Genomic DNA, 137,031 nt, shown 5'->3' with positions numbered 1-137,031 from the left:
CTGAGAGAACATGAGGCCTGGAATACCTGGGCTGTCCTTGCCATGACATTGACCCTCCATCTGCCTGCTGTCGGACCAAAGGCTAAGAGGCCTGTAATCTAGGATTAATCCCAGTACCGTATGGTGTGTGTAGCATAGCAGAGCACCAATCACTAAGGTCTGATGACTGAAAAAATAATTAGGTAGGATACCTGTGAAGACTGTCCGCAATTCAAGGAGCATGGGCCCTCTGTGGTCAAACTGTGTCAGAAAACACTGAGGTTCACAATGCTACTAGTGCATGTACTACAGTCCATCTAGTTGGAACCGTTTCCCGGTAGAACGGGGATGCTAAAGACTGGATGACAGTGAGTCACCTTCCACATGGAGGCGTACCACTCATAATGTCTTCGATTATGTATATAAATCTATCCACAAATTTAATCATCCTTGTAATGGAGAACTGAAGGCTAGTTACACACTACACTGCAGGTAGGATAAACATCTGATCCCGTACTTGTAAAGGAAACAACACGGGGAAGTAACCTACTATATGTACCCCTGCATAGAACTAGCTGTAGATATTACTGGTAGTAATGGATTAGATACACTGTGTCATGGAGAGGCTCGCAGGGTGATCAGTTCACTGCCTAGAAAATGGCTTGGACCTTACTAGGCCAATACCAACTGGCAGGGCATCGGGAGGAGCCTCTGGGATAACAATACCAGTGTAAGAGGCTGGGCTGATAATAGAATGCCCCATTGTACCGTATGATATCAGGTGTGTATATATATATATATATATATAATATACACTACCGTTCAAAAGTTTGGGGTCACATTGAAATGTCCTTATTTTTGAAGGAAAAGCACTGTACTTTTCAATGAAGATAACTTTAAACTAGTCCTAACTTTAAACAAATGCACTCTATACATTGCTAATGTGGTAAATGACTATTCTAGCTGCAAATGCCTGTTTTTTTGTGCAATATCTACAAAGGTGAATAGAGGCCCATTTCCAGCAACTATCACTCCAGTGTTCTAATGGTACAATGTGTTTGCTCATTGGCTCAGAAGGCTAATTGATGATTAGAAAACCCTTGTGCAATCATGTTCACACATCTGAAAACAGTCTAGCTCGTTACAGAAACTACAAAACTGACCTTCCTGTGAGCAGATTGAGTTTCTGGAGCATCACATTTGTAGGGTCAATTAAACGCTCAAAATGGCCAGAAAAAGAGAACTTTCATCTGAAACTCGACAGTCTATTCTTGTTCTTAGAAATGAAGGCTATTCCATGCGAGAAATTGCTAAGAAATTGAAGATTTCCTACAACGGTGTGTACTACTCCCTTCAGAAGACAGGCTCTAACCAGAGTAGAAAAAGAAGTGGGAGGCCGCGTTGCACAACTAAGCAAGAAGATAAGCACATTAGAGTCTCTAGTTTGAGAAACAGACGCCTCACAGGTACCCAACTGGCATCTTCATTAAATAGTACCCGCAAAACACCAGTGTCAACATCTACAGTGAAGAGGCGGCTGCGGGATTTTGGGCTTCAGAGCAGAGTGGCAAAGAAAAAGCCATATCTGAGACTGGCCAATAAAAGAAAAAGATTAAGATGGGCAAAAGAACACAGACATTGGACAGAGGAAGACTGGAAAAAAGTGTTGTGGACGGATGAATCCAAGTTTGAGGTGTTTGGATCACAAAGAAGAACGTTTGTGAGACGCAGAACAAATGAAAAGATGCTGGAAGAATGCCTGACGCCATCTGTTAAGCATGGTGGAGGTAATGTGATGGTCTGGGGTTGCTTTGGTGCTGGTAAGGTGGGAGATTTGTACAGGGTAAAAGGGATTCTGAATAAGGAAGGCTATCACTCCATTTTGCAACGCCATGCCATACCCAGTGGACAGCGCTTGATTGGAACCAATTTCATCCTACAACAGGACAATGACCCTAAACACACCTCCAAATTGTGCAAGAACTATTTACAGCAGAAGCAGGCAGCTGGTATTCTATCGGTAATGGAGTGGCCAGCGCAGTCACCAGATCTGAACCCCATTGAGCTGTTGTGGGAGCAGCTTGACCGTATGGTACGCCAGAAGTGCCCATCCAACCAATCCAACTTGTGGGAGATGCTTCTAGAAGCTTGGGGTGCAATTTCTCAAGCTTACCTCAACAAATTAACAGCTAGAATGTCAAAGGTGTGCAATGCTGTAATTGCTGCAAAAGGAGGATTCTTTGACGAAAGCAAAGTTTGATGTAAAAACAATGTTATTTCAAATACAAATCATTATTTCTAACCTTGTCAATGTCTTGACTCTATTTACTATTCATTTCACAACGCATGGTGGTGAATAAGTGTGACTTTTCATGGAAAACACAAAATTGTTTGGGTGACCCCAAACGTTTGAACGGTAGTGTGTGTGTATATATATATATATATATATATACCAGAATCCTTAGAATCTCACAGAGAGATATGCGATATAAGATTAGTAACTACATGCAAAACTAACCCAGTCAAAAACCCTGGTGTATGGGAGATGGGGACAATTCAAACTCCTGGGAATGTAAATTCAGACTTCCGCAGGCCGGAGTTATTCCTCCCAGAATGGAAGTATAATTACCCGCTTACCAATGACGTACGATTGTCAATCGTGCGGTAGAGCCTTGATGGCTCTCTATACTCTGCCCCAGAGAATAAAGAATGAGGAAACCTAAGATTTGCAGTAGCAAATATGATGGAGAGAGCATTTCACAACCCCGCTATAATTCCTCCTAGGAAAGAGGCAAATGCCTTTGCCACGGTCATCAGGTGGGCAACGAGCGGTAGGACTATAGAAAACTCCCATCCATTCCTCCATACCAGGGGCGCATGACTGTCAGAGCTATGGCTACGAGGAGTTTGGGTCCCCCTGACCTACCATTACGCCTCCTCACATGGGGACAATGAGAATGCATCATAAAAAGGAAGCCTGGCGACTGCGGAATGAGAGACAACTAGTCACACAGCGCTAAAAGCTCTCCTATGAGAGGGAGAAAACTGTGGAAGATTTGAAGTGAACGGGAACCTGAAACACGGTCCCACTACTAGTTTCTGTATGAGAGCAGTTAACATTATAGCAGATCGTGACCATGCAGTACCTATAATATGAGAGTTGTCGAGTTTCCCAGCTTACTATTACTCCTCCAGAGGAGGGTAATATGGCAGATGCTACTAGTATGCAGTGATGCGAGACTGAAACAGAGAGAGTAGGCATCTACCATCACTCCTACATGGGAAAGAAGGATAAAGTGAAGAATGATCGAAGTCAGCCTTGAGCAATGTGCATAATACGTCCTACCATTACTCCTCCAGGAGGAGGTAAAGAAATGGATGAGGTTTGTCGCGATAGCCTGACTCTGTGCGATCCAAAAGTAGGGAGTCGCACAAACTATTACTCCTTGAAAGAGTATGCATTAATCAGTAGTCAAGCAGAATAGTGAGGCCCGCAACCCTACCATTACTCCTAATGAAAGTGTAAAATGAGAATGAGGATGGCTGTCATGATTGACTAAACCTGTACGCCACCAATAAACGCTCCCACCGAATACTGGGACTCGCCGTCCTACCATTACTTCTGGAAAAGGGGGTAATGAGATGAAGGACAAAAGACAAGACCGCCTGAACCTTAACAACTAATATAGTGAAGGACGGTATCCGGTGATTATACGGGATACGGAAACCCACTGCTCCCATTACTCCTCCTGTACAAGGGAGTAATGCGGTAGCGCCAGGATTCCATGGTTACCTGGATTAGTGCGATCTAGAGACACACGAGTAATAATTCCTCCTTCTAAGGAAGGGGGTAAGGTTGAGCATGTCGGCAGCCCTCATATGGAATATGGAGACGTCCAATCCTACCATTACTGCTGCTGAAAAAGGGGGAAAAGAGGTAGCGTACATTTTGAGGTCACGATTGCCTGGATCTAAGTGCGACCAATAGAGAGTCGCACAGCTACAAATACTCCATCAAGGAAGGGAGAAATGTAGAGAAGACCGTAGTCATCTGTTAGCAATCCTGCAGCATACGGAGACAAAACTGTCCTCCCATTACTCCTCCTGTAAAAAGGGGATAATGGGGTTGAGTACAGATATCACGGTTGGCTGGACCTGTGTGACGCCCGTAGAGTCTCACAGCTTATGTTGTGGATGACTGAAAACAGTCATGCAGAATATGGACACCCACTGCCCAACCATTACTCCTCCTGTAAAAGGTGGTAATGGAAAAGCGTACGGATGTGACAACTGCCCAGATCTTGTGCAACATCGATAGAGTGTCACACGGCTCCCCATTACTCCTGCAGTGGGAAGGGGGTAATGTAATGTTGAGGATGACCAAAGCCATCAGTGAGCAATCATGTAGAATACGAAGACTCGCAGTCCTACCCTTACTCCTCCTGTAAAAGGGGGTAAGGAAGTAGTGTACTGCTGTTACGATTGCCTGGATCTGTGCGACGCCGATAGAGTTGCGCGGCTTACAATTACTCCTATGGAACGGGGTAATGTTGTGGATGACTGTAGCCATCAATGAGTTATGGTGATCTGGAGTCTCGCTGTAACCCAATTACTTCTCCTGCAGAAGGGAGTAATGGGCGCCTTGATGACAGTGCCTTCTATGAGGGTTAAAATTTCTAAGTACAGCACCAATCCGGCCCACCCCACTTGCCCCGTTGCCGGCCGTAAGAAGAGACACCACACACAGGAGTCTGGTCTAGCTCCTCACACGGGAGAAAAAACTGCGCCCTTTATTACAGATTACATGAGATCTTATACCCTCTGCCCTCTCACCACTAGGGGGTGATGGGCTCATAACCATATATGGGCAGTCCGGATTTGCGGACTGGGACAGTGAAAATCATATAACAGTCATGTACATTTGAACATCTTGATATGGGCTTCTGGGAAAACAGCCAAGTACATGCGTCCTTGCGTCTGGTTCGGTATCTTCTCTGAATTTCTAGGACATCTCTTGCAAAGCCTTGGCATATCTGATGTAAGGCGACGTTTAAGTTTTTTCTCATTTGGAATTGAATAAAACTTGCATATAGGTATAAAAGCATAAAAAACACATATGGCAATATATATATATACCCTCACAAACCCCCCTAAAAAACTTAATATGGAGATCAAGCATCAGACCTTGCACTCTTCCTCGGTCGTCTCTCCCTTGCGTCAGGGTTTCTCCACTGCCCGTAAGTCCCTACTCCTAAAAGGGGAGGGATCCCTACCTCACCTCAGAAGGAGGCCATGGATTCCCTGGGCTTATTTCCGGGCCTCCATACTCTCTATCTGTACAAGTTAACACCCCACAGGGTGTGCCCTCGCCGGAACCTAAGGTCTTCTGCACTTTCCCTAGGCAAATGGGAAGTCCACTGACAGTCCATCTTATGAGACTGAGGCAGGCACAGTACTAGTCCATCTCTCCATTCTTCTGGTAACGTATCTGGTTGGCATTATCGGAACTGGCTCTTCATCTTTTTCAAACAAGGGAAATTTTGGTCACATTATCCAGTCCCTTACTCATACTCTTTTTAATGAAAGGGAAAATACACATACAAGAAATTACATACCCCACCTCTTTCTGCCAAAATCATATCCAGGGCCACTCTATTTTGGAACGCCATGGATGCAGTGGGCCCTAACTGGTCCGCTAAACCTTGTAAAGCATCTCTGGTGTAGTTTACAAACCTCTGCTGATTGTAAAAGATATAATTTATCTAATCTACATTATTATTAACAGTGACAATAGCAAATAAGGACTCAAAACCTGCTTTAACCTGATCTCTAGAATTAAATTCATCTCGCACCCCCCTTGGCACTCCTATTGCATCTAGGTATACATGTGGATCAAAGTTACCACCTGGAACGTCAACTTCTCTCTTAGCACGATGCGGTGTTGGATTCTCACCCTCAGTGTAGTCTACATATTGCACATTTCATTGTATTAATTTGTTCTGAAACAGGGGGCTAGTGTACAGTAGTCAAAGGTGTGTGTTAGAGGAATTGTACCACATTATAGCATGTAAAGGATATGCAGGATCATTAGTTTTTTCAGTGCGAAGTGTGGATCCAAGTGGGTTTTCCTTCGAGCTTGACTGCAGTTGGGGTGGTGAACAACATCTGGTAAGGACTTTCAAACCGGGTTTCTCGCTCAAACTTTTTCACATAGACCCTGTCACCTGGTTTCAGATTGTGACACTCATCTGTAGGACCTGGGATAAAAGCAGAGACTACAGAATACATTATTGACAATTCCTTGGAGAGGCCTATGACAAAATTAACAAGAAAATCATTCCCCAAACTCTGCTACTGTGGCATGTATCCTCCTGGAAAAAAAGAAAAACTAATGGAAAACACTCAATTCAAAATTTTACCATTTTCTTCATTGCCTTTTGTATCTACTTTCCCACTACTCCGCGGATTGTAGGGTGTGTGAAAAACCTGGAATATACCCAAAAACAGACATGATGTGTTGCATTATTTCACCTGTGAAGTGTGTACCTTTGTTTGACTCAATCACTTCCGGTACCCCATATCTGCGGATTACCTCATTCATGAGCTTCTGTGCGATTACCTGCTTATTTACTTTGGTAACAGAGTAGGTCTCCAACCTGAAAAGACATCAACAACAACAAGCACATATTCATGCTTCCCAACAAGTAGGAGCTGAGTGTAGCCAATTTGCAATCTCTGAAATGGGTAGAGTGGTCTAGGCAAGTGTGGTGTGGCAAATTTACTTCTGCCCTGTTGCTTACGGCAAAGATCATGCAAAATTGGACAAATGATGCAGCAGCTACAGAAAACCAAGGAGCCACCCGTCCTTGTTCAAGCATCGACATCATTGCTGCTTTGAGAGGTGCGTCTTTCCGTGCGTCAGCTGGGCCATCATGGGGCACAGGGACTATGGTAAGCAAGTTCTGTTGACTGTTCACCATACGCCGTCCCTTTTTAGTCCATTTGTAGTTTTAGTCAAAGTCCAAAGTTATAATCAAATTCTTCTTTTCTTCTGTTCTTTCACGGCTTGAGGGCCGCTGCTTTTGCTGTGTGGTCTGTGATGGCGTTGCCTCTTGCTTCTCTGGTGTAGGAATTGGTGTGAGTTTTCCACCTTGTCAGGTAGAAGTAGGGTCTCCATGAGACTGCACCGCTGCAACATTTTTAATTGGCTGTCCTGCTGTGGTAAAAAACTGTCTGGCCTTCCATGTTGGGCCGTAATCATGAGCTATGCCAAATGCATACCGGGAGTCAGTGTAAATGTTTGCCGTCTTACCTGTGGCCACTCCACACGCCTCCGTGAGTGCTTTTAATTCCGCTTCTTGTACTGCGACATGCGGAGACATTCTGCTTTTTGGGACATCTTGTTGTGTAACCACCGTATATCCAGTGTGGAGTCGTCAATCACCCTGGTACCATCTATAAAAAACAACTCAAAATATGCATTATTAACAAGGGCTTTCAGTAACTTTTTTAAAACTTAAATTTTCTTGTTGCATTACTGCTAGACAATCAGGCTGGTATTTTATTTCAAAAAGATTAGAACCTTGTTGCAAAAAATTTAAAAAATTAAAAAAATGGCTTGCAAAAAATTTAAAAATGGCTGATTTGCAATACCTAAAATGGCTGACTTGCCATACCTAAAATGGCTGACTTGCCATACCTAGATCACCTATGCCTTCTCCTCCCCCCCTTTAAACCAGGGTACGCAATTGGAACAATAGTAGCCGGGTTTAAGTTATTACCACATTGTAAAAAGATTTGATGGATGCAGATAAGGCCTGTAAGATGTTAGCACCTATAACAGAAACATGAGTTACACCGGGGCAGAATAATCTACAAAACATCTACTAATATTTGAAATGTGATATCCCTTTAAGTGAATTCATTATTAGTCTGTTCCTGCCTGCAGTCTCTTTATCAAATTTCAGACAGGAGAAAAAAACAAAACAAAAATTTTTACTAGCTGCTCAAAATTCTCCCCCCTCCCTTGTGCAGGAGGGATGAAACATTACTACGTACTATTACATCATATAGCTCCACCCCTTCGATATTGGCTCCGTGCGTCCGTCTTCTCAGCTCCATTTCAGCTTAACCGTCCACACGCACACATCTCAACCAAGCAAAGTCCCATGCATGGGGTAGGACTTTTATCCCCAGTCAATTATCCACATCACACATTCCACCACAGCCCGAACACGGGTCACCAACTCTCATCCATCCATGCTCTCAAGTCTGCTCCGTCACCCCCCTTGAAGGTGTACCAGTACACACAGATGCACGGACAAAAAAAGTTTGACAAACATACATACATCAGCTGAAAAACACCGAGGTGAGTGCTATTATTTTATAAAGTACATTATTCTATTGAGATGAGATTGTGAATGAGCGCTATTTATGACAAATTATGTGAAAAAAAGTTTGCTGATACATTCTATATTTCTTATCTACTGAAGCTATTATATGCTGTATTAAACGCTGAAGTGTTTTAGAATCTCTGGGTATTTTTCAACCCCCCTTGTGACCCTGACTGTTATCTCTCCGCGAATATGAAACACAGTTTTAGCTTAAGCTATTGAAAAAACATTTGAACTCATAATTAACACATATGCTGGGACCTTGCAACATTCATTTTCAACCCCTGTATAAGTAAGAATATACATTAGAAATTACTATATTTCCCTGCCTACTAAGACAGTATAACTAATTAAATTCATTTCAATTCATTGCAAGCAAGCCAAGATATTAACCAAGGATGTTATTGTATTTTCTCTCTCGCTGTTATCTTCCTGACCTTGGAAGGCTACACAGAGACTCGCAGCTATATGTCAACAAACTCTTCTCCCCTAAGAGCAAGCTGTTAACTATTTGCACATACAGTATATATATATACACACATATATCCACCTAGTATGGATTGTACATATTATCTATTATCTATCTTGTATTATACACATTTTCTTCCTTTCTTTACCAACAAATCACGTGCATTGTAACTTACTTATCGACTTGCTTGTTACTTCATCACTTTTCTCCCCTACCTAACTGCCAATATAACCTTCAATAGACACTCTCCTGACGCCCTCTTGATCACTTACTGTACTTTTCAACATTTCACTTACGGATACTTTCTTAAACAAATAATGTGTACATAGTTTCTCTGACTGTCTCTCTCTCTTTAGCAAACCTTGATCTTCCAAGGCACCTCTTGGTCCTAAAGACCTCCTCCCAGACACCATTTTGTAATCTGCCGTGCGGGTCGATGTCACACATTTTCATTAGAGTTTTCTTACATTCTACAGATTCATCCACACGGCGGCAGCCCTTGAGGGGCTCTATCTTCTTTAATAAGATCTTACGCATATTACAACAACAACAATAATAATAATAACACGCTCCATAGAGTGAATCCTTCTGACCCGAATTGTCAGCCCCTTATATATGGCAATACAACCGAAGGCATCTTCTTCTTATGGAACCAGTCCCAAAGAGTACATCCCTCTCCTCAGCTAAACCATCAACAACTAAACTACACTAAAACGGAGGGTTCCTTCGTCAATGGGACCTGTCTTACAGAGTGCTTCCCTCTCCTCTAAACCATTAACGACTAAATAAACTCAAACGGAGGGTTCCTTCGTCTGTGAGACAAAATGAAAAGTAAGAGGAAAAAAAAATTCTGCAGATACAACAAACAATCTCCACTATCGCTAAAACGCTACGGACTTCAACAACAAATAAACTACAGACTAGTTTCTGAGTGAGCCATTGGTGCGCATATCACGGTCAGTGGTCCATGACGGCAAACCCGGAGCCCACACGAGTTACCGTGTAGAACTCTTAACCCAACCCGTCCGGTCACAAACCACAGATAGTCAGTCCTGCTGCAAGACTCCCAGTGTAAAACACAACATAAATATATGTTTGTCTTACCTGGAGTTCTAAGTGAGTTGATCAGGCTCGGTTTGCAGTAGGACGGTTTCTCAGTAGCGTGGATCCGGGTGAATTGCGCTGTAAGCTCCGATTTTACCGCCCCAGTTGGTTGCGCCATTTATGAGGGTTAAAATTTCTAAGTACAGCACCAATCCGGCCCACCCCAGTTGCCCCGTTGCCGGCCGTAAGAAGAGACACCACACACAGGAGTCTGGTCTAGCTCCTCACACGGGAGAAAAAACTGCGCCCTTTATTACAGATTACATGAGATCTTATATCCTCTGCCCTCTCACCACTAGGGGGTGATGGGCTCATAACCATATATGGGCAGTCCGGATTTGCGGACTGAGACAGTGAAAATCATATAACAGTCATGTACATTTGAACATCTTGATATGGGCTTCTGGGAAAACAGCCAAGTACATGCGTCCTTGCGTCTGGTTCGGTATCTTCTCTGAATTTCTAGGACATCTCTTGCAAAACCTTGGCATATCTGATGTAAGGCGAAGTATTAAAGTTTTTTCTCATTTGGAATTGAATAAAACTTGCATATAGGTATAAAAGCATAAAAAACACATATGGCAATATATATATATACCCTCACACTTCCCATTAGGTGAATACAGGCTGTACAGCTAGTACTCCTACTAGCAGTAGGGTAAAGTGTACAGGAGGAGCCTGGCTAGATACGATGTACATAGACACCTGCCCCTAAGGTCCTGGGCTCGTGTGATGGTCCACCTCATGTGAGCCTCACTTGGTTAACCGCTTGTTGAGCGGGAGGGGAAGCCGTAGTGGAATCTACAGTTGCCTGCCATGATGGGTACAGTGCTGGGGAATTTGCCTCAGGCAGAGCTTACCCAGTCCACGGCGACCCACGGCTCACAGCTGGAGCTACTGGATCAGTGCTTCTCCTAGGCAGCAGCACCTCTGTTCATAGAAGTCTGACAGGAGCAGAGACCAATGAGGAATCACAGGTGGCTGGCGAGCAGTGACCTATTGCACACAGGCATGATCGAGCCACCTTTTACTTCTTTGGGTCGGGTGTAACAGGACGGCATAGACACCCTACTGTTCGCCCTCCCCACTGAAGGCCAGGGAGGGGCCTGCCTCCCTGTATTCCCACAATGTTTGTATTTTCCTGAAGACCTACACTAAACATGTCTACCTCCTGCAGACACTAAGCTGAAACTGATTTAGTTTAGTGCCTGAAGGAGGGGTATAGCTGGTAGGAGAGACAAACCCTTTTTTTGCTTATTGTCACCTCCTAGTGGCATTAGCTATATCCAAGGTCTTGCTGTGTCCCCCAATAATATGGATGAGAAATTTGTATTTGGGTCACTTTCCAAGTTGACATTGATAAGTGATATTTGAGATTCGTAAGTTTTTAAATAAGGTAGAAGCAGCTTAGGCTGGAGGACAGTAGTCTTTGCTCACTTGTGGTACTGTCCTGTATGTGAACAGTTTTGAATACGTGGAGGTAAAAACTCTTTTAGGAGTATTACCAGGGGAATTTTTGATGCCAATGTTCTTGCAGCTTTACTTCCTTTCTCCAGTTTAAAGCTGCAACAGATTTATCAAATATTGCATGATGTTGATAAATGTGCGCTCTTTAAATATTTTGCGCTTTTTTTTGCTTTTGCTAAAGTCTTATATCAAATGCATCTAAAGACCTCAACTCTAACTCTGGCCCTTTTTCTTGACACCTTTGAAAAGCGGAGTAAGAAATGTAACATCTGGGGGCTTGGGCACAAATCAATAGTAAATTTGTTTAAATGATTTGCACCAAAAAAGCATAACTTAGGCCGCCTGCAGACGAGCGGGTCGGATCCGGCAGCGAGAATTCTCGCCGCGGGACCCGACCCGAGAGCCTGCAGGGACGAGCGCGTACTCACCCACGCCTGGCGGCCCCGGCTCTTTCATGTGCCGGCTGCCGCGCAGCCGGCACATGCGCAGACCGGAGCCGGCGGCCGGGTGAGTGCGAGCCCCGCACAAAAATAGGACATGCCGCGGTTTGTTTGCCGCGCGAGATTTCGCGCGGCCAAACCGCGGCCGTCTGCATAGGAGTGCGTATTGTAATGCACTCCTATGCAAACTTTTAGTGGCGGAAATCCCGCGGGAAATACCGCCGCGGGATTTCCGCCCGTGTGCAGGCGGCCTTACACCAGAATTATGGCACACTGGTGTATTAAAAGTAGTAAGTATTATTGGGAAATTAAAGTACCAGTGTTTTCGGTGGTGGAATGCACCACACAGCTTTGCCACACACACACACACACACACACACACACACACACACACACACACACACACTACACACTACACACTACACACTACACACTACACACTACACACTACACACTACACACTACACACTACACACTACACACTACACACTACACACCACACACCACACACTACAAACACACACACTACAAACACACACACACACTACAAACACACACACACACACTACAAACACACACACACACTACACACACACACACACACACACTACACACACACACTACACACACACACACTACACACACACACACACACTACACACACACACACACACTACAAACACACACACACACTACAAACACACACACACACACACACACACACACACACACACACACTACCTACACACACACACACACACACACTACCTACACACACACACACACACACACTACCTACACACACACACACACTACCTACACACACACACACACACTACCTACACACACACACACTACAAACACACACACACACTACAAACACTACAAACACAGGTCTGCTACATGACATGCGCGTGACACAGTAATATGCCACAGCTGTGCCACCATACATGTGCATGTTGCAAACTCAGCTCTGCTACATGGCATGGGCATTACAGACACAGCTTCGGTACATGACAGGCGCCTGACAGACCTGACATATGCATGGTACAAACACAGGTCTGCTACATTATATGCGTGTGACAGACACAGCTCTGCTACATGCCATGCACAGGTTACAAACTCAGCTCTGCTACATGCCATGCGCATGGTACAAACACAGCTCTGCTCCATGACATGCGCATGGTACAAACACAGCTCTGCTCCATGACATGCGCATGGTACAAACACAGCTCTGCTACATTATATGTGCGTGACAGACACAGCTATGTCACAGTACATGCGCATGTTGCAAACTCAGCTCTGCTAAATGACATGCGCGTCACAAGCACAGCCCTGCTACATCACATACATCAATGCTAACTATACACATTACACGCACAGCACATTAGACAAACAGCCACTCGCAGCTCTACTACATTTATGCTGACTGCACACGACACACACAGCTCTTGGTTACAGTGATGAAGCACTGGTCATGTGATCGCTGACTTCACCCACACAGGTGATCACATGACAGTGACATCATTACGGGTCCTGGTACTTTGTTGGCTTATCCAGTAAACAGTACTACCATACTCCAAAATGGCTCCTCCCACCACAGTGACATCAAAACAGGTCCTTCAGCCTGCTGGATCTCTGGTAATGGTAGGTCAGTGTCTCCTATCAGGACTGCTGAGTTGTGTCTGAAATAATAATGGCTTAGTTGTATTCTCGGTGTATTAGAACCTGCCACAGTAGCACCAGGGGCATGAGAATCACTCACATACTTACAGACGTGGTCGTTACTAGTAATTATTAGGAAATTATAGTACCAGTGTTTTTGGTGACACATCACACACCCAGCAGCTTGATTACCACACAAGACAAACACAGCTTGCTAGTCCCACAGCAGGGACATCACCACAGGTCCTTCAGCCCACCGCATCTCTGTGGTGGAGGTGGGTCAGTGTGTTCTGTCAGAACTGCCGAGTTGTGTCTGACATAATAGCAGTTTAGTTGTATTCTCATTTTGTTATTTTTGTCCTCACCTTTTCAAGTGCCCTAACTGTGTTGTTCTTCTGTCGGTCAGACTCTGTGTTTTATATATGTTGTAGGACCTTCGATGATGTCAACAGAGGCGAAGCGATGATGTCACAGGGGGAGGGAGGAGAGCATAAGAATTACACACACACACACACACACACACACACGTTCACCAAGCATTGATGTCAGCTAGCACTACCTTTCTTTAGTTATTCCTTTGTCGGAAAATTCGCTGTAGGTTGGTCATGTGATCTCATAGTGACTGCCAAGGAATTACTTGTATTTCTGTTCTCTCAAGAAGGTCACTACCTGAGTCACCAGGTTTTCCCACATTATTAAATTGTATGGACTGTTCACCCCTGGTTTCACAGTGGGGGTCAAACTACTATCACATTATTGCTGATGATGCCTGTCACACCATTATAAGGTAGAAGATGATAGTTCATCCTCCATCCCTATGGTCTCCTGGCATGTTAAAGGGGTTGTCCCGCGAAAGCAAGTGGGGTTATACACTTCTGTATGGCCATATTAATGCACTTTGTAATGTACATTGTGCATTAATTATGAGCCATACAGAAGTTATCAGAAGTTATTCACTTACCTGTTCCGTTGCTAGCGTCCTCGTCTCCATGGTGCCGTCTAATTTTCAGCGTCTAATCGCCGGATTAGACGCGCTTGCGCAGTCCGGTCTTCTTCTTTTCTGAATGGGGCCGCTCGTGCCGGAGAGCGGCTCCGTGTAGCTCTGCCCCGTCACGTGCCGATCCCAGCCAATCAGGAGGCTGGAATCGGCAATGGACCGCACAGAAGCCCTGCGGTCCACCGAGCGAGAAGATCCCGGCGGCCATCGTCACCAGGCAAGTAAGAAGTCACCGGAGCGCGGGGATTCAGGTAAGCACTGTCCGTTTTGTTTTTTTAAGTCCCTGCATCGGGTTTGTCTCGCGCCGAACGGGGGGGGGGGGGGGCTGTTGAAAAAAAAAAAAACCGTTTCGGCGCGGGACAACCCCTTTAATGGTTCTAGCTGTCCATCTGATGCATCTTGGAATTGATGGCACCGCGATAAAGAAGAGAAATCATGGCAAAAGCTAAAGATCAAGAAGGTGTTTAATATCATCCAGGAGGCTGAACTGCATGGAAGAGTACAATACACAGAAATACATCTTGTTTGACAATAGGTGAGGGGTGCAGTGACAGAAAAAAAAAAAGGGGGGGGGTCCTGGAGTTACCCTATAAATACATTTCAAAGGTTAAGAACGCCTTAAACTTTGATGGTCTTGCCTTTGTAAGTCTGTTTATGTGAAATTACCAATTATGGCAGGGCTTGATTGAAAGGGTATTTTCGAGACAAAATAAATAAGGGTGAATTCATATACAACACTCACTATGTGCTTACTGCCAAAAAAAATAAACCTTTTTATTCATATGGTTTTATCAGTCACAGTCCTATTTTTGCAGAAAATCTTGTCTAGTGAGAATTCACAAATAGTGCAATAAAACATTTAAAATGAAATATGAACCACCAGTTATATAACTACAACTAGTTGATATACCAGGCTTCGCCTGAGTTAATTTGATACAGATGTTAATCTGTTTGCACGGAAAATTTTATGAAGTGGTGGTTACTTCAGAGGAACTGAGGAATAAAATATGTATACACATAGAGGAGCGTTAGATTCTCCTCAGGCTGCATCTACCAATGTCCCTCTACAGAATGTGCCACCCCTCCTACACTCCTCACTTTTTACCCTTAAAGGTAACGCCCTTTTTTATTCAAATTTGCCCCAAATTGGAGGTTGCAGCCCTTCCTTAGCCTTAAAGGCAAGCTCTATCCCTGCTTCCTTATGTACGTTATAGCCTTTCAGTATATGCACACAGGATTCTCAACACGCACACGCACACACACGTCAGTTAGATTCTTTTCAGTATATACACATAGAGATGAGGTAGATTCCCTTCAGTATACAAATTAAGGTTTTTCAGAAATGAATTCTCATGTATCGCTGATTTTTGCAGTTTTTCATGCTTAGAATTGAATATTGAAGCTGCGACCCCTTTATTTTTCTATTTAGGATGTAAAAAATGGTCGTGGCAAATTTCATGTTTGTATGACAGCGGGAAGTTAGACAATTAGATTAGGTACATTACATGGAGGTGGGGAGGGGGTGTCTCTCACTTTTGCAGTTATAATGGAATACTCAAATTGTGACCCCTTTACTTTTCCTATTTAGGACCTAAAGAATGCTGCTGCCAAATTTCATGTTTGTACGACAGCGGGAAGTTAGAGAATTAGTGCACGTTTGCCCTCCTGTGTTAGTATATGGTCGTATTCTGTGTTACGACTAATTAGCGTGCAACTCAATACATTGAGCAGGAGCTTCCAGCACTAACAACGGGGAGGTAAGTGTAACACTTATGTCTGCAGACTCAGCGGGTCACCTACTTTCAGCCCTTAAACGTACTAAAAGTAGGTGATAGATTCCCTTTAACTTTGTGCGGTCATCACTTTGCAGGTATTAACAAATTTAATCCCAACTCAACAATTTATTTAATTGTTTTTATTTTTAAAAAAACACTGTCAAAAGTTTTTAATAAAAGAAACAAGTGCAAAAGATCATGATATGTTACAATGGTGGTGACAACACTGACAACAAGACATAAGCAGCGAAGTTGTGGTCTTTGCACAAAATCCTAAAGTCTTATGAGCAATATCACAGTGAGGAGCATTGCTATGAATAGTCTCATCATATGTGCCCTCTTAGAACTTGTTCAGTTTGTACATTTTGTCTCCATTCTGTCGTCTACCACAAAGTTGGTGCAAAAAGACGTCAATTCCGACGTTCCTCAAAATAAACTATATACGTGTCCACGTTAGAATTAAAACGGATTGACCTTCATATAAAATTGCGCTGGATATGCCACATTCAGTTGTAGATGTGCTTTCCAAAGTTATGCAGTACCAGCTACTGCAGTGGTCATGGATGACCTTTTGGAATGAAGCATCAGAGGAAATTAATAAAATAACTACATTCCATATGTACAATCGCACGAGAGTTCATCCATCCATGGACCATCAAACACTGATTAGCTTTTCACTGAGGTTACTGTTGGTGTCCTTCATTTCAAGTCTTGTTGTGTCTTTTCTTGGTAAGCCGTATATATATATGGATATGCAAACGAGCAGGGCTCCACCGGTGAATGTCAATGCTGGAATAGAAATAACCTGGTTATACTTCAGCACACAATCATTATGGTAATTCGCACTATACAACAGTGTTTACAATAACTTTAGATGGCTTGAAACACCATCACATAACTTTCCCGTGTCTTCATAAATCAGACATTAACCTTAGTGCAATCAGCTGTATATTTACAGTCCATGTGCCAGGTAGTGTATGGAGGGGGCTCAGGAGTTGAGACTACCCCATATGAAGTAGGTGCCAACTGTATTTTATAGCCAAAACCCATGATTGGTGATAACTTGGATCCAGGCCAACTAATCCCTTTAAGAAGGCACAGTCAATAGCAACCACGGCATATAAGTTGATAGAGGGAGGGGCACTGCCAATTAAATGCCAATGGGTTGCTATGGCAGTCAGGGGCCTAATGAAAGTGATGTCAAGAACCTTCACAGTGTGAAAGCTTCCCATCAGCTGCAATTAGAAGCTAATTGAAAAGTCACAAACTATATGGCTGCACATCCTCCTGTGGTACAAATGCCCACTGCAACAAACGAGAAAGATGCCAATATTAAATAATTCCTCAGCTTTACGTTAGTTAGTATATGGTTGTTTTATGTTTGAGGTAGAAAATGTCTGAATTTTTTCTGATTTAACTAAAACATTGCTAGATAAGAAAACCATAGTGCATTGCTGTTCTCCAGTGTACAGATCATGCTTATGTATAATTTGCTAGACATTTCCTGAACAGCTCTCCGTTTATTGAAAAAGTAACGGATTAGAACTTTTTGGGCCCACTGTAATTACAAGTCACTTGTAGACTAGAATGTAATAGTTCCAAACTGAATCCATGGCATCATGGCCTCCATCAGGGGATGCATTTATACACCTATTTATATGACGCTGTAAACAGAACTGTAACATACTTATCTGCAATCCAAAGATTAAGACGGATGCAATGGTGGAGATGACAATGGCTGCAGCGGCTGAGAATCCTTTCATAATGTTATCTGTGTATTTCACTACAACGGATGTGTAGAGACCACCAACACTAGCCAGCACTGCAAGACAACAGAAAAGTTACTGCCCGACTCCTATACATCGAACATTGATTTTATGCAGCCAGAAATGTTATTTGTAATATTTAACATTTTGGGTTTTTTCTATCCCTAAACATTTTTCCACAGACATTTCCACTTCATAACTGTGGAGTGTTCTTGCTCTTCCAGCTTTGGAGCTGGAAAGTTGTGAGCTAATCAGGTGTCTCAAAAGGTTGGCACAACACAGTTAGCATAGTATTTAAGGCTGAAAAAAAGACTTGTGTCCATCCAGTTCAGTCCATTTCCCCCTAATGTTGAATGGCAAAAAAAAACCAAGAAGACAATTTTTCCCAAACAGAATAATCCTTGGATCAACAACTGTCCTGAAGTTAACGAATATAACATGTCATATTGTATCACTCAAGAAAGGCGTCCAGGTCCCTCTTGAACTCTTTTATCGAATTTGTCATCACCACGTCCTCAGACACACAATTCCATAATCTCACTGCTTTTACAGTAAAGAACCCCGTTCTATGTTGATGTAGAAACCTTCTTTCCTCTAGAGGTAGAGGGCGAACCCTTGTTACAGTCCTGGGTATAAACAGATCATGGGAGAGATCTCTGTATTGCGCACGCACGCACACACACACACACTTATTAGGGCTGCACTGTCTTCATGGATCTGAGTGGATAGCTCCCATGGTACTGATAAGCCATTACACACATAAAGCCTGTACTTACACACTACAAACCAGACAAGGTAATTGTAACCATAGAAAAATCCTTTTTCCATGATGCTTGGTCCATCGGTAAGGAAGACACCAGCCAATGTCACTATGATGCCGGAGATGTACATCTGGATATTTCTCACCCATAAGGACGTGTCAGAACTCTTCAACACCTTCTCAAAATACACTCCTGTAAATGGAAAGAAAAGAGAACATGTTCAGGAGCCGCTTTTTCCAAGGGTGACTTATGCATATGTACAGCTTTGACCACTACGATCTACATTAAAAGTATATTACATTACTTGTCTTGTCCTGATCCTACATTATAGCTCAGGGCCCGGTTTGATGATCTCTATTATGGGAAATGTTGTACTTTTAAAAAGTTAATTCACGTAGCAAAAATAACATTCGGCCATAATTCTAGAAGCCAAACTGTTAGTTGATGCTGGGCATTGTATACAGCCAGATCCCTAACAGCACTGTGAATGCTGCTCTGGGATACAACTGCTGGAACTTAGGAGGCGAGCTGTCGGCTCTCAGGATGCGCGTTTCCCCTTGAGAGAACAGTTCTGGATGCGTTCCGCTGTTATCCCTTCTTCAAATTTATGAACTGGCAACTGCCTCTCCCTCCTGTACTTGGGGGCATGATCCTATATATTCTGACACTGGACTATCGGGGCTGACAGTAGCAGACTGTGTGCTGACACTCACCTTTAACAAAGGAAATAGTCCCATCCAGTCATCAATTTGTTCATAAATTTTCAGGAGGAATAACTGGGGAACAGCACAACAATATGCCTATAGGGAATACTCAAGTCAGGAATGGTGACAGGTCCCAGAGGCGTAACTTGAAGCTCCTAGGCCCCAATGCAAACCTGTAACAGGGCCCCCAACTATAATGCTTTATTCATAGTACTGGGCTCCCTATATGGAGAAGAGAGGCCTTATTGTCCCCTAAGGCTCCTGGGCCCGGGTGCAACCGCATCCCCTGCATCCTCTATGGTTATGCCCCCTGACAGGTCCTATACAGAGTTTTATAATTTTAGAAGTGGCCAGAGGTGGTCATACACTTTATTTCACTTCTCATCGCTGTTGTATACATTGTTTATGGTGAAGTGTATATCACAGGAGCCTGCTACATGTTGAGGTCACCTTGCACATGTGTAAAGGCCCTTTTACGTGCAAAGATAATCGCTTAAAACAGCAGAACGACCTCCTGACATTTTTCATAAAATAAGTGCAGTTAATTGCTTTAATCCCCGGAATTTTCCTCCATGAGATGTCTGCTCAGCTGGGCGTGTGTTTAGGAGATAATTATTGCAGAAACACCTTGCCCACCTGAGCAAGCATCTGGCTGGCACATTCCATTGTTCTCCTTGAGGCTGAGTAACCATTGCACTCATTGAATATGCAAAGCAGAACAAAGCTATCCCCTAGCCTCTGGAAACACTGAACAAACTGCATTCCAACTGAAAGCATTTCTAGTGCCCCAACTATGGATTTTTTTGGCAGCCTAAAAACCTTGGCTAATGATAATTGAACGAACAATACACGATTTACATGTAACGATTACCACTTCTCGTCCATTTGAATGAATTTTGAGCAATAACCGTTGCGTGTAAAGGGGCCTTAATGACCAGTGGGCCATTGGCATATTTAAGACATTACACCATGCAAACAAAAAGTACAACATTGTTAACACGACAATCTCAAATTGCATATACCAGCAAATCCAGAGCACAGAACAGCAACTGCCACGGCACCAAATCCCAGCCAGTGATTTTGTTCAATCTGTGAATTGACAAAATGTGACATTCACTGTACAATGACTTCCTCTATAATAAACATGCAGTCATTTTATTATGTCAAATGGCCACTAACTTGAGTAATGCGCGTTCTACTCAATTCTCTTTTTTTTTTTTTGTAAAAAATACCACTCTTGGCATTTTGATGCAGTGGCATTTTTTTCTGGCAAAAAATACTACATCCAGACATTTGATGGAAGTCAAGAGTAAAATATGAAAAACCTTACAAGCACTGCATTTTTTTTGGAGTGGCGCGTTTCTTACTTTTTTTGCAAATCGCAGCATGCCTTGGGTAGGACTTTTTTTTCCATAGGCAAACCTCCGAGAGGCATAACCTCTGCAGCACCACCTATTGGATGGCAGCATTCCTTCAAATCTTAAGTCTTAATGATTGGGAATAAGAAACTAAGCCAGAATCCATACACAGACAGCTGTTTCGGGGGTTTGCCCCTCATCAGTGTGCAGTAGGTTTCTGGCTTAGTTGGCGTGATGCCTGTGACGTGCACACGTCATGTACACGCAGCACCTTATTCTGAAAAGTTATCTACGAAGTTAGGTACACGTAAATATTTTCCAGGAGCATGATATATTTTAGTTTTACAACTTTCTTTCAATTACTGCCAACCAGTAATATACTGATTTAGTGTAAACAGCAATACTTGCTTCAGACCTATTGTTTAGGGATTATTCACATTTGCAGATACTGTGAACGTACAGATCAAATGTGAATTTGTCTTTTTTTAGCAATTTGTTCAATTTTTGCTTTCGCATTGTATTTAGTTTTGTTCTGATTTGACAGTTTTCCATCTACATTTCTATTTTTGTTAAAGGGTTCACTTTTTTTTTTTTCGGTGTTTAAATATGTTAAAATATGTATGATTAAAACAACGGAACAAATCCGTACATGTGAACATATATTTTTAAAAATTCAACCCGTTGACTTTTATGGGGTGAAAGCAGTGCAGTTGGAACATGGTGGGTTATGAAAAGAGAACTTGTGCAGTATAGTAATGGTCATAGATTATGGGGCGTTGGTGGTGGTGGTGGGGGGGGGGGGGGGGGCAAATGGAAGTAGAACCGATTTGGCCATTTAATTGTTTAGGCGATGCGGCCAAACTTGATTGTGGCAACTTGGCACCTACCCAAAGAAAGGAAGGAGGGGGGGGATGTTCACTGGAGCTCCATCGGCCCTGCAAGACACGATTGTGGAGAACCGAAGGCTTGCATGCCATCCTAGGGCCTAGTGAAGATAGATTTTCTCCTATTGAGCCCTGTGTGTCTACTCCATGAAAACAAAGCCCCAAAACAATAGTATCATTTAGTTTATTTTTATTTCTCTCCACTCAATTTTTAAAAAGTTTTGCGTATGTGTGCGCAATGACGTTTTTTACTTTTTGCAAGTCACGTGCACTGATGCTATTGAAATGGCCAATTCGTTTGAGAGCTCATTCACATGGGTGTATTGCCACCACGTATTATGCATGCCCATTTCCTGTGCGTAACACACGGTAAATGGAGCCAATAAAAGTTGCGGACTTTCATTCTTCCATTCACACCTGCGTTGGAACTGCGAGGGGACATCCGTATAAAACACAGGAGAAATGAATCACAGCATGCTCTATTTCTCCGGGTTTCTCAGTGTTTAAGGCTGCGTATATAAAAGCGTCGCCCCATCACAATGCCTGCAAAAAGACAGCGTTTAATACAGAGCGAGGAATTTGGGGGAAAAAGTCTCACTGCACACGTCCGTGACATCAGAGTTCCGGGCATGTGCAGTGCCAATCGCAGCCCGTACGTGATCTCTGCTGGCAGTGCGAAGGTCTGCAATGGGTACAACACTGCGAGACCCGCAGCGTTGTACTTACACACCCGTGTAAATGAGCCCTAAGATGTGTTCTTTCTCTGCACACACCCAAACGTGCATGTGAACGCAACTTTTTTTATGCACAAATACGTCCATGTGAATCCAACCTTAAAAAATAAAAAAAATGTATTGGCAATGTTTTTACAATGAAAAAACTAGTTATCCCCATTCCATAAGTGTGAATGATCCCTTCTACTTGTTTGACTTGGCGGTGCCCTCCATGTTAGCTGAAGGCAGAAGAGCATATACATCTAATCTGTAGTTTATTTAACAAGTGGGATAGATACAGGATATGACAAGAGTCCAATATTATGTTTACTGTTCAACAAAGTAGCTCTGAATGGAAGGCACTGAAGGCACGTTTGTCCCACGAACTGACTACACTAATGGTATTCCTGCACAGCTTGCGTTATCCCAGTCACTACTATGAAGTATGTGCTACCTTTGTGAAGTACTATGCTCCATTTACATGGGATGAGCTGTCAGGAAACCATGCCGGACACTCATCCTAGTGGTGCTCGCTCCTGAACTGTTACACAGGAGCGAGTATCGCTGGCATCGCTCACAGCACTGCCGGCATGGAGGTGGAGCGGCCGGGGAGCGTTCTCCCCCCACCCGCCTCCATTCAGATGCGATCGACTGCTATTTACACTGAACAGCCGTCGTTCCGTCTCTGCATGCGTTTACACAAAACGATGATCACTCCTGAAGGAATCTGAACAGTTCTGAAAGCTAATCATCCCGTGTAAAAGGGCCCTTAGGAAAAACAGCTCAGCCTCCAAGCAGGCGACACAGTCTTACCCTCAGAGAAGCTATGTATGATGAAATATCACACACTCCCGAGTGCAGCACGAAAAGTTGGATTGAAGACGAAGCTTAATTTAATGAATTTAAATAAGTATTTCATGAATCATCTTTCAGTGTGAAGTATTTGGAGACGTGGCATCCCGAGTGCCACCCTGCCCATTATAAACTACCAAGGTTGCCAAATCATGAGTAACAAAATGTTCTTGTACTTTACTGAAGATTAAAGGGATTGCGACTCCAGCAGACACGTCCGGAAGGTAAAGTACATGTTCACACCACAGTGGCCTCTTGCCCTATGTCAACCGGCAATAATTTCTCACTGCACAGTTGGATCATCGGCTTCTTTTCGTCAACTACTTATTTTCTCAAATAATTATGGATACTGAACACAAGACGGAAAGGAAAAAACTACCAAATGCAGCAACACAACGTCAATGAGTTCTGTTTGCTGTCACACTGAAGGCAATACACAATACAATAGCTACATAAACTGTCTGACAGATCACCGCACCTACTTCACAAACATCCTGTCAATACCTCCGGCCAAAAGGAGGAATTCATGTAATCTGCAACAGTCCTACAGAAAGGAACATGCAGTATTACATGCCATGCACTATATGGCCCAAAGTATGGGGCTTCCCCTCTTAATTGTGGAGTTCAGGTGTTACACCATGAGCAGTATGCGTTGTACCGAAGAGCTGAAAGAATGTAGCTGTGGCACGAGGAAGGGTTCAGTTGAAGCAGAAACGTTGCTTAGTGGATAGTTGTTGGCATAAATTAAAAAAAATATCCAAGTCAACCTTGTTATTTATATTTACAGGATGCCTCCAGAAGTAATGCTCCTTGTACACCTATCGAGAAGTGCCCGATTCTCATTTGCACGAGATGACGTCATCAGCTACTTCACAATCGTGCACCACTGTCATTTCGAATCGTTCAGTTCCCATTCATTCTATGCGAACACTCCGTGATCAGTGCCGGTGCTGATTTTTATGCCAGCTAAAACGGGGGGAGGGAGACGAATGAGAATCTCACGATTCTTGTTCGTCATTCAGTCATTGGCGCACGTTTAACCTGAAAAATTATTATTCATTTTCACTCTTCGTCCGTCTAAGCTCAGCATTAGTTTGTGAAATTTCTGATCTAGATCTACCCCTTACATGCCCAATAGGGCCGAATACAGATAAGGTAAATCCTTATATATAAAAGTCACATAAAGCTGCCAAAAGACTTAAATCACGTAGTAGATTAACAACAGGAACTTCTTCCAGATGCTGTTCAGTACACATACTATACCAAGAAAATACTGTAGAGCCACCCTCACCTGGTATCTAAAGGGGCAGTCCATCCTGGCATCAGGAAATACATAGTACTGCACTATACTGTACAGCGGTGCCAAGAAACAGCCAATCAGTGCATGACCTTAAGTAATAGATGTTTTACCACTGCTATGTCCATGCCGATTGGTTGAGTTTACAATACCAGCCTATCACAGGTTGGCAGCGTCTGTGGCATTGTGTGTGGAATCTGATTTCAATGCAAAATATTGTAACCCGAGGCCATTGTAACTGTTGTGGGCGATCAAGTAAAATCTACTTTGTCTTATTGGGCCGGCAGAGCTGCTATTAGGAAGAAAACCCCTCAGTTACCTTCATGTCAGTGTGTAAAGTGTTTACTGAACTGTTAGATGTACATAAAATGGATGATTATCCACTCAAAAGTAACCATAGAAAAGTACTAATGTTGCATAGTGCCCAACTTACCTGGACCAGTGAGGCCTCGGCCGGGTTATATTGTACCAGTGTGACCCCACCACATAAAATGAAGACGGAGAACCACTGCAGTTTGCTGAGCGAGCGGTTCAGCATGAGTACGGTACATAGAGCAGTACATGGGATTTTCAGCTGGTATGTCACCTGCAAGGAGAAGGAACTTGGTCATGGACAAGTAAATACAAGAATAACTCCCCCCCCCGGTTACCAATCATATACGGTGCAGCAGCACTATATTACAGGAATACTACATTCTAAAAAGAGGAGGAGGGCACTGAAAACTAAACTGTAAATATATCAATCTATATACCGTACAAATAGGAAGATGGAACAATGCCTCAGCAGTGCCACCTATAGGATGGCAACATTTGCATATTTCCCAGAGGAGCATGGATGACCTTATAACTCTCCTCACACACCTTCTAGGTGCTCTCCTTGGGGTGAAACAATACCCTGCCCGACCCACATCTATAAGCCTCTCACTAGCCAAGCCAGAAACCTACTGCACACTGATGAGGAGCAATCATCCCCAAACCGCTGTCTGTGGATGGTTTTTCTGTCTTTGGCTTACAATTCCCAGTCATTGGTTCTAAGGCTTGTTAAAAAAGTCTGAAATTGACTTGCAGGAATACTGCCTTCCAATAGGTGGCGCTGAAGAGGTATCATTCCGTTTGCATATTTCCCAGAGGAGCATGGATGACCTTATAAGTCTCCTCACACATCTTCCAGGGGGTCTCCTTAGGGAGAAATGATACCCTTCTTAATCTATATACATGCACACACAACATTAGGAAGATAAAGTCATTACTACCTGGTAAATGGCTGCATCAAGATTACTCAGTGCCACAAAGGCCATGTTATTTTGCAACGCGTATACCAGGGACGGCACAGACAGCTTGAGCATTTCCACCGGACTTCCCAAGACATTTTCTCTTAATGATGTAATCAGTCTGCTGGGACTTCCAGTTTCTCTATATTAATAAGAAAAAGAATTAACCTTTTTGAGCCAATACAGTGTATATACGAGTAAGACATCAATGTACAATGAAGCATTCACATAGGTTATTACGAAGCCTATTAGCATTGTTACCATACACTAATTATTTCTGCATTCATAAATTAGCAGATATACATAACATTTCCATAATTACACCCACAGCCCTGCCATAAGCGGCTTGCTTTGAATATGAAGTATTAATTGTTTGCCCTGAAACCGGCCGCACCAGCCATTGGCAAGGAACTGGCGATGGGCTCCTAAAGTCACCTCCCATTGCAAAGAACAAGCGGCGAGGAGATCAAAGGTGAGCAAGGGGGAGAGAGGGGAAAGGGGCGACGGCATGGTGACCTCGGCGTACATGCGCCAGGGCCTATGCCGTGTGAACGGGTGCACGAACAGTAGATTTGGGAGCCTATTCACGAGCTTCTACACCTTAGATGGTAGAGTATATCGGCCGGCGGTGAAAACGCTGGCCGATATACGCATGTGGGAAAGAAGCCTAAGGCAACTCAGATATTTACGGCCCCGCCACCGGATGTGTCAGAAATCTCTTATATTTGATGGTCCTGCACTTAGATGAGGAATTGTGGTAATAGCAGTGCCAGTCTGGCTGCAGCTGCCACCTCACCATGCCGATCTGTGACAGCAATTAGGGAGTATTCACTGACAACACCCAAGGCAGCCCAGCAGGAATAAACATAATCATGGAGTAGTTTGACTCTAAACTGTTGTGACTCTAGAAGTGTATTTCATCGTCCAAGATTCGTACGTTGCGAGACGCACAAATATGAAGCCTGTTCTTTTGAATAGGGGCATACACATAACCGATGTTATACCGCATGGCACCATGATGCAATGTGGGAAACAAATCGCAGCATGTGCTTTCTGGCTGCGTGATCTCGCAACGTAGCCCTATTAAAAACAATAGTAGAACTCCTCGATTTCCGCCATGGCAGTCACAAGATCCCAGCAAACCCCGAAGTGATGCAAGGCTATTTTCACATGAAAACACCTCGCATTCCTTAGGAATTCATATGGTGGGGAGCGTGATATAGAGGCAGGGTTCATGGCCCCATACCTTGCACGCCTGTGTGAAGTTAGCCTTAGTCGCAACTCGCATCGGACTGCACTCAGACATCCTGTCCAACGTGCTGAACACAGCACATTGACTGTCTATTCTTGTCCGAAAATCGGACTAAGATAGGACATAGTGTGTTTTTTTTTTCTACTTGGACTATTTATCCAAGCCTGTGATAATAGGATGATTGGGGTTTAGGTTCTGGGTGGAGTCGTCCTTTTCAGGACGGTCAACCCGCATTTCTCATCAATAGGTTAGTATTTAGGGGATAGAATAAGGCCTAACAGGTTTTTGTATCAATTCATTTTAAATGATTGAAATAAAAGGTACATTTTAGAGTATATATAGCACAATCTATCTGTAGGGTTTACGGTTTGGTAAAAAGGACTGGTTTGCATTCTGTCAATCAGTACGATTACAGCGATAAAGTATATATATTTGGTATGTTTTATTACTTTCTGTCACCATAGCTTTGTTTTTCCATTGTTGGAGCTGTGGGAGGGCTTGTTTTTTTTGCTGTAGTTGAGGTTGGTACCATTATTGGGTACATACGACTTTTTGGCATCCTCCACTTCCTGCTGGAGCAGTGATATGTCCAGTTGTCAGGACCTCATGACCACAGTCGCTAATCACTGGGCAAAGTGAGATTATGATGGCTACAGTGGTCACATGTCCTTGGTGTCGGTGACATCATAACTGCTGGAGAACACAGAGAGGTGTGGGGTAACGGACACTGATGGAAGAGGAGTGGTGAGAGATCAGGCAAGGTAGGTTTTCCTTTATGCTTGTAGAACAAGCTAAGCAGCTTTACAAAAATTTGGTTTGCCTACATAACCCCTTTGAGTGGTCTCTGTGCTAGAATTACTTTTATGACTAGCATAATAGTTGCTCGTCAGGCTTCAAAAATCATTTTTTTGTCCTGCAGAGCAATTGCTATAGCCTTCGCTCCAGTCAACCCTCCCTTAAGTTATGGGTGGAGATTTTTAAGGGGTTTTAGAATACTACAAAATAGGGTCTGCTTTTGCACATCACACTTGACACCGTGAGCACATGCAATAATCCAGAAAACAAACAACGTAAGGGACTCACTTGGCCAAGATGACTAAACTCAGTAGTAATTTGATAACCTCGGCCACGCAGACTGCTGTAGTAGAAAAGTACATTTCTGTTGTCATTGTTCTTGTGTATCGCAGGGCCACCGTGTACGCAGCAGCCACCAGAGTCATCACCAGCAAACAGTAGAGCTTGAAGAGCAAGCTGACATTGTCTAGACAAAAAGAATATAAAAGAATTAAAGCGATGTTATATCAATAATCCCAATATTGTACTAGATGTTACATACAGCACTGCAGACCCTACGAGCCAAGCCCATGACTCCAAGAATAACACCTTCTAGATACCAACCCAAGTGCAAACACTTCCTAGGTGGACTACCCCCAGGACCTATGTCCCATTACATCTAGTAGGACCCTAGGACTAGATCAGGCTGGGTTCACTTTCATTCCTTCTGTTTTCTATTCTTTTGGATGTGCAAAACAGCAAAAACGGATGCACTATTCTACCCAGCAAAGTAAAAAAACCTAACAGACCATTATAAGTGGATGTGTTATATCACACGCATCATGTATAAAACAGAGCAAGACACCGGTGTGAACAGAGTGTTATATAGCCGTATGTAGTCATGTCTATGGATTGGGTGCGAATGGATTTTTTTTTTCGTTTTACCAAAGCCCGCACCACTCTTATCTATGGATCCTGCTGGTGGCCTTTTTATGATATCAAACTAATTATTCAGGAATTATATTATGAGCCTTTCTTCAGCCCGGTGATACGGCCCATATACCACGTCAGCCCAAACCACCCATTTTAGTGGTATTGGCCGACCACCTAATTTGTAGGTATCTCCCTGCATGGCAGATATTAGGGGACAGAAAGATTATCAATTGGACTACAACATGCAGGATCCTTTGTTTCATGCTAGATAAACTGCTGCCAAGGGTGTCTGGCAGCCGCATATTCCCATTAACCCCTTGAGGACCAAACCGTTTTTAGCAGTCATTTTCTTTTTTTATGTATGTATTTTTATTTTATTCTGTAGTTTTTTTTTTGGGGGGGGGGGGGGGGGGTTGCCATCTATGTCCCCCATGATGTCATAAAAGACCTCTGGGGGTCATTCTCATGGCCTTTTTTTTCTGCTCTTTTAGCTATTACTTGGGCGACTATCGGCCTGTGTACAAGTAGCCTTACTCCAAGGTCAGGATTTCCATGGGATTAACTGATAAACCTGCTTCACAGATAGGGAAATCTACAAACCAGTGGGACAAGTACGCCTTCATTCCAATCGTGGCATTAATCTACTTGCACACTAACTGCTGTCCCCGCTGGAACAGCTCCTATGCTGCACACGTCATCCCCGAGTTGGAGGCCAAGCATATTTTGCCAGCCGCTAAATATACAACTGCCATCAGTCGGCATCCTCTAGCACTTCCATTCCTCAAAGCTCTGGCCACAATTCTGCACTTGGAGAGACTTACGTTTTTAGAGGATGGGCCTCCTAAATCTGAATCCTTATGGTCTGCATGGAACCCCAGTGAAAATTAATAAAAACACAACTTTCAGTTAGTTTTTCTTAAATATACTTAAAAGGGTTGTCCAACAAAGTTTTTTTAAAAACGTATTTTCCCCGGTCCACATAACAACAGTCATGTCTCCCAGCTCCCTGCACCTCCCACAGTTCTGTTCCCAGCGCCGGGTCTGTGTATACAGGCTGCAGCAGCCCATGTACAAGGTGTCACAAGCTGCTGCAGCCTGTAAATATTATGTCACAGGCGAAACCGGAGCTGTCGGCCCAGGAGATGAAGGGAATCGGGGGAGGTGAATATATGACTATTATTTTATGGAGCAGAAAAAATGTTTTTAAGAAAAATTTTTTTTTATCCAGACCCCCTTTAATGACGATCGTAAACCTTTGACAACTTAAGAGTTAAAAAGAACCAGTCAAAAACTTGCGATTAGAAAGTCCTATTGACATTTGCAGTGGTGTCGCAAACACAAGTGTGAAGGCCCCCTAGAGCACCAGGACCTTATGTTGCTGTTCGGTGAGGTGGTAGGGAGCGGGGTGCTGTATGCTTTATACTAAAGATCCCTGTCTTGCCCACCAAAGGTGAGCATAAAAAAAAAAACACAGCAGCCGGCCCGTCACCTGCCCTAACAGCACCAGAACTTGTTTTTTTTCAATAGTTCAGGTGGATTTTGGAAGGGACGCTCCATGCAGTATTGGACGGCAATAAGCGCTTCAGATTAGACTTGATCCTTCTGTATTACACTTGGTTGCTAACTATACTGCATTATGTCCAACACGTATAATATATGATTTATGTCACTTTATATTCTGGTACGCCTTTATCTCCTACATGCTGATCAGTGGGGGTCTCACTGCTGATCTTAGAAGGAGGACTCCTACTCTGCTGTCACTACGGGGATCACTTCCCTCCCCACAGTGTCATCACTGGCCACACATGTGCAGTTGGCGCTCTATTCAATTTAACAGGGCTGACAGAAGTGCCCAAGCGGCTGCCACTCAGCCATCTCTGCAGTCCCACTGAAAGTGAAGTGTCATTGTTCTCAGTGAGAGAAACCAAGCAATCTTGTAGATATGATACCTTTTAATGGCTAACAAAAATACATGATGTTATAGCGAGCTTTCCAACCTACTCAGGGTTCTTCAGGCATAATGGAACAGGTCTAAAGACGTATTTATATAAATACATATACACATGATCACATGGGAGGGCACAGACAGGATGTGATTGATTTGCACTTGAAAAAAATTCCAGAACAGGATGGTATGATTAATAGATCTGTTCCATTATGCCTGAGGAAGGACCCCGGGAGGTTTGCAAGCTCGCTATAACATGATGTATTTTTGTTAGCAATTAAAAGGTATCATATCTACAAGATCACTTGGGTTCTCTTGCTGGGAACAATCACACTTTGTTCTACTTGCTAACACCGTACCAAACTTTTTACATACGGCACTTGTGTGACCAGTGCTTCATTTAGTCTCCTCCTCTCTGTGGGGGTGCAGTAACCCCTGGAGTGAGGAAGACCCTCGTTCTTCAGATCAGCAGTGAGACACCCACCGATCAACAAGTTATCCCCAATCCTGTTGGTAAGGGATAGCCTGATATTTTGGTACAGCCCCTTTCTAGCATTCTGGCTTCTGTGCATTATATTTTCTCTTCTGCCGTCTCTTAGGCCTAGTGCCCACGGCCGTGACGGGCTCCGCAAGCGGAATTCCGCAGCGGAGTCCGTCACGGCGCCCGCCCAGAGACCCCATACTCATCTCCGAATCTGGCGGTGGGAGGAGAAACATTTTCACGCTGTCTTCCGCTGTGCTACAGTGGGGGATAGCGAGACGGCCGGCTTCCATTGATATGTGGCAGAAATCCGCCCGTGGGCATTAGGCCTTATGATACTGCTGATGTGTGCCCTCGGGGTGGGGTGTAATCTGCTCCGGTTTGGGATTTTTGTTCAACAATTTTAATAAGAGTTTGAAATAAAACATATTCACCTGGAAGGAGGCAGAAAAGTGTCCTTTTGGCCTCTTTCAGGTCAGTTTTAAGTGAGAGAATTTAAAAAACTGCATATTCTGTAGCATTCTTTTATTTTCTTTCATGTTAAGCGGGAGCTTCGGGTGTCACCATCTACCTCTACAGCGGCGCGTCATTCTCACGATCCGCAAAACTGGCACGAGATTCTTGCTCTAACTTGCAGCTCCTGGGCCCGACCTGCCGTGTACCTGTTATCATACTTGTCTTAGGGTTGGGGATGTTCACACCCCACAGGTCTTGGCTACAACCCTTTCCTCTGCTCCCCGATTCTGGTGATCACAGGCTCCGCGCCAATGCCAGCACCCTGCCATAACATAGAAGAAGTACGCGTCTCCTCTTCTAGTCCTCTTTGCTGGCTGGTGCAGATTTCTCCTATAATTTACAGCAGTTTCTGGCATATATTACACATAGATGTGCCCGTCTGGTGCCAACATTACACATAGATGTGCCCGTCTGGTGCCAACATTACACATAGATGTGCCCGTCTGGTGCCAACATTACACATAGATGTGCCCGTCTGGTGCCAACATTACACATAGATGTGCCCGTCTAGTGCCAACATTACACAGATGTGCCCGTCTGGTGCCAACATTACACATAGATGTCCCCGTCTGGTGCCAACATTACACATAGATGTGCCCGTCTGGTGCCAACATTACACATAGATGTGCCCGTCTGGTGCCAACATTACACAGATGTGCCCGTCTGGTGCCAACATTACACATAGATGTGCCAGTCTGGTGCCAACATTACACATAGATGTGCCCGTCTAGTGCCAACATTACACATAGATGTGCCCGTCTGGTGCCAACATTACACATAGATGTGCCCGTCTGATGCCAACATTACACATAGATGTGCCCGTCTGGTGCCAACATTACACATAGATGTGCCCGTCTGGTGCCAACATTACACATAGATGTGCCCGTCTGGTGCCAACATTACACATAGATGTGCCCGTCTGGTGCCAACATTACACATAGATGTGCCCGTCTAGTGCCAACATTACACATAGATGTGCCTGTCTGGTGCCAACATTACACACAGATGTGCCCGTCTGGTGCCAACATTACACATAGATGTGCCCGTCTGGTGCCAACATTACACACAGATGTGCCCGTCTGGTGCCAACATTACACACAGATGTGCCCGTCTGGTGCCAACATTACACATAGATGTGCCCGCCTGGAGCCGACAAGCCCTGTGCACTTCTCAGGAAAGTGGCAAGGCTGGCGCAGAAAGTTGCACAAGCGAGATGCACACCACAAGCTGCCCCTTCCCTGCGCCAGCACGGTGTGCCCCCTGCATCCTGCACTACAGGACGTGACGGCTGCTTCATGCATCTCTATGGGGACGCGCACTAATGTGTCAGCCGGCGCCTCATGACAGCCCTCCCACAGGGAGCAGCCGGTACACTGCAGTGTTCTCGGACACAGGGCTGCTGCCGCCATACCGGACTAGTGCCGTCCCCGCCGCCGCGCCGGTTCATTGCAGGCACTTACCCTTAGCTGCCATGGCGCCTCTACACAGCGGGCTCTGCTGCGCCGCACTGCCGGAAGTGACGTCAGTGTGACAGCTGGTAGCGGCGGGGAGGTGGTGCCCTCGTGGTGCCCTCCCTGCACCCACAGCTAGTCGTGCGGCGGACATGTAGTGGTGAACACCACATTGCACCCTCCTGGGGCTGCGGACATTACAGTCTACGCTGACAATACCGCCCAGTCATCTCTATGGGCTCCCTCACACTCTGCGTTTTTGCGCCCCCCTGAGTCTGTATGCTCATGTGAAGACCGGGTCGGATCCGGCAGCGGACCCGGTGACCCCTGGGCAGGACAGACGGATCCATTGATTGCAATGGAAGCCGTCCTCACAGAATCCAGCTCGAAATAGAACATGCTGCGATCTCCCCGCGAGCGGAAAACCGCAATTCATTTCCGCTCATGGGCATGGAAACCTGCTTTCACATTGCATGCTATGGCTGCTTTTTGCTGCAGACTCTGGAGGTGGACGCCCGCTCTGGCTTCCGTAATGCAGATCCGCCCGTGTGCGCTGGGCCTCAGGACGTCTGCAGATGGGCTATTTTGCGCACGCAAACTGCAGAGAATAGAAACCATAATGGCTTCACTCACATTCTGCATTTTTGCACTCAATTTTGAGAGTCGTCGAAGGTGTGTAAAGGCACACCCCGCAGGAAATCGTGCACCGCACTGTGCGACTTTACGGAGGTAATCGATGACACCGGGAACTATTTAGACTGCTCAGCCGGTTCCATAACGGCACAGATCTGTCCTGCGCCAATGTGAACAGCCCTGGCAATAGAATCCGGGCATGTCCAATCACGTCATGCTCTTGTGAGCGTATCTACACGTACCCCTAAGGGCTCCTGCGGGCGAGCGTATGTGTAGATACACTTGCAATAGCATGGCGTAATAGCGCTGCCGCCGGCTAATCTGCGCATTCTACTGCACTTTTCTACGCTGCCAGGCCTGTTCACATTGGCGCAGGATAGACCGATGCCGTTATTGAACCGGCTGAGCAGTCTAATTAGTTTCCGTTTTATCAAAAAACATCGCAAAATTGCGCAGTTCAGTGTGTGATTTTGAGGAGACAGGATGTGCCTTGCACCCCTCCCCCCCCCCCCCCCCCCCCCCGCAGACTCCTGAAATAGAGTGCAAAAATGCAGAACACATTATAATCAATGGGTTCTATTCTCTGCTGTTTGCACATCTGCAAGCCCCAAGGGCTTCTTCACATGAGCGAATGCGCAAATATGCTGACTTCAGTAGAAAGAAGCTTGTCTGTGCGTGTATCTGCACACAGTGCTGTATTTTTTGCGCACACAGGCGCTGTACATATACGCCACAACACAGCGTACTGATTTAAAAGGCTATTTAGCCTAATGAGGTCCAGATGTGTTCTAGTTTTTCTTTTGCGCAGCGTGTTGTAGATCTGCGCCCCTCCCATAGGCTTCTGTGGGGACCTTTGCTGTGCAAATACGCAGAAAGAAAGAGAAGTTCCTATTTTTTCCCTATTATGAAACCAATGATTTTCAATGGTTTCATACAGATTTGCGATTTTTCAGTACAGCTTTGGATCGCGGAAAAGAAATCTGCGATATCGCTCAGTGTTTTCAATGGGGCCAGCGGCAGCAGCGCTAGCCCCATTGAAAACATAGGCAGTATATCGCTGACTTCGGCCACTTCTTTGACAGCTATGGCAGGGGATTCCTTCATCCCCAGCTGTTGCCGAAGTCTGCTATGCTATCCCATTGCTTTCAATGGGGCCGGCACTGCTGCTGTCAGACCCATTGAAAGGAGTGGGTTTAAGGCAACCCCCGCCGCATGAGAGAGGCCTCCCTCTCACAGACATTTGGACGCATGTGTTTTTTAGTGAATGAGAGCTGTCTGATTTGCTGGCTCTGAGCGGGCGGCGTTGCTGGATTGGCTGCCCTTGGAGATGTGATGTTTCTGTGACATGATGTGCTCTGATTGGTTCCTTCGGCTGCCATGCACAGCGTTCTGCTGATACCTACTGATTAACTTTGTGGAGTCATGATTGGAGTGTTCCAGCGACGTCCATCCCTGTGGGCTATTTCAGGACTATCATTTATCGGATTGCTTGCCGAGACTCCAGTCCCCTGGTGATGCCAGATGTTGGGGGAGCTTGTAATATTTTTGGTCAAGTCTCATGCGTTGGTTGACAATGATGGAGATTGATATCTCATGGGGTTCATTCACATCAGTGTCGAAGGTTCCATTAGGAACTGCCACCACCGATTTCCACTGAAAACAGGCCGAAATAGCACTGCAAGTCCCCAACGCCTCCCGGTCGTTTACAGTTTGTATGACATGTATGTAGTATTAGTTTTCTAGCAACCAAGTGCAGCTACACCCAATCACAGTGGCTGAATGATAGTGCAGGTGTTTTCACACAGCTGAGAAAATGGCAAAAGATTTGGGCATTGCGAGCTGCACAAACCTCGCACGAATATGAACCCTACTCTTGTGAATGAGGTCATACAATAGTGGCATGTCCTATCTTTGGGCGTGCCCTTGCATCGCATTGCCCATTGTTTTCAAAGCATCACGTGGCATGCAAAGTACACAGGAGTGCGATGGGGTGCAAGGCTTACCCATTGAAAACAATGGGGAACACTCCGCAAGATTTTAGCCACGGCAGAGGAACACTACTTCCCTGAACTGATGCGAGGCAGATTTAACACAAAAACACCTCACATCGCACATTGTTGAGCGTGATATCGGGCAGAGATTCACGGACCGATATCACACTTGCCCATGTGAATTTAGCCTAAAGAAGAGGCCTTCAAGAGTGAGAGTTGAGCATTAGTTAGGGAAATAAATGATAGATTTACAATCTGCATCTGTCCTTTCCTTGGAAAAGTTTAGATTTATTTATGACCCTTAGGGCTCTTTCCTACAAGTGTATATCGGCCAGCGTTTTCACGGCCAGCCGATATACGTTATCATCTGGGGCGTAGAAAGCTCGTGAACGGGGACACAAATCTAACGTTTGAGCGCCCGTTCACACAGCATGGGCCCTGATGCATATCCGCCGAGGTCACCATGCGGTCACCCCTTTCCCCGCCCTCCCTAAGGCAGGCTCACCTCTGCTCTCCCCCCCGCTTTACAATGGGAGTGGGTGGGATAGGGAAGCGCAGTCCTATCCCACCTCCTCCCATTGAAGGATATGGACAAGGAGCGGGAGCTTAGCTCCGCCCCTTGTCCACAGCCAGCAATAGGAGGAGGCAGGACTGGCCGGCGCTTAACTCCACCCCTCTCATTGCAAAGAACAAGCGGGGAGGAGAGCAGAGGTGAGCCTGCACGGGGGGAGGAGAGCAGAAGGGAGGGAGTTTAGCAGCGTGGCTGACCGTAAGGGCCCATGCAGCGGCCGACGTATTCCGTCCCAAAAGATAGTTCCAGGACTATCTTTTGGGGCTGACGTAGAAATGCCCGGCGCTATATTGGCCGGCCGGGTTTTTTTACGTTTCAGGAATACGGCCATGTGATCTGGTGCATTGGAATCCAATGTTTCAGATCACAGTGTGTATCGGCCGGCCGTGAAAACTAGTTACAAAAAAATTACAACAGTACCGCGGGAATTTGGACAATTCTGAACAATTGCTGTGATTCCTGCACTTCTTTTAGTGTTAATTCTATCCTTTATTTTGTACTTTTTCTGCATAGTCTAGAAACCATTCAGGCAGACGGCAGCAGAATAATTAGGTAAATCCCACAGCAATCTCAAAAGTTCCTGCTAACCACTAGTACTTCAGTAGAAAAATAGATTTGTGTATTACTTCAAAGTGTGATGCGAGGAAGTGTGTGCTGTGTAACATGAATTCACGATTCCTCCACATCCCTGGTTAGATTCACTTTAACCATGTTTGTAGGTTTGGATAACCCACAACCGCGAAGTCCTGACAGAAAGGTCTGCGGCTTGGGCACATTGCTCGCACCATCCCGTTTTGTTTGTGTGCCCACTTGTTTTGGTAGGTACACCTGACTGAAATTCTCTCGTCTCATGTGGCTGCCATGTGTTTGCATAGAATGGGTCACTTTCTGGCGCAAATTTGTCTGTAAGAGAAAAACAATAATTTTGAAAACCTTGATATCAATGAAAATACTGATCTCATTACATTACCTTTTGTATCACATAACGTCTCCACGGTCCACCCTCATCTCACAACGTCTCCGCGGTCCACCCTCGTCTCACAACGTCTCCGCGGTCCACCCTCGTCTCACAACGTCTCCGCGGTCCACCCTCGTCTCACAACGTCTCCGCGGTCCACCCTCGTCTCACAACGTCTCCGCGGTCCACCCTCGTCTCACAACGTCTCCGCGGTCCACCCTCGTCTCACAACGTCTCCGCGGTCCACCCTCGTCTCTCAACGTCTCCGCGGTCCACCCTCGTCTCTCAACGTCTCCGCGGTCCACCCTCGTCTCACAACGTCTCCGCGGTCCACCCTCGTCTCACAACGTCTCCACGGTCCACCCTCGTCTCACAACGTCTCCACGGTCCACCCTCGTCTCACAACGTCTCCACGGTCCACCCTCGTCTCACAACGTCTCCACGGTCCACCCTCGTCTCACAACGTCTCCACGGTCCACCCTCGTCTCACAACGTCTCCACGGTCCACCCTCGTCGCTCAACGTCTCCACGGTCCACCCTCGTCGCTCAACGTCTCCACGGTCCACCCTCGTCGCTCAACGTCTCCACGGTCCACCCTCGTCGCTCAACGTCTCCACGGTCCACCCTCGTCGCTCAACGTCTCCACGGTCCACCCTCGTCGCTCAACGTCTCCACGGTCCACCCTCGTCGCTCAACGTCTCCACGGTCCACCCTCGTCGCTCAACGTCTCCACGGTCCACCCTCGTCGCTCAACGTCTCCACGGTCCACCCTCGTCGCTCAACGTCTCCACGGTCCACCCTCGTCGCTCAACGTCTCCACGGTCCACCCTCGTCGCTCAACGTCTCCACGGTCCACCCTCGTCGCTCAACGTCTCCACGGTCCACCCTCGTCGCTCAACGTCTCCACGGTCCACCCTCGTCGCTCAACGTCTCCACGGTCCACCCTCGTCGCTCAACGTCTCCACGGTCCACCCTCGTCGCTCAACGTCTCCACGGTCCACCCTCGTCGCTCAACGTCTCCACGGTCCACCCTCGTCGCTCAACGTCTCCACGGTCCACCCTCTTCTCACAACGTCTCCACGGTCCACCCTCTTCTCACAACGTCTCCACGGTCCACCCTCGTCTCACAACGTCTCCACGGTCCACCCTCATCTCACAACGTCTCCACGGTCCACCCTCATCTCACAACGTCTCCACGGTCCACCCTCATCTCACAAAGTCTCCACGGTCCACCCTCATGTCACAACTGCTCCACGGTCCACCCTCATCTCACAACTGCTCCACGGTCCACCGTCATCTCACAACTGCTCCACGGTCCACTCTCATCTCACAACGTCTCCACGGTCCACCCTCATCTCACAACGTCTCCACGGTCCACCCTCGTCGCTCAACATCTCCACGGTCCACCCTCGTCGCTCAACGTCTCCACGGTCCACCCTCGTCGCTCAACGTCTCCACGGTCCACCCTCGTCGCTCAACGTCTCCACGGTCCACCCTCGTCGCTCAACGTCTCCACGGTCCACCCTCGTCGCTCAACGTCTCCACGGTCCACCCTCGTCGCTCAACGTCTCCACGGTCCACCCTCGTCGCTCAACGTCTCCACGGTCCACCCTCGTCGCTCAACGTCTCCACGGTCCACCCTCATCTCACAACGTCTCCACGGTCCACCCTCATCTCACAACGTCTCCACGGTCCACCCTCATCTCACAACGTCTCCACGGTCCACCCTCATCTCACAACGTCTCCACGGTCCACCCTCATCTCACAACGTCTCCACGGTCCACCCTCATCTCACAACGTCTCCACGGTCCACCCTCATCTCACAACGTCTCCACGGTCCACCCTCATCTCACAACGTCTCTACGGTCCACCCTCATCTCACAACGTCTCTACGGTCCACCCTCATCTCACAACTGCTCCACGGTCCACCCTCATCTCACAACTGCTCCACGGTCCACTGTCATCTCACAACTGCTCCACGGTCCACTCTCATCTCACAATGTCTCCACGGTCCACCCTCATCTCACAACTGCTCCACGGTCCACCCTCATCTCACAACGTCTCTACGGTCCACCCTCATCTCACAATTGCTCCACGGTCCACTGTCATCTCACAACTGCTCCACGGTCCACTGTCATCTCACAACTGCTCCACGGTCCACTCTCATCTAACAACGTCTCCACGGTCCACCCTCATCTCACAACTGCTCCACGGTCCACCCTCGTCTCTCAACGTCTCCACGGTCCACCCTCGTCGCTCAACGTCTCCACGGTCCACCCTCATCTCACAACGTCTCCACGGTCCACCCTCATCTCACAACGTCTCCACGGTCCACCCTCATCTCACAACGTCTCCACGGTCCACCCTCATCTCACAACTGCTCCACGGTCCACTGTCATCTCACAATGTCTCCACGGTCCACCCTCATCTCACAACGTCTCCACGGTCCACCCTCATCACACAGTGTTTTCTTTATCCATCCTGTCAGATACAGGCCTTCATCTGTTTGCATACATATTTGTTCATGTGGCGTATTTGCTGAATGTGTCCACAGTGTACCTGATATAGACCATGAGTGTCCTGACTTATATTTAGGCACTACATGTCAGTGTATATTTTTCATATTGCATTGAGATGCACAGTCAATTATGCTTTTCAATACAGGGCATCCCGCAAAAATGCATCTGTATGACTTTTTACAATGGGATTCACTGGATAACACATGCAACAGCATGGTATTTAGTTGCAAAGCTTGCGCTATACATTTGATGTATATGTCACAAGAATAGCTTGTAGTATCATTAAAGAAATAATATAAACATATTGTCAACAGCTCAGCAAAGTTTAGAGATGATATAACCCTTTGTCTCACACAAGCATTTGGTAATTGTGTATTACACGCACCGGTTTTAGGTTCGTAATACACTGTACCAATATCACATAGGCAGCCATGTTATCCATGCAAAAAGTGGCAGCATACATGGTGTATTATAAAATCACCAATCCTTTATTAACTCCATGCGGAGAAAAGACAACGTTTCAACCCTTCCGGGGGTGTTTGTCAAGTCGGACAAATGTCTTGTTTTCCTATAGGCAGCCATGCTATCGCTCACACGAATTGCATATATTACGCTTGTAAGAAAAATCACAGCATGTTCTATCTTGACGCATATTACACGCTCATACATGCCAAGATAGTACATGGCGATGGGCGACCTATAGCCCTATACAATGTCATCGCATACTGGCTGTGTTCCATGCGCGTATATCTCGCAGCCCACACTGCGAGATACACTGGTGTGAGCCCAGCCTTCCCAGGTCTCTACTGTACATTTACTACCGATCAGAAGAGAATCATTACTAATAAAATGTGAATTCATGTCCCAATATAAATGAAGCTTTTCCATTTTTCTTTATTTTACAATGACATTTTCACTTATACTCACCAGTTTTATTGCTTTTCTCCGTAGTTCCCATTCATTCCACTCATATGATTTCACAATGTTGGTTTCCAGAATGTGTGTATCTGTCTGTGTGCTGCTATTGCATTTAGTGATTGGTTTCATCAGTAGGTTTCCAGCAGTTTGAGCCTGGTAGGCAAATAACATTTATATAGCATAATATTAGTTCTATATAAGACAGCTCCAGTATTAGGGCTGGGTTCACACAGGGCGGAATTATGGATAGACCACATGGCAATTCCGCTCGCGGCTCCCAATCCCGGGATTAGCCAGCAAAGTGGACCAGATTTTGCAAAGATCTCGTCCACACGCTGCGGTCATGCCACACGAAAACTGAAATGCAGCGTGGAATTCAATTCCAGAGCATGTCAATTCTTTTCTCGTTTCCGCAGCGACCTCTCTCCTCTCTATGGGGAGAGAAAGCCACAGCGGAATGCCGACGGCGAAACCGCTCCAAAACCCTGCGCCTATCCCGCGGAAATCTTGCATTTTTTTGGTGTGGTTATTCAGCAAGTATAATGATGAAATTCCGTCCCGTGTGACCCCAGCCTAAAGGGGTATTCGTAGTCAGACAGAAAGCCAAAAACTATTATAAGAAGTCTTGTCGCAATAGCAGAGGAGCAGGCAGAAGTGGAGCTTAATCAGTAATTGCTGTGGAGCAGAATAATCATGCGCTGGATCTGAGGCAGGGTCAGGCTTTTATAGGAAGTGCCAATTAGTAGTAGGGTGGGCCAGGACAGGGAGAAGTAAAGTGGACTTAACAGGAGCAAGGACAATGCTAGGCTTAGCACAGAAGCTGGATAGCTCACTGGGGGAGAAACTGCCTGGAGTACAGGAGTTCCTTGGTTCAAGTCCTTACCCCTAACAGTATCGACAGGATGTCCCAAGTAGCACACAATTTTTGAGTATGACAATAAATTTTATTTGTATCTGAGACATTTCTTGATGTCACACAGTACAATTGAATAAAAACTCCACATACCTGAGAATAAGGTGTGATGGACGAAAACTGTTGGTGCAGCTCTAATAACTGTATGAGCTCAGCGCACTGTTTGGCTTTTTCTCCAATTAAGGTGATGTAGTGGTCCGGATCTTGAGCAAACATATAAGCAGCTTCTTTGGAGCTGAAAATGTAATATCTTTCTCTGTGCTTTAGAATACCAATGCCAGGATTCCCTGATGAAATACAAGAGAATGAATCTGTCCAATGATAAAAGGCCACATTGTGGAAATCTACTTTTGCTCTAACAAATCATAATGGTTATATGAATATATAAGTTGCACTAAAAAAGAAAAAAAAAGTAAAAAATTATATAGAGAGCCCAATCATTAATTCAGGTTAGGCTAGGGCTACACAGCAACTTTGGTCTCAACAGGCATCATGCAGCCAAAGTTCTCTATGTAGCCCTGTAAACCCTCATTGCCATTGAACTTAATGGAGTTGCAATGTGATCCACAGGTTGCAAAAAAATCTAACCTCAATGATTACCTTGTGATTGCAACATCATGGCATCCTGCAACTCGCATTACGACTCCATTGAGTTCAATGGCAATGCGGGGTTAGAGGGCTACATAGCAACAGCCTAATATGTTTACTACTATACAACACAGCATATGATTCATATGCAGGGTGTAAGGCTACATTTGCAGGAACTATATATAGTGGTAGTAATGAGACAGAAAGCCAATAGCAGAAATTACAACCCTACATTGCTACTTTCTTAAAAGGGTTGTCCAGGAATTTGGGGATTTTTTCTATTGATTGGCGGTAGTCCACAACGATCAGCTGATTCCCTGCACTGCTGTCAATATGGACAGCGGAGGAAGCAGACCGTGCCGTTCATACTGCAGTGGCCTGGTTTGGTAATGCAGGCGCAGCTCCTCTTGAATGTAATAGGCTTTTACAGGACGGACGGTGCAATCTGTTTCCTCCACTGTTCATACTGACAGCAATGCCAGAAATCAGCTGATAGGCAGGGATCCCGAGTTGCGACCCCTACCAATCATTGATAGAAATAATCCATAAAGTCCCAGACAATCCCTTTAAGAAAATGGATTTATGAAACTCTATGGAAAATGCATACAGTGTTTTACTTTTATTTTTTAAATACAACGGTAACATACTGCATGCTCCTATATCAGCTGTGCTACACTGTACCTCAGTTACATATCATGTATCTATACATACTGTTTATAGTACCTGGTAAAAGAAGGGCATCTCTTGTAGCAAGTATGAAACCACAAAAGCCATGGTATTGAATTGGGAGTCGATCATAATTAGCAGTTGTTTCTGGGAAATACCACTCTTGAGTACGAAAGTCTAAAGGATTTACACGTATTCCTAAATAAGATGAACAAGGTTACAATATTATAAATTGCCCATAGATTGGTTCAAGTTTACCCACGGTACAATTTAAGGCAGATTCAGAAGTGGCAAATTGGCAGTTTTTATAGGTAGAAACAGTGGTGGATCCTAAATAGAAGAAAAGTTCACATTAAATACTTGTCTTTCTGTATGCTGTTATATTGTGTCTTAAACAGAAGCATCAAAAATGGAACCAAACTGCATGTATGAACCTGACCTTAAAGGGCCACTCCAGCGAAAATACAATTTTCCATCCTTGAACCCCTCATCCGATTGACCTTCACACTCTTATGTATATTGCACCCACTTCCTTGCAGTGCAGCTTCCTGTCCAAAACATATCAGGTACCATCTTCTGTTTTACATTTCTCCATGTAGCATTATGTGAAGTGGATTTTGATGCGGATCGTCAGCATATTTCACCCCTTCACCTGAACTGAATTGAAGGGGTGAAATCTCATAGAAACTTAATGAGCACTGCTACAATGATTCATTTGCAGTATACATCATAAGCAACTCCCATTCACTGTTTTTCTTTAAATGGGGCTGCATGAGGGCTTGTTTTGGGGGATGAACTGTAGTTTTTATTGCTACTATTTTTGGATACATAACACTTTGTGATCACTTTTTATTCAATGGGGAGACATCTTTCTTGACCAAAAACTGCTATTTTGGCATTGTGTATTGTAAATTAATGTGATGCCTAAATAGTTCGGCCTTTTATAGACGCGCTGATAACAATTCTGTTTTTTTATTGCTTTGATTTTTTTTGTGTGAGAAGATGAAAAAAATAGTTTTTTACATTAGCTAAAAAGTCTCTAAAATTACCTGTACTTTCTTTAATCCTTTCTTCATCAGACTTCACGGTTATGTCACTGACAAGTGGCTGGATGACATGTGCAGGAAAAAGCTCTTCGTGGAGTCCCAAAAACGGTTGCAGATTTGCAGTCATATTACTGAGGACACTTAACGATACAATTTCATCTTGGAAGCTGTTCCATAGCTTAGACAACGAGATAAAAAGTGGCTGAAAGAGAGATGAAGGCAACTGTTTTCTAATACTGCATTCCACAGACTGTATAACATTAGTTAATCTTCACCACATTAGAAGTATATAGTCTAAATACTGTAAACCGTATATTAACCCATTAATGGCCACCCATTCTTTCCAATTTTTTTTGTTCTCATTTCATTCATCCCCACATTTTGAGTGTTCTAACTTTTTATTCTTCAATAGACAGAACACACGAGGGCTTGTTTCTGCCAGGACGAATTGTAATTTTTAATAGTATTTCATGTAAAACGATCACTGCCTGTACAATCCCCTTACATTAAAAATGATACTTTATTATAATAATTACAATTCCCAAGAAAACAAAAAATGATATAAATGAATAATCCTATATGATGATACTAGAAGTGAATAAACTAGGGAGGTAGCATACCAATAAACTGGAAAATAACTCACGATTAACCAAGGTCATCAAGATGTAATCCACCAGAGTTCCACTCAGAGATGCTGTAGTCAGTAGAACCCCAATATATTGACATATTTCACCAGGCGATACATTGATCAAAAGGGCCAAGATATACTGAAACAAGGAAAGTCCCTATTAGTCCCCACTATCACAGCCCCTACCTGTGAAGCATTCACCCTGATAGGGCATCTCACTACTCGACTGCTGTCCACAGCCAATTACCTGTTACACCCTCATATTATCAATCAATAGACTGTCCCATCATAGACACATCCCAACGAGGTTCACCCATTCAAATACATGCTGGGGTCATCAGGGGATAACTCATGTAAAGAGGACAAAGCCCAGCACACCAGTCATATCAGATATTCCTATGATTAATAATCACATCTAGATGGCATTTTACATCATAACCCTTTTCTTTAGTGATTGGTAAAGTAAGGGTGTAACAGGTGATTGGCAGAGGATAGCTAACAAACAGTGGGGGCTCCCTTGGCAGAGTGAACGCCCATAGTTAGGTAAGGGGTTATGAAAGTGGACAGTATAGGGACTTCTCTTGTTTAAGTACATCCCGATTCTTTTGATCAGTGTATCTCCTAATGGAATCTGTCACTAAATCAGGGTTCCACTGATAACAAAATCTTCAACTGGTGGTTTACATCCCTATGATTTGGCTATGAGGTCCAACTAATCATGAATTATCTACCAGTCTAGAGGTATGCTGCCTCCCTGGTTTATGCACTCCTAGTGCCATTATATGAGGAGTGCATAAACCAGGGAGGCAGCGTACCTCTAGGCTGGTAAATATCCTTAGCAGACTCGTAAATCCATAGTAATTTATATAGATTTTTGTTTGCTTCCTGGGTTTTCGTAGATATTTTAATTATAATGTAGTTGTTAGTGTAAGGAGGCTGTGCATGTAGTGATATGTTTGGATATTATCTGCTCCTTGTCTTATATCTGGATTTTTGTTGTGTTTGAGTATCAATAATGTATCATATTAATGATAATGGAAATAATGCAATTGTGCCATTTTATTGGGGGAGGTCTTGTTTTCAAAACATACATTTTTCGTTTTCAACAAGTTTACTAAAATATAACATATTACCAATATAACATAATACCAATTCATTTGCCAATGTTTGCACTGTTTCAGGTTTTTAAGTTCTGATATTCAAGTAGTCTTCTCCATTTTCTACTGTCCTGCTGTTTGCAATCCACCTTTAGGCAAGGGGTATGGTGCAAGCCTACCATTCTGCCAGTAGTTCACTGTCCTATACTTCCTTTCCCCTCACTTCCCATGGAGCATTGCTCTGGTCCAATCAGCAGGGAGGTAGTATTTCAGTGCCCACTGTTCTGCTGTCCCAGAAAGATTGTAAAAGCAGGAGATGCAGAGAATGTGAAGATTGTTTACATAGTGTCTGCAGATTAGTCAGCCTGTGAGTACAGGGGAGCTAAGCCTGTGAAGATAATCCCTCCCCCACAGTTAAGAAAACATTCTAGCATCACAGTTACTACAAAAGCTCAAACCCTAATAAAAGGCAGTGAATTGCAGAAGAAATGGAAGGGAGACCCCTAGTGACAGCCATTTCAGCCTTGGTTTACAATTGTAAAATTAAAACATTTTAAATAAAATTATATTACAAGAATGATGAGATACACAGAGACTATTAGATGAGCATAGGTTTTGCCCCTTTAAGTAATTTGTGATGTGTGATAGGCTTCCCTAGAGAGATGTGGTTTTAGAACACACTTAAACCTGTTGATCTTGGTGATTAACCTGATTGTTTGGGGTAGCGTATTTCACAGAATTGGTGCAGTTGGAGAAAAGCATTGGTGATGGGAATGGGAGGTTCAGATTATGGAGGATGGTTGGTCTCAGATTATTAGCAGAACATAGAGCAGTAGTATGGTGTTAGAGGTGAGGAAAAAAGATATAAGGTGGAACTACACTGTGGAGAGCTTTAGGCCACCTGCAGACGGGCGGAAATTCCGCTGCGGGATTTCCGCCCCTGGAAGTGGCCATTGGATTCCGTTAACAAACGCAATCCTATGCAGACGGCCACGATTTGGCCACGCGAAATGTCGCGTGCCAAACAAATCGCAGCATGCTCTATTTCTGTGCGGGGCTCACAGAGCCCCGCACAGAAACGTCACTCACTGGCCGCCAGCTCCGCTCTGTGCATGCGCCGGCTGTCCGGCAGCCAGCACATGAAAGAGCCAGGGCCACGGGAGCAGGTGAGTGTCACGCTGCTCTCTGCAGACGCTCGGGTCGGGTCCCGCTGCGAGAATTCTCGCAGCCGGATCCGACCCGGCTGTCTGCAGCCGGCCTTAGTTATGAGAGCAATAAGTTTAAAGAAACTCCATCACCTACTTTTGGCACTATAAGCTACGTTTATAGGATAAAATTAGCTGAAGTGCTGAGTCTGGGGTGTGTTATATCACCCTCCCCATAGTTTCTCCTGGTGTCAGCGCTGAAAGACACCACTCAGTGCATTGAGCGGCGCTGCTAAGTAGTCTGCCCATTATAAAATTAGGGCCCAGACGGGTTGGAAGGGGGGGGAGTTAGGTATAACACTTACATTCCTGGACTCAGCAGGTCACCTACCTTTGCCCCATAAGCTTAGTTTATAGGGTTAAAAGTAGGTGAAAGAGTATATTTAACCCATTAAGGACCAAGCATAGTAAATACACGGCCCTTGGTCCCGAGCTTACAGCCCAGCCGATAGTAAAATTATGGCGGGCATTTAAACCTTAGGCTGTCAGAGACTTGCTCGGATACACTAGAGTCGCGGGAATGATCGGGACTAGGGATGAGCGAACGTGTCCGTTACGGACACATCCGCACCCGGACACCGGCTTTGCCGAACACTGCAGTGTTCGCGCGTAAGTGTCCGGGTGCCGCCGGGGGGCGGGGAGATGCGCGGCGGCGCGGGCGGCAGTAGCGGGGAACAGGGGGGAGCCCTCTCTCTCTCCCTCTCCCCCCCACTCCCCGCCGCACCCCCCCGCGCTGCCACGGCGGCCCCCGAACTTTTTCGCCCGAACACTGAAGTGTTCGCAAAGTTCGGTGTTCGGGCGAAAAAGGGGCGGAGCCGAACGTGTTCGCTCATCTCTAATCGGGACCAATCCTGTGTCCCTCCACACATGTGATCACCATGAGAACCAATCAAGCTGGTCACAATCACAAATGTTTAAAAAATATGTAACAGGCAGCTTCACTTGGCCCCCTTCTCTCCTCAGATCGCTTTATTTCTGAGCAGAGAGAAGGAGACAGATTGTTACAGCTGCCTGTGAAGCAGCTACATAGAAAAAAAATTACATCATACGAATTACATCACCTAAATTACATCATCTAAAATAGTTTTAAAGGGTTAGTGTAGGTCGTGTAGATTTCACAGCTTTAGGGTGTTGTACGTTTTATAATTATATGTAAATATAATACTAGCTGATATACCCGGCTTTGCCCGAGTTAATTTGGTACTGATGTTTATCTGGTGTTCACATGGAAAATCTTATGCATAGTTCTCTGCGTTACCCAGGAAACACCACGGGGAGGTAACCATGCGACGTTTCCTTTATACAAAATGACATCGGGAAGTGAGAGAATTAGAGTACTACGTAAAATTTGGAAGCTAATTCTTTAGCGCTTAGAATTAAATAATCGAGTTGGGACCCAGTAACTTTTCCAATTTATGACATAATCAATGCCCGTGCCAAATTTTAACTTTCTATGACATCGGGAAGTGAGAGAATTAGATTTCATACGTAAAATTTTGACGCCAATTCTTTTGCTAAAATTGAATAATGGAGTTGGGACCCATTAACTTTTCCTATTTATGACATAATCAATGCTCGTGCCAAATTTCAAGTTTATATTACACCAAGAAGTGAGAGAATTAGATTCCGTACGTAAAATTTTGACGCCAATTCTTTTGCGCTAAAATTGAATAATGGAGTTGGGACCCATTAACTTTTCCTATTTATGACATTATCAATGCTCATGCCAAATTTCATGTTTCTACGACATCGGGAAGTGAGAGAATTAGATTCCGTACGTAAAATTTGGACGCTAGTTCTTTTGCGCTTAGAATTGAATAATCGAGTTGGGACCCATTAACTTTTCCTATTTATGACACAATCAATGCCCATGCCAAATTTCAAGTTTCTATTACCCTAAGAAGTGAGGGAATTAGATTTCGTACATAAAATTTGGCCACTAATTCTTTCGCACATAGAATTGAATAATCGAGTTGGGACCCATTAGCTTTTCCTATTTTGGACATAATCTATGCTCACACCAAATTTCATGTTTCTACGACATCAGGAAGTTGGAGAATTAGTGGCGAGTGAGTGAGTCAGTGAGGGCTTTCGTCTATATATATATATATAGATAACTATATCTCTCTCATATATATATATTGTTTAGTGTGCTACAGATTATTTACAGGTTCCATTGTACGTTATGGCATCACGTTACTGTCCATCTAGGGTTAGTGTACATCTTTGTATATATATATCTACGTTAGGGCGTCACGTTATTATCTATTTCATAAGTTCTCTCAAGTTAGGGCATCTCATATTATTGTATATATCTATCATTTAGTAAGCTATATATTATATATGCTAACGTCACACTAAAAAGCAGTCTCAGAGGGACAATATTAGTTATTTTTCTCTTTTTTTTTTTACACAGTTCTCTTTTATAAAATGGCCAGAAAGTTATACCGTTTAGAGGCGGCATATGAAATGCTCTGCTCTGACTCAGATTCAGAAACCGAAAGAGATGCTTTCTCAGATATAGCTTTCCTCGTGACAGCGACAGTGCTTCTGATAACTCTTGTAAAGCTGCCATTACAGACCCACAAGTAGAATTAGCAGGGCCCTCCAAGTGAAGTCGCTAGTCTTGTGTGGATACCCACCACATCATTTGCCCCCAAAATAGCTAACTTCACAGTCACCCCAGGAATAAACATGGATGTCACAAATTTCTCCCTCATCGATTATTTGACACATCTTATAAGTGATGAACTCCTGATGGACATGGTCCACAAAACAAATCTGTATGCTGGACAGCATATTGCTCACCATCCCTCTTCTACACAAAAATTGGAAGCCCACAACGCTGTACAAGTTTAAAAAATTCTAGGGATATGTCAAGAAGCCCACGATTAGATCATACTGGCATCTAGTACCACACATGCCACCCCTGTGTTCTCTGCAGTGATGCCCAGACACCGCTATGAAGAAATATTACGATTTCTTCACTTCAACGATAATCTGCAAGCCCTTCCCAGAACAGATCCAAACTTTGATCGTATATTTAAAATTCGGCCATTAATGGCATACTTAAATGAGATATTTAAAAATCATTACACCCCAGAAAAAAACCTCAGCATAGATGAGTCCCAGATGAGTTTTAAAGGAGGGAGACTACATTTCAAGCAATACATCCCAACTAAAAGGGCGCGTTATGGAGTGAAGCTATATAAACTTTGTGAAAGTGAGACAGCGTATACTACCGCTTTCAGAATTTATGAGGGCAGGGACAGTAAAATCAGTCCTCCACGGTGTCCCCCTAATCTGACTAAGTGGTAAAATTGTCTGGGAGCTAATCCAGCCCTTCCTGCACAAGGGGCATCACCTCTACACGGACAGTTTATATACAAGTGTGCCTTTGTTCAAACCCCTGCACACATCAAACACCGGAGCATGTGGGGCAATCCAGAAAAATAAAAAGGGCTTTCCACAGAGGCTCCAAAGGGAACATCCTGCTTTTTAAAAGTGACAAACTGCTGTCAGTCAAATATAGGGACCGAAAAGATGTGTTTGTCCTGAGTACAATCCATACAAATGCCACAGAGGCCATCGGGGAGAGAGGTTCTGCATCCAACAAGCAAAATCCGGTGTGCATAATAAATTACAATAAATTCATGGGGGGCGTTGATTTAGCAGACCAGGTATTGCAGCCATATTTGGTTAAACTGAAAACAGGATCTTGGTATAAAAAAGTGGCCATATACCTCATTCAGGTGGCAGTCCATAATAGTTTTGTCCTGTACAAACAAGAGGAGGCAGAGATTCATATCTTAACTATCAAGGGAATGTAATTGCACACCTCCTCTTTCAAACTGAAGACTCCCGGATTGGCCATGAGTCTGAAGATGTCTGAAGACTAACAGAAAAACATTTTATCTGCTAAGTACCCATCACAGCCAATAGGACAAACCCACAGAAAAGATGTAGAGTGTGTAGCAAACATGGAAGATGCAGTGATTCCTGCTACTATTGCCCCAAGTGTCCCACAAACCTTGGCCTCTGCATTTTCCCATGTTTTGAGAGATACCACACTCTCCCAATTAAAAAAATCATTTTTAAACAAATCCCATGAATACCATTTTTTTATTCACATAGTATTATAAAATCATATTCTGTAACAATGTGAAATTGATACTTTTTGTTCTAGGCCCTGCTACTTGATACTTTTCGTTCTAGGCCTTGCTACTTGATACTTTTTGTTCTAGGCCCTGCTACTTGATACTTTTTGTTCTAGGCCCTGCTACTTGATACTTTTCGTTCTAGGCCCTGCTACTTGATACTTTTCGTTCTAGGCCCTGCTACTTGATACTTTTCGATCTAGGCCCTGCTACTTAATACTTTTCGATCTAGGCCCTGCTACTTGATACTTTTCGATCTAGGCCCTGCTACTTAATACTTTTCGTTCTAGGCCCTGCTACTTGATACTTTTCGATCTAGGCCCTGCTACTTAATACTTTTCGATCTAGGCCCTGCTACTTGATACTTTTCACTCTAGGCCCTGCTACTTGATACTTTTCGATCTATGCCCTGCTACTTGATACTTTTTGTTCTAGGCCCTGCTACTTGATACTTTTCGATCTAGGCCCTGCTACTTGATACTTTTCGATCTAGGCCATGCTAATTGATACTTTTAGTTCTAGGCCCTGCTACTTGATACTTTTCGTTCTAGGCCCTGCTACTTGATACTTTTCGTTCTAGGCCCTGCTACTTGATACTTTTCGTTCTAGGCCCTGCTACTTGATACTTTTCGTTCAAGGACCTGCTACTTGATACTTTTCGTTCTAGGCCCTGCTACTTGATACTTTTCGTTCTAGGCCCTGCTACTTGATACTTTTCGTTCTAGGCCCTGCTATTTGATACTTTTCGTTCTAGGCCCTGCTACTTGATACTTTTCGTTCTAGGCCCTGCTACTTGATACTTTTCGTTCTAGGCAATGCTACTTGATACTTTTTGTTCCAGTCCCTGCTACTTTATACTTTTTGATAAGCAGCATATCACTAGACATGAACAAAAGTGATGGTTTAGCATGATGCATATTTTAAATGTTACAAAGTCAATTTTTTCCATAATATAAACTGTCTAAATTTTCACTAGTACCCAAAGATGAATGCATTGAGAGGTCTACGTCTCCTGCTACTCCTTTCATTTTGGGCCCTGCCATGTGTTCATGGCCACAATGGTCATATTTCTAATTACAGGAGAAACAGGGGTATCAGTTTTGGGGTGCATGTCTCTGTTTACATGTGCGCTGTCTGAAAAAAAATGACTTTAAAATGACACATTTGCCAAAAAAAATCAAAACTGTAATTTTTTACCCCACCTCAAAAACAGTGGGGTAAAAATTCTCACTATTCCCCTAGTTGAATGCGCAAGGTTGTCTAGTTTTCAAAATTGGGTCATTTGCTGGGGTTTTCTCTTGTTTTAGGAGCTCAGTGCCTCTTTGAGCGTGTAATGGAACCTGTAGGATTTACCAATAAAATTTGTGTTTTGAATGCCCCCAGGTGCTCCTTTTATTTTGGGCCCTGCCATGTCTCCCCACTTAGGATTATGGCCACAATGGGCATATTTCTGAGCACTGGGGTATCAATGTTATAGTGTATTCCTCAGTTTTCATGTGCTCTGCACAAAAACAAATGTCTTTAAATCATACAGCTGCTGAAAATAGAAAAACACAACAATTTTTAAACATTTTTCACAAATTTGGTACTTTCAATAAAAATATACAAATTGCATCAATCTACTTTTACCACCTAAATGAAGTACAAGATGTGTCAAAAAACAATGTCAGACTTACTTGAATGTGCTGCATTCAGGATGGATTGAAGAGGGGAGTGTTTAGTAAAGGGAAAACTGATTAGAAGTTAGAGTAGTCAATGGCTGACATTTGACAGGTGGAAATTTACTTGCCAGAATATCATAGAATAAAGTGCAACTACTTCTATTTTTTTAGTTAAAGGGGTTGTCCCGCGCCAAAACGGTTTGTTTTTTTTTTTTTAAACCCCCCCCCCCCCCGTTCTGCGCGAGACAACCCCGCTGCAGGGGTTAAAAAAACAACCCGCACAGCGCTTACCTGAATCCCGGCGGTCCGGCGTCTTCATACTTACCTGCTGAAGATGGCCGCCGGGATCCTCTGTCTCCATGGACCGCAGGGCTTCTGTGCGGTCCATTGCCGATTCCAGCCTCCTGATTGGCTGGAATCGGCACGTGACGGGGCGGAGCTACACGGAGCTACACGGAGCCCCATTCAGAAAAGAAGAAGACCCGGACTGCGCAAGCGCGGCTAATTTGGCCATCGGAGGGCGAAAATTAGTCGGCACCATGGAGACGAGGATGCCAGCAACGGAGCAGGTAAGTATAAAACTTTTTATAACTTCTGTATGGCTCATAATTAATGCACAATGTACATTACAAAGTGCATTATTATGGCCATGCAGAAGTGTATAGACCCACTTGCTGCCTCGGGACAACCCCTTTAAGGTTAGTTTCATTTACTGAAATGTATATATTTATACGCTATCCATATAAGAGATTTATACTGAACAGGACTGCTATTGGCTTTCCACATTATGACTCCAACTACTGTACAATCTGTCGTATCTGTATATGTTCTCCACTATTTTCAGAGCTGTAATATTTGTCCTGCTCTAGAATGTAGTAAATTCAGCAGCCCTCCTGGATTAAACTATATTACATCATGAACCATTTTGAAAACAGAACTTAGTGCTAAAGGACTAGCACAGTTCTAGCTGTTCAACGATAGTAGAGCGAAACTGTGAAGAAAGTACACCCAAGAGCAAGAAATGAATTTTACTTTATTTTGCCTGAGAAGAAAAAAAAACTTTGGAAAATGAAGAGTGTCATATAATGTGTGGTGTCTACTTACATAGACCTGCGCAGTAGGAATTGCAGTCTTTGACTGAACGGTGGCTTTTAATTGTTCCATTTGAGCTCCGTACTGTTTATCCATCATTTCCAGATGTTGCGCAGATATGATTACATTTGACTACAAAAAAGTAGATCAGAGACATATAACTGCCCTATAATATCAATGCTACAAAGTAATGGCAGGCTTATTCCGGGCTGAATTTAGATTTGTTCATAAAGTAATTGTAACACCATTGGGAACCTGACCATCCTGCATGACAGCTAAGTGGCTGTATGGGGGACTAAATTCTCAAGACAGGTTCACTTTACTATTATAGCTCATTGGTGTATTTCTTTAAAAAAAAGTCTTGTGGCCTTTCTTTCTTATTTTCTATGTCACTATAATTAAGAACGATCCTGAAATCTTGCAGTTTTCACATTGACCAGTGAGCATCATAAAAGGCTGATACTACCTGCTCTGTAGAAAGCCCTTTTCATTATCATCACAGGCAGGATTACCATGAAATGTAACTCCTCTACTACCACCCACTTGTTCTGCCTGGTTGGTTCAGTTTCAGTTTCTTACCAGAATAATATTTAAAAGAACTTCATGCTGTCTTGCATTGAAAAGAGCTTCTTTCAGCTGGGTTAGGTTGATCAGATTCTGTTGTTTACCATCCATGTCTTCTATGAGAGCAGTGTACTTATATATGATATCTTGAGATGACTGAAGTTCTGAATCAATATGCTTTGTGGTGGCTGGTATGGCCTCTTTTAGAATAGTTGGCACTGCCAAAACAAGAACAGTTTTGTATAGAAAAAAAGGAAATTCCTAAAAGCAATGTGGCTTACTAAAGGCCCTTTGACACGCAACGATTATCACTCAAACTTTGTTCAAATAGCTGGAAATGAGCGATAGTAGCTACATGTATGAGAGGGCAGTCGTGTACTATTCTTTCAATTATTGTTAGTCAAGGTTTTTAGCTTGCATAAAATCCATTGTTTGAGGGCTGGAAATTCTTTCAGTTTGAAAGCAGTTTGTTCAGTGTTTCCAGCAGCTAAGCAATGGCTTTTTTGTGTTGTCCAGATGTTTGCTCAGCTGGGCGTGTGTTTATGCAATAACAATCGCCTAAACACACGCCCAGCTGAGCAAACAACTGGTGGAGGAAAATTCAGGAGATAAAAGCCATTAACCGCACATGTTATTTTATATAAAAATGTCAGTTTGTTCGGTCGTTCTGCCGTTTAAGCGATTATCTTTGCTAGTAAAAGGGCCTTTAGTATGAATGCTACTGATAAATCTGCCCCAATATATCAAAATTCTGGCACTCCACAGTTATTAAAGGGGGTTCCCCATCTTTTAAAGTTGTAAAGGGTGGGTGGTATGTGCCTGAATTGCAGGATGCAAGATGGTGCGGCAGTGACAGAAGAAGGCAGAGGCAGCACGTTTTTTTCTTTTTGCAAAATAATTTTTTTTCTGACGATTATGCAAATGTATATATTTACACTCCACTGGAGGGTTCTAGAACTTTAAAGTTACATGATAACTCTGTTGTAAACTTTGAAAGCTACAGTCCTCAAAATATTATATGGGATGCAAAACTGTACTTCTCATCACTCGACATCCCTTGCCAACATATATACCTCCAGTACATCTCTCCTCTGGTCCACAGCAAGGTACATGACTTTTTCACACAACGATTAGTGTCTTTAGCAACTTCTCTTGTCTGTGGCATTACTGTTACATATATAAACTGTATTGCCATAGGCCCCAACCTCAAATTTCTTATAGGAGTAGCAATGTGACGATAACATGTGATATACAGTTTTTAGGACACAAACAGGGTAGGGGTAGTACAGGAGGTATGGGGCAGAAAGTATATATGATAGGCAAAAGTGGAAAGCCATAGGGAGGGGCAGATGGCTTATTTGTTGGGGGTTGGGGACTAGATCAGGAGGTTTGGTATGCTACTTTGAAGAGGTGCGTCTTTAAGGGCATGTCTGAAGTTCTGCGCGGCCGGAATTGTCTGGATGTTTTGGGGTAGAGCGTTCCAGAGGATCAGTGCTGCTCTAGAGAATTCCTGAAGGCGAGCATGCGAGGTTCGTATTAGAGCGGTGTTTAGTCTGAGTGTGTTAGCAGATCAGAATTAATTGTTCCCTCAATGACCACAAAGCAGCCCCAGACCATGATAGTCCCTCCACTATGCTTCACCACTGGAATAAGGTTTTGGTGTTTGTGCGCAGTGTGTTTTTTTTATCTCCAAACACAGCGCTGTGTGTTTGTGGTAAAAAGTTCCACTTTTGTCTCATCTGTCCATTGAACATTTTTTCAGAAACTTCGTGGAACATTCAGATGATCTTGGACAAATTTGAGACATGCTGCAATATTTTTTTGAACAACAGGGGCTTTGTGGTGTCTTTCAATGAACACCATTCTTGTTCAGTTTTTTCTAAAAAGTGGACACATGGAAAGAGTATTTTGCCATTTGGAGAGTCTTTTGAGATCTTTTGCTGTTACCCTTCGGTTCTTCATCACCTCTTTTAGGATTGCCTGTTGTGTTCTTGGACTAAGCTAAATGGGACACCCACTCCTTAAAAAAGGAGCAAGAGTTCTGGATTTTCTCCATTTGTAAATAATTTGTCTAACTGTGGATTGATGTACACCCAGGGCTTTAGCAACACTTTTGTGGGCTTTTCTGGCTTCATGCATTTCTATAACATGTCTCCTGAGATCTTTTAAATGTCGTTTACATGGTTCACATTAACCAATCTTTCTTGAGAACAGATTTATCAGTAACCATGCTTTGTGTGCCTTTATTTAATGGCCAAAGTGCATGTACAACCTACACTTCCAAACTCTTCTCCTTAACTAAAACACCTTTGCCAATTAAAATCACAGAGGTGAGAGAAAAAATGTACAAAGTCATAACTCACAGAAAAGAAAGCCAAAATATGCATCTACTTATACGCTTGGACAGGACAAGCTCAATTACCATGTAATTACCATTGACAGTATACAGAGTGAGCAATCTTCATTTTCTTCTATCTGATATTAGACTATATGGATTAATTAAACTATAAGCTTTAGATTACTCCTCACTGCATACGGGACGTCCACAGCATATTCTGTCTGTGAGCCCAGACAGTGACCCTGCATACCTGGTTAAAGTGTATTGTGAATGACCGCGGCAGTTTGCTAGTGGTCATGCACAATTTTTTTTTGCTTTGTTTGTATTTTCCATGCTGTAGCTCAGCGATGACGCGGGTACCCACTTTTTTTAGGAGGCCATCCGCGGCAAAATACAGCATGCCGTCATTTTTCTTCTGCTTGCAGAATACGTAATTAGTGTCTGCGAGTGTGAAGGAAACTCTTAACTACATGCCATTCAATGCCTGCGTTTTGCCATGGAAAATCTGGGCAGATGGAGATCACGGATTCTGCCATTAGAATCCGCTTGTGTGAGATCCCTCTCTAAAGGTACTATCAATTAAAAAAAAACAAACAACAACCTTTCCCTGTATTTATGATTAAAAAAATCTAAATCACCCCCCCCCCCCCCCCAAAAAAAAAGACACATTTTTGGTATTCCACTTATCAAAGTAATGTATTATTTATCCCGCACAGGGAATGTCATTAAAAAAAAAAAAAGAACGCAACGCCATTACTGCATTTTTCGTCACCGTTTCCAAGAAAAAAAATGTAATACAAAAGCGATGAAATAGTCTTATACACTCCAAGATGGTACTGGTCCATCTTGCAAAAAACATTCCTCACACAGTTATATCAACAGAAAAGTAAAAAACGTTATGGCAATGAGAATATGGTGGCAAAATTGTTATTTTTAAATATTTTATTTTTTAAAGGAAGTAGTATGGCAAAAAAATAAACTACTTAAATTTCTTATTGTCAAAATGGTACTGACATAGAATAAAGTTATCATGTCACTTTTGCACTTATACAAAAAGACAAGAAAGCTGGTGGAATTGCTTTTTTGTTTTCCATTCACTCCACTTTGCATTTTTTGAGAGTTTTTCAGTACATTATGTGGTTCATTAAACAATACTATTGAAAAATACAACTCACTCCATGAAAAACAACTCTCAGGCTGCATCCGCACGGGCTACAAAACATCGCTCATGTGAAAGAACCCATTGAAAACCATGGGCTTCACATTGTGGTGATGATTTTGTACCCCCTGTGCAGATGCAGCCTTGGACAACTACTTCAATGGAAAAATAAGGCTGCTTTCACACGGGCTACAAAATCGCACTATTTTGTATCAATGCGATAGCAATACAAAATGCATGTATGTGAAGCCCATGGTTTCCAACGGATTCTTTCACATTAGGGATGTTTTGTAGGCTGCTACATTGTGAGAATACAAAGTCGTGATTTGCAAATTTTTTTAGCCCATGTTTCCCTATGTAGCCTCCTTGTTTATCACATCGCACAAACTTTCGATTTTCGTGTGATGCGATTTTAACATTAGAAACTACTATTAACTTTCTCCTGACAAAATCACGCAATATTATTGCGCAAGAAAATCGAGGGTAGAAGCGACCAGATGCTACATTTTTCCCAAGTAAAGAGCCTCACTGACACTACAAAATCGCGTGTACATAGCGGCGATATCGGTGTTGCCCGTGTGAAAGAGACCTAACAGTTATGATTTTTTGAAAGTGAGAAAGAAAAAACTAAAATAAGTAGAATGAAAAAAAAGGTCCGCCTCATTAAGGGTTTTATAAGCAAAAGAAAACATGGCAGCTCAGTAATCCTCACAACTGACTAGAAAATCATACTTTTTCTTTCATTTTAGATCTTAACTAGAGATGAGCGAACGTACTCAGTAAGGCTGATTTCGCAATTGAGCACCGCGATTTTCGAGTACTTCAATACTCGGGTGAAAAGTACTCGGGTGTGCTGTGGGTGAGCGGGGGGTTGCAGTGGGGAGTGGGGGGTAGCAGCAGGGAACAGGGGGGAGCCCTCTCTCTCTCCCTCTCCCCCCCACTCCCCGCTGCAACCCCCCGCTCACCCACAGCACACCCGAGTACTTTTCACCCGAGTAGTGAAGTACTTGAAAATCGCGGTGCTCGATTGCGAAATCGCCCTTACCGAGTACGTTTGCTCATCTCTAATCTTAACCCTTTGAAATCCAATTGTGGATTCAGGGTTTTCTAGGGGGCTTTCTCTTTCTGCCTTTTTACAATGGCACCATCTGCTGGCTACAGCCAGTATTGCAGTATGTGATATGCTGGAGAGGCCCCTGACAACAGAGCGGCCAGTTATATACAGTGAGAATGCCCAGCGGACGTCTTCCGACATCGGAGCTGTACAGGCTTCAATCAGAATATTGGAAGGCGTCAGACAGTGGACAGGAAAGGGTTAATACAATCACAAATCATGTATCACCCAACTATCAGCCGCCCAGATGAACAGCAGGCATGAGAAGAGGGGAAGAAGAAGTGTCCCAGTTACTTACAGTCATCAATACCCTCTCCACCTTTCCCGCAGTCTTTGTTGAACAAGCGGATCCCAGTTACCATCATGGTGAGCTCTCTCAGCTGTCGTTCTTTGTCTTTTTTTACAAGGGATAAGAAGGTACCGAGTTCTGTGTGCGGAAAGACACTCTGCAGAGCGGCTAGGGAAATAAGCAGAAACAATGAAGACATTGGGTCCCATGATCAAACCAAGAACAAAGCACCTAGGAATATATAATGTTCAGGCAATACGCTCACTGACGACCTTCTTACCGAATATTTAACTTAAAGCGAACTTCATTGGAATGACCTTTACTAATTGTGCCCCTAATCAATCTCCCAAAATACCAAACAAATTGCTTGAAACTGGCTTTCCACATTAGTCCCTGTCTTCCACGAGTCTTCTTTCTTCAGCGATGCTAGAAAAAGTACTATTACATAGTGGCCATTCAGATAAATGGCTGTCCATCTAATACATGGATGGTTGGAGCATATGGACAGGAGTTGTCTTCACAAGACATAACACTGGAGTGATAGTTGATGGCCAAATGATAACTCGGTCAACAATCTTACCTGTCTGGACACCTTAAATAAAACATGACTAATTCCATCAGCTGTCACCTTTCGTGGCTTATTACAACTACCAACTGCTACTTTGCTGACCTGTAGCTTCTCTGACAACCTTGATATCGGTAGGAGACCCAAGACCAGATCTCAGTAGAACATAGCTGACAATCTTCCGGTAAAGGCTCTCCAGCTCCTCCGCTGAGCGCGCCCGACTGTCAGTGATTTCCCTGCTCACTGGTGCCAGTCTTGACTCCAGGACACGATGATGCTCGTCCAGAAATTCATCTGCAAAGAAAGTCACCCCATGCATAATCACAGGTACTTCAAAGTGTGCAAAGCCAATCAACCTGTAATACAATGTATTTGTAATCTTATTTCTGAATGGAAAGAAGATCTGTACTCTAGGGCATGTCTAACTGGAAAACCCGCTAAACCCCTTAAGGACACTGTCTAATTTGACGTTGAGGACGCAACGATTTTTGGGGGATTTTCATCTCCATGTTTCCATCAGCATGGCCATATGAAGGCTTGTGTTTGGCATGGCGAACTGCAGTTTTTATTGGAACCATTGGTGCAGGTAATGTATTGTAAAACCTTTATTAATTAGAGAAGGGAGAGAAAACACACAAATTCTGCCATTGTTTTTTTCTTTTCCAGCCTTAATTATGAAACATAAAAGACATGATACATTTTGTCTGCAGGCTGGTATAATTACGATGGTACCAAAATTATTATTTTTTTCCACTTTTGCACAATAAAAACCCTTTATTTTTAATTATTATTTTTTTCTACATCGATGCATTCAAAGTCACGTAACTTTTTTATTTTTCCATGGACGGAGCTCTGTGACGGCTTGTTTTTTTGCGTGGCAAGCTGTAATTTTTACTGGTATGCTTTTGGGGTACTTATGCTTTTTTGCTCATTTTTGCTGCATTTTTTGGGAGGCAAAACAAATAAAATATGCATTTTGCCACCTTTTTAGTAGTTGTGCTTTATTTTTTTTACAGTTTTTGTCATGCAGCATAACTAGTGTGTTCGATTTATTGTAGAGGTTGCTACAGATCCGATGATACCAAAGATGTGGAATTTTTACCCTTTTTTTATACAAATAAGGGAAAGTGTGCCAAAAAGGGATTTTTGTTAATTTTTTTAAGGTTTTTTACACTTCTTTATTTTTTTAAGCATTTTTTGTGTCTCTATAGGGAACTTGAACTATAGCAGCTATGATTGCTATAACAATGCATTGCAGTACTTATGTACTGCAGTGCCTTATTGTTTACAGTAGCGATCATAGGCTTGCTGGACACCAATATCTGCCATCCACTTGCCATGGCAACCTGATGACATCACAGAGGGGGGGGCACTCCCTAAGTGAACCCTTTACATGCCGCGATTTACATAGATCACAGCATGTTGGAGGTTAACAGTTAATGTTCTCATTAATCTCTGCTGTTGCAGCAAGAGGCTGGCTATCGGTAGCAGCCGCCTCTGGTTGCAGGATGGTGTTGGCTCAGCTTCTAGCAGTAAGGAGTTAACTAAACCTTATAGTTTAATTAACCCTTTCCAATCCACTGTCTGACATCTTCAGACATTCTGATTGAAGGCTGTACAGCTCCGATGTCGGAAGACGTCCATCAGGATATTCTTACTGTATATTACTGGCCGCTCTGTTGTCGGGAGCATCTCCAGCATGTCCCATACTGCAGTACTAGCTCTAGACAGCAGATGGCGCCATTGTATAATGGCAGAAAGAGAAAGCCACCTAGGAAACCCTGAATCCAAAATTGGATTGCATAGGCTTAATCCGTATAGTCTAATATGCGATAGATGGAAACGAAGATTGCTTTCATATGTCTCCTAACACCGTACTACGTGAGCCGGCCATCATTAGTTTTGCATTGAGCTAATACATAACGCAGAAGAAGAATCACATTCATAGTGTTATTTTAACTACCCAATTCTGCTAATGCTACCCCAGTTGTCCACTTTACCTCTGGTTGTATAATTCATGTCAAAATACACTTGCATCTTTATTGTTTCCAGGGAGAAGCTCTTTGTGTCAAGTAGTCTATCCACGCAAAGCTGGAAACAAACAATACATACATCACTTACACAATAGGGACAATCATGACTTTACCAAAAACAAGCTTTTCATTTCAGTTGATTAGTGGATTTGTTTGATGTTCATTTTTAGGGGAAAATGCTAATTCTCTCCAAAGGATCACTTTATCTTATTCACCACTAGTAGGAGCCACTTGCATTTTTCCTAGAAGTAATCCCAAAGGTGAAAACTAAACCACTGAAATCCCATAGAACTGAGTGGTTTCACTTTGTCCCGTTATACGGCTGTGAATATCACTGCAGTCTAAGGGGAGAAGACCACGCTAGTCTGAATCCGCCCTGAACCACAATGACAATGCAATGGTTTGGAAAACTGTTGAAGTCTATGGATGACGTTATACCCACTTTACTACATCTGTAAAATACTCCCCAGTACATACAGACAGGCACGGCTTATCTAATCAATACACAGTATTCCTGCCTTTCATGACTGGCAATGACTGGTTTCAAATGTGCACAAGTTGTATTCACGCAACTGTAACTAATTACGCAGTAAGCAAATAGATACTTCACGGTTAGCAGTGAATCTACTAAATTAAAGAGGTTGTGCCGTGATTGAAAGTCCTCCTTTATGCACAGGATAGGGGATATCTTTCAGATTAGTGGGGGTCTGACCGCTGGAACTCTCACTGATCCCAAGAAAGGGGCTCTGAAGAATTGTGTAACAAGGGAGGCAGTGTTTGCACCACTCTTCATTCATTTCAATGGGACCGTTGGAGATAGCCAAGATCAATCAGTCGGCTTTCTCTGGCGATCCTAATGAAAAAGAATAGAATGGAGGTACACATTTGCGACTGTCGCTGTCCTCACTTCAGGATGTGCTGCAGCCGTGTTCTTGGGATTCATGGGATTCCCAGCGCTTGAACCCCCACAGAACTAAAAATGATTCCCCATCCTGTAGATAAGGGATGACTTTCAATCATTGCACAACCCCTTTAAAAGGAACCTGCCTTTAGCACTTTATAATCTTCATTTGCGTGTAAAAGGGCCTCCGGCAGCTGTTTGCAAGTCCCAGCATGTAGTCTGAGCTCTGCACATACCTCTTTTGTTGATCGCAGGGGCTGTCGGCAGAATACAATGTAATCTCCGACTCCCGTGCAGAACACAGCGTGCGGTTCCTGTTATCTCACTCCAGCCGAACAATGGATTTTAAGCTCACCTTAAAATCATCATTCAGCCAAAGAGTGAACGATGGCAGCGTTTACACACGATTATCGTTTATATGCCATCGTTTGAATGAATTTTGAGTGATAATTGTTGCGTGTAAATGGGCCTTTAGGAGTCCAGTGAGTGGTTTTATCAGTGTATGCATATATGATTCTGCTCAGCTCCTCCTGCGCCATCATAGGATGTCCACAGATTAGACAGCATTTTCAACATGTCAGGTTCCCTGTAATGGGGACACATAATAGTAAAATAACAGCACTATAATATTACAAGTTGTTAATTCTGCATAAAACCACATTTTTTTCCTTTTAAAGGAGTTGAACTATTGATGACCTATCCTGAAGATAATTCACCAACCATCAGTTGACCGGTGGAGGTCCACCACTCGGCATCCCCACTGATTAGCTGCTCGTCAGGCCTGCTGTCAGTGTGCACAGAGCCAGAAGCTCTGCCTACAATACAGTGACCCAGTTGTTAATGCAGGCACGGCTCCCAAGGATAGATCATCGATAGATATGTCCTGCAAAACCCTTTTAATACCTTGTGATTTATTCATTTCTTGCTCCATTCAAGTCAGACTAGTTTTACTGGAATTAAGACGTTACTCTAGGTTCACGCAATGAATGAGGAATATGAATGACTGATCTCAGGCTGCAGCTATTCTGGAGATATCGCTCTGTGAGCGATCAGGTAGGTGAGAGGTTGGCTTGTTACCTTGATGAGCGTCTGTACATCGTCCTTCGTTAGAGTTCGATCCACATTAAATCCATTTCTGGGGTCTAACACTACAGCTTTCACCTGAGGTTTGAAATAAAAAAGCGAAATACCCAAAATAGTTAACGATTTTTATGTAATGGTACATCAGCCTGCTTCAGGGTAAGAGCAGAGCCCATTGTAAAGCGTCATCTCTATTAGGGTTGACTTTTCTGGAGATGCCATGTCACATTTCCGTAACCTAAGCTAATATAGCTAGCTTTACTTAACGTTTAGATGGAGACACCTGGTGAAGTGCTTGCCAAATACTTGACATTGCGGACAGGCCGTGGATTCCACGGGAAAGCGGGAGTTTGTAAAGAAAAAAACTGCACTGTGCATGTGCGCCAGCCAGCGCCTCCGCACACATCCACAGTAAGGCTGCCTGTCCACGGGCATTGCGGTATCCAGCGGCAGAGATCCGCCGCAGGATACCGCCGCACGGGGGCAGGAGCCGGCAGACGGATCTCCGCTGTCAGCCTATCTGACAAATAGGCTGACCGCGGAGAATCGCGGTAAATTCGCAGAATGCTGCGAATTGCTGCTCGCGAGCGGAGAATCGCAATGATTCTCCACTCGTAGACAGGGAGGAAGCTTTCATTGCGTTCCCCGTGGCTGGACTATCACCGCGGGGAACGCAAATCAAAGCCGCCTCTGCACAGGAAGCCTAAAGGAAAAAGAAGACCCGGACAGGTACACAGTCCGAAATCTGACCCCCCCTCGTAGACATGAGACCTAAGTCAATAAAATCTCAGATTTCATCTATGAGCAGTATGGTGGCTCAGTGGTTAGTGCTGTTGCCTTGCAGTGATGGGGTCCTAGGTTCAATCCTGACCAAGGGCAACATCTGCATACAATTTGTATGGCCTCCTTGTATTTGGGTGAGTTTCCTCCCACATTCCAAAAACATATTACTATAAGTGAGTCCCAATGGGACAGACAGTATAATTTGTGTAGTGCTGCAAAATGAAGATGCTGCATTTTTTTTTCTATATACTCTGCAATACATTTGATGTTGACGCCCCTTCACATGAGCGTATGCGCAAAACCTGCTTCTGTAAGTGCAATACATTTGTACTACCATGTTTCCCCCAAAATAAGACACTGTCTTACATTAATTTTTCCCCCTAAAGAGGCGCAGTGTCTTATCTTTGGGGAAACAAGGAAGGGGGGGGGGGGGGGCCTTATACTCACCCGGTCCGAGGTGTCCCCGGACGCCACGGACCAGGTGAGTATTGATTTTTTTTCATGCAGGTTGACTGGGTCTTATTTTCAGGGGAGGTCTTATATTTCAAGCCTCCCCAAAACCGGGTAGGGTTTTCGGGGAAACACTATGTATGATGCACTTTTGCATGCATTTTGGCTCATATTACTGTACCTTTTGTGCTCACAGGGCCAGTTCACAGGACACCCCGCTGTGATTTTAAAGACTATTTACCCTAAAGAGCTCCAGATGTGTTCTTCGTCCTGCTGAATTGTGCACAGTATTGCACATTTCCCATAGACTTCTATGGGGATCTTCGATGCGCATATGCGCACAAAAATAGAGCATGCTGCGTTTTCTTTCTGCTCGCATGTAATGCACGCGCAAAAAAATAAGAGTACTGGGAATTAACCCATTCAATGTGCTCTATTCTCTGCATTTTGCATGCACATATACGCTCATGTGAAGGGGCCCTTATCCTGCATTTCCGTGTTATTGGGGTGATAGACCATACTTCCACAGACCACATATACATGGCCTGGACACCCACAACCGCTAGCCTCCTGGTTTCTAGAAGCGCACAGGAACGATTAGACTAATAGCATTTGGCCATCCTGGAAAATAGTGTGAGCCCAAACCACTGGCTGCAGCCATATGCATGCAGGGAACCCCTACAACCGCCATCCACTGCAGTGAGGATGTAATACTGGAGATGTGCCGTCCCTGCGATGACCCTGATCATACCGGGACATGTCAGTGGATCACAGGGCACAGCATTATGAAGCTCTGCTTTAGGCCGCCTGCACACACATGGATTTGCATTGTGGAATCTGGAGCGGGCGCCCACCTCCGGGCGCTGCAGCAAATGCCGTCCATAGCAGGCAATGGCAAAATAATCCTTCCTGCACACGAGCGGAAACCTATTATAATTACTACTTACGGAGGAAAAAATCACAGCATGCTCTAGTTTTGAGTGGATTCTGCGCAGACGGCTTCCATTGAAGTCAATGGTGGTCGGCCGGCCTGCAGCCCTTCCACAGTTAAGATTGCGTAAAGGTTGCGGCACCCGCGTCATCGTCTAGTGATGGCACGGGAAAATCCGTACTGCGCATGTCCGCTGGCGAGCTGTTCGGCCCGTACAGGGTACAGAAAAAGAGCAGGGTCGCCGGCCGCGGGCAGGGACGGATTCTGTGTGCAGGCGGCCTCTTTCATAGTCTGCTAAAAGCGTTCTCCTCCAGCTGTGGATCAGGGGGCCACACTCATTTACACCAAGGGCCACATCAGCGTTAGGGTTGTCTTCAGAGAGCCGTGATAAGGCTCATTCACACGGGGTATCTGTGCTCTGTATTACGCGCATGCCCTATATTGGTCCGTATTACAGCCCGAAATTGTCCTTTAAGCCTCATGCCCATGAGTGTGATTGTACCACATATTACGCATGTGATATACGCCCACATAATACGTGGTTGTACGGGTCAATGACAGTCCATTGATCCATTCACTTTGGTGTACACACATTGCGTGTACTACCTGCGTATAACGGATGGCAGCATGCTCTATACGCTCGTACAGCCCTAATGTTCTGTATGCGCAGCGTATGCTACACTGGCCATGCAATACCTTGTGTACGGCCGATGATGCATACGCAGCCCACTGTGTGACAGCGCGGCGAATTAATAGGAAAACAAGTCAGACGGCACGACCGCGTACGATACGCTGCCCTACATGGCGATAGCTATAGTCTTCATACTACAGCTCCCAGCATGCCCTGCCAAGTAGATGCAGGTGGGTATCACCCTGCTGCCAAGTACTTACCACAAATGCTACCAGCGTCTCCGCTACAGCCTGGCCCTTCGCGGCACATTCCTGCCCTATCTCCCTTATAATGTTCTTGATGACGCTCTCGGCTTGTGTGTGCGACATGCTGCCAGCGCTGTGGGCACAGTCCGTGCGTGCCGCTATACCCAGCACAGCGGCTTGTTTACATACCCGTCACCATGGAGACAGCAGGAGCGCTGGCTCCACCCCGCCAGTAGCATCGCTCACCTCCAGAGCCGCGGGGCGAGGCGGGGCTGGGAGTGGGCAGGGCTAGTCCGTTATCGTTTGCTACTAATGAATGTCGCATCATTAGGTCTAACCGCCGCATTCACTTCAATGCACAGTCGCAAGTGTACGGAGCTCCCGCTCTGCCATAGATTCTCATGATCGCGGGGTCGCAGTGTAGTTGTTTGCCTGCAGGGGGCAGCGTGGGTCATGTTTCTACGGTGTAAATACACGGCTTTTTTTTTTTCTTTGCTCCAAAGTTTCAGTCCCTTTAAACTCTGGCCCGCCCTTGGACCGCTCACACCTGTTTTTTTTTTGCCCCCACAATTAGCACAGCGTTTGAGCGCTGTGCTATTCGTGGTCTAATACTGCCATTCATCTCAATGGGGCTACAGACCTGTGCCCGAACATGGCATTTAGTGCCACAATTTCAGCACGGTCCTATTTCTGTGTTTTCACAATGATGGGGTGGATTAAAAGCACCGTACCATGTGTTTAATTACACCACTCAAAATCACAAGGGCTGTGGTTTTAAGAGTCATTTAACTGACTGCATGTGTGGGAGTGGCCCTAGTGCCTTGTAAAAAAAAAAAAAAAAAAAAAAAAAAGATTTCCGACACCATGTGCGAAAACGGCCTTCGTTTTTTTTCCTTTTCTTACAGCAGTGTTTAGGAGTTTATCGTCCCCTAAAAATGCCATATTAAGCCTCCATTCATTTGGGGCTTCTCAGATAAGCGCTTTAGCGCAGTTCATAACATGCACTAAAACTAATGCTGTATGTTCTACCTTCAGACGTGGCAGTGTATAGCCCATTGAAGGGAACGGTGTGCGTTAGAGATACTGCAAATGCAGTGTACTTTATTAACACCGCTTACTCGGCCACTGAGAAGGGGAGGTAAGCATCGACAAGCTCGCTTTGCCGATGTGGGTTGATTTTTACAACACAAAACGCTGCACTTTTAGAAACACTTGTGTCCGAGAAAGACAGGAGGGAGGAGAATACAGTAAGACATTTGTCAAGTTTGGCAATTTATTAAAAACAGGGCATTGAGGAATACATACCGTGTACACATATATCAAATATGGGGTTATTACACAAGAGTGATCGTATTTACAGCGTTAGTCGTGAGAAGTTCTATACAATTCTATAGTCAGTGACAAGTTATATAATAGTTACATTCACATCAATTTCAGAAAACCGTGATCGTTGTGACAATTCAAAGACACACTAGTGCATGCAAAACGTGGAGGGGGGGGGGGGTGAAACATATATGATACCTCTTTGTATCCCTCTATGGCCTATACCTTTAAAATCATAAAAGCAGCAAGGGCTGTTGCGCCAAGGCCACTCACGAGGGCGATTTTTACTGTGGCAGTAATCGTACAACACGACCATTGATTTCAATGGGGCCTTGCAGACCTGCACTCGAATAATTGCTGTCTGCCCTATGATGGGGTGCGTAAAAAAGTGCTGTCAAATGCAGTAACCTGTGTTTGAAAAAAAAAAGGCCAATAAAAATTGTGGTAAAAAAAACAAACAAAAAACAAAACAAACAAACAGACACATAGATAAAAATCACTGTTTTGCCAACGCTGTGTGAGACTGGCCTAGAGGATGTACAATCTGTTAGAATACTCTAAAAACCCAAAAATGTATTAAAAAAATTAATAATCTGATAATGACTATGTGTAGTTTAATCATGTTGCACGCTTTAGGCCAGATTCACACAGCTGTACTAGTCCTACACCCAAGGATCTCAGGTGTAACACACATCAGGCATCTATGTATGCATATGCTGTCCAATCAGCAGGGGCGATGGTTATTGTATGTCCCATTCTCATCTACAATAGTTGGGAGGGAAAAAAAAGGCATGCTGAGTTTTCTTCTTTGCACAGACCATAGTTTGTGAAAGCAGCAAGTATAGCACAAGTGGCTATAATGGGTCTGTTACAGGGAAGTTATATGGACTAACGATAAGTCCATAGACAGAGGCTCTAGGAGTGGGCACCATAGAGCCAAGTGGCCACTTCATCCCAGAGCATTAGTGCAGCAGCATCCTGGGGTATGTGCCATTTTTTATCTAGCCTTCATCTACACATTGGTTTAGTTTCTGGGCCTATTGTAGCATGCAGGGCCACACCAGCGCTTCACTACTCAAACAGCGTATAATTTATTCCTTCCAAGATATGTACTTTGCCTTTACTGTGAACTAGCCTCATGGGGGTGGAGGACACTGGTGGATCTGCAGGAAGCTCTGTATGCTGGAAGGAAGGAGAGAAAGAAAAAAAACATTTGTATTTTGCAACCTAAGTTAGTCAGCTAGACATAGATCCTGTAGAGTACAAGTTACTTTCTGGGACAGCAAGGAACATGTTACTTTATTACAGATTTATGTGCTGCAGACTTCTACCAAGACAAAAAAAACAAAAAACAAACAAAACACCCTATAAGATTCTGGGAAGTGTAGAATCATGTGAGTTTTACACACTTAAAGGCTTCTGTGACAAGCTAAGGCTGTCCAATACTGTAATGCATTTAACCCCCCCCCCCCAGAGGTTTTATTCTTAACAAATTAGTGCCTCATAAATGCAGAGCTTATCCAATAAAGGAAATGTCAGTACTTTACCACAAGTTTAAATAAATAGTCGCCAAAGAACATGTCTGGGTTTGTATGTTCCCATCTAGAGGAGAAAAGGAGAAAACAAAAAAAGTGCACTTTAGAAACTCCATTAGAACATATATTAGCAGTAGAGATGAGCGAACATGCTCATTTAGGACAATTACTCGATCAAGCATCGCTTTTTTCGAGTAACTGCCTACTTGGGACAAAAAGATTCAGGTGTAGGGGTGGGGTTCGGGGGAATAGCTCTCTTTTCCCCCCCACTCAGCCACGGTGCCCCCTGAATCTTTTCGCCCGATTAGGCAGTTACTCAGGAAAAAAAAAAAAAAAGTGATGCTCGATCAAGTAATTGCTCTAAACGAGCACGTTCGCTCATCTCTAATTAGCAGTTCTCTTTATAAAATACATGTTAGACTAGTTTGTAAGATGGCTTGATTTTTTTTTTATGGCCAATCAAAATGGAAAGACACATTCAATTCTACTTCGGTTGGTTAATGACTGTATGCCCAGATGCCAGTTCAATACTATTTTGACGTCTTAGGAACCGTTCACATGGGACTGAATTACACCGCAGGATGCAGCCAAATTCACAGCTGTGGAATTCCACACTAGAGTCCGCAGGTCTAACTGAAAATCTTGATGCAAAGTTGCAGGCAGGTTTTAGGCCTCTTTCACACAGGGACCTATGCACGCAAAAGTCACACCATGGTGTGGTGTGAACACTGGCAAATGTGCAAGTTGGAGACAATGGCATAAGGCTTTAAGACTTTAGTGCCATTTTTAAAATGTCTTACAGCAGATGGCTTCTGCATCAAAACCACAATATCCCACAGCTTTTCTTGCAATGCCAAGGTGGTTGGAATTACTTACCCATTTGTATCTACACACTCCATAAGGCTGACAGGTAAGTGTAGATCATAGCTGTCCCAAAATATACTCTCCATAGCCTTCGTTTCATAGTTGAAGGATACAGAGAAGGACTCCGTCTGCGAGTTGTCCAGAGTGTTATTTGCACTTGGGATTAGCAGCTCTTCAGTAGTTTGCACACCACAACTTCTAAACATTACATCTTGCCTTTTGGTTGCACTATTTAGCCCTGGACTGGCATTTAGGAATGAGAGGTATTTTCCAAAGCAGTCGAAGTCATCTTCTGCATAATATGGATTGGCAGTACTTGGTGGGGTTTGAGCTACTTGTGTATCCAAATCAACTGGAACTTCCAACCACAGGTTCACAGGGCCAACTAGATAATAGAAGGCTTCAGGTTTGCACAAATTTGAGTAATTGAAGTCTAGTTTATGGTTTACTTCTCTGGCTTGAGCACACAGATCCTCTGGTATAGGCAAGTACATAGTATCCATTGGGTCCACTGAAGTTACGCAGACTGAATCCTCAGCCACGGATGGGTTTTCGTTTAAATCGGCTTGATCAAGGATCCTGAAAGAAATTGCAAAGCTTTGATACAAGTTGGTTTTCAAGCCCAACTTGTCACAATATGTACACTACAGTCTGTAAAGGGCACTTGGAATAGTTTGCATAGCAAATTGTTACAGTGGGGAAGCGCCAGCAAGCAAAATATCAGATTTATGGCTCAGTTTGTGCCAAAGAGTGGTAAACATGTCTTGCACCATATTTGTTGTGTTGTAGGTATTTTGCACTTTGCTTAAAGGGCATGAGTTAAGCCATGTCCACGTTCCACTAGGTGCGATGCAAGGTTTCCTCATTGAAAACAATGGGAGAAACTCTGGTCTGCTGCATCGGCACTGTTACGCTGTTAGCCGTGGTGGAGGGTTGCTACTTCCCCTGAAGTAATGCAAGACGGTTTTGACACCCCATAGATGCAGTTTACATATCGGCGAGCAGGAGATCAGGCCATGGTTCACAGCCCGATATCACTCACCTGTGTGAAGTTTGGCTTTGAGCCCTTCAGCTTCACATGTAGTTCTAGAACAGCAGCCAACCCATCCTAGATACATTCTCAGAAGTATTTAATAGGTTGGCAAGTTCCTTCAATTATACTTTCTGTCTACAACTATCAACTCTTCCATTCCCATTTTATAACATACAGTTGAAGTATAGTGGTCAACCATCTTGTGTCCATCTGCCTAAAGAGTTATACAGAATTTACACGTACCAGTCTAAAGGCAAGTCAGTAGTCTCCACAGTTTGTTCTGCATCAGAAGGAGCTCTGTACAAGTAGTCTTCCATGCTCTAAACAAAGACATTCACATTTGACACAATTTCAATCCAGTTTCAATATGCAAGTTAATATGCTCTGGTATGACTTGTCTGCGTATGGGGGAGAGGCAGGACCCAATGTATAAAGCAAAAATATTACATTCTCAAATTATAACATGAATGGCAACAGGAGAGGTTCCTAGAATTTGATTTTTAGTGAATCTGCAGCAAAATACCCCCCAATCGGAAAGTTTTTTTTTTAGTGGATCGAAAAAAAAAGGCAAGTCCAACTTTCATTGACTGTATTACGTGTTGGCAATATGCAATGAAATTACACTCATGAGCTCGGCCTAGAAGGTATTGTGCAGGAGATACTCCATTTCATTTTTGATGTCACACTGTAGTGTATGGTGTTTTAGCAATCTTGCCCATAGTGATAGAACAAACTAGGTTTTCAGGGCATACTGCTACTAGGACATGTTACTTAAGGGTGGATGCCCAGGCACGGATTTGCACTGCATTTCCCACAGTGGAAATCTGCATGTGAATTCCACAGTGGCAAGCTTCTATTGAAGCTAATCGCTTTCTGCTTGCTAACACACATGCAGATTTCTACTGCAGGTTTCTGCAAGCAGGAGGGAAAAAAAAAAAAAAAAAGAAATCGCGGCATGTTCTATTTTACTACAGATTTACGCTGCAAGAGGGCTCCATTGATATCAAGGAATGGAGCCTGCAGAAACCTGTGATCACTCACTGGCACTTTTGTTTTGAGTCGCGGTACTCCCACAGCATAAATACACATTGCTTGTGGGCATGAGCCAAGGCTGGATTCACACACTGATGCTGCCGTCAATCCGTACATCAGAAGATGCACTGCAAGCTTTTTGGTTTATAGTGTTCCTCCACTGCACAGATATCCTAAGTCTAGACTTCAAGTAGCCAGCTCATGATTGGCTTAGCCTGCCAAGCTCAGGAAAAAAAATAAAAAAAATAAAAATAAAAAGGGGTACCCAGCTTGGTGTGGGAGTGAGTGGGTGGGTGTAATAACCTGAAAGCACTGTTGAATAAGTTGGTACTCTACAAGCAAGATACATCTTTTTAGAATTCTTTAGTACAATATCATTGGAGATATTTTATGATCATGCGATTCGTTAAGTAATAATCCATAATTTATAGTTGTACTACTCAGTGACTGGCTAATTCAAGGTTTACAGAGAGGTGTTAGCACTTATTGAGATTGGCTAACTATGTATATACACTTTTCTTCTTTAGATCAGTAACGCTGTTACACTTAAGATTCTGATCTGAATTTATTATGTCTGGTATTGCATGTGCTTGTCATGCCTTAAAGGAGTTGTCTGTGCATTCACTATTGATTGCCTATCCTCAGGCTAGATCATCAAGTTATCAGCAAGGGTATGCAAATTCAGGTGATCCTCCAGCCCACTGTCATTGCAGCTGAGCCAACCATCGCCATCAGGGCTGGAGCTAGTAGTGTAAGAGGCAGCTTGGCCCTCATTTGTTTGACTAAGAGTGAAGCCACCCTATTACAATTCCAGCTGCAACACCAATGACCATGTCCAGCTCCATAGTGTGTCGGAAGATCAGCTGATCGCTGGGGATCCTGAGTGCTGGAACCACTCCGATCAGTCACTGATGACCTATCCTGAGGATAGTTCATCAGTAGTAAAAAACAAAAAGTTTCTCCAACAATGCTGTGATAAGCTACCCTTAACCTTGATGGTACAGAGGGCCTCATGAAGGGCTAATAGCTAAAATCTCATAAGTGTCACATGGCAAAGCTAAATCTATGACGAAGACTTGATTATTTCTACCTCTACCAAGTACAAAGTCATGCAACTGTTAGACTCTCTAGTCCGTTAGTTCTCTGATGCCAATGTTCTTAACCCAAATAGACTCTACAATTCCTGAGTCAGAGTCCAGGGTGATTGATTACTACAGTTTAGATCTACATGACAAATTCTCTAAGCTTACTGGAATACATTCCTTGACTCTTTACCCTATGGCTCCTTAGCCATCATGAAAGCAATTTTATAACATCCAGAGAGTCACAACAGGCCAATATACAAGTACAGGTTTGTGTATACAGTCTTACCCAGTCGTAGTACAGATAGCATGAAGTGGAATAAACTGGAGCATCAATGTAGCTAAACAGCTCAATTGCAGTGTTCATCAGGACACACTAGAGGGGGGAAAAAACCCAAAAACATTTAGTAAGGCTAGTAGACAGTCACCTTCCTTGGATGGACTAATAGAAAATGCATCCACTTAAGGGCAGAGCTGTTATCCCAGGACAACCATTTATATATTCTCACAAAGATTACTTATAGCTTACATGTGCACCCACTGGAATTTGAACAATGATTGTCCCATATTAATGCATGCAGCGACTTAATGACAGTTCAGTCATTCAGTTTCTGCATGTAGAAAACTGAAGGACGTGTTTAGTGCAGACAGCAGTCGTTCACTTCTGAACGACTGTCTTACAGTGACTGGTGGCAGGCGGGGTGGAAGAATGCTCAATCTTCAGGCTGCCAGCGCTCTGCGCGATGCCAGCAACACTCTCCTGTATACACGCAGAGGAGAGTGCTTCACTGGGACGAGCATCAGGCTAGTTTGCCCAACAGCTCATCCCATGTAAGTGCACTATTAGTGGAATTGGGAATAGTAGTAGTGCAAAGACATGGGTGATTTCCTGACAAACAAGATTGTTGGCATTTTTTTTCTAGATGATTTTACATATAGCAGTTTTTGATGTGGATCTGCAGCACACTTAACCCCTTAAAGTGGAAAGCTCAAGTCTGCATGGTATCCACATCAAAACCACTAGTGGATGGGTGAAAACTTGGGGGAGGAGCCTTTAGTCACTGGATACCCCTTTAAGGCTGCCCATACTAATTACAAAACGCTGGCAGATCTGTCAAGTTCTTCATAGTTTATCACATAACTCAATAAAATACAAGGTAGGGAAATAGTGTTGACAGTAAATTCTGTAGAAACAGTAAAGTGTGCCTGTGTGAAACTGGCCTTAGGAGAAGAGATTTTACAGTAGGATACAAGAACAGTCACATTACCTTTAGAAGCTGGTTGGAGGAGAGGCCAATCTTCTTGACTAGAGATTTAAGTATGCACGCCATAGTTGCCTGAACAGATCAGATATACATATTCCTAAGATTACTTGCTCTATAATGGCAATAGCTACATCTCGTTAATAAGTATTCATTTTACAGGTGAATATAAGCCCCGAGTCACAGTTAATCCCAATGCCCCACTCTCCATTTCACACTATGAATCTCTTCAGTGTTAGATTTGTTGCCATCAAATCATGGCAAAATGCCACAGTTCTGGAGCAAGCACCACAACAGGGATTTCACCACACTACAAAATAGCCCTTATAGGGTTTCAGAAAGCTAACAAATGGAGGTTTTTTGTCGCAGACTCTTGATGCAGAATAAATACACTTATTCCTGTCCCAGAGGGAACTCTAGTAGCAATTAATGCTTGAGCAATGTAATGGCCCTTTTACATAGGACGCTTATACAAGGGCCAACACGATTGACTTTTGAACGACTGTCTGCTTACAGTGAATGGAGGCAGACACTTCCCCGTCCATTCCGGTAGTGCTACAAGCTGTGCCAGCATCACTGCGATGATCTACCGGGCTTCATTTGCCTGACAGCTTGCCCTGTGTAAGGGCTCCTGCACACTTGCGTTTTTCCTTGCGGGTTTTTTTCATGCGATTGTCAATGGGACTTTTTAATGTTAAAAACGCATCACAAGTTGGTGCTTTGCAATTTTTGTGCGATGCGATTTTAACATTAGAAAGTCCCATTGACAATCGCATGAAAAAAAAACGTGATATTGTGTGCAAAAAAAAAAAAAATTTATTATAAAAAAACCCACAAGAAAAATGCAAGTGTGCAGGAGCTCTAAGTGGATCATAAGGCTAGCGTTCCACTATGACTTTTGTAATGCAGTTATCCAGTTTTAAGCTAGCTGCAGCCTAGAGCACTACTTTCAGCTATAGGCAACTTGGTGCACTCCTGTGGACTGCAGCTGCACTTGATAAAAAAAAAAAAAAAAAAAAAAAAATTTGCAAAACTTGTAGAGTCATAGTATTAAGAGACACAGACCTTTCGTTATGGCCTTAAGGTGTTTTCACACACAGTGAGCTTCAGAAGAGGGTTGTGGCTAGGAGTTATCTGCAAGGCAATAGGAGAATATGCAGCACACTATAAACAGCACGGTTTTCAATAAGGGTTTCCCCCCCTCCCCCTTTCTTTTCTTTAGAGGTAAGCTCACCACAGAGAATCGTGGCAATTCACACCATGCTGCAGTTTGCCATCTGCAAGCAGAGAATCACTAGGATTGCTATGGAAAGCATTAACTGCATTTCCCACATCCAGATTATCACTGTGGGGAACGCAGTGAAGATACACCCATGGACAGGCAGCCTTACATGTAGCTCACTGCACAGGGAAGGCACCAACATGGTTTTCAGCCACATAACTTCCACAGTGAAACACATTACACAGGTTACAAAATGACTGCAACGTAAAAGCCCAACATTAGTTACCATCCCACTAACATCACTTTACCTTCTTCTTCCTGCACTCCTTACCTAGGAGCTGTGTACTGCAGGATTTATACCTGTTAATCCCAGCTAATTAGTACAACACAGGTGCGTGCAGCTGGGAACCTGTGAGATGCTGTCCCACCTTCCAGGCTTGTTCAGGTTGTCTGATGCAGGAGTGGATTCAAAAAAGAAGAAACATAGTATCTCGCTCATAACTCCCCCTAGTTATGTGACTCGCTCCTGATTTTGGCCTCAAAAACTGCATCAAATGCCTGAACATAATCTGTATGTGTGACAGCACCTGGGAGACCTTTCACATGGGACGGAATAGGCCACGTAACGCACTGTAAGCCGCAGTAAATTCTGCGCCAAAAATTTGAAGGCTACCTGCAGATTTTGATGCAGAATTAAAAACGGCATAAGGCCTCATGTCCACGGGGAAAATAAGAATTACAATCCGCAGCGGTTTTCCCGCACGTGGATCCCCCCTATAGCAATGCATTGACCACCCGCGGGTAGATAAATACCCGCGGATGGTATTTAAAAGTGAAATTAAAAATTTCTGGAGCATGAAAAAAAATGGACATGCTCCATTTTAGTGTGGATCACGCGTGTGGGAGCTCATAGAGCACATATCTCAATTGATCTCCCGCATGAAAAATAAAAGACAGTTACAGTGCATCAGCAGCCCAAATCCGCGTTACAAATCCACAGCGGATCTGCCTCATGTCCACACGGAAAATCAGGCCCGCTCCGGATTCTCCATGGAGAATCCGCAGCGGGTCCCTTCTGCCCCGCAGACATAAGGGCTGAAATTAGAACAAACTCTCCTGCTGCGGGCCGTGTGTGTCTTCCCTTCTTCGCGGCCGGAACTTCTTTCTTCGGCCCGGCAAATTTGCTCGGCACGCCGGCTGCGTGCCGCGCGCATGCGCCGGGCACATTCGCCGCGCCGAAGCAAGAAGATCCGGCCGGGAAGAAGGGAAGAATCGCACGGCCCGCAGCAGGTGAGTATATTCTGATTTTAGGTCTACCGCGGATCCGGACGGCTTCCATAGGCTTCAATAGAAGCCTGCAGGAGCCGTCCACGCGGGAGACCCACACCTAAATGGAGCATAGAACGGATTTTTTCCTGCACGCGGATCCGCGTCTGCAGGGAAAAATGACATCCGCAGGTATTTAACTACCTGCGGGTGTCTAATGCATCCCTATGGGGCGCGGATCCGCATGCAGGAAAAACGCTGCGGATTTTAAATAATAATTTGCAAGTGGACATGAGGCCTAAAACCTGCCTGCAATTCAGTATCAAAATCCACAATTAGGCAAGCTTTACACAAACATAGGCTGGATTCACACGAACTGGGCAGGGCTAATTCTCGTCACTTAGCCTGGCCCCATCCCGCCTCCTTTCATTGCAAATAGTGCAGAGGGGCGGAGAGGAGGCAGAGAGGGGGCGGGAGCTCAGAGCACTGCTCCCAGCTCTTCCAGCCTCCTCCCCCTGCAGATGAGGACGACGTATATCGGCTTGACGTGAAAACCGAGCCGATATACGTTCGTGTGAATCCAGCCATAGGTGTATTTACGCATACTTTTGCGTAGCGTTTTTGTGCAATGAAAGTTGCCTATTTGTGCGCAGAACTGTGTTTAAGGCCTCATGTCCACGGGGAAAATCAGGCCCGCAACAGATTCTCCATGGCAGGTCCCTCCTGCCCCGCGGAGATGAGGGCTGAAAATAAGAATTACTCACCTCTCCGCACGCTCCGGATCTTCCCTTCTTCGCGGCCTGATCTTCTCTCCATCACGGCCGGATCTTCTTTCTTCGGCCCGGCGCATGTGCTCAGCACGACGGCTGTGTGCTGCGCGCATGCGCAGGGCACATCCACTGGGCCAAAGAAAAAAGATCCGGCCGCGTGACGGAGAGAAGACCCGTACCGTCCGGAGCAGGTGAGTTAAATTCTGGAGCGGGTCTCCCCGCACTAAAATGGAGCATGTCCAGATTTTTTCCTGCACGCGGGACCCGCACCTGCAGGGAAAAATGACATCCGCAGGTATTTAACTACCTGCGGGTGTCTAATGCATCCCTATGGGGAGCGGATCCGCGTGCAGGAAAAACACTCCGGATTTTAATTCATAATTTGCCCGTGGACATGAGGCCTTAGGGTTTAGGGTGCATTCAGACGACCGTAAATCGGCCGGGTATTCACGCCGGCCGATATACGGCGTCTGTGTCTGCAGGGGGAGGAGGCTGGAAGAGTCGGGGCAGTGCTCTGAGCTCCTGCCCCCTCTCTGCCTCCTTTACACCCCCTCTCCACCCCTCTGCACTATTTGCAATGAGAGGAGGTGGGACGGGGGTGGGGCTAAATTCTGTGAATTAGCTCCACCCCTTTCCCACCTCTTCTCATTGAAATTAGTGCAGGGGGGTAGAGAGGAGGCAAAGAGGGGGCGGGAGCTCAGAGCACTGCTACTGGCTCTTCCAGCCTCCTCCTCCTGCAGAGAGAGATGCCGTACATCGGCCGGCGTAACGGCAGTCGTATTTGAGCAATCGCACTTCTGTTTATGCCCTTATTTTGTACTTTTTGCGCGTGCAAAAAATATGCATCAATGTCCCCAGCCATTGAAATAGGCAAATTCTTTAATGAGTGCCAGGTGTGTTCTTTTCATGAGCAAGAGCGCAGAAAAAATTAAGCATGATGTGTTTTCTTTTTTGTTTTGCGACACAATTGTGCACACAAAATACATGTAAATCTGGCCTTAGGGTGCCTACAGACGACCGTATATCGGCCAGGTGCAATGGGGGAAGGTGTGACGGGGGCGGGGCTAAGTTCCGAAACTTTGCTTCACCCCCCGCCCTCTCCCATTGCAAATAGTGGTGGGTGGCAGAGAGGGGGCGGGAGCTCAGTGCACAACTCCCGGCTCTTCCAGCCTCCTCCCCCTGCAGAGAGGGATGCCGTATACGGTTGTCTGAAGGCGCCCTTAGACCTGTGGATTCTGGTGTGGAATTTTACAGCTGTGGAACTCGCTGCATCCTGCAGTGTAATTCCTTCACATTTGAAAGGAACCTCGGGGCCTTTGGATGGGAAGAAATATTCCGGAACAACGTTGTGGAATATGCCCTCTTGTGGAATATTCAGCTAACATGCTGATTTTGATGCGAAATTGAAAATAGCAGAATTCTTCCAGCAATTCTGCATCCAAAATTTGCCTTGTGTCATGCAGAATTTCAGGATAACATATTCTGCAACATTGTTACAGACTATTCCGTCCTGTGTGAAAGCGCCCTGTTGGTATGGTCGGTCCCACAAAGGGATCACCATGAGGTTGAGATGCAGCTACTGCGCAGAACAAAGCTTTTAAAGGAGGTTTCGGAGTCATTTTGTACTCTAGCCAGCTACTGGAGTGAGATGGCGATACGTTTTGCACTGTTTTAAAAAAGTTACAATTCTTAAATGTTTCTAAATCTTGGCCAGGCAGCAAGCTATGCCCACTTTTCTACACATTTTACAGTAGTGCAGTAAGAGGCGTATCATCTGTTTTTTATGGCCCAAATCTATAGTAGATTTGTCTAACCTGATTAGTGCTAAAGAAAAGGTGCAATTTACCCCAGAATTCCGGATCAACACCAATAATAAATGTGCCCTAGTATATTCCTCTGAAGTGTAGCTGTTAGGGCCAGTTCACACCTTATTTTCAGTCCATTTGCTGTCTGACTTTACGAGTCTATTCACACAGCTGTATCTTTGGGTTGTGTGCTGGCCATGTGTTCCACAAACTGCACATGGTCCCATTATATCCTACTATATGGCCAATGTTTTGCACAGACCAATGGTTCGTGCGAAAAAAAGTGCTGCATGTCCTTTTCACACACGTCTTCATGGACAAGAGTAGGGCATGTAGTGTATGGGGTCCATGTGCTGTGCGATGTTTCTTGTACTTGATTTTTATGGGCGCAACTTGCATACGGTTGTATGAATGTGGTTTACCGAAACCCAGACAACACATGGACCCATAACCCATTCCCGCTGCAGGGCTTAAGTTTACGTCCTGGCAGCAGGGTACTTCCCGCAACAGGACGTAAACTTTCGTCCTGGGGATAGCGCGGGATCACATATGATCCCGCGCTACACCCGCAGCGGGAGCCGGCTGTCAGACACAGCCGGCGTCCCGCTGCAACAGCCGTTGTGGGCCGTTGTGATGCTCCATTCATTTAGATGTGGTAAAGCTATTCAGTCTGTCAGGAGAACACTTACTGTTTCTCTTACTCTAAGGGCTTATTCAGACGACCGTATATCGGCTGGGTTTTCATGCCCGGACGATATACAGTGTCCCTCCTGCAGGGGGAGGAGGCTGGAAGAGCTGAGAGCAGTGCTCTGAGCTTCCGTCCCCTCTCCGCCACTATTTGCAATGGGAGATAGCTCTGCCTCTGTCCCACCCCTCTCATTGCAAATAGTGGAGAGGGGGCAGGAGCTCAGAGCACTGCTCCCGGCTCTTCCAGCCTCCTCCTCCTGCAGAGAAGGACACCATATATCAGTCCGGCATGAAAACCCAGCTGATATACGGTCGTCTGAATAAGCCCTAAGGGAAAAAACACATAGCCGTATGCACAACTACGCTCACCGCTATGGAGCGTAGTTGCTCATGAATGGGTTTTTTTCCTTCTCGGACTAGTGCGTGTGAGTTTGAAAAAATCAGCACGAAGACAGGTCCTGCCCTATCTTTCCGGCATGCAATATAGGGTGAGTCCTATCTTTTCTTGCCCGTACTATCAACGGACGGGAATACGGCTGATGAAAACAAAACAACTGAAATAAATGGTTCTGTTTCAGCCCATTATGCGGCCGTGATTATCATGCCCATGTGAAAAAGCCCTTAAAATGCATTAACACGTACGAATGTGAGATCGCACTCTTAAAATTGCAATTCTGTATGCGACCACGGTGTGTTTTTGCTTAGAAAATGCATTGCATCTATGTACTTGCGTATTTCACACATATGAAAAAATCGCAAGTCCAGCCAATTGTTTTCAATGGTAAAAAAAATCGCATTGCACTTGCATGCAAATAGCACGGCACGCAAGTGCAATGCAATTTTTGTTAAAGATCCCTGGAGAAGTAATTGTGTGTGAGGACAAATCTTGTGTGTTGTAACACGGATTCAGAGGCAACCGCATTGGCCTCAAGGTGTGCCTGGCAGGTGGTCAGTCCATCTTCGTGTGGGATGTTTGAATATAAAGATTCCACATCCATGGTGGCCAGGATAGCGCCATCAGGGTGGGGACCAGCGGTTGACAGTGTGTTCAGTAGGTCCGTGTTGTTCTGCAAATAGCTGGTTGTATTTCTCATCAGTGGTTTTGAGGACACCTTCTACCCATCCTGAGATTCTTTTAGTAAGGGCTCCTTCACACTGGTGATATCACCGCGAGAAAATCACGGCAAAATCGCAATTTTGCTCATGAGATGTCTCAGTATCAGCAAGTCTTTTTCTTGCAAAAATATCACTGCTGCTTGAGATTTTGTTGCGCGTTTTTCTCACGATAGACAATAGGAATTTCTAATGTTAAAAACGCAGTTCCTGCTTTGTGAAGTGATAAAAAGGAGGCTCCATAGGGAGACATTTAAAAAAATATATTTTTTCACTCCACATCGCATGAGTGAAAACAATGAAAATGGGAATGAAACCATTGAAAATCATTGGTTTCATAATTCTGCATTTTCACTCAATTTCACATTGCGCGAAAATAGCACACATTTATCGCAAGTGTGAAGGCAGCCTGAGGCTTCCCACACCTTAGATAATTGGCCTTCGTGGGTTGCCAGCTTGGTGTAGTTTGGGAAGCCTATAGAATACTCCAACCCTGGGTTCCACAGTATCAAGTCCAATAATATTGTGGAACCCACAGACAGGCTTCTGATGACTCTTTATAATTCTCTCATATATTTCTGAGTCGGGTCTTGGTCCAGTCTGGTGTAGTATCTGGTGTCTGTCAGCTTCTTTCATGTAGTCTGATGTGTTCATGAGGACTATAGCACCACCCTTATCCGCAGGCTTAAAGGTGATCTCCTTGTTGTTTTTGAGTGAATAGATGGACCTTCTTTCCTGCATATGGATAATAAATGCTTCCTTTTTCTGCTTGTCCAATATACCGTCTTTCCCTGAAAATAAGACAGTCATATTAATTTTTGCCCCCAAAGAGCCTGTCTTATTTTTAGGGGGTGTCTTATACTCACCTAACTGATGGCGTCATGATGCCTTGCCTCGCGCTGGTCTCGGCGCTGCGGCAGGCTGACGTGTCCTCTGCGCTGACAGCATTTTCTTCCTGGTAACTAAGGGGGCTTTGAATACCCTACCTCCAGCAAGCCAGTGTTGTGATATTCACTGAATGGCTGTGAATGATCAAGTGCCGTTTCTGATTGGCTTAGCCAGCGGCACTCGTCATCCAATCACAGCACTCGCTTGCTGGAGGTGGGGTATTCAAAGCCCCGTTACCAGGAAGAGAATGCTGTCAGCGCGGAGGACACAGCAGCCTGCTGCAGCGCCGGGGATGAGCGTGAGGGACCCAAAAGCTGCTGGCTGGATGAGTATTGCTGTTTTGTTTTTATCTATTGTAGCTAGAGCTTATTTTGGGGGGAGGGCTTATATTTCAAGACCCCCCCTCCCGAAAATCATGGTAGGGCTTATTATTGACATAGGTCTTATTCTCAGGGAAACACTAGTAGGCTGCACCACATGCCTAAAGCAGACTATATATTTATCCAAATTGGGATTGCGACCAAGAGAGTGTGTCCTATCAGATTTCATCTTGGCCCCTAGTTTCTCCTGTGTTTGTTTGCCTCTAGTAGTGACCTACAATTTACAGCTAGAGGTACTATGGAAAACCGCAAAGAAACTCCACCATACCCTACACAAGGATAACCATCTGAAAACCATATTCCCAGACCCCCTCCCCCCCCCCCACCACCACCTTATGTGTTACAAGCAACCTCCACATTTAAGAAATTTTATAATCAGGAGTGCATTGCCCTCTGACACACAAAAAAGAAACTTATCCCTGCAATGTAAGGAGCTGCAAAACCTGCTCACATATACGGACTGCGGACAGAATACAAATCCCTAGCACACAGCAGGACTATAAGATCCCCGGGACATTCACATGTTCCACGTTCAATGTTGCGTACCTGATCCGGTGCAATGCATGTCCTCTTGGGGAGCTTTATTTTGGAGAAACAGGACAAAAGCGAAAAGCAGAATTACCTACGGCGGAGCATTTTTCTAGTCACAGACACAACGTAGAACATAAGAAAGTTACTATATTAAAAGGCAACTTCAAATCTCAATGTCCTAGAAGAATTTGGGAGTACAAGTTTATAACCATCTTTGACATTTTCAAGACCGGAATTAACATCGGAAGTGGCTTCATGCATCATTGGAGATTATGAGAAATCTATAAGAGATAAAATGCTGGCCTGGTGACCCCCTAACACTAATTCAGAGACCATAAAACACTCACATTCCTCATCAGTGGACTAATTATTTACTTCTCTACTCATCCTGTTCTGGTATTGTTTTAAGTGCAAATTAATCACATCCATGTCTGGGCCTTGTCATATGTATGTGTATATATATATATGCCTCTTCACATCTATTCCATTGAGCCAGAAGAAGAGCTCTAAGTAGGTTCAAAAGCTCGCTCTGACATCATGTCTTTTTGTTGGTCATTAAAAGGTATCGTATCTACAAGATTACTTGGTTTCTCTTGCTTTGAACAATCACACTGTGGTTTAGGCCTCATTCACTCAGGCTATAAAATCACACAGGAGTTAGCTTTGTGAACAAAATCGCAGCCAGACCTGCAGAAAATTGGGAGCTGTGTGTTACAGCAAAAAAAGTGGTGCAGCTCCGAGAGGAGAGAGATAAAGGAATCCCCCAACAGCGACGAGACCAGAGTTTCCCTGCAGGGGAGAAGAAAGAATTCCCCAGCAGCGGAACACCAGTCTCACCACTGCTGGGGAATTCCTTCTCCCCTGTAGGAAAACCCTGGTCTCAATGCTGCTGGGAATTAATCACCCCTTGCCGTCTGCCTCGCATAGTCTCCCATAGGAGTCTATGGAGGCTTCTGTGATTTTCTGCAACAAGATAGGTCAAGACCTTTTTTTTTTTTGACGCGGCTACAAATCGTCCATGTGAAGGTTCCCATAGGAAACCATTGGTTCTCTTAGACGCAATTTTTTAAAGCTTGTAAATTTGCTGCAGAAAATCGTCCATGTAAAGGAGGCATTAGACTAGTTTCACACGAGCTATCGCAATTTTGCTGCAAGAAAATCATGGCAAATCGCGTCTTTGTTCCTACGATTTCTGAGCGTCAGCGATGCTTTCTTTTGAGAATAATCTCGCATTGCTACGATAAAACTGCACGCCACACCATACAGGAATGCAATCCCTACTGGCAAAGCAGTGGATTGCCCTGTATCACCACAGTATGGCATGACATCTTGGGCTCGTCCAGCATCTATAGCAAACTGCATGCAAAAAAACACTGATAAATGCGGGTGCTAGTTTGCATTTTGGCCAAAACACGTAGGGGTTGCATTCGTCTATTGTCTGGCACACTTATCTATGGTTGACATCCGTGGTATTGGTTCATATGTGCAGACTATGCCTGCCAGCTGTCACCCCTCCCCCAATCTGGGTTGAGTTGAGAGGCTGCACTGAACATTTAGCTCCTCCATATTGCAATCTGGCGTTCTGCATACTACCAGTGTATATGATGATTGAGCCTGCCTTGCAGTTTATCAGGTGCTTTGTATTTGGCTTCTTCTTCTGTGAGTTGCATCCTGTTTATACAGACAGATAAATCGCTTGCAAATAATTTACTATTCACTGTATCAGTGAATGTAAACGACTAAATGCACCTTATAGAGCAACAACCATGTCACTCAACGCTATGTATATATTTGGCAAAAACATATTTTTCCATCCCTACCCCCCTTCACCCGATTGCTTGTCAGACTCTGGAGGTCTCCTCCCTGAATCCCAATCACTTATCTGCAGTGTAGCTCCGTGTCTGAATTGTATCGGACACAATCTTGATGGTGAGATTTTTTACTTTCAGTTTCAATCAATCCCATGATGAATCAGCGCCATATTATTTAAGCCTATACCATTTTTACCTACAGAGGGGCCAGTTTAATTATAATTACCTTTTATATTCATCTAAATAAGACTACAGACCATAAATATACAGTCAGGAGGATGAGCTGTAATCTCCTCTATTATAACTGTATGACAGGATCTTGTGATCATCATTAGTAACTGTGATAGGAGTGTCTGTGTCCCCCTCTAAGCACTTTTTGTGGTAGATCTATGTAACAACATCACACAGACTGGGAAATTGACAAGAAAATGAATTCATAACCCCTAAGTAGATCTAAGCTGCTCAGAACCAAGATCACATGACTATCTGAGGAAAAAGAGGCTACGAGATTCAGAGGGTATGAAATAAGTAAGATAACGAGTTATAGGAGGGGGCGCTGAGAAGGCTTTGGCTTTGTTTTTTTTTTGTTTCTATGGTAACGAATGTTACATCACATGAAAGCCTTATGTGTCTAATAAAAGGTTTTCAAAATTTTGTGCTTGTAGCTTATGGCAACCGTGATCTCGGCACGCGGGAAAACAGAATGGTGCAGTCTAAGGCGATATTCACAGCAAATGAAAGCAGAGGAGAGATACAATTCTTGTTTATGCAAGGAAAGTCCGTGAAGGATATTCATGGTGATATGTCGCAGACATTGGGGGATCAATGGCCTTCATATTCTAGTTAAGAACTGGGTTGTCAAATTTAAAACGGGCCACTTCAGCACCAATGATGAGGAACGTCCTGGACGACCGAGAGAGGTTGTTGATCCGGAGATCGTCGATGCTGTGCACAACTTCATACTGGAGAATCAGCGAATTTCAGCTAAAGGAATAGCAGACATCATGGGGATTTCTGGTGAACGTGTTTGTGTCATTATCCATGAACATTTGAACATGAAGAAGCTATCTGCAAAGTGGGTCCCCAAATGTTTGACAACAGATCAGAAAAGCATGCGAGTGAAAACTTCCCGGTCCATTTGTCAGCATTTCTGGACTGATAAGAACTTCCTGGATCGACTGGTCACTATGGATGAGACCTGGATTTATTTGTATGACCCTGAAACCAAGGAGCAGTCAAAAGAGTGGAGGCACAGTGGTTCTCCTCGCCCAAAGAAGTTCAGGGTGCAAAAATCAGCCACTAAGGTGATGGCGTCTGTGTTCTGGGATAAGGAGGGTGTGCTGCTCGTGGACTACCTTCAAAATGGTTTCACCATCAATGCAAGGTATTACATTGAGCCTTTGGACCAATTGAAGGCAGCTCTGAAGGCCAAAAGTTGCGGCAAGCTGTCCAAAGGAATCTTCTCTCTGCAAGACAACGCCTCCGCTCACACTGCACAAGCCACCACGACAAAACTGGTGGAGCTAGGCTTCCAGCTGGTTGACCACCCACCTTATTCACCAGATCTAGCTCCCTCCTACTATCATCTGTTTCCAAACCTGAAGAAACACCTCAAGGGTACCAAATTTCACACCATTTCTGATGCCATGGCTGCTACGAATGACTGGTTTGAGGCACAACCAAAAACCTTCTTTTTGCAAGGCTTACAGAACTTGGAATACCGATGTAAGTAGTGTGCTGACATCAGTGGAGAGTATGTGGAATAAATGTAAAGTTTCATCTTCCTATCTCGTTTCTTTCTGGGTAAAGCCAAAGACTTATCAGCAGCCCCTCGTACATACTGCATAACTGAGCATGTCCTACTGTGACTTTAAAAAGTCATAGTAGGGCATGCTAAGCTCTACAATGCTTGAAGTCCCATGACCATATTTTCAGTCCTTGTCTTTTGGCTTAAATAAGTAGTAGATATTGTTAAGTGAATCAGGAAAATCCAACCTTATTTTATCTTCATCGTGTCGAGGCACTCATTTTTTTTTATTAAACATCTGAAATTTGTTCTGTAAATATAATTTCTCTTATTTTGTAGAAACAATTACTGCTGACGACCATGCATTGTCCAGAATGAGCATCTTAGTAACTCAATCCCACTTTGATGTTTTTCTTCTTGTGTATCGGTTTCCTTCACTGTCAACTGCTTCATAGACGTCTTTCTTATTTTCCTCTGTTGCATGTAAATAAGCAATATAGGCGACGCATACTGTAATTGAGAAAAGTCCAAATGCCATAATTGGCTTGTTCTGCAAAAGAAAAATAGAGTAGAGAAAGAAATGATATATACATACAAATACCAGTCTGCCATAAATATTAAAACCACTGACAGGGCAGGTCATTAACAAGTATCTTGTGCCAATGACCTGTCAAGGGGTGGTCTTGTTCACATCTGGATTTGTGGTTCCATTAGGAGCCTTTATCGCAGATTCCGCTAAATTTTCCCCAAAAAATAGTGCAACATGTAGCACTATTGTTTCGGGGGAAAATGCTGCACACCATGAAGGAAACTCAACAGACTATTGAACCCAATGGGATCTGCTAGGTGCCATAAGTGACTGGTATATGATAGATTCGGCATTGCCATCACCTCATTGTTCTGCTCCTATAACTGATCAGAGCAAAAAATGAGGGAGGGCAGGGTTAACCAGCGATATGAACTAAGCCTAAGATAGCAAGTGAACAGTCAATTCTTGAAGTTGACGTGTTGGAAGCAGGTAAAAAAGGAAGGGTAAGAATCTGAACCACTGACAAGGATCGGGCATCCATTTGGATGCAACGGCCAAGTACCACCTACTTACACATTGCTACAGACCATTCAGGGCAATGGTATTCCCTAATACCAGTGGCCTATTTCAGCAGGATAATGGTCCCTGCCACACTACAAGAGTTGTTCAGGGATGGTTTGAAGAACATGTTAAACACGTTAAAGTGTTAGTTGGCCACCACGTTATATGGGGCCGAACCCAATCAGGCATGTGTTGTAAGTGCCAGAAAAACAAGTCAGATCCATGGATCCACATCACCATTAACATAACTTAAAGGATCTGCCTCTAACATTTTGATGCCAGGTAATAAATTACTCCTAGCTTTAATGAGACAGAAATGTGTTTGGTGGCATGAGGTGGACCTACACAAAATTAGTCAGCTGGTGTTAAAGGGGATGTCCAGTTATAAACTAAACTATCGATGGCCTTTCCTCAGGATAGACCATCAATAATGGATCAGTAGGGGTCAGTCGCCTGGGATCTCCACCAATCAGCAGTTAACTGGGCTGGTACACTAGTGTACTGAGACGATTTCTGCAAGAAGCAGACAGCTCCATTTCCTCTGCAGTGGCCTGGCTTGGTATTGAAGCCTCTGTCCCACTCATTTCAATGGAAACTTGGCCTACAATACCAAGGTGTGCCACTGCAGTGGGAACGGAGCTATCTACAATCTGTGTCCAAACTTCTCCTACGCTGTATGTAAATGATACAGACTAGTAGGATGCTGTTCCTTCACCAAGGCCACCACTTTAGGTTTTTCAGACATTGATGGCGCTGTAGGCGTCAACCACGTAGCACGGCGAAGTCTCGCACGATTGTCAGCTGGTGTATGTGCAGCAGATTTTCCTTTTGTGGGCTACTTTACTTTGCTCATCTGTGCATGCCCCGGCTGATAACTGCGTGAGACTTCGCCACGTGACATGGATGATTCCTACAGTGTCATCCATGTCTGAGAAACCTAGAGAGGTGAACTTGATGATAGACAGGCTGCTAGCAGAGCCGGACGTCATGCCTGCCAGACCAAACTGCATCATTTACATACAGCCCTTTAATACAGTTCAGCAGATAATAGGGAATATTCCTTACAGGTTTGATGAATAACTCAGGGTTAACCGCTCGGAACAGGCTGGTAGTCTTCAACCCTCTAAAGCCAGGCGTCCGATAGTCCTTCTCTTTGGGGGCGTCGCTCTTATGACCAGAAGGCTCAGGGGCTGAGGATGATGAGGACATCTTTACTGATGGAAAGAGCTGCATCCACTGCTTACTTTAGTAATATGGTTATCCTGCAGTCTGATAAAAAAAACAATAAAACATAGAGACACTGCATGAGGTAACTAAATTACTGGAACGAAAACACAACATACAAGACAAAAGATACAGAATTTGGGAATTACTGAAGTACAGAAAAAGCCATCAGGGCTTTGCGTGCAAAACAGTGTGAATAAACTATCTGAACACACTAAATAATTCCTTCCACCAGGGACCCCCTTACTGCACAAGTTTAGAGCTGGATCCTCCATCCAACATGGAGGCTCTGGAAAGCACAGGTGAGTTTTGCTTCTACTCATTGAGATTGACAAAGGTTTTTGCTGCAGTTTCAACACCTTCTGCTTTTAGAATATGCTTTTCAGTAGACATAAAAGGGGTTACCTGTGATGCAGACACCCCAGCCGTGGCTCAGCTACAAAGTGAATGGCAGCAGGTAGCCACACATGCCCACTACTGATCCATTCCCTGCATAGGGACCACGGAAATAGTTGACCTGGCTATCTCTGGAAGTCCAATTGACATGAATGGTGGGTATGTGCAGCCACCCAATGCCATTCACTTTACGACTGAGCCGTGACTGGGGTGTCTGGGAGACAGGTAACACCCATCGTGAGACTACTCCTGTAAAGATTAACTGCGACAAGACTCGATTAGGCCGGTTTCACATGGACGACAAAATTGCACGATTTTCTTGCAATGCGACATCACTACAAATCACATGAATGTGACGCCCCTGCTTTCCAATGGGTTCCTTCACATTAGCGATGTTTTGTAGCCTGCTACATTGCAAAATATTGCCACGATTTGCAAGGTTTTGTAGCCCATGTTTCCCTTTGGAGTCTTCCTTTCTGTTGCACTGCATGAAAACACAGTTTTCGTGCGGTGCGATGCAACTTTTACAGTAGAAAGTCCTACTTTAAAGGCCCTAAAATAAGCCCTAGTTGCATTAAAATAAATAAATCACCTTACAGCCACTGTCAGCTCCGCTGTACTTTTCCTCACAGGTCCCCAGCATTTGTTTAAAGTCTTCTGTCAGTGCTTCCTGGATTGGAGCTTCAAAATCCCTGCCTCCAGGAAGCGCTGGCTGTGTATGATTGGTTCTCAAGCAACGTGGCTCAGCCGATCAGAGCCGGTGTTCGATGAATCAATCACAGCCATTCATTGTATGGTTGTGATTGAGTTATGGAGCGCTGGCTCTGATTGTTTCTCGAGCGCCGCTGCTCAGCCAATCAGAGGCAACGCTTCCTGGAGGTGGGGTTTTTCAAACCCCTGACCAGGAAGCCTTGCCTGAAGACAAGTGCCGGGGGCCTGCAGAGAAGATGTGCGGCGTAGCAGACAGCTACTTTAAGGTGATGTTTTATTTTTTTAATGCAGCTAGGGCTTATTTTTGGAGTAGGGCTTATATTTCAAGCTCCGCCCCTTAAAATCCCAGCAAAAGAGCGCAACAAAGTTGTAGCGTAGCACCACAAAGTTGAGATATCGCCTCGACAAAATGTAGTGACATCGCAAATACCAATGCGATATCGCTGAGATTTTCTCGCAATATCGCTGTCGCCTGTGTGGAAGAGGCCTTGTGGAGGTTTGAGTGCTGAGACCCCTGCTAATCGCTCAAAGAAAGGGGTAGTAGAGCTGAGCCCCTTTAGCTGTCATTGTTAAGGCTTATTCACATGGGCAAGATGCACAAAACTCGCATGAATTTGAACTCCATTCTTTTGACACAGTGATTTTTTTTTTTACCTTGCCGGACAAAAGTCACATGTTCTATCTTTTGGCGTCCCCTTAGAACAGCTCACCTATTGTTTTCCATGGGACCCTAAAAGACATTGCATGGCACTCGTATGCCGTGCGATGTGAGGATTTCCATTGAAATCAATGGGAAACACTTGTGATCCTCTGATGCCCGTGAAACAGGCGCCTAAGGATCGCAATTACACAGAAGCAATGCAAGGCATTTTCGAATGAAAAACCCCTAGCATCTGCATGAAAGACACAAGTTGGCAAGTGCGATATGGGCCACGTTTCTCAGTCAGATATTGTGCTCGCCAGTCTGAGTGTAATCTTACTTGTTGGCTCCTGAAGATGTTTGCAGACATCTTTAAAAGTCTACGTGTCCGTCTTCAGCCAGTGAGAGGAGCTGACAAGCAGTGAAGACAGCTGGAGGGGCACAGTGATTGGGTAAGCACTGCAGCCCTTTCACTTCAGCGATCTTGGAGGTCTCAGCATCTGAGCCCCCACTAATTAAACCGTCTGCCGTGTTACTCCAGCATGTGAAAAGCTTTCTAAAAGTGCAGTTCTTCTTCCAGAGTATGTTCACGAGCACCGAAACGCGTGGCAGATTTTCTGCAGCAAAATTGTCCGCAGAACCTCTGCAGCACTTTAAAGTACCAGTAGTGTGGTGAGACGTCTCCTCCGTGCGCCGTGGCAAAGCTTTGCAGCATAGATTGACGGTGCGATTTCACTACTTTTTAATGTAAAGGGGTGAAATCTGCTGGCAATCCATATGAAACATATATGGATTTTGCTATGGATTCGCCACTTGACCTGCTGCAAATAATTTCCACCACCTGTTACTCCTAGGGCTTATTTCCACGGGCGTATGCATAAAACACTGTGTAAGCATCGCAGTATTTGAAATGCGTATTGTTCATTAGCATCATGCGTGAAAACTGCAACTGCTACACTAGTACTTGCGTATGCATTGAATATTATACAGACCCGTAGAGAACAACGGGGCTCTTATGCTGCGATTTTTCTTAAGCACGTAACATATGCAATGACTATACGAAAGTGGGACTGGATCAATGAAAGTCCATACTTTCATTGACTCTATTCACCGTGTAAATACGCTCGTGTGAATGAGCCCTTCGGCCAGTTTCACTTGTGTTACATTAGCTTGATGTGAGACGCATAAAACTCGTGCGAACATAAACTCAATTTTTTTGAATGGAGTCATACACATGAGCGATGCTGTGAGGAAGGAAATTGTGGCGTGTCCTATTCTTTCGCGTCCCTTGGAATGCATCGCCCATTGATTTCAATGAGGCCTTACATACATTGTTTGGCTTTCGTATGACGTGCCATGTGCCTGCGAGTGTGAGGTTTCCCATTGAAATCAATGGGAAACGCTTCCAATGCACTATTGCGCGTGAAATTCACATAAGCAATGTGAGGCGGTATTGCCTGAAAATCGCCTTGCAAACACAGGTAAAACACATATTGCCAAGCATGATATCACCCTCTCCTCTGTGCAGTTAGCCTTAGGCCTCATGTCCACGGGGAAAATCAGGCCCGCTACGGATTCTCCATGGAGAATCCGTAGCAGGTCCCTCCTGCCCCGCGGACATGAGGGCTGAAAAGAAGAATTAATAAGAATTAACTTACCCGCAGTGGACCGGGTAGGTCTTCTCTTCTTCACGGCCGGATCTTCTTTCTTCGGCCGGCGGATGTACTCGACACGTTGGCGGCGTGCCGCGCGCATGCGCGGGGCACATCTGCTGGGCCAAAGAAAGAAGATCCAGCCGTGAAGAAGAGAAGACCTACCCGGTCCGCTGTGGGTAAGTTATTCTTATTTTAGGTCTCCCGCGGATCCGGATGGCTTCCATAGAAGCCTGTGAGAGCCGTCCCCGCGGGAGACCCGCACAAAAATGGAGCATGTCACGTTTTTTTTCATGCTCCATTTTTTTTAAATTCACTTTTATTGACCATCCGCGGGTATTTATCTACCCGCGGGTGGTCAATGCATCCCTATGGGGTGCGGATCCGCATGCGGGTGAAAAATCATATTTTGCCCGTGGACATGAGGCCTTAGGCCTCCTGCACACGGGTGGATTTGTACTGCAGAATCTGGAGCGGGGGTCCGCTTCCGATTCCACAGCAAATACCGTCCATAACATGCTATAGAGAAGTGAATCTTCCTGCACACAAGCGGAAACCAATTATGGTTTCTGCTCGCGGAGAAAAAAAATCGCAGCACGCTCCATTTTTGCGCAGATGGCTTCCATTGAAGTTAATGGAAGCCGTCCAATCCGTGGCCTGATCCGAAATCCGCATCACTGCTAGGTGATGACGTGGGAAAAGCAGTTTACAAAAAAAAATCTGTGCATGTCTGACGGTGAGCTGTGCGGACCATCCGCCGTACAGATGATAAAAAAGAAAGAAGGTACGTGCAGACGCCGCTGCTGTCAGGGCCGGATTCTGGCCCGGTTGTGTGCAGGCGGCCATCAAGGGGAGCACACCAGACATGTTCACCACTGCAGTAAATTACTGCAATTGGAACTTTACTTCCCACTAAGAAAAACGTGGCGCCTTTATTAGGTCAAGATTTGCTTGTAAGGGTGTGAACAGATAACGCATGCGCTAATCCCCTCGTCGCTATGGAGCATATTCACACGTGAACCACTGCTATTGCACGCGTAAAGAGGTCCCGCTCGCATCGTCGTTAGTAAAAAGGAAACCGCTGACCTCAATTATCTCGTGTCGTCCTGTTCTGCGAACGTGATTTTTGCAGCCACAAAACGGGACAAAGCCATGCCCAGGTATTTACGCCCTAAAAAGACAACATCCCCCCCCCCCCCGATTAGATCAGAGACAACCAGATATCTCACACATCTTACTTTTTTTAAAATTTCCTGCACTGTTGCTTCACAATGGCGCATATACACGCCGCCCGCACACAATGCAGCGAGGATTATGCACCTATAGTGTAATATGCAGCAAAATAGTACATGCGGCGCCCATGCATTATGCAATTCTTACACACCGCGCGAAGCAGCGTACGGCAATGGATTTGATTGCTTACGAATTACCGTAAGTCACACAGGCGTACAGCGCACGTATAATACACGGTAATCCCACGTGAGCCCGGCCTAAGGTGCAGGCATGGCGACTACATGCTGCCCCCCCACTGCCAGAAGTGAATGCGGTGCAACCTCTGCCCCCTCCGGTTCTAAGGTAAGTGTGTGGCAGAGCCCGTGACTACAGACACGAGCGGGAGCCATTCTCTGCACGTATGTAGACAACATGCTGAATGACCGCACTGCAGCCCGTCCCACTACCGGTGCCGTACACGGTATAGGGTGGGGCAGCCCCGGGAGGTCGCGCGTCACTCTGTCACGTGGTCATACCTTGCACCTCTCCACTCTCAAGTCGTGTCGCGCGACGCCGGAAGTTACAGTACTGATGTCAATAAGCGATTAGCGACATCTAGTGGTTGGAGTGTGAACTGCACCTAATGCTTGGATTCGTCAAGACACGGGGCTCAGGATAAGGCATCTGGGTGAAGGAAATTACTAGAGTGGCTGGCACTAGTTGTCATTGATAATGTAGCAGGCAGGCCCAGGAAATAAAACTGTAAATCATGAGGCCAGCCTCTGAGTGATGGAACGTGGCGAACACTTTATTGTGTGTGATCGTTATCCATCTCGTGCGCATCTATAGGGTCATCTGGTGCGAACAAACCGACGTTAGGCTGCCTCTCCACGGGCGTAGCGATATTCCGCGGCAGATCTTTGTCGTGGGAGCAGGAGAGAGCTGACGGTTCACCATGGCAAATCACAGCATGCTGCAAATTAACGCCAAAAAGCGGAGAATCACTATGATTCTCCACTCGTGGACAGGGGGCTGCGCCTATGGAAAGCTTGCACTGTGTTCTCCGTGGCCGGATTATCGCCGCGGGGAATGCAATGAAAATTCGCCCGTGGACAGGCAGCCTTAGTATATGTCTAATGGGACGGTGTACAATTCTTCACATTAGGTATGGCTTAAACAGTGTGATTAAGTCCCGTTAAGCGGCTATGAAAATCGCGGTCGCATAACAGGACAAAACAAAACCATTGATCTCAATGGTTTTGTTTTCGGTAGCGGTATTCTCTAGCGTTAATACTACAACTGCGAAAAATACGTTAGGACCTATTTTCCCGCTTTTTAAAAAAAAGAAAAAAACTTGTGCGCAATAGCACAGAGTTTAAAAGGTAAAAAAAAAAAAGATTCTTCCCTCATTCATGCGTAACTACGCTTCATAGCAGCGAAACTGCTCACACCTGTCGTGTGAGCGGCCCCTAAATGTGAAGGAGTACTGGCATTTAGGGGTCGTTCACACCACAGGTTATGCTGTTTCTGTCTGTGAAATACTCCGTATTTTTATGGACAAACCTACACTTGGCTGCACCGAGCGCAGCTGCGCCTGAACGGGGGGAATCCCTTGCCCTTCGCCGGCAGTTTGAACTCCGCACCAGACTGCAGGAGTTTGAAGAATGGGACGGGAAGTCAGGTAGCGGCGGCCTTCCCGCACATAGTTAAACTACATGCGGGAAAGGTTAGGCAGATCCCATCTTTTCCCAGTCGTACAAGTTACAGCCGAGAAGAAAGGTGGTAAAAACGAAACCACTGAAATCCCGTAGAGATCAGTGGTTTCATTTTGTCATGTTATACAGCCCTAGATTACCACCGCAGTATAAGGGGACAAAACCGCACTCGTCTGACTCTACCCTTACTGTATATTTGGATCTTATGATTTTTTTGGGGGGTGGGGGGTGGGGGGGGTGTATTTATTACATTTTTCACATGTGCAAAAAAAAATCACCAGGAGGTCCAGTAAAAGTCATCTGCCTTCATGCATAGGGGTTCATGTCCATGACCTTATTTTCACTGCATATCACACGTGTGATAAGCAGTGAGTGGAGGCAATGAAAGTCAATGGACTTTCATTCTTACATGTGCGTGTGGGCATTGCATAACGGTACGCAAGAGAAATAAATGGCAGCATGCTCTATCTCTCTCTGTATGTACGCAGTCCTATGGGGATTCAAAAAGAAATTTAAGATCCTTCTGCACATGTCCGTGACGTATGATTTGTGGGCATGCGCAGTGCCATACTCAACCCATACATAGTCTCTGCGGGCAGAACGTATGGGCTGTATGTGTAAAGTGGGAGACCCACACTGTTCTCCGCATACGTCCGTGGGCATGAGCCTGAAATATTCCGTACATATTCTTGTATCATGCATATTCACTGCGTAGTTACACAATCCCATTGCCTTTAATAAGCAATTTTCATAATACAGACCAAAATAGGACGTGGTGCGATTTTTTCACATTCATTAAATACACGCATGGAAAACGTATGACTCAATACTGGAGTGCAAATCAATGGTGTTTATGCGTGTAATATGGATGGCAAGTACACCCATGTGAATGAGCCCTTATAAATGGCCATTTGAAGATAACGTAATGCTGATGTGGCCATCGGTGTAAATGAGTTTGAGGATGTACGCAGCCTGGTGCCGCCCCTGTGACGCAGAGCTCCGAGTGAAGATGCTGTCCAAAGTTATTTTATTTTTAGACTACCTACAACGTTTCAGTACCTACCTGTCATGCAGCCAATGGCTCGGGTGGTGCGAACCTGGGGACAGGCTGTCTTAAAAAATCTCTGCTTTCATTCATTTAGTAGGAACTTTACTGTTTACGGTGCTTTTATACGGGACGATCTTTCGGACAACAGATACCTACGGGCGTTGCGAAGTCCGGCGGCGAATCTCAGCTGCGGGAGCCGCCGCTGGGGAGCAGGAGCCGGCAGACGAATCTCTGCGGAGAACCACGGCTGCGAATTGCCGGCTGCAAGCGGAGAATCGCAATGATTCCCTGCTCGTGGACACGGGGCCGGCCCTTTCCATAGCAACGCTATGGAAAGCTTCAGATGGCGTGATTTCCCGGCGATTTACCGCCCACGAAATCACTGCCGTGGACAGGTGGCCTTAGGCAATCATTTTTCTGCATGCAGAAACTGGATAAACAAGAAGTGAACAAATTCTCCTTTAGTCGGAGGATGCAATTACACTGAGGAATAATTGTTCAGATACCTGGATATGAATGATTTATCGGCACGTGGAAAAGGGCCTTATTCCCAGGTCATGGGCATATAAGGGTTAGAACACAGCCTGTACTGTCACAAGCCGCACACCCATGTGCCCATCACATGACTAGAACAGATGTATACAATGAAGGTTTCAATTGAACAACAGCAAGATCTTGAGTAAATGATACAAGCAGTATAACAACAAAAAGTTGCGTAACTTTCTACAAAGAGTAACATTTGCACAAACCAGAATACCTCCTTAAGAAGCTGGAGTCGGTTTCTCATTAGGATATTGAATTTCTTTGGCCGATTCTGCCAAAAATCCCTGAATGGATTGACTCATTTTGAAAAAAAACCATAAGACCGCAACTGTGACCAATACTGTAATGTGCCTGACAGCAGCAGACACGCAGGATGCAGACCCCGTCAGTAGGCGCCAAACAGCAGGATGAGAGGCAAGGAAAGTTTTGTTACAGAAACGTAATGGTTGTCCTCACCCCAATAACTGGCTAACGAGAGTGTATGAAGGAGCCCAAACACCAACACAGCTACTAATGTCATTTTGTGAAGAAGATTGGTTGATTTAGTGGGGAGTTACACTTCCACTTTTTGTAATGTATTGTAATTAGAGATGAGCGAACGTGTTCTTCCGAGCTTGATATTCGTGCGAATATTAGGGTGTTCGGGATGTTCGTTATTCGTAACGAACACCATGCGGTGTTCTGGTTACTTTCACTTCCTTCCCTGAGACGTTAGCACGCCTTTTTTGGCCAATTGAAAGACAGGGAAGGCATTACAACTTCCCCCTGTGACGTTCAAGCCCTATACCACCCCCCTGCTGTGAGTGGCTGGGAAGATCAGGTGTCACCCGAACATAAAAGTCGGCCCCTCCCGCGGTTCGCCTCAGATGCCGTGTGAGTTAGATGAGGGACAGTGCTGTTTGTACCGGAGCTGCTGTAGGGAAAGAATTGGTAGTTAGTGTAGGCTTCAAGACCCCCCAAAGGTCCTTATTAGGGCCACTGATAGCTGTGTGTTGGCTGCTGTTAGCAGTGCCATTTTTTTTCTTCTCAAAATCGGCTCTGCAGAGCGTTGCACCCGGCATTAGGGACAGAAGTGCTGCATAGGCAGGGAGAGTGTTAGGAGTGAGTGTAGCCTTCAAGAACCTCAACGGTCCTTTCTAGGGCCATATTTATCCGTGTGCAGTACTGTCCAGGCTGCTGTTAGCTGTGCTGCATTTTTTTTTGCTTCTCAAAATCGCCTCTGCAGAGCATTCCACCCTCCATTGATACTGCAGGGAAAGAATTGTATAGGCAGGGCCACAACACAGTTATTATTCATTGAATATACGCAGTGCTGCCTTTTGCTTGTAAAACAAGTGAAAATAATTCTATTTGTCCTGCCTCTGTCCGTCCTAACGCCGGTGGACACGTGTCGGCTGCGTGTGCAACCTGTAAAAATCATACGCACCCAGCTACGTTTTACTCCTGGCTTCGCCATTTGCTTTCCTTAATTGGGAAAAAAAATACCTGCTCTGCCACAGTTAATAACTCTGCTACCCTCACGTTCTGTGACACATTAGCAGGAAAACAGCACAGTTATTAAACTTCTCATGTTCATAGAATATACGCAGTGCTGCCTTTTGGTGCAAAAAAACGGAAAATAATTCTATTTGTCCTGCCTCTGTCCGTCCTAAGGGCGGTGGACACGTGTCGGCTGCGTGTGCAACCTGTAAAAATCATACGCACCCAGCTACGTTTTACTCCTGGCTTCGCCATTTGCTTTCCTTAATTGGAAAAAAAAATACCTGCTCTGCCACAGTTAATAACTCTGCTACCCTCACGTTCTGTGACACATTAGCAGGAAAACAGCACAGTTATTAAACTTCTCATGTTCATAGAATATACGCAGTGCTGCCTTTTGGTGCAAAAAAACGGAAAATAATTCTATTTGTCCTGCCTCTGTCCGTCCTAACGCCGGTGGACACGTGTCGGCTGCGTGTGCAACCTGTAAAAATCATACGCACCCAGCTACGTTTTACTCCTGGCTTCGCCATTTGCTTTCCTTAATTGGGAAAAAAAATACCTGCTCTGCCACAGTTAATAACTCTGCTACCCTCACGTTCTGTGACACATTAGCAGGAAAACAGCACAGTTATTAAACTTCTCATGTTCATAGAATATACGCAGTGCTGCCTTTTGGTGCAAAAAAACAGAAAATAATTCTATTTGTCCTGCCTCTGTCCGTCCTAAGGGCGGTGGACACGTGTCGGCTGCGTGTGCAACCTGTAAAAATCATACGCACCCAGCTACGTTTTACTCCTGGCTTCGCCATTTGCTTTCCTTAATTGGGAAAAAAAATACCTGCTCTGCCACAGTTAATAACTCTGCTACCCTCACGTTCTGTGACACATTAGCAGGAAAACAGCACAGTTATTAAACTTCTCATGTTCATAGAATATACGCAGTGCTGCCTTTTGGTGCAAAAAAACGGAAAATAATTCTATTTGTCCTGCCTCTGTCCGTCCTAACGCCGGTGGACACGTGTCGGCTGCGTGTGCAACCTGTAAAAATCAGACGCACCCAGCTACGTTTTACTCCTGGCTTCGCCATTTGCTTTCCTTAATTGGGAAAAAAAATACCTGCTCTGCCACAGTTAATAACTCTGCTACCCTCACGTTCTGTGACACATTAGCAGGAAAACAGCACAGTTATTAAACTTCTCATGTTCATAGAATATACGCAGTGCTGCCTTTTGGTGCAAAAAAACGGAAAATAATTCTATTTGTCCTGCCTCTGTCCGTCCTAAGGGCGGTGGACACGTGTCGGCTGCGTGTGCAACCTGTAAAAATCATACGCACCCAGCTACGTTTTACTCCTGGCTTCGCCATTTGCTTTCCTTAATTGGGAAAAAAAATACCTGCTCTGCCACAGTTAATAACTCTGCTACCCTCACGTTCTGTGACACATTAGCAGGAAAACAGCACAGTTATTAAACTTCTCATGTTCATAGAATATACGCAGTGCTGCCTTTTGGTGCAAAAAAACGGAAAATAATTCTATTTGTCCTGCCTCTGTCCGTCCTAACGCCGGTGGACACGTGTCGGCTGCGTGTGCAACCTGTAAAAATCATACGCACCCAGCTACGTTTTACTCCTGGCTTCGCCATTTGCTTTCCTTAATTGGGAAAAAAAATACCTGCTCTGCCACAGTTAATAACTCTGCTACCCTCACGTTCTGTGACACATTAGCAGGAAAACAGCACAGTTATTAAACTTCTCATGTTCATAGAATATACGCAGTGCTGCCTTTTGGTGCAAAAAAACGGAAAATAATTCTATTTGTCCTGCCTCTGTCCGTCCTAAGGGCGGTGGACACGTGTCGGCTGCGTGTGCAACCTGTAAAAATCATACGCACCCAGCTACGTTTTACTCCTGGCTTCGCCATTTGCTTTCCTTAATTGGGAAAAAAAATACCTGCTCTGCCACAGTTAATAACTCTGCTACCCTCACGTTCTGTGACACATTAGCAGGAAAACAGCACAGTTATTAAACTTCTCATGTTCATAGAATATACGCAGTGCTGCCTTTTGGTGCAAAAAAACGGAAAATAATTCTATTTGTCCTGCCTCTGTCCGTCCTAAGGGCGGTGGACACGTGTCGGCTGCGTGTGCAACCTGTAAAAATCATACGCACCCAGCTACGTTTTACTCCTGGCTTCGCCATTTGCTTTCCTTAATTGGGAAAAAAAATACCTGCTCTGCCACAGTTAATAACTCTGCTACCCTCACGTTCTGTGACACATTAGCAGGAAAACAGCACAGTTATTAAACTTCTCATGTTCATAGAATATACGCAGTGCTGCCTTTTGGTGCAAAAAAACGGAAAATAATTCTATTTGTCCTGCCTCTGTCCGTCCTAACGCCGGTGGACACGTGTCGGCTGCGTGTGCAACCTGTAAAAATCATACGCACCCAGCTACGTTTTACTCCTGGCTTCGCCATTTGCTTTCCTTAATTGGGAAAAAAAATACCTGCTCTGCCACAGTTAATAACTCTGCTACCCTCACGTTCTGTGACACATTAGCAGGAAAACAGCACAGTTATTAAACTTCTCATGTTCATAGAATATACGCAGTGCTGCCTTTTGGTGCAAAAAAACGGAAAATAATTCTATTTGTCCTGCCTCTGTCCGTCCTAAGGGCGGTGGACACGTGTCGGCTGCGTGTGCAACCTGTAAAAATCATACGCACCCAGCTACGTTTTACTCCTGGCTTCGCCATTTGCTTTCCTTAATTGGGAAAAAAAATACCTGCTCTGCCACAGTTAATAACTCTGCTACCCTCACGTTCTGTGACACATTAGCAGGAAAACAGCACAGTTATTAAACTTCTCATGTTCATAGAATATACGCAGTGCTGCCTTTTGGTGCAAAAAAACGGAAAATAATTCTATTTGTCCTGCCTCTGTCCGTCCTAACGCCGGTGGACACGTGTCGGCTGCGTGTGCAACCTGTAAAAATCATACGCACCCAGCTACGTTTTACTCCTGGCTTCGCCATTTGCTTTCCTTAATTGGGAAAAAAAATACCTGCTCTGCCACAGTTAATAACTCTGCTACCCTCACGTTCTGTGACACATTAGCAGGAAAACAGCACAGTTATTAAACTTCTCATGTTCATAGAATATACGCAGTGCTGCCTTTTGGTGCAAAAAAACAGAAAATAATTCTATTTGTCCTGCCTCTGTCCGTCCTAAGGGCGGTGGACACGTGTCGGCTGCGTGTGCAACCTGTAAAAATCATACGCACCCAGCTACGTTTTACTCCTGGCTTCGCCATTTGCTTTCCTTAATTGGGAAAAAAAATACCTGCTCTGCCACAGTTAATAACTCTGCTACCCTCACGTTCTGTGACACATTAGCAGGAAAACAGCACAGTTATTAAACTTCTCATGTTCATAGAATATACGCAGTGCTGCCTTTTGGTGCAAAAAAACGGAAAATAATTCTATTTGTCCTGCCTCTGTCCGTCCTAACGCCGGTGGACACGTGTCGGCTGCGTGTGCAACCTGTAAAAATCAGACGCACCCAGCTACGTTTTACTCCTGGCTTCGCCATTTGCTTTCCTTAATTGGGAAAAAAAATACCTGCTCTGCCACAGTTAATAACTCTGCTACCCTCACGTTCTGTGACACATTAGCAGGAAAACAGCACAGTTATTAAACTTCTCATGTTCATAGAATATACGCAGTGCTGCCTTTTGGTGCAAAAAAACGGAAAATAATTCTATTTGTCCTGCCTCTGTCCGTCCTAAGGGCGGTGGACACGTGTCGGCTGCGTGTGCAACCTGTAAAAATCATACGCACCCAGCTACGTTTTACTCCTGGCTTCGCCATTTGCTTTCCTTAATTGGGAAAAAAAATACCTGCTCTGCCACAGTTAATAACTCTGCTACCCTCACGTTCTGTGACACATTAGCAGGAAAACAGCACAGTTATTAAACTTCTCATGTTCATAGAATATACGCAGTGCTGCCTTTTGGTGCAAAAAAACGGAAAATAATTCTATTTGTCCTGCCTCTGTCCGTCCTAACGCCGGTGGACACGTGTCGGCTGCGTGTGCAACCTGTAAAAATCATACGCACCCAGCTACGTTTTACTCCTGGCTTCGCCATTTGCTTTCCTTAATTGGGAAAAAAAATACCTGCTCTGCCACAGTTAATAACTCTGCTACCCTCACGTTCTGTGACACATTAGCAGGAAAACAGCACAGTTATTAAACTTCTCATGTTCATAGAATATACGCAGTGCTGCCTTTTGGTGCAAAAAAACGGAAAATAATTCTATTTGTCCTGCCTCTGTCCGTCCTAAGGGCGGTGGACACGTGTCGGCTGCGTGTGCAACCTGTAAAAATCATACGCACCCAGCTACGTTTTACTCCTGGCTTCGCCATTTGCTTTCCTTAATTGGGAAAAAAAATACCTGCTCTGCCACAGTTAATAACTCTGCTACCCTCACGTTCTGTGACACATTAGCAGGAAAACAGCACAGTTATTAAACTTCTCATGTTCATAGAATATACGCAGTGCTGCCTTTTGGTGCAAAAAAACGGAAAATAATTCTATTTGTCCTGCCTCTGTCCGTCCTAAGGGCGGTGGACACGTGTCGGCTGCGTGTGCAACCTGTAAAAATCATACGCACCCAGCTACGTTTTACTCCTGGCTTCGCCATTTGCTTTCCTTAATTGGGAAAAAAAATACCTGCTCTGCCACAGTTAATAACTCTGCTACCCTCACGTTCTGTGACACATTAGCAGGAAAACAGCACAGTTATTAAACTTCTCATGTTCATAGAATATACGCAGTGCTGCCTTTTGGTGCAAAAAAACGGAAAATAATTCTATTTGTCCTGCCTCTGTCCGTCCTAACGCCGGTGGACACGTGTCGGCTGCGTGTGCAACCTGTAAAAATCAGACGCACCCAGCTACGTTTTACTCCTGGCTTCGCCATTTGCTTTCCTTAATTGGGAAAAAAAATACCTGCTCTGCCACAGTTAATAACTCTGCTACCCTCACGTTCTGTGACACATTAGCAGGAAAACAGCACAGTTATTAAACTTCTCATGTTCATAGAATATACGCAGTGCTGCCTTTTGGTGCAAAAAAACGGAAAATAATTCTATTTGTCCTGCCTCTGTCCGTCCTAAGGGCGGTGGACACGTGTCGGCTGCGTGTGCAACCTGTAAAAATCATACGCACCCAGCTACGTTTTACTCCTGGCTTCGCCATTTGCTTTCCTTAATTGGGAAAAAAAATACCTGCTCTGCCACAGTTAATAACTCTGCTACCCTCACGTTCTGTGACACATTAGCAGGAAAACAGCACAGTTATTAAACTTCTCATGTTCATAGAATATACGCAGTGCTGCCTTTTGGTGCAAAAAAACGGAAAATAATTCTATTTGTCCTGCCTCTGTCCGTCCTAACGCCGGTGGACACGTGTCGGCTGCGTGTGCAACCTGTAAAAATCATACGCACCCAGCTACGTTTTACTCCTGGCTTCGCCATTTGCTTTCCTTAATTGGGAAAAAAAATACCTGCTCTGCCACAGTTAATAACTCTGCTACCCTCACGTTCTGTGACACATTAGCAGGAAAACAGCACAGTTATTAAACTTCTCATGTTCATAGAATATACGCAGTGCTGCCTTTTGGTGCAAAAAAACGGAAAATAATTCTATTTGTCCTGCCTCTGTCCGTCCTAACGCCGGTGGACACGTGTCGGCTGCGTGTGCAACCTGTAAAAATCATACGCACCCAGCTACGTTTTACTCCTGGCTTCGCCATTTGCTTTCCTTAATTGGGAAAAAAAATACCTGCTCTGCCACAGTTAATAACTCTGCTACCCTCACGTTCTGTGACACATTAGCAGGAAAACAGCACAGTTATTAAACTTCTCATGTTCATAGAATATACGCAGTGCTGCCTTTTGCTTGTAAAACAAGTGAAAATAATTCTATTTGTCCTGCCTCTGTCCGTCCTAACGCCGGTGGACACGTGTCGGCTGCGTGTGCAACCTGTAAAAATCATACGCACCCAGCTACGTTTTACTCCTGGCTTCGCCATTTGCTTTCCTTAATTGGGAAAAAAAATACCTGCTCTGCCACAGTTAATAACTCTGCTACCCTCACGTTCTGTGACACATTAGCAGGAAAACAGCACAGTTATTAAACTTCTCATGTTCATAGAATATACGCAGTGCTGCCTTTTGGTGCAAAAAAACGGAAAATAATTCTATTTGTCCTGCCTCTGTCCGTCCTAACGCCGGTGGACACGTGTCGGCTGCGTGTGCAACCTGTAAAAATCATACGCACCCAGCTACGTTTTACTCCTGGCTTCGCCATTTGCTTTCCTTAATTGGGAAAAAAAATACCTGCTCTGCCACAGTTAATAACTCTGCTACCCTCACGTTCTGTGACACATTAGCAGGAAAACAGCACAGTTATTAAACTTCTCATGTTCATAGAATATACGCAGTGCTGCCTTTTGCTTGTAAAACAAGTGAAAATAATTCTATTTGTCCTGCCTCTGTCCGTCCTAACGCCGGTGGACACGTGTCGGCTGCGTGTGCAACCTGTAAAAATCATACGCACCCAGCTACGTTTTACTCCTGGCTTCGCCATTTGCTTTCCTTAATTGGGAAAAAAAATACCTGCTCTGCCACAGTTAATAACTCTGCTACCCTCACGTTCTGTGACACATTAGCAGGAAAACAGCACAGTTATTAAACTTCTCATGTTCATAGAATATACGCAGTGCTGCCTTTTGGTGCAAAAAAACGGAAAATAATTCTATTTGTCCTGCCTCTGTCCGTCCTAACGCCAGTGGACACGTGTCGGCTGCGTGTGCAACCTGTAAAAATCATACGCACCCAGCTACGTTTTACTCCTGGCTTCGCCATTTGCTTTCCTTAATTGGGAAAAAAAATACCTGCTCTGCCACAGTTAATAACTCTGCTACCCTCACGTTCTGTGACACATTAGCAGGAAAACAGCACAGTTATTAAACTTCTCATGTTCATAGAATATACGCAGTGCTGCCTTTTGGTGCAAAAAAACAGAAAATAATTCTATTTGTCCTGCCTCTGTCCGTCCTAACGCCGGTGGACACGTGTCGGCTGCGTGTGCAACCTGTAAAAATCATACGCACCCAGCTACGTTTTACTCCTGGCTTCGCCATTTGCTTTCCTTAATTGGGAAAAAAAATACCTGCTCTGCCACAGTTAATAACTCTGCTACCCTCACGTTCTGTGACACATTAGCAGGAAAACAGCACAGTTATTAAACTTAGATTATTCATTCACTAGAGGCAGTGGGGCCTTTCGTTTTCAAAAAAGGGAAAAAATTATATTTGGCCTGCAGTCTTGCGCCAATTTATTAGCTGCCTGTGAAATCAAATCACTGGTAATACAGCATGCTGAGGGGTAGGGGTAGGCCTAGAGGACGTGGACGCGGCCGAGGACGCGGAGGGCCAAGTCAGGGTGTGGGCACAGGCCAAGCTCCTGATCCAGGTGTGTCGCAGCCGACTGCTGCGCGATTAGGAGAGAGGCACGTTTCTGGTGTCCCCAAATTCATCGCCCAATTAATGGGTCCACGCAGGAGACGGTTATTAGAAAATGAGCAGTGTGAGCAGGTCCTGTCCTGGATGGCAGAAAGTGCTTCGAGCAACCTATCGTCTACCCGCAGTTCTGCGCCGTCCACTGCTGCCAATCCGAATCCTCTGTCTGCTGCTCCTCCTTCCTCCCAGCCTCCTCACTCCACTACAATAACACCTGCTCAGGAGCGGGAACACTCCCAGGAACTGTTCTCGGGCCCCTGCTTAAATTGGGCAGCAGCGGTTCCTCTCCCACCAGAGGAGTTTATCGTCACTGATGCCCAACCATTCGAAAGTTCCCGGGGTCCGGGGGAAGAGGCTGGGGACTTCCGCCAACTGTCTCAACAACTTTCTGTGGGTGAGGAGGACGATGACGATCAGACACAGTTGTCTTGCAGTGAGGTAGTAGTAAGGGCAGTAAGTCCGAGGGAGCAGCGCACAGAGGATTCGGAGGAAGAGCAGCAGGACGATGAGGTGACTGACCCCACCTGGTGTGCAACGCTTACTCAGGAGGACAGGTCTTCAGAGGGGGAGTCAAGGGCATCAGCAGGGCAGGTTGCAAGAGGCAGTGCGGTGGCCAGGGGTAGAGGCAGGGCCAGACCGAATAATCCACCAAGTGTTTCCCAAAGCGCCCCCTCGCGCCATGCCACCCTGCAGAGGCCGAGGTGCTCTAAGGTCTGGCAGTTTTTCACAGAGACGCCTGACGACCGACGAACAGTGGTGTGCAACCTTTGTCGCGCAAAGCTCAGCCGGGGAGCCAACACCAACAGCCTCACCACCACCACCATGCGCAGACATATGATGGCCAAGCACCCCGCAAGGTGGAACGAAGGCCGTTCAGCGCCTCCGGTTTGCACCCCTGCCTCTCCCCCTGTGCCCCAACCTGCCACTGAGATGCAACCCCCCTCTCAGGACACAGGCACTACCGTCTCCTGGCCTGCACCCACACCCTCACCTCCGCTGTCCTCGGCCCCATCCAGCAGTGTTCAGCGCACCGTCCAGCCGTCGCTTGCGCAACTGTTGGAGCGCAAGCGCAAGTACGCCGCCACGCACCCGCACGCTCAAACGTTAACCGTCCGCATAGCAAAATTCATCAGCCTTGAGATGCTGCCGTATAGGGTTGTGGAAACGGAGTCCTTCAAAAGTATCATGGAGGCGGCGGCCCCGCGCTACTCAGTTCCCAGTCGCCACTACTTTTCCCGATGTGCCGTCCCAGCCCTGCACGACCACGTCTCCCGCAACATTGTACGCGCCCTCACCAACGCGGTTACTGCCACGGTCCACTTAACTACGGACACGTGGACAAGCACAGGCGGGCAGGGCCACTACATCTCCCTGACGGCACATTGGGTGAATTTAGTGGAGGCTGGGACAGAGTCAGAGCCTGGGACCGCTCACGTCCTACCCACCCCCAAAATTGCGGGCCCCAGCTCGGTGGTGGTATCTGCGGAGGTGTATGCTTCCTCCACTAAAGCACCCTCCTCCTCCTCCTCCTCTGTCTCGCAATCAAGATGTGTTAGCAGCAGCACGTCGCCAGCAGTCGGTGTCGCGCGGTGTGGCAGCACAGCGGTGGGCAAGCGTCAGCAGGCCGTGCTGAAACTACTCAGCTTAGGCGATAAGAGGCACACGGCCCACGAACTGCTGCAGGGTCTGACACAGCAGACCGACCGCTGGCTTGCGCCGCTGAGCCTCCAACCGGGCATGGTCGTGTGTGACAACGGCCGTAACCTGGTGGCGGCTCTGCAGCTCGGCAGCCTCACGCACGTGCCATGCCTGGCCCATGTCTTTAATTTGGTGGTTCAGCGGTTTCTGAAAAGCTACCCACGCTTGTCAGACCTGCTCGTAAAGGCGCGCCGGCTCTGCGCACATTTTCGCAAGTCCCACACGGACGCTGCCACCCTGCGCACCCTGCAACATCACTTTAAGCTGCCAGTGCACCGACTGCTGTGCGACGTGCCCACACGGTGGAACTCTACGCTCCACATGTTGGCCAGGCTCTATGAACAACGTAGAGCTATAGTCGAATACCAACTCCAACATGGGCGGCGCAGTGGGAGTCAGCCTCCTCAATTCCTTTCAGAAGAGTGGGCCTGGTTGGCAGACATCTGCCATGTCCTTGGTAATTTTGAGGAGTCTACCCAGGTGGTGAGCGGCGATGCTACAATCATTAGCGTCACCATTCCTCTGCTATGCATCTTGAGAAATTCCCTGCAAACCATAAAGGCAGCTGCTTTGCGCTCGGAAACGGGGGCGGGGGAAGACAGTATGCTGCTGGATAGTCAGGGCACCCTCCTGTCTATTTCTCAGCGCGTACAGGAGGAGGAGGAGGAGCATGAGGAGGATGAGGAGGAGGGGGAAGAGACAGCTTGGGCCGCTGCTGACGGTACACCGGCTGATTGCCTGTCATCCTTTCAGCGTGTATGGCCTGAGGAGGAGGAGGAGGAGGATCCTGAAAGTGATCTTCCTAGTGAAGACAGCCATGTGTTGCATACAGGTACCCTGGCACACATGGCTGACTTCATGTTAGGATGCCGTTCTCGTGACCCTCGCGTTGCACGCATTCTGGCCACGACGGATTACTGGGTGTACACACTGCTCGATCCACGGTATAAGGAGAACCTGCCCACTCTGATTCCCGAAGAGGAAAGGGGTTCGAGAGTGTTGCTATACCACAGGACCCTTGCGGACAAGCTGATGGTAAAATTCCCAGCCGACAGCGCTAGTGGCAGAAGGCGCAGTACCGAGGGCAAGGTAGCAGGGGATGTGCGTAGATCGAGCAGCATGTACATCCCAGGCAGTGCAACAGTCTTTAAGGGCCTGGCCAGCTTTATGGCTCCCCACCAAGACTGTGTCACCGCTCCCCAGTCACGGCTGAGTCGGCGGGAGCACTGTAAAAGGATGGTGAGGGAGTACGTAGCGGATCGCACGACCATCCTTGGTGACGCCTCTGCCCCCTACAACTACTGGGTGTCGAAGCTGGACACGTGGCCTGAACTAGCGCTGTATGCCCTGGAGGTGCTTGCTTGTCCTGCGGCTAGCGTCTTGTCGGAGAGGGTGTTTAGTGCGGCTGGGGGAATCATCACAGATAAGCGTAGCCGCTTGTCAACCGACAGTGCCGACAGGCTAACACTCATCAAGATGAACAAAGGCTGGATTTCCCCAGACTTCTGTTCTCCACCAGCGGACAGCAGCGATACGTAAGCAATACGTAGGCTGCACCCGCGGATGGAAGCTACGTTCTCTCTCACCATCCAAAACGGGGACATTTCTGCTTCATCAATCTGTGTCTAATATTCCTCCTCCTCCTCCTGCTCCTCCTCCTGAAACCTCACGTAATCACGCTGAACGGGCAATTTTTCTTAGGGCCACAAGGCTCACTCAAATAATTTTTCTGAACAATTTTTATAAGTTTCAATGCGCTTAAAAGCGTTGGAACTGTAACTTGAACCAATTTTTCGTTACACTGGGCTGCCTCCAGGCCTAGTTACCACTTAAGCCACATTAACCAAAGCGATTAATGGGTTTCACCTGCCCTCTTGGCTGGCCATGGTCAATTTTTGGGATGTACATTAGTACTGTTGATACAGCAATTTTTGTGGGCCCTCGCCTACAGTGTAATCAAATTAATTTTTAGCCCACCTGCATTCCAGCTGACATTACCTCAGCTGTGTTGGGCAATGCAATGGGATATTTTTGTGTACCGCCGGTGGGTTCCAGGGAGCCACCCATGCTGTAGGTGCACACGGAGTTTTTAACACATCTGTACACTTGTAAAGAACCCCAGTCTGACTGGGGCATGCAGTGTGGGCCGAAGCCCACCTGTATTACGCACGACATTACTACCTCAGCTGTGTTGGGCAATGCAATGGGATATTTCTATGTACCGCCGGTGGCTTCCTGGCACCCACCCAGGCAGTGGGTCCACAGGGACTTCACAATAGGGAGTTGTACCTGCCTGTGTCTATGAATTAAAAAGCCCGGTCTAACTGGGGCATGCAGACACCTTGACAGAATGAATAGTGTGTGGCACATAGGTTCCCCATTGCTATGCCTACGTGTGCAGCTCCTGATGGCGGTGGCACAGGATTCTATTTCTCATTGCTTCTGTACAGCATTGTGGGCTATCGACCCGCCACTTTTAAAGAGGGTCGCTGCCTAGCCGTGCCAACCCTCTGCAGTGTGTGCCTGCGGTTCCTCCTCATGGCAGACGCACTTCTAAATAGACATGGTGTGGCATGAGGGCAGCTGAAGGCTGCGCAGGGACACTTTGGTGTGCGCTGTGGGGGGGAGGGGGGGGGCGGTTGGTCAGCATGTAACCCAGGAGAAGTGGCAGCGGAGTGTCATCCAGGCAGTGATTGTGCTTTGTTGTAGCTAGTGTGGTGCTTAGCAAAGGTATGCCATGCTAATGAGGGCTTTTCAGAAGTAAAAGTTGTTGGGAGGGGGGGGGCCCACTCTTGCCGGTATTGTGGCTTAATAGTGGGACCTGTGAACTTGAGATGCAGCCCAACATGTAGCCCCTCGCCTGCCCTATCCGTCACTGTGTCATTCCCATCACTTTCTTGAATTGCCCAGATTTTCACACATGAAAACCTTAGCGAGCATCGGCGAAATACAAAAATGCTCTGGTCGCTCATTGACTTCAATGGGGTTCGTTGTTCGAAACGAATAACGAGCACCCGAACATTTTGGTGTTCGCTCATCTCTAATTGTAATCTATGTCCGTCCCGGTTTCTGTCTTCTATCCAGGAAACTGCATAGGAGCGCAAATCAGGATGGAACCATAGGGGTCAATACGTGAGACGGAGACCAAATATAGAAGAGCTGCTGCAGGCTTGTGGCATGACACTTGTCATTATTAATCATCTTCAGTGTTCTAACAGATCACGTGTCAAGGTCCTTAGTAAAGTCTGAGGAGATGTGTTGTCAGTAAATATGTAGTGTGTGCTGTCTGTGTTCCTTATTTATCGTTAAACATGTTACTAGTAAGGAGGAGCACATTCTTAGCTGCATAAAAAGGGATATCTACCGGGATGAATGTCAGTATTCTCTTTCTACATGTGTATGAGCTCATACCTCAATTATAAGGGGAACACCAAAGGGGCCTTGATGCATGTAATGAAAATACAAGAATGTAATTTTACCCTTATATACAGGACTGGATTATGGAAGGAGTCGGCAAGTAGTACAGGGCCTTCACTATCACCACCTTGCAGTTGAGTGCTTTCCAAATACTCCCAGCAGCAAGAGTTTGAGAACCATAAAATGATAGAATCTGTTAGGTCTACTACCCGTCTGCTGCCCTCTTGTGGTTCCAGGCAGACGCGAGCATCATTCTGCTCTTCCTGTGCGTATGGACTCTATATGTCTGTTTTCTACCAGCACTGAAAGAGTTAACTAGTCTCTGGCTCTCAACCCAGTTGCGGGGTTAATAGGCATTACTCTCCTATTTAAGCTGGGCTGAGGCAGCTGGGCTATTGTGTGTTTTGTTTCAGACACCCAGCTTTCCTAGGTTGCCTGGCTTTATGTTCTGTTTGATCCTGTACCTGTATTCTGTTTATTGGTTGCCTCCCTGTATCTGCACCTTATCCCGTTTGTGTATTTGGCTCTGTCATCCTGCATAGCCTCCCTACTCCAGTCTTCTCAGTCTGCTCTTTGTCTTGTATGTTTTCTGCTCTGTGATGTTTTTCTATTTTAGCCTGGTGTGAGCCTGCTCCAGTCACCCAGCATTGCCATCCTGTACTTTAGATGTGTCAGTTGTCAGATCCTGTTCCTGCCCTTGTCTGTCTGTGTACATCTGTCACCTGCCAGGTCCAGCCTTGGTATCACTCCCAGTTCCATGGTTTGTACAGCTCCATCCTGTTATTGGTGCGTCCTGTGCCCAGCACTTCCCTCTTGTGTCTTGTAAGGTATAGTCAGCCCTGAGGTGAAGCCTTTGGGGTTGTCCTTGTCAGCACGCCAGCCCTGCTAATAGACAGGGTCTCGCCCATCTTCCCGTTTAGCAAAGGGCAAGAATTGGTGATATGATGTTCTGTCTCGTAGCGCCTTATGCCAGTACCTCTGACATGAGGGGGTCAGCTGCCAACCATACCGAGACTAGCCCAAAGCCTAACTGGCTGGTTGGTCCAGTGGATCCATATTCTTTGTTGTAACAGAATGGTAGAGTTGAAAGGGATCTCCAGAGTAATCGGGTCCAACCCCCTGCTCAATGCAGGAGTCACTAAATCATCCCAGACAGATGTCTGTCCAGCCTCTGTTTGAAGACTTCCATAGAAGGAGAACTCGCCTGTGGAAACCTGTTCCACTCATTGATCACCCTCACTGTTTCATCTCATTGCTTCTTGTCTTTCTTTGTTCAAATAACAATAGCTGTACAGTGACAGCCCTTCAGATATTTGTAGACCACTATTAAAGGGGTTGTCCCGCGCCGAAACGGGTTTTTTTTTTTTTCAACCCCCCCCCCCGTTCGGCGCGAGACAACCCCGATGCAGGGACGTAAAAAAAAAACCGCTCAGCGCTTACCTTAATCCCCGCGCTCCGGTGACTTCTATACTTACCGGTGAAGATGGCCGCCGGGATCCTCTTCCTCCGTGGACCGCAGCTCTTCTGTGCGGTCCATTGCCGATTCCAGCCTCCTGATTGGCTGGAATCGGCACGTGACGGGGCGGAGCTACACGGAGCCGGCATTCTGCACGAGCGGCCCCATTGAAGACAGGAGAAGACCCGGACTGCGCAAGCGCGGCTAATTTGGCCATCGGAGGCCGAAAATTAGTCGGCACCATGGAGACGAGGACGCCAGCAACGGAGCAGGTAAGTATAAAACTTTTGATAACTTCTGTATGGCTCATAATTAATGCACAATGTACATTACAAAGTGCATTAATATGGCCATACAGAAGTGTATAGACCCACTTGCTGCCGCGGGACAACCCCTTTAAGTCTCCTCTCAGCCTTCCTTTTTTTTTTTGCAAGCTAAACATTCTCAGATCCTTTAACCATTCCTCATAGGACATGATTTGCAGACCACTGACCATCCTGGTAGCTCTTCTCTGAACTTGCTCCAGTTTGTAAATGTGTTTTGTTTTTTTTAAAAGTGGGGTGCCCAGAATTGGAAATATTCCAGACTACGTCTGACTAAGGAAGAGTAGAGGGGGATAATTACCTCACGTGGTCTAGACTCTATGCTTCTCCTAATACATCCCAGAATTGTGTTTGCCTTTTTGGCTGCTGCATCACATTGTTGACTCATGTTCAGTCTATGATCTATTAGTATACCCAAGTCTTTCACATGTTCTTTTTTTTAAATTTTTCTTGCCCAGATGTAGGACTTTTCATTTCTCCTTGGTAAATACCATTCTGTTAGTTGCTGCCCACTGTTCAAGCTCTTCTAGATCTTTTTGAATACTCTCTTCCCTAGTGTTAGCTATCCCTCCTAGCTTTGTATCATCAACAAATTTGATCAGTTTCCCATCAATTACCTCCTCCAGATCATTTATAAAAATGTTATATATAACAACACTGGGCTTAGGACAGAGCCTTGTGGTACACCACTTGACACATTCTTCCACTTGGATGTGCAGCCATTTATGACCCCTCTCAGCCAGTTGTGAATCCACCTAACAGTTGCCTTGTGAATCCTGGTCATTTTTTTTCAATAAGTATGGTATGAGATACTTTGTCAAATGCTCTACTAAAATCAAGATATACTACATCTACCACATAGTATATTTTGTAAAACTTTGTAAATATGTCTAAAAGTGTAAACATTTAGGCTGATGTCAGGTAATCTTCTAGTAAAATATGAAATTGCCTAAAACAATGCATTTTGAGGTGTTTCTTCTCAATTTGGTGCATTTTTTGTTCATTGTGTGATAAGCCAGACTGAGACTGTGGTGCATTCGAACGTATATCGGCTCGGTTTTCACTCCGAGTTGCTATACGTTGTCCTCGTGTGCAATGGGGAGGATGGAAGAGCCAGGATCAGGAACTGAGCTCCCGCCCCCTCTCTGCCTTCTCTCCACCCCTCTGCACTATTTGCAATGCGGAGAAGGGGGCAGGGCTAATTCTCATAACTTAGCCCCGCCCTGCCCCACCTCCTTTCATTGCAAATAGTGCAGAGGGGCGGAGAGGAGGCAGAGAGGGGGCGGGAGCTCAGTTCCTGCTCCTGGCTCTTCCATCCCCCCCCCCCTGCACACAAGGACAACGTATATCGGCTCGGCGTGAAAACCGAGCAGATATACGTTCGTGGGAATGCAGCCTAAGAGTTCCTTGTACTTTTCTGAAGCTTTATAATGACTACTTGTGCCTATTATAATGTTTATAACCTGTGATGATCACTGATGAATAACACTTTATTTTGATAGATCTTTAATGGATGCTGCAATACAAAATATATATATTTTATTTTTTAAAATATGGGAAACTTTTAATATCCTTTTTAAAAAAAATAATAATCTAGTGGTAAAGAGTAATGTTTATTGCTATAGGTAGAGGGGTATAAGCGTCTGGCAGACATCTTTGCCTTGTGCAGCAGGGAAGCATTCCCATCATGTATAAAGTGCACTCAACTATGAGTCTGCTGTATTCCATGATCGAACCTATTAGCCAACCACCATTGGTTGGCCAAGATTTTTTGTGTTGTCCTTGCTAATAGGAAAGCGCACGTGTTCCTGTAACAAGCTGCTCCTACATGGCACGACATATTTGAGCCATGTTTACACTACGTGTGGGGTTTTTTTTGCTATTTTTTCCTTAAGAGTGGCTTCAGATGACCGTATATCGGCTGGGTTTTCACGCGCCACCAATTTACGATGTCTCTCAATGCAGGGTGAGGAGGCTGGAAGAGCTGGGAGCAGTGCTCTGAGCTCCCGCCCCCTCTCAACCCCTCGCCACTATTTGCAATGGGAGAAGCTAAGTTCTAAGACTTAGCTCCGCCCTGCCCCCTCCCATTGCAAATAATGGCAAGGGACTGAGAGGGGGGCGGGAGCTCAGTGCACTGTTCCGGGCTCTTCCAGCCCCCCTCTTCCTGCAGTGAGAGACACTGTATATCGGGTGTGAAAACCCGGCCGATATACGGTTGTCTGAATAAGCCCTAAGGCAGATGTCATGAACACAGCCATTTTGCGGACTGGCAATGCCTTTTTTCGCGTGTCCATTGGATTATTTTACTGTACTTTTCCCATTTGTGCACGACAAAGAAACATGCACCGATTAAAATGGCTAATTAGTTCAATGAGTTCCAGATATGCTCTTTTTTCCTGCGCAATTACGCAGTGTTTCACGCATCTCCTAGAATATGTTGTGAACATTTGCGCATCCCCATTGACTTCTATAAGGACTTTTGGTGCGCAAATGTGCAGGATAATAGAGAATGCTGCAAATTTTATTTTCCATAACTAAATGACTCAGGCAAAATACGTGCATGTGACTGAACCTATTGAAGACAAAGGTTTGGTACGGTGTTAGCCAGTAGAGCAAAATGTGGTTGTTCCCAGTAAGAGAATCCAAGTAATCTTGTAGATATGATACCTTTTAATGGCTAACAAAAATGCATGATGTTCTAGCAAGCGTGCAAACCTCTTGAGTTCTTTGTCAGGCTCAAATGGCAAATTTTAGCCTGACTAAGAACCAGAGAGGTTTGCAAGCTCGCTATAACATCATGTATTTTTGTTAGCCATTAAAAGGTATCATATCTACAAGATTACTTGGATTCTCTTACTGGGAACAATTACATTTTGAACCTATTAAAATCAATGGATTCTATACTCTGCATATTGCGTGCGCAAATACACCCTTGTGACTCTGACCTAAACCTCCTGGAGCTTTGACTGCTTTCTCATGTGCCCTAGTTGTACTTCTTCATGGAAGCCATCTACTTAGTTCTATGTGGTTCTGAATTAAATGCTGCGCTTCCTACACTGTAGTCTTCCCTTTGCCAGTACAAGAGCACAGAAGCGTGGCAGAGTGCCCGTCAGTCTGTTTGCAGGATGGATTAGTTGCCATAGCTAGCTGTACACACCTGCTGGGTCTTGTATGTTGTATGCACGTTTAAATGTACCCTAATTATGTATCGTGTTTACCCTCGAGGGCACGCTTTTTAATGAATATATGTTCTTTGTTTTACCGTTTCATAGTCAAGCAGAATAGTTGCTTTTCAATTCCCACTACTGTATAAGGACAAGCTGTAACCCTCCTACTGCAGCTCACTAACCTTGGGAGTGTGGAGAACAAAACCGTACTCTGCCTATGCTAGAGGTATAACGAACAACTCTGATCTACTGCACTACAGGCAGCGCTGAACCTTCCGGGAAAATGACGGGCAGCTGAGCAGAAACCGAACGGACCCTATTATAGTCAGTGGGTCCATTCAGCGCTGTTCGGCTCTATCATAAGACAGACCCGTTCGGTCACAGGGATTCCCCTTTCCTGCTCCTTGAACAGAGGGTGGAATCCCCGATGCAGACGTAAAGACAGCCTAATCTTTTTAGTATGTACAAGACATTACACAGTTACATTTAAAAGAATACACGAGGTGCTATAAATATCGAGCAACATCAAAGCCTCCCAAAATATGGACGGTGAGCAACCTCCTTCAAGACTGTTCAGATGACGACCGATGCCTCAATAATATACAGGGACACTGCAGATAATTCCATATAAGTAGCCTAATAATTGCATCAATCAATAGGTCAGATAGCTGGAGAGAAAGCTGTACTCCTAGCTGCAGCAGAGCTGCTGAATCACCTTGTGGAGGTGAGGACAGAAGACCCCGCACGTACCGCAAACTCTGCAGTGCGTTCACACGGGATGGAATAGGTGGCCGAATTTGTCACACAACTAATTGCCAAGGTAATTGCATCTGTGTAAAAGACATATGTTGGTAAAACACCTGCATTGCCCGGATCGCACCGCATGGCGCCATTGTTACAACAGAGTATTGAATGGAGGGGACATATATACCATTAATGCAGAGAACCAAAATCTGAAATGTGACCTGTGCATATGCACCATAGAAACAAAAACACCATTTTGCTAGTGGGCAAAATCTGCCCATAGCGTTTGCGCCAATAATAAATCAGAATATAGCTTTGTACTATCAACCATAACATTTATAGAGAAGGAAAGCTAAAAAGATCTTGTACATAGGAGTGCAGTGCGATGGACTGTAGCAATCCAGAGCAATTTAAAGCGACCATCCAATCCCAGATAAACAAAGATGGCCGCACCACTTCTCTGACTACCTGATTCACATTGTGTATTACTAAGCTTCATTCTTCATCACATTACACCTGCGAGTCAGATCAGCATGTAGTGTCTCAGACTAATGAGAGTACAATGTGCATCAGGTAGTCAGAGAAGTGGTGTGGCCATCGTTGTATGTGCAGAACCGGATGAACATATGCACATCTTGGCAATGTATCAGGTAAGTATGCGCCACTACATTGTCAAGAGGGTTTGGCTTTCCCAGTCGGACACAACTTTGTGCTGTTTTGGCCATTATCAGTTATTGATCAGCACTATGATCTAGGTTTCTATTAGGCCGTATACAAACAGCCAATAAAATACCGTGAGTTTGCGCGATGCGCAGATCTCACGTAATTTATTAACCCATTGTTTTCAATTGGTTAATTTACGCAAGTGTTTTTCCTCTCGCACTGATAGCGTGAGACGGAAAAACCAAAGCAGATCCCATTTCCATGCAAATCCCATATGGAATAGGAATTGCAATATTCAGTGTCTTACTCTGCACAGCACATAGATGTGGTGTCGCTATCGGCTGTGTAAAGACATCCTTAGTAGAGATGAGCGAACGTACTCGGTAAGGGCGATTTCGCAATCGAGCACCGCGATTTTCGAGTACTTCACTACTCGGGTGAAAAGTACTCGGGTGCGCTGTGGGGCGGGGGGTTGCAGAGGGGAGTGGGGGGGACAGGGAGAGAGAGAGGGCTCCCCCCTGTTCCCCGCTGCTACCCCCCACTCCCCTCTGCAACCCCCCGCCCCACAGCGCACCCGAGTACTTTTCACCCGAGTAGTGAAGTACTCGAAAATCGCGGTGCTCGATTGCGAAATCGCCCTTACCGAGTACGTTCGCTCATCTCTAATCCTTAGGTCTTATTCAGACAACCATATTTACTCAGGTATTTTGGCGCATAAAAAAAAAAATTGCACTTAAAAACACGACCATGCAAAGCATTGGATTTCAATGGCTTCATTCAGACCAGTGTTTTTTTTCCCGTGTAAAAAATCCGTGCGAGAACAAAATAGGGCATATGTGAACGTACATTTTATATGGTGCGTGGAAAGAGTTGTCTTGCCCTATCTTTCTACGTGATATGCAGCAAGCTCCCATAGAGTTCTATTGCAGCGGGATAAAAGGGAGGGGAAGGGACTTACCTGCGTACAGCGCTTGGAAAAGAAGACAGCACGCCCTATATAGGCATTTTAATGCCATTCTGAGGATTTCCTCCGATTATTGCTTGCCATCGCTTCGGCATATTTTTTTACAGCAGCAGTGCCCCGTGCGAATTGCTCTAAATAAAGCAATTAAGATCGGGAGTCGATTGGGTCAAAACTTCATTTATGCAAATATACACTGCGTATGGGCGGACGTATAAACGCATACGGTCGTGTGAAGGAGGCCTCATATTGATCGCACTCAATCATTGTACATGCCCTAACTTTGTAGAACTCTATTCTACAACCCAGAACTGATAAAACTATTATTATAGTTACAGCTGAGTTTTCTATAAAGAGCATTTCTAGAGAGGCACCTGGCTTCCCAGAGCTCTTACATGACTCTCATTGTTGTTGGTTGCCATCTGCTCTGCGGCTTCATTATGAGGTTGCTATCAGGAGTGACACACCTAGTATTTAAAGAGACCGCTGAGTCCAGGGATGTAAGCGTTGTACTTCCCTCCTCCGCTGTTCCCCCGGTGTCAGCACTGAATGCCACTGCTGCAGTGCATTGTGCGCCGCTGCTACGTAGTCCTCCTGTTATAAAACTAGAATGAGTGATCTACTTTTCGTGCCACTCAATGTATTCAGCGGCGGCTTTCAGGGGTGATACCAGGGGAATGACAGGGGAGGTAAATATAAGAGCACTCTCACATGCACAACATGCAATGCCATTGCCAATTGACTTATTGGGCCCCTCAAACCTGTGGGGGTTTTTTTGTGGAAAAAAATATCGCAGCATGTTGTATTTTGGCGCATATTACATGCCCATAAATAGCAAGATAGGGACTGGCAGCACACAGTAAGTATGGATGTCATTGCATAGATTCACACACGGTCGTGTAAGCTCGGCCTAAGGGCGCATACAGACGACCATACATCGGCTGGGTTTTCACGCCCAGCCGATATACGGCGTCTCTCTCTACAGAGGGAGGAGGCTGGAAGAGGTGGAGCAGTGCTCTGAGCTCCTGCCCCCTCTCTGCCTCCTCTCCACCCCTCTGCACTATTTGCAACGAGAGGAGGCAGAACAGGGCAGGGCTAAGTTTCGGGAATTAGCTCTGCCCCCATCCCGCCTCTCCTCATTGAAATTCTAATTCTTCCAGCCTCCTCCCCCTGCAGAGAGAGACAGCGTATATCGGCCGGCGTGAATACCCAGCCGATATACGGTCGTCTGAATGCACCCTTATACTTACATCCATGTACTCTACAAATCACCTGTTTTCAACCCATCAGCTTAGTTTTATAGAGCTAAAGGACTTCTACAAACAAACATATGCGCAGATACGCTCGCCGCTACAGATTGTGCTTGAGCAAGTTAAAAGTATTTGTCGATGTGGCTGTTCAAACCCCGCAATATTGCAAGCGCAAAAAAAGGAAAAGCAGAAGTATAGGGTCAGGTCTATTCTTTGTCCTGCATAGGAATTGCACGCGAGAAACACGTTCATCATAATAAATCCATTGAGATCAATGGCTTTGCTTTGTCGCGTTTTGCAGGCGTGATTTTCACACGTGCAAAAAGCTCCACAAACACATTCATCTGTTTCAGCCTGTAAGTAGGTGTTAATGTGTAGCAGCAAAGGTACCGTCCACCACTGTGTGGGAGGGTGCCGCACTCCGTACAGTACAAGTCATGAAAGCCCGTACTATGTTTGCTGAATGACCTCCATGATAAACTGATTATATATTTATTCCATCCAAATCTGCATGTGTAATCCTAATTCATCCAGGTTTATGCAACAACAACTTTTCTGTCCATCCCCAGAGCTTATCTGGGTAATGTATACATAAATCTGGATTAGTTGTCACATAAATCAGGATGAATTAGGATTACACACACACACTTTTGGATGAAATATATATAATCTATCTGTTCAACAGTTACTGTGGGGCAGGGACGTAGCTAAAGGCTTGTTAGGGATAAATCCATGTTACGTTAATATGCTGTGGGGCTCCAAATCAGAGGTGGTTATGGCGGCCACCATGAGAAAGCAATAGACACAGGCATCACGATCGTGTCTTAGAGCAATCTGAGTTTATTGTGTACATTGCCTTATTCTTATACAGAAAATAGTAGGCGTATCAGTAGGCGTATCAGTAGGCTAGTGTTACAGAGGTTGACCTGTTTTACTGGTAAATAATTGTGTCTTCTCTATAAACAATGCTTTATTTGTTTGTATGTAGACATCGTGTCTGGTACCCTGATTATCATCACACTCTACATTTTAATCACATGCCCTACCTAGACAGCAGTCAAAAACAAAGCATTCCATACAACCTTTTGATCAGTGTAACGAGATAAACAAGCTCTTGGAGACATGATGGACATTTAAGATTACACCTTTACTTAATGTAATTAAGTACTAACCTAAATGTACAAGCATTTAGCAGAGCTTTTCATAGGACACAGAATAGAGTGTACAATTTAGGCCTACAGCCTCCGGAAACGTATATCAAAGATACATACATATATAAATTAATATGTTCATAACCCTCACAGGCTTATAGGCCCGGGTGCCAAAGTTTATCTTGGGGGCCCCCCAACTTCTCTTAACCCCTTAACGCAGAGGCGTAACCTGAAGCTCCTGGACCCCAATGCAAAACCTGTAACAGGGCCCCCAACTATAATGCTTTATACATAGTACTAGGCTCCCTATGGAGAAGAGAGGCCTTACAGGCCCCTAAGGGTCCTGGGACCGGATACAGCTGCACCCCCTATAGTTACGCCAGTGGGGTATGTTCGTACGTGCAAAATTTCTGCTGTGAATTTTCCTGATGAAGATTTTGCGTGTATGCGCATCAGTGTTTTTTCAGGCTGGGGTCTCACGGGATGTAATCCCAGTCGAAATCTTGCGGTCTTGCGCAGCAAAAAATGCGAGATTTCCGCCAGGAAAGCGCTGCTTCAAAACCCGTGACACTTAACCGTGGGTTTTGGAGCGATTTGGCCGCGCGCTTTTCCACTACAGCCGGAGCTCCCATAGTGGAGAGCACAGCCGCAACAGGAAAAAAAAATTGACAAATCTCGCCCAAATGGCTGGCTTTTCCCTGATTAGGGCTGCATGCGGATTTGCAGCAGCGAAATTCCGGACGGAATTTCCACGGCAAATTTGCCCTCTGTGAACCCAGCTTTAGGGCTCTTTCACACAAGCGTATATCGGCCGGCCATTTTCACGGCTGGCGAATATACGCTGTGATCTGATGCATCAGATTCCATCTGGGCACATCCGCCAGGTTGAAGAAAGAATATCCAGCCGCAACGGAAGTGAGATCTGCAGCGTCCGGACAGGTGAGTATTTCTTATTTTGTGGCCTCATGTCTGCAGGAAAGGAGGGACCCGCAGTGGGATTCTGCATGGAGAATCCGTGCGGGCCTGAATTTCCCCGTGGACATGAGGCCTAAGGCTAGTCGTACATGGGCAAATATCTATTGCGAAGTCCACAGTTGGCATCCGCTGCAGATGGCATGCATTCAATGGTATGTAAAATCGCTTTTTCCTTCACACTCCCAGAAACGAAATACGTATTCTGTGAATGGAGGAAAAATTGCAGCATGCTGTATTTTGCAGCGGACTCCACACGGAAGGCCTCCATTGATGTCAATGGTAGCAATCCGACCTGCAGCCCATCCGCAATTGACATTGTGGATGAGCCACAGGTACTAGCATCACCGCCTAGCGATGACGCATGAAAGTATATATATAATTTTAAAAAAATCTGTACTGCGCATGACTGACGATGAGCGTCTACACACATCCGCAGTGCAGAAAAAGCAGATACGTGGGGTCGCCATTTGGGGTCACAGCCAACCCGCATGCGGAATCTGTATCGTTCGTGTGAGTCCGGCTCAAGGCTGGCTTCACATGAACGTATGCATATTTGCGTGCGCATGAGCGCCATGTATTTGTAGAACGAATCTTTCTTTTTTTGTGCGCGCATCAATGTATGTTTTGCTGGTTTTTGCGCATGCAAAAAAATACGCATCAATTCTCCCAGTCATTGAAATGCCTAATTAATCCAATGAGTTTAATATGTGTTCTTTTCCTGTCAATTACACTGTGTATCACGCATCTGCTAGTGTATTGCATGCACTTGTGCATCCGCATTGACTTCTATGGGGACTTTTAGTGCACAAATGAGCAGGAACATAAAGCATGCTGGGTTTTATTTTGCACAACCAAAATGTGCAGGAAATACGCACATGTGAATGAAGCCATTGAAATCAATGCGTTCGATACATTGCATATTGCGCGTGCAAATTCTGCATGCAAATTCTGCACCTGTGTGAAGCTGGTCTAAGAACATGTATACAAGGCATTTCTGAGCTTCGTATCTGCATTTACAGCTGTCATGAACGCACACATGGATTATCCCGCGTGTGGATATCCCAACACAGATGCTACGTGAGAAAGCAGCAAGTCACTTCTATTTTTCCCGCAACACAGATTTCTAATCCATGTGCAGACAAATCCGTGCCCTACAAACTACAGAGGGGTTACAAATCCAATGAATGAACCGTGGATTTGACATGGAATCTGTGTGGGTTTTTTGTGGATTTACCATCAAATTTGCGTCAAATTTTGCCATGTGAAGAAGACCTAAACACAGCGTGCTGCGGATTTATCTGGTTCACATAGTATCTAATTTATGAAGCGATGCAGAACCAGAATTCGCATTTTCTTCATGTGAGCCATTGAGGAAGTGACAATGAACAATTTGGCGTGGAAGCCTCTACAGAACATAGAACACCATTGTCACCCAGTATGTAGTTGCGGAATACGCCTGCACGTCACAAGCCTCCTTTGTTGTGTGGTAGGAAATGGTTATGTACAGTTTTCAGAAACCTGTCTGTCCAGTAAACAGAAACCAACATACAAATCAGGATCTTTCCAATGCAAACTCTATTACATGCCCTCTCCGCTGTAGCATCTGAAAAGTTCATTTAACCCTTCAAAATATGTACTAACTAAATATGTTGTCGGAGAGGTAATGGACTGGAATCTTAACGAGTATAACAAATTAGGGCAGCTTCAGACTGGCGCATGTGCAAATAGGCTGGCCACTATGGTGTGTATTAGCGCATGGACCAGTGATTCCTTAATTGACTATTCAAACTCTGCGCTATTGCAGGCGAATTTGAAAAAAAGCAGGAAGATAGGTCCTGCCCTACCTTTTCTCGCACGTAGAAAAACTATGTGCGAGAAAGATAGGGCAAGTCCTATTTTTCTTGTGCATAATAATATTGTGCGAGAATCCTGCTAGTCAAAACAAAACCATTGAAAAATGGTTTTGTTCCACCACATTTTACAGCCGTGATTTTGACAAGAATGCGCCCATGAATGGGAGAGTGAAAGCTGCCTCTGATTGGTGAGGGCTGTGACCAATCAGAGGCAGCCCATTCAGCAGGCGGGGATTCATTCAGCAGGCGGGGATTTTAAATCCCCGGCTGCTGAATACTACAGAAAGCAGTTCAGGAGAAGAACCAGCTGGATGCAGCTGATCTCCGGCAGCTGCAAAAAGGTGAGTGTATGTATATATATATATATATATATATATATTTATTTTTTTTTATTTTTTTTTACACTCTTTTGGATGGTTTTTAGGGAAGGGCTTATATTTGAAGCCCTTACCCGAAAATTAATACAGCGCTTGCCAGCAGCCCATTGCTTTCAATGGAGCCGGCAGTATTGCCGGCTCCATTGAATTCAATGGGAGAACATCGTTCTTCTCTGTTACAGCTGTGGCTGAGGAGAACGATCTTTAGTATATGTTCTCAATGGGGTCGGCGCATATACAAGAACAACGATTTGTGCAGAACGCAGTTACATGCGTACTTCGAATCGTTGTGTCATATAATTCTCGGCACATGCCTATTAGTAGTTTATTAGCTTCATTTGCATTTAAATGAAACTCCCTTTGCTGTATGCGGATAACAGCAGGTGGTCTGTTATCTGCATACAGCTCTATTGTTCCCCTGCGGGGCAGCTGCTGAAAACAATGTTATTAGCGCTCCCACGAAGAATCACAGTGTGCAGTCCCTGTTATCAGCTGGCTGGCTGAAGAATGATTTTTAAGCTGAACTAAAAATCATCGTTTGGCCAAAAAGCTAACAATGGTAGCATTTACACGCACAGATTGTTGCTCAAAAAACATCATTTGAACGAATTTTGAGCGATAATCGTTGTGTGTAAACGGGCCTACTGAAGAGTTTGGTAGAAATGTATGGAGAGGCCTGGTTATGAAGCAGTGAAGAGGCAGGCACACAGGAAGTTACTCCGGTTTCACATCTGGAAGTTCCATCACAGGTCTGGCTGAAAATACCGGAAAAAAAAGTGCTTGTATGCAGTGCTTTTTCTTCTGTTTAAAAGCTGGGCAGCTGAGCAGAATGCGGATGGACCCTGTTTTAGTCAATGGAGTCCGTCCAGCGCTGTTTGGTTCTGTCCAGAGATGGAGCCTTTTGCGGTGGGCAGAATTCCCCAATGCAGATATGAAACCATCCTCATAGCCATTCTAGAACTATGAACGGTAAGAGAATAAGATGAGTAAAACAAAAGATGAAGATTTGGAGATCACCATATAAATAGTATTAAAAGCTGTGAATCCTTATAGCTATTAACCCTTTCCAATCCACTGTCTGACGTCTGAAGACATTATGATTTAAGGCTGTACAGCTCCGATGTTGGAAGACGTCCGTCGGGGTTCTCTTACTGTTTATTGCCAGCATCTCTGCTGTTGGAACCTATCCAATGTGTCACCTCACGCAGTACTGGCTTTAGCCAGCAGATAGCGCCGTTGTATAATGGCAGAAAAAGAGTAAGCCCCCTAGGAAAACCAGGATACAAATTGGATTGGAAAGGGTTAACCCTTTCCAATCCAATTTGTATCCTGGTTATCCTAGGGGGTTTACTATTTTTCTGCTGTTATACAATGGCGCTATATGCTGGCTAAAGCCAGTACTGCATGAGGTGACACGTTGGATAGGCTCCGACTATAAAAATGTAGTTAACACATAACTTTTTATAGCAAAATACAAATCTATGCCCCTGATTAAAAGAAACAGAGTACCTGTGTTAGTCAGCCCAGTGGAGTGAATCAGTCGCTGATTATGTGTTAACTACATTTTTCAGCTGTTGACAAAGGCCACTGTCTGGCCGAAACACGTTCAGAGTTTACCTGTTAGATGCATGCGTTTTAATCAATAAAGTTACTATTTTTAATGGTTGAAGCCCTCCTCCATATTTAGTTTCTCACATTTTACTTCCCTTGTTTCATTCTTGCCACATCGTCTCACACTTCCAGGATAGTGTGGTCATGTGCCAAGACCAGGAAGATTCAGCTTATCCCTGTCTCCAAGAAAAGTTAAATAAAAAGTGATCAAAAAGTTGTTTGTGCTTTAAAATCATACAAATTAATAACCTCACAAAAAATGAACCCCACACAGCTGCAAAAAATGAAGTGCTGAATCTGAGGATGTGACTGTAAGGCTGAATTCATACGGGGCGTAATTGCTGCGGAATTTCCGTGAAGACTTTCTGCACGGAAGTTCGGTCCGCAGCTTTTTATCCCGGTATTAGCCAGCAAAATGGTCGAGATTTGCAAAAATCTTGTCCACACAGTGAGGCTGATCTGTTGCGGCCAAGCCGCTCTGAAATTGACATGCCGAACAGAATTCAAAGACGCGGTATGTCAATTCTTTCTCCGTTTCCGCAGCAGCCTCTCTCCTTTCTATGAGAAGAGATGGTGTTAGCGAAATCCAGGTGGCAAAGCTGCTCCAAAATCTGGGCGCAGGGCCGCGGGTTTTGAATCTGTATTACTCTCGTGGAAATCTCGTGGCATTTCCATGCGGTCATTCTCGAGATTTCCACAAGATTTCGGCTCTGTGTGACCCCAGTGGTATACTTACCTTCCTTTGCTTTCTCCCACTGTCTGATCTCAAAGCTGCTGCTACTGAATGCACCCCACAGAGTACACAGGCATGCATAGAATGAGAGGAATAGTCCTAAGGATCTATGATGTACTGAGTTTTTGCGTCAGGACATCCACGATTGGGCCAGGACACTTGTTGTATTGTTATTACAAATACATAATTGTGATCAGAATATGCTTGTGTGAAACCCACCTAAAGCACGTTCAGATGGCAGTATTTGGTATCAGTATTTGAATGCCAAAACCAGGAATAGAACCTACAGAGAAACATTATAATGGAAAGATTTGCATCTCTTCTGCATTTTGGACCTACTCCAGACTTTGGCTTACAAATACTGACCAAATACTGCCATCTGAGTGGGGCCTTATAGTGGATCCGCAGCCCGGAAAACACTTTGTCAGCTTAAATCTTCGGAATTACTAATAATAGTTAAACAGAGCCAGCTGTCATGTTTTCACAGCGTTGGACGCTGCTAAACTCCCTCACTTTTTCAGCAGCAACCATAGAAGCCTATGGGAGCTACCAGCGTATATCAGCCACAAGATAGGGCAAGTCCTAAATGGACCTAAAAGTGCTGAATGGACCCCATTGACTACAATGGGATCTATTTGGATTCCCGCTCAGTTCCCCGGCTTTATCTTCCAGTATTCTGAGCTGGATCTGTGATGGAACCTCTGACTGGATGTTCTAACACAGATGTGAAATTGGCCTAGAAGGCTTCTTTCACACTAGCATTTTTATTTTGGTTGTGTGGCTCTGTCATAGGAGTCAAACAACGAAAATAGTGGAAATGTCAAGCCTGAACAGTTACCGATAGACCCCATTGGTTATAAGCCTGTTGGACTTCCAGCATGCTAACCAGCATTGTCCCAACATGCTGGATCTGTGCTTGACGCTTTGAATTGAGGCCTGGACACCAATCTGAATATAGCCTAAGTAGGCTGACCAATAACGTAAAGCTTTGATTAGAATAATTTGGTACTGTCTATACAATTATATTGCATAAGTTAGTAATATGTTCATATGCCCAGTATACAATGATGCACATAACTTCCAAGTCCCTTTTGAGAAATCCCTCTGTTTGCTTTATGACCCTCTTTTTGAGCTGATTAATTGCATGAATACGTTTTACCATATAGTTCCATGTCTGTCTGATCCCTACCGAGTTTCCCCGAAAATAAGACAGTGTCTTATATTAATTTTTGTTCAAAAAGGTTTAAAATTTTTTACATGTATAGCTGCCCGAACACTATTTAAATTGACTTTTTAATTAACTGTTAGCAGGGCTTAATTTTGGAGTAGGGCTTATATTTCAAGCATCCTCAAAAAGCCTGAAAAATCATTTTGCATCCTAAAAAATTCTGGAAAATCATGATACGTCTTATTTTCAGGGTATGTCTTATTTTCAGGGAAACAGGGTAACAGGATACTAGACCCCAGTTTCATTTAAAAAAATTCTATACTCAGTTATGTATTTATTTTTTTAATCTATGAACAAAAAACAAATACAGTGTATACACAATGAATGTTAATGAATCATAAGTGTCCTCCTTTAACTATCCAGATAGTTGGTAGGTATAGTATGCACTCAGGTGCTATTAGGGGACATTTTAGGGTCCCTTTACATGGAACAACTGGTCCGGCAGAGATTCCCAACAGGTCGTCCCAGCAATAATCGCTCCAGCCCGTCCGCCTACATTGACAGTAAGCAGCTAGTCATTCGTAAGTGAACAACTGCCTGTTTAGGTGGAATGATACGTTCATTTTTTTGCAAGCAGAAACTGAATGACAGGCGAACAAATTCTCATTCGTCATTCAGTTGGGGCATGCGTTTAGACTGGATGATAAGGTTCAGGTTCCTGTTGGGTGATTTACTGTCCCGTGTAAAAGGGTTCTTACACCTGAATATGTTTTCTTACCTACTAAGCAAGTTCAGCACTTCTTGTGCAAACACTACAGCTGTTTTAAATAAAGCACACTGGTGTGTATATGCACATTTCCTAATGTACATCTAAGTTCTTCTTTAGTAGATGATAAGTTTATGCCGCGCTGCTTATTTGTATAGTAAATATGTGATGCTTCCAACAACCTCCTCTCGTTCTTCTGCTCTTTCGCAACAGCAGCCGAGGTGTTCTCTCCTGACTAATAGGCACAACAGACGATCAGGTTACACTTGTTCGCCATCCCTTGGTGACCGCACGGTTGCTTTGTAACAGACAGAGTAAATGTCATGGCTATGAATTTTTAATGCGTTGCCTATGCTGTAGCTTTTCTCACCTCCTTTGCACGTCAGGTAGGTCTTTATCATTTTCTCAGTATTATTGTCATCTTGACATTTCTGTTTGTCCGTGAAGTGAGCTAGAAGAACAAGAGGATGTGTCTGAGCTCCGGCCTTATTGAGTGACCGTCATAGGCATGTATTCTACTGATTACACTTTGCTGGGTTCGGTTAAACTATTTACCTTTCATTACTTTGGATGTAATCTAATATGATATAATATAGTATATTTCAGTAAGTGTTTCTCAGCTCCGTCCTGTATCGTTGTTACAGTCTGAAAAAATGAGCATGTCTCACAGAGTGTTAACATATAACCAAGAGCAGTACAGGGTTCTCATGTTGGATTCAATAGCATAGAAATAGAGTACGTTGTATTGCTACATATTTCAATGTATTATTCCAGTGGGGGTGGTGGGCATTTTGCTAGCGGTCCCATTGCGCTGATAGCAAAGGCGTAGCTAGAAGCTCTTGGACCCCGATGCAAACTCTATAGCAAGCCCCCATCTACTGTGTGCTGTTTATAACACTGGTTTCTTCTTATGAAATGGAAGGGTCTTTGGGCCCCCTAAGGCTACAGGGCCCGGTAGCAACTGCTACCCCTGAAACCCCTATAGCTATGCCCCCACCTGATAGAGTAGCTATATAATTTACAGGTCGTTCCTTTCAAATCAGGTTTCCTGTAGAATAGTCTATAACGAAATCAGAAGGCAGTGTGAACATTTCATTAATGTAGATTGGAATAAGAATACTCATTATATGTAGCATATTTTCAGAAGTCTTTCTTCTTTGATTGATTACCTGTAATAATTTCCTACTTTGTTGCTATGAGAATTAGAAATCTGCCCAAACAATATGAAATGTATAAATAAGTAGCGTTGTCATGAGTACCAGAGATGTCATGGTTCTCCGGCACTTCATTTCTCCTAGGGAAGCAGAAAGCAGACACACTTTATTCAGGCTGAATGTATCAGGCTATGTTCACATCTGCGTTAGGAGCGTCCATCCGGAGGTTCCGTCACAGAACTGGAAGAAAAAGTCTGGTAAAATGCCGTACAACTGAACGGGGATCAAATGGATATCATTCTAATTAATGAGGATTGTTTGGCGCCGTTTAGTTCCGTCATAAGACAGATTCGTTTGGCCAAGGGATTCCCCTTTCCTGCTCCCACAATGGGGCAAGAAATAGGAACCCCCAAACGCAGGTGTGAACATAGCCTTAGCTGTATAAGAATGCTTCGTTAAAGGAGTATTCCCATCACAGCAAGTTATACCATATACATAGGATAGGAGATAACATGCTGTGGTGGGAATAGCCCTTTAAAGTGTACACACACTTGTGTTCATGTAAAATTACTGCAAATAGTTTACCTTAGAGGGGTTGTACCAAAATCAAAGAATAGAGGATAACCTTATGGTGGGGTCTGACCGCTGGGGAATCCACCAATCCTGAGAACAGGGTCCCTGCATGAATATAGCGCTGACTGCACATGCACTCCACCATTCCATTCATTTCGGTGATTATGCCAGAAATTGCCAAGCGTGGGAGCTGCGGTGGACATGTCACGATTTGACGTCAATCCCTACGAAAACGTGCAAAAGTGCTGCATGTTGATTGTACACGTTGACAGGGCTAATTCAGCGTGGGAATCCATGGACAAAAAACGCAGCAGAAAGCAGCAAATTTTGCCTTGGTTCTTTGAAGCGCAGTGAATTCCACCCAATGAACATAACGTTAGTGTGTTTTGCACGTTGCGGATATTGGTGCGAATCTTGATATGGTTAAAAACAATAAAGCAAAAAAGGGCTGCAGTGGGAAGGGGTTAAAAAATATAACTCGTCCCAAAAAAAGCAAGCTCTGATGATACACATAAAAAATAAAAGGAAAATAAAAAGTTTAAAGGGGTTGTCTCGCGCCGAAACGTTTTTTTTTTTTTTTGCATAGGCCCCCCGTTCAGCGCAGGACAAACCCAAGGGATGTGTTGAAATGAAAAAAAAAATTTTACTTACCCGAATCCCCTCTCTGCAACTTCTTCCTTCTTTTCCTCCAAGATGGCCGCCGTGATCTTCACCCACGTTGCACCGCGGGTCTTCTCCCATGGTGCACCGTGGGCTCTGTGCGGTCCATTGCCGATTCCAGCCTCCTGATTGGCTGGAATCGGCACACGTGATGGGGCGGAGCTATGCAATGACGCGTAGAAGGGGGCAGAGCCAGAACGCCGCTCGTGCCCGGACCGACCAGAAGGGAGAAGACCCTTCTGCGCAAGTGCGTCTAATCGGGCGATTAGACGCTGAAATTAGACGGAGCCATGGAGACGGGGACGCCAGCAACGGAGTGGGTAAGTGAATAACTTCTGTATGGCTCATATTTAATGCACGATGTATATTACAAAGTGCATTAATATGGCCATACAGAAATGCTTAACCCCACTTGCTTTCGCGAGACAACCCCTTTAAGTTCTGGCTGTAATGTCAAGTGGTCAGAATGGAAACAAATAAACTCCATGTGACTAGTTTCACATGAGCTGCTTATAACCACGTCTGTATGAAACTGGCCTAAAACACATATTAAATAGCCCATATTCTTTTAACTAGCCCATCAAAGTTCTACCTAGTGTACTACCCAGTGTTTTTTTGTTATGATGGGGAAGGGGGCACCAATAAAGAATTTTACACAGGGCACCATCTAACCTAAGGCCGGCCCTGGGTGGAACGGGGAGGGTTCTCAGGATCTGTGAGGATAGGGGATAACTTAATATTTTAGTAAAATCCCTTTAATGGTGAGACTGACAATTAATTTGGTATCGAAGTTGACATTGACTTTTTAAGATGTTTATATCTTAGTTGTCTCATCGTTGATCGTGTGTGACATGGCCATTGCTCAATGGCAACCCAAATGTGGGTATAAACATGGAACAGGCTTGGCTTTCTGAAACTACTTGAACAAGGGTCTGGCTACTGGAATGGGGAGAGCAGGTTGATGTGTAATAACCACACATTTTTCCTAGAAGTAGTGTGGTATTAACAAGCTGTTTGAATACCCTACCAACTGTATGTGGGCATAGTTTTGGCGATGTGCAGATGACCCAGTTTGTTTTTACCCTGGGGCATCCTTCAGTCTTTTTTTCTGGTGTTTTCTTTTTTGTTAAAAAGAAAAAGCCAGAAGCGTTGGATTCAAAGTTTTGAAGTTCCTACATTTTCTTGGTGTTTTTTTTTGGTCACACGGGTTTGTGTATGATTTTGTTTCCTTTTTACTATAGAGATGTCTATGGGAAAACACCTGAAAGAATGCCAGAACCAGAGCATGCTATGATTTGGAAAAAATGCTATAGACTTAATAAAAGTGAGAAAAAAACGCCATGGACTTTACATATTTTGACCTACATCTAATGTCTGGACCCTACATTTTATTCAGCAAAGAAAAAAAAGGAAAAACTGAAAAAATCACCACTATATTTTTGAGGGGAAAAAAGACCATGATACCAGCCTAGAGTAGTCAGAAGGAGCTCTCTGACTAGGGAACCAGGAAGGCAGCCTGTATGCAGAGGTATAACGTGAACCTTCTGGGCCCCAATGCAAAACCTGTAACAGGGCCCCCAACTATAATGCTTTATTCATAGTATTGGGCTCCCTATATGGAAAAGAGAGGCCTTATGGGCCCCCTAAGGCTCCTGGGCCCGGGGGCAACTGCATCCCCTATAGTTACACTAGTGCCTGTATGAGAGCCTAGTGGAGAGTAGGTTACTAGAAGTGTGTCTGACGTATAAAATCTGTTGGGTAGGCGAGTCTTTTTCCTTTTTATTTTAATTTTTTTTGCTTCCAGCCTTTAAATAAATAAAGCTGGCAACTGATAGGAGTTTTTCAAGCTAAGATAATTTTTTAAGCTGCCCCTGCCCCAAAACAACTAAATAGCTTATTCTCATCAGTCCCGGGTCCCTGCAACTCCAGCATCGCAGCTCAGTTCACCCCACTGCGGCTGTTAACAAGCTACAGAGTCAACCTGTGAATGGGAAATCACAGGCTGAGTGCAACTGGTAAACAGCATGATGGCGGGGCAAACGGAGGCGCGCTGGAGTTTTGGGTACCCGGGCCGGTGATTACAGGCTCTTTATTTATTCTAAAAATATATATTACCTATCTAAAGAAAACTTTGAATTTATTTACTGCCCTTGTTATACCTGTAAAGGCCAAACAAAATGGATTACTTTTATTATGTTCTAGCTATATATTCCTCTAATTGTTTTTAGTCATTTATTTGTTGATAGGAGGATTTAGTTGATATCTGTCATTTTTGAGGTCTATGGGTTTAACAATAGCGCTAAATAAGAATAAACTGTTTGGTTAACAGCTTTCTTAAAGGGGTATTACAGGACATAAGGATAGGACATCAACTATTGATTGGCAGGGGTCCGCTGCTTGTGATGCAGCCGGCCAGATGTCATAATCAGTGGTCAGTACCAAAAGTGTCATAGTTGGCTTCAACTCCATTGAAATTAATTTGAGTGATGCCTCCTATTACACTTCTTATTTAGCCCGCAATCGTATAAGTGTAATAGGGAGCACTCTCATTGATTTCAGTGGGAGTGAAACTGACTATTACACATTCAAGGTTGACGACTTATGGTGATGTCCAGCCCATTGCACTGACAGTAGGCCGAACGATCAGCTGATCAATGGGGATCCCAAGTAGCAGACCTCCGCCTATTAACTATTGATGACCTATCCTGAAGCTAGGTCCTGGAATACAAATGCAAGCAAACAAAAATAACAGAACATGCTATTTATTAGTATCGAAGGTTCCCTTCGGTGATAGAGATACTCTTGAAGAAAAGGGAGCTTTTCTGCCACGGTGATTTATGCTATTTATTAGCTTGCATTAAAACACTTTATTTGGCTTTTTTTAACAATCCTTTGCTAGCATCCTGGTTTGCTTCTTGTTGACAGTGTTGGGTGAGGACATGCACCCTTTTGCATTTCTGTTCTGTATTATTTGTAATTTTGTTATTTTACTGCTGTTGGCCTGATTTCAGTATGGATACAGACAGTGTCCTTTGACCTTTACAAAGATGATCCTGATAAATAGGAAATACCATCACAATTCTAAGTTGGTATTTAAAAGTTGCATGTATACTTATACTAGTAGTTATTAGTACATTATAGTAGCAGTGTTTCTGGTGGAGCATCAGACACACAGTAGCTTGATTACCACACAAGACAAACACAGCTTAGCTCCTTCCACAGCTGTGACATCACAGGTCCTTCAGCCCACCGGATCTCTGTGGTGGCGGTAGGTCAGTGTCTTTGGTTAGGGCTGCCGGGTTGTGTCTTCTGAGATAATAATGACTTAGTTGTTTTCTCCGTGTGTTATTTTTGTCCTCCCCTTCCAAGAGCCCTAACTGTGTTGTTCTTCTGTCGGTCAGACTCTGTGTTTTATATATATTGTAGAACCTTCAATGGAGTCACTAGGGGACAAAGCGATGACGCTAACAGGGGTGGAGCATGAGAAGCACTCACATACATAAAGACAAGTGGTCGTTAGTAGTTTGACGATTGTCATAATTTGTGACCCAAATTCCTGCCTTTTTTTAACTCCTTAAATGTCCATCCTTTTGACTTGATACTATAGATTTGCATAAAGATAACCCCTCACTGTTTATTTGCCCTACAATGGCATATGCATGTCATGGAGGTAAGGTCCCTCCTCTGGACCCCTCTGTAAGAGAGAAAATGGAATTCCACACTGTAAGAGTAATTCTTGCTCTTGTGGACTCACCAATGCATGGTGGTAATCCATGCAAGTGGTAGCATGTAATCTTAAATTCTATCACTAGACGCATCTTGGGAAACTGTTGGGGTTCTGGGTTTGTATGTGACTAAGGTAAAGATTGTCATGAAATCTGTATCTGTTTTTGTGTAGATTGCTTCAGGTATTTCAGTTTCTTCCCAGACTCCAAAAATATACTGATACGTACTGTCAATTTATGTTGTGGATTTTCACAGTTTCAAATGAGCGGGTGAGCTCAGCGATAAATCCACATCAACATCTGACACGTGTCAACATACACTAAATGTGAATTTGTCTGTCATTCAGTAAATTGTTGCTAGTTGTCACTTTTTAGTTTGGAGGTTAACAAAAACTAGTGCAATTTTTCTGTTGTATCATGTTATTTCTGGGATGAATTGATGGTCATTTACAGGAAGGTTTGTGTATACTGTGCACTAGGTTCACTTTGAATTTCTTGCTTGCATATCTATGTATATGCCACTTATGTTTGCTGCACCATCATGCCCTTCTCTATTACATCTTCTTATATCAAGATCCTCATTTTTAATACTTAATATAATTTCTTTTTCAATGTTGGTAGTGGTCTGATCCTCGATTCCCAGGAAAAATTCACTCACCTTTAAAGCTGTAGAAGAAACATTTGACTAAAGTGGTTAACTTTAGAAACGTCTTGTATTGTGCCTATCGTAATAGCAAAAAATGGAGAATGCTTGGTCATATTGAAAATGTCTTTGGCATTCTTGTTTGAGAATAAAGCAATGATTTCATCCTGTACTTTGTAGTTCAGCTATCGGGCAGATCACGGTGGTGACTCCAATCATTGTTTGTTTGGCCTACTGCTACTGTGTCACCTCTGAAGTTAATGTGATATTAGTCACTCTTTCAAGGACTTTCGTACAGGATTTTCTTCAGCATGCAAGCATGAGTGTTCTAGATGGAGCTTTAATGATAATGCAGTGCTTGTGTTAGAAGAAATTCTTCACACCATTCACCCATGCTAATCCGCACCACGGATCCGCAGCAAATACCGTCTACAGCATGCTATGGAAAACATTTTTTTCTGCAAGTGGAGGGAAAATCGCAGCATGCTCCATTTTTGCGCGGATTCCACGCAGACGGCTTCTATTGAAGTTAATAGAAGCCATCCAACCTACGGCCCATCAGTAATTAACATTGTGGACAGGTTGTGGATTCCGTGTCATCGCCTAGCAATGGCATGGGAAAAAAAAAATATGAAAAAAATCTATACACTGCGCATGTCTGACATCGGCTCGCCGCAATGAGTATTGAATAATATTTTAGCTTGTGCTCTCTTTTCTAGAATTTGTTGGAAAAACAGCATCTTGTCTATTTTTCCTATTATGGTGGCTTAGAAGACCCTTGAGAAATGATGAAACTTTTGGTTTGACCTTCAGTAATATCTAATGGGAAATTACCATGGCCAGTTGGATAAATATTTGTAATTGTAGCATCTGAATATCTGTAATTCATGAGCTACAAATGCTTTATCTAAATGTTCTCTGGAAGGTTCCTTACTGTTTTTAGTAACTGTTGCACAGGATTCATTACTTGACAATGCCTCTGATCACCCTGTTTTCTTAGAAGCAGTGTGACACATGGCCTCATGTAACTCTAACATTTTTATTTGGTACATTTTCAATTTCTTCACCCTGTCCAATGCCATCATATTCTTCTATGAAGCTAGTCTGGCCATTGTCATAGAATGGTAGAGTTGGAAGGGACCTCCAAGGTCATTGGGTCCAACCCCCTGCTCAGTGCAGGATTTACTAAATCATCCCAGACAGATCTATGTCCAGTCTTTGTTTGAACACTTTCATTGAAGAACTCGCCTCCTCCAGTGGTAACCTGTTCCACTCATTGATCACCCTCACTGTCAGATGTTTTTTTCTAATATCTTCTAACGTATTCGCGAGACACAAACATAT

At 44.7% G+C, this 137,031-nt stretch overlaps 4 protein-coding genes across 10 annotated transcripts in view; 1 reads left to right on the top strand and 3 right to left on the bottom strand.

The window, feature by feature from the left end:
* Positions 1–16,414: 16,414 nt before the first annotated feature.
* On the bottom strand, positions 16,415–33,316 carry SLC35A1 (solute carrier family 35 member A1). The gene is made up of 8 exons (XM_066605168.1): positions 33,257–33,316; positions 28,231–28,408; positions 25,878–26,037; positions 25,058–25,210; positions 20,543–20,609; positions 18,832–19,008; positions 17,977–18,111; positions 16,415–17,078 (listed from the first exon to the last, which is right to left on the bottom strand). The coding sequence occupies exons 1-8, from the start codon at positions 33,267–33,269 to the stop codon at positions 16,945–16,947; spliced, it is 1,017 nt and encodes a 338-aa protein (XP_066461265.1). The 5' UTR covers positions 33,270–33,316; the 3' UTR covers positions 16,415–16,944.
* A 3,189-nt stretch (positions 33,317–36,505) lies between these two features.
* Positions 36,506–67,177, bottom strand: CFAP206 (cilia and flagella associated protein 206). Its single transcript, XM_066605156.1, has 12 exons — positions 66,989–67,177; positions 63,931–64,014; positions 61,920–62,010; positions 60,025–60,213; positions 59,364–59,522; positions 54,470–54,672; positions 53,903–54,022; positions 44,054–44,252; positions 43,062–43,202; positions 41,844–42,037; positions 40,847–40,990; positions 36,506–37,345 (listed from the first exon to the last, which is right to left on the bottom strand). The coding sequence occupies exons 1-12, from the start codon at positions 67,094–67,096 to the stop codon at positions 37,112–37,114; spliced, it is 1,866 nt and encodes a 621-aa protein (XP_066461253.1). The 5' UTR covers positions 67,097–67,177; the 3' UTR covers positions 36,506–37,111.
* Positions 67,178–84,632: 17,455 nt separating this feature from the next.
* Positions 84,633–94,834, bottom strand: SMIM8 (small integral membrane protein 8). Of its 5 annotated transcripts, none has more exons than XM_066605112.1 (3): positions 94,786–94,834; positions 89,480–89,683; positions 84,633–87,874 (listed from the first exon to the last, which is right to left on the bottom strand). In XM_066605112.1, exons 2-3 carry the CDS (start codon positions 89,645–89,647, stop codon positions 87,716–87,718), a joined length of 327 nt encoding a protein of 108 aa, XP_066461209.1. In that variant the 5' UTR covers positions 89,648–89,683; positions 94,786–94,834; the 3' UTR covers positions 84,633–87,715. The 5 variants fall into 5 exon arrangements, with proteins under 5 accessions (XP_066461209.1, XP_066461234.1, XP_066461226.1 ...); XM_066605137.1 differs by lacking the exon at positions 94,786–94,834 and adding an exon at positions 94,591–94,745; XM_066605129.1 differs by lacking the exon at positions 94,786–94,834 and adding an exon at positions 94,468–94,580.
* Positions 94,835–129,145: 34,311 nt separating this feature from the next.
* Positions 129,146–137,031, top strand: part of GJB7 (gap junction protein beta 7) — a 15,778-nt gene continuing 7,892 nt past the window's right edge. For 2 of the 3 annotated variants that reach the window (XM_066605082.1, XM_066605100.1), the window contains exon 1: positions 129,146–129,318. The gene's annotated coding sequence lies outside the window, so the exon portion shown is untranslated. Of the gene's footprint in view, positions 129,319–129,355; positions 129,439–137,031 lie in introns of those variants that run through there. The other variant, XM_066605092.1, reaches the window with a different exon arrangement.

The sequence above is a fragment of the Eleutherodactylus coqui genome, chromosome 1 (assembly GCF_035609145.1).
Source record: "Eleutherodactylus coqui strain aEleCoq1 chromosome 1, aEleCoq1.hap1, whole genome shotgun sequence".
Classification (NCBI taxonomy): Eukaryota; Metazoa; Chordata; class Amphibia; order Anura; family Eleutherodactylidae; genus Eleutherodactylus; species Eleutherodactylus coqui.
This window is presented reverse-complemented; position numbering and strand designations above follow the sequence as displayed.

Excerpts from the sequence above, each read along its gene's own strand:
- SMIM8 (XM_066605112.1), bottom strand. The coding sequence starts at position 89,647 with ATGCAGCTCTTTCCATCAGTAAAGATGTCCTCATCATCCTCAGCCCCT. Across the intron at positions 87,875-89,479 it reads CTGAGTTATTCATCAAACCT|AACAAGCCAATTATGGCATT; the intron begins GTAAGGAATATT and ends TTTCTTTTGCAG.
- CFAP206 (XM_066605156.1), bottom strand. The coding sequence starts at position 67,096 with ATGTCGCACACACAAGCCGAGAGCGTCATCAAGAACATTATAAGGGAG. Across the intron at positions 60,214-61,919 it reads CATGAATTATACAACCAGAG|ATGAATTTCTGGACGAGCAT; the intron begins GTAAAGTGGACA and ends CTTTCTTTGCAG. Across the intron at positions 37,346-40,846 it reads GGAGAAAAGCAATAAAACTG|ACAAATTTGCGCCAGAAAGT; the intron begins GTGAGTATAAGT and ends TTTCTCTTACAG.
- SLC35A1 (XM_066605168.1), bottom strand. Across the intron at positions 26,038-28,230 it reads AGTTTAGTCATCTTGGCCAA|AGAAACTGGAAGTCCCAGCA; the intron begins GTGAGTCCCTTA and ends TTATTAATATAG. Across the intron at positions 17,079-17,976 it reads AATCTTTGGATTGCAGATAA|CATTGACATTCACCGGTGGA; the intron begins GTATGTTACAGT and ends TTTCTATTCCAG.